We start from the raw sequence: 107,314 nt of genomic DNA, 5'->3' as shown, positions 1-107,314 counted from the left end.
TGTTTTATGGGGCATCTGAAACAAACTAAAAAATAACTTTCGTTTTTTATGACCGTCTGCTCTCGCGCGACTTATAAAGCTCGGAAATGATCCTGATTTTTGACTGGTTCGGAATAGACGAGTTCACTGTATTAACTTTTAATTAAAATGCATAAAAACAAACACTAAATCCTTTAAATATATATTGAACAATCCCATCTAATTGTGAAAATATTAATATATTTTTTTATATAAGGAAGGATTAATTATTTATAGATTCAACAATTGTCTTTAGAGAGCTAAATATTAGCTTGATTTTAATTGAAAATCTATTTATAGATACATGTAGGTCCATTTTTATATGCTTATTGTATTTATTTACATATTCATTTATTTATTTGAAAGGAAAACCATTTTTAACCATAAGAAATAATCATACAACCATAGACCTAAAATCAAAGCACTGAAAGTACTGAAGTATACATTGCTTGATAATATAATCCTTTTTTGTCATCAAGGCCATGTTGATTTTAACCTACTGACCTCGAAAACAATAGGGGTCATCTTCTGACCAAGGTCAATGTCCCTAACAAGTGACTCACTTGCACCAAGGCTTTTTTCTTCCAAAGTTATTTATGAGACAAGTGTAACGTGTACCGAGCTTAAATACGTACTTATAATCAATATATTATATTAATAATTTTCCTCTAGGTTTCCTTACCTAAATGATTGAAGACCAATGATTTCAAAATGATTGGAATATAAATTAATCAACTTGAATTAAATAAATATTATATAAACAAAACACAATATTGATATATTTGATAACAATCCTAAATCCTAGTTTCGATCCCTAGTCTCTATCCCCTTAATATAACCCGTCTCGATGCCTATGCCTATTACACTATGCTCGTATTTACTATGCCTTCTGTTTTATTTATCTTCAAATAATTATCTAACAAATATCCTGCAGCCCGGTTTACTTTCTACTATATAAAAACCTGAAATCCTCTCCGGTAGCGTTGCCCCCTAGAGAACACGGATCACAGATAATATATATAGCAGGTATAACTTCAAAGCTCCACGATTAGATGTTGACAATCTGACTTCCACCAACACAAACCCAAACTCACCTTGAATACCTCTGCTTAAATATGCTTTGCACAACAACGCCCTCTTACGGCTATTTATGATTGGCTAATAAACTTACACTACAATTATACAGAAACGAGCACCTGCTAATAATGTTATATAGATCATATAGTCTGCACTACGAATAATATAAAATAAAACATTGTAGTAGAAACTATTTATACATTTCATTAAAATTACATAAAAGACATACTCGCGTTATTATTTACAACAGAATAATAGCAAACTAACCTTAAAAAAATATAGTCTCCAGTGCAACGTATTGTTTACGTATATTTACCTGCAAATGGCGTTCCTGTACTAAAGGGCCGTAACTCGTAATAATTGTTACATTACCCACGCCTCCGAAGTCATGCGTCTCGCATGTTAAATTATCAACAACTCTACCATTTATGTATTTATTGATGATATGTTAATCATAAAACTTATAGTGACTTTAAAACATAAACAAAACAAAAATGTACAAAAAGTTATGTAACTATCTGCCCCATAAACATTTTAAACTGATTCTTATTTATATTTCTGCCCTACAATATATTATATCTTATGACTGACTTAAAATTGTCATGTTTTCATTGTGATTCCGAAATCTTGGCCTTTTTGTTACAAATCTGTCCCAAGCCTCGCTTCTTTCATGTACATTTAATATATCAAGTTCCTCATTATTCGGGGTATGAATACCTGATGGCAAATTATACGATACGTTCCTCTCATAATCAAATTCATTTGTCTCTGTTGACTGATCTTTCTTTATAGGTGTACTTCTTTGTTGTTCCTGTCTATTCATCTGATTTGAATTTCTTATCTGTAAACTATCATTATGTCTTGTCGTCAATGACGTCTCAAAAGAAGCTGATGACAATGTCATGAAGCTAAGTCGATTTTCGAGTCTTTCCATATCAAGTTGTAGTCTGAGACTCTCATTTTCCATCTTCAAAATTCTGTTTCGAATCTCCATGTCTTCATCATTTATCAATGAACGTTGATTTCCTCGGGCATTTCCTATAGTATTTTTGTTTTGTTTTAAATTACAAATTGTACGTACCCTGTATCTCTTCAAATGTGGGCAAACACTGGTGATTGTGTTTTATCTATAAATAATAAAAGATCTATCCCACCGTCGCTGCCACCAATTCTGTAACGTGTACCGAGCTTAAATACGTACTTATAATCAATATATTATATTAATAATTTTTCCTCTAGGTTTCCTTACCTAAATGATTGAAGACCAATGATTTCAAAATGATTGGAATATAAATTAATCAACTTGAATTAAATAAATATTATATAAACAAAACACAATATTGATATATTTGATAACAATCCTAAATCCTAGTTTCGATCCCTAGTCTCTATCCCCTTAATATAACCCGTCTCGATGCCTATGCCTATTACACTATGCTCGTATTTACTATGCCTTCTGTTTTTATTTATCTTCAAATAATTATCTAACCAAATATCCTGCAGCCCGGTTTACTTTCTACTATATAAAAACCTGAAATCCTCTCCGGTAGCGTTTGCCCCCTAGAGAACACGGATCACAGATAATATATATAGCAGGTATAACTTCAAAGCTCCACGATTAGATGTTGACAATCTGACTTCCACCAACACAAACCCAAACTCACCTTGAATACCTCTGCTTAAATATGCTTTGCACAACAACGCCCTCTTTACGGCTATTTATGATTGGCTAATAAACTTACACTACAATTATACAGAAACGAGCACCTGCTAATAATGTTATATAGATCATATAGTCTGCACTACGAATAATATAAAATAAAACATTGTAGTAGAAACTATTTATACATTTCATTAAAATTACATAAAAGACATACTCGCGTTATTATTTACAACAGAATAATAGCAAACTAACCTTAAAAAAATATAGTCTCCAGTGCAACGTATTGTTTACGTATATTTACCTGCAAATGGCGTTCCTGTACTAAAGGGCCGTAACTCGTAATAATTGTTACACAAGGAAGATGTGATGTTCCATATGTGTATTGCTAGGCAAGCTGATAGATGAGCAATAAAGAAATCATTTTTTGAAACACCTGTTAAATGGACTGCAGTATAGAATATTGAAACAGTCATATTGAGTTTCCAGTGATGCTATCTAATAAAATACATGATCTGGCTTGAACTCTATACAAAGTCAATTAAATGAATCATCCTACAAGACTTAATTACCAAATTATAGTACATCTATGTACTGTACTTTGATGCATTAATACATATATTCTGGTGTGTTGTATTCATCTGTAACATTAATTTTCAAATGCCTTACTTTATCGTTTATTAATAAAAATGAAATCTATAATCAAAACAATTCAAATGTACTGTAATATTTTCATTATTCAATAATTTTTACATATATAGTCTTCATATACAACCTTTCCAAGAAATTCATTTATATTGGACAGCAAGTTAAGAAGGTTTTTTTTCCATAATCAGTCTGTGTTACCAACTTTATTTTTACTAGTTTTGGCTACTGTGACTTACTTCTGATTTTCAACCAAGGTGATCCATGTTCAAACTCGAGCAAAACATGTCACACACATTTCTTACGATGTTGTGTGACAATTGGGGCAAAAGTGTGACCAGTAAAAGTGTTAACAAAACTAAATGACCAGCAGAATTGTTAACAACTGCAATGTCATCGTTGGATACACATGGTTGATAACATTTAACATGACATAACTGATAAATGTAAATGGTTCGGCCGTGGGGTATCCGACGATGCTAAATGTGGACAGACCACAAACGACGTTATGCTATCATAGGAAAGTAATCTACGTTACCGTTTTGCCTTATAACTTTCCAAAGTATTCCCCTTTAACCCGCACACATTTTTCATGGCGGCGGACCCAGTCTCTAAATGTACTCGCATACCATTCCTGGCTGAATGATGACAGTATGCATTGGGTGGCTCCTCCCAACTCGTCTAGATTGTCAAAACGTCTCCCTCTCAACTTTTTCTTTAACCTGGGAAACAAGGCGAACAGACTTCCCGAAAGTTGAAAAAAACTGTCAGACATTCGGTCTGACAAACCACGAAAATCTGTCGGACCGAAACAAAATCTGTCGGACCAAATAAAATTGATCAAAATCAAAGAAAAACTTGTGTTTGTATTTCTAAGACACTTTTTGTCTTTTATTTTTTCGCCGTAAAAATCGGCACAATCTGTACAGCGCATTTTCATCTCCTCCCTGTCATACACCAATGATTCATGGTTCTGCTTCCATTTTTCATTAAATTTTGTCTCAGGTCTATTCTTTTCATCCTTTTATTGCTGTTCTGCGCACTCTTCTGACGTAGATTTTCGGTTTTTCCCAGGTTTGGCACCTTAAGCGACGCCATTTTGTATAAATGTGGCTTGGATAAAAGCCGGACAGTCGGACCGATCCGGAATAAAAAATTGTCGGACCTGATCAAAATTTATCGGACATGTCCGTCGGACCGACGTATTTCGGGAAGTCTGGGCGAAGTCACATGGGGAAAGATCAGGCGAATATGGTGGATGACTGAGTACTTCTGCTCCAAGCTGGATTCGAATGGTCAGCTGTGTGTCCCGGGCACGGTGAGCAGGTGCATTGTCTTGGTGAAGAATTAAATTGTCAATAGATTCGGGTCGATTTTTTCTCAATGTGTGCATCAAAGCTCGACCATCAAGGTCGACCAGTCCGTGAATCCTCCCCTACACTTTCCCTTCCATCCGAAAATCGGCGATGCCACTTATAAACTAGAGAACGACACACTGACGGTTTATTTGTCACACTTTCGATCATTGTTTTTGTCTCGCCAGGCGTCTTTCCAAGATTTACACAGAACTGTATAACTGTCCGAAGTTTTGCTGGATATGTTCTTTAATCTATTGTAACTTCGCAAGTTCATATAGCATATAAATATAAAACGACTGCTCGATTAGTTTTTACTATAAACAAATAAAAAGTAAAAGTTAATTATTTAAACGATTGAAAAGTCTAATTGTATGGATGTTTTTATTCATATACCTTTTTTATCGCGAGTCCAATATGGTTTTCGGCTTTCCGATGTTTTTAACGCTGACTGCTACATAGCCGAAAAAACACAAGTTTTTCATACTGTACTTATTGCAAAAAAATAACTGACATTTTACAAAGGTAATAAATTTTATGTTAATAGTTATTCATTTAAACGGGTTGAAAAATGTATTAGCAGCACTTTTTTTAAATATATCTTTTTTATCGCAAGTAAAAATGTGTTGTTTGTTTGTTTGTTATTTTGTTTTCTTTGTTTTTTTTGCTTTTCTATGTTTTTGACGCTAGGCAGTAACATAGCTGAAAAACACTTTCATACAATGTTTTATTACAAAAAAATATTTACTGATATTGCTTACAAATATAATGTTATAATCATTCATTTTAAACGGTTGAAAAATATTATTAATAGTTCTAATTTTAAAAATGTCCATTTCATCGCCAGTAAAATGTGTTTTTTTGTTGTTTTTTTTTGGCTTTTCCATGTTTTTTGACGCTAGACCGTTACGTAAACGAAAAACACTTTCATACTGTATTTATAAAAATAATATCACTGACATTTTCCATTGGTAACAAAAGAAAGTAATAGTTATTAATTTAAAAGGTTGAAAAAAAATAATAGCGGCTCTTGTTTTAACTACGACTATTTTAACGCCCGTAAAAAAATGTGTGTGTTTTTTTTTTTTTTTTTGGCTTTTCCATGTTTTTGAAGCTAGACTGTTACTTTGCCGAAAACACTTTCATATCGCATTAAATACAGAATAGAATCATTCTCTAATTTACATTGGTTGCAAAAAGAAAGTAAATTTTAATCATTTAAAGGATAGAAAAAAAGTAGATAAAACTAATTTTGTTGGAATTATTACCAATTGTATCGCCGTGAAAAGTGTTTTTTCGGCTTATCCATATTTTTCTAAGATTATCGTTGAGTTTCCAAAAACATTTTTATAGTGTGTTCTTTTCGATATAATGTGACAACTGATAAATTCATTGCATCGGAATTGTGAAAAAAACAATTTCTCTGGTGATTTTTAAAATGGAAATTTAGCATTTTTTTTTGCCTGTGGCATGTGTTTTTTCGGCTTTTCTATGTGCGACGCAGGCCTCAGCGAATACATTCATCAGCGTATTTTATGATATATCATCGATTTAAAACTGATGTTATGAACCCATTTCATCAAATAAGCCATCAAAAATTGTTTATATTGCTGAATTTAATCACAGCCTAAATATTTTTTTGTATTTTAAGTGTTTTTCGGTATTTGTTTTGGTGTTTTTCGGTGTTTTTCGGCAATTCCATGCGCCCATTAATATAAGAAGATTTAAATAATTCCTATTTCTGAACATAAATTTAATGTATTTATTTCTTAATGCTTACACTGATTTACAGTCAGTTTCAAATGATTATTTCTTATCGTCGAATCTGGCCACATATGCCTATATTTAGCTCCACGCTCTGGCTTAATCGTCAATATCCCAAGTTCGACGAATTGTTATGGTCGAACGGTTCGAGCGGCCGAATCTTTTTTTTTTACCCGTACTGAATCAGGCAATCTTCGCTGAATTTCGAAACATATTTCTTTTCAAAAATCTAAGGCATACAAAAGTGAAAGGAAAATCATGTGTAAAAAAGGCATTCAAAAGAATAGCTTACGGAATTTCTATTTTTCGAAGCCACGATAATTGCCAGGTTTAAAAAAAAACAAAACAAAAAAAAACAACATTTTCCGGTATACAGTACGCTAGTAAATTTTGTTACGGAGCTCCATACTCATTTTGTAAAACATTTTAGGGCGATTTTATTGCATAAATGTAAATCGGGAATTTTATTTGATTAAATATCTATCTGAGATGTTTCGTCCCATTTATATAATTCTGACGACCTTACTATATTTACGATGTATTCATTCATGCTAGCAAGCGCATGCGTATATGCGAAGTTTAACGCGTAGGTATAAACTACGATTTTATCAATGAACTGTTAATTTTTGTTTTCTTTAAAGGAATGTAGAGTCTATTATTTCATGAAAATGAACGATTTGGAAATTTCAAAGCATTTAAACAACTTTTCAAACACTATTTTAATGATGTGTAGTCGGAATGTAACGCTACTGCAGAATGAAGAACTAGTTTCTATAGCGGGAGTGGATGTTGTTCGGTAATGCATTAAACCTGTATCTTTTCTGAGATATAGCTTATAACAAAAACAGTGATGAAAATTGAGATAATGATGACACTGTTTTAAGGCATGATCATGGCAGTTTGAATATTTTCCCCTCAGTGTCTGTAATTGTAATGGAAAATTATTTCTTTATAAATAAGTCCTTTGTTAGGATTGATGCTGTTGAGTTCTTCGCACAGCGCAGAGTATTCCAGCTGTCAGTGTGTCAGGGCTCTCGGCTCTCTTTCTGTTTTTTGGGAACATTACTGTGTACAGCCGGTCTTTCAGAGCTGCAGATAACATGCGTATTTGCGTTATTACCCAATTAAAATGTCTAAAACCCAATAGAAATAATAACTAAGGGTAAGACAAAGTAAATGAATTCTTACTTATGCAAACTTCATTTGAACTGGTGCGTAATGACGTAAATTATTACTCAACGCGTACATCAGGCAGATCATACTGTTTCAGACTGTTTTAACCTTTAAATTATATCAGGCAGCTTGGAAATCTCCTAGGCCAATAAACCATAAAGCAAAGTAGTAAGTAGCTTTTTTTATAACCATACAAAACCTACAACAGTCTACAAATTACAATGTAGGTCAGAAATTTTGGGTAAAATATATGAACTCGTGCTTTATAACCAAAATTGGTTTGAGGGGGTAGGGTAAAAAATACAGAAATAACTCAAAGAAAATAGAAAAAACCCAATAGATCACAAAACAAGGGGTAATTACGCAATAGACACAAAATGTTATCTGTAGCCCTGGTCTTTACACGAGAATTTTCATGCTGATTTCCCTATAGAAGGGGGATTTTAGGCAATTTTTGCACACATTATATAGTGACAATACTCCTGTTGAAAATGATAATTTATTTTTGCAAAAAGCTATTTGATTTATTTGTTAAGGTCTCTCTTTTTGACAGAGAAAGTGAGGTAAAATTAAAAACTATATATAATATACTCTATATATGTTTTTTTATCCTTTGAGGAGAAGAAAATTATTATTATCAGGGCAAGAATATCACAATGATTTTATTTCACGGGCGCCCGATACCGTGTGGTTAAGGTAATTGACTTCAAACTTACTAACATAGACTCATTGCTGTATATAGTTTTGATCCATGGCAGCAGCTTCGAATTCTTTCATGTGAGACAGTTTGCTGATGTAACAGCATTAGTTCTACTTGGGTGTCAGTTTGTGCCTGAAATAATGCACAAATATGCACATGAGGTCCTCCTCCACCAGTAAAGCTGGAAAGTCGCCATATGACCTACCTGAAGATACTGTGTTGGTCTGAAACCCATCATGGACATTGACTTTCTCAAATTCAGAGGTTGCTTTGCAAAATAACTATTGCTAAGTTATGGGCAGACAGTATGTAGTATTTATTGTAAGTATAATAGATCAACAAGCTGATGTTCACAGAACGCAGTTCCTGATATATTGTTATGTAACCCAGCTGCTAACGTCATATATATCTTCTGTATAAGCACATAGTTATATTTAAATGGAGAGGAAAATATGATTTAATACACTTAAATCTGTATCAGGGATTTATTACACCTCATGTTTACATTTTCATGAGATTTTCAGAAACAATATTTTACACAATAAAATTTATCAATATGTGCATGACTGTATTCCACCATTTATCTAAAAAAAATTGACAGTAATCAAAAGAAGTGACAGAAAAGAAGTTGCAAATATGTATCAAAAAAAATTTATTAAAGATTAAGAAAATGGGTAAATTATTCTCTGTAATGGATGTTAAAGTAATCAGCTAGGGTTACAGCTAGGGTTACGGAAAACAAGAAGATGGCAGAAATTGATCAACTCCAAGGGCCATTGAATGAATCTCCCACCAGATTGCGGGCAGGACAGAGAAATTTTCTGTTTTAGAGCTTCTTATCCCTCTATAAATATAAGGGACCACAACTTTTTTTGTTGATTCATAGTGATCAGGTATTATAAATGTTTAACAATTTTAACACATTTAGAACTGCTCCTAGACCTATTAGCATTAAAACAAAGTGTGCAAAAAGTTGCTGAAGTTATTTTAAAGAACATGTTACACTTAGTAGTAATTGGGTCATTTGAAGTGTTGAATGGTTATTATGAATCTGAATGATATACATGTGTACATACATACATACTGTTTAATGGAACCTAATGTCACTTATTAAACTCAAGAGCAAGAAATGTCAATTTAAATTAGCACGTGTATGTATTATGTATGAAAGGAATAAACAAATTTATTATGTTACAAAATTTATGTTCATGTACCATCAGAGCTTGTTTCTTTCTTGTTATGAGTTGTTAACAATATTATTAAAGCAAGTTAAGCAACATGCCTGCAGATTCATGCTTACTTTCATGCTAACTTTTAAAAAGTATTATTTAAACGTAAAATATCAAGTGCAGAGAGAATATAGTGAACACATTGCAAACAACAATTAAAATCTATGAAAAATTTACCTTTCTTGAGATACATGTTTTTGGCTAGTCTGGAGGCATGCAGATTTAACAGATCATGTCAGTTGAGTTGTGCATAAGTATGATACTGTGTTTAATAATACTCATTTGTCTAACGAAATTACATCTAGCTACGGAGCTACAGAGTCATTACACATTAAATTTGATTAACACTTTAATTATTACCCAGCTGGCAGCAACATAAATAAACTCTTTAAAAATCTTCCTATATGCAACCAGACTGCAGACCAAGATAGCAAGCTAATTGTGGTCGGCACTGGACATACGATACATGTATACCAGTACTATGTATATTTTGAGATTTTCCCTAAATATAAGGTATGGTTTTGCCCTGATTGAAGGATCGGAACAAGTCCATTTTAATTATCTAGCATCAAGGGTTAAAGCAGTTCTTGTTTCTGTCATAATACAAGTTATTAACACGAGATTGTCTCAATTGATTGATAAGTCATTGATAGAATCTGATTATCATTTCAACATTGCTATCTTGTCTGTATCTATATTTCCCATCACTTTATCTACCAATAATCCATGTGATTACACTGACACATGTAAAAGCAGACAATTCAATTACCATGAAATACAGCAAGTCACAGAGTGTGCTATATTTATTATACTTGTGGTATAACAATGTTATTGAACCTTTTCTGTAGGTGCTTTATTTTCTGGTTATTAACCTCTCGTTTTTATTGACAGATTTCTATTTAGACTAATCTCCATAATAAGCAGGTTGTTGAGGGAATTACGGGAGACATGACCAATTTATCCTTCCATTGTAGTCATTAATAATAATTATCAATTTATATTCAGTATTGGAAAAATAAAGCATAGCCACTATCAACCAGGCCAGCTGAGTGATTATTTAGTGTACTTTGAATTTATGCTGGAAAAAAAATGGCTTTTCTTAATTGGGACATTCTGTTACTATTTGAAACTTGTTGGATACTATTACTTTTTAAAATAAAATGACTATGATAAAAAGGTTGTTTTATAATTTCAATAAGGATTCAATATCTGTTAATAGATTTTGTGTATTGACAAGAAAGTGTTCAGGGAAGGTTAAAATTTATATTTAAAAAAAAAATATTTTCTGAAATATTAACACTGTCATTTGAAATTAAGTTGAGATTTTTTTCACTAACATGCAGAGATAATATAATGCTGTGTTTTGTACATCATGACTATGCCTTATATGGAATGGAAAATCAATAAGTTGTAAGGTTGTCTGAATAATGGATTCACCTCGTTTTTCATAATAGTTTGACATTCTATTTTTCCAGGGAAAATGCAATAAAAATGAGATTTATTTATAAAAACGAGACATAATATTCATATGGAAAGATGAGAGATCAAACAATTTAGAATGTCAGGGAGATAATGAAGTTTCTGTTTCATGCCTTACAAGGATATTATTCTGTTTGGCTGTTTTTAAGATAATGGTATCTCTTTATAAAAAAAATTAAAAATTCCAGTACATTTTATATATTTATTATATTACCTATATTATTCTGCTGTGTTGCACTTGACAGTAAATTTGGATCTATGAACCAAGTGCAAAATGTAAGATATTAATTTATAATAGTTTCACAGTCAACAAAATGGTCCATTAAGAGTAATTACCAAAGTGGGAGTTTCTGATTTTATCGTTAAAAGTTATTAACCATATGACACTTATACATTCAATTACTTAGAAAGCCTTTAAGGTCTAGAATGTTAAGAAGTCTATTTTTACACTATTTTATTATGTCGTAGTTATAATATAACATATCTATGTTCTTAGTTTGATAAATTTAAATATCTTGGAATCTTAAGAAGTGTGGAAATACTGGTATATGGAACACCTTTACAGCTAGAATTCATTAGTGTGGCAGTTAGCATTGTTGATATTTTGGTTTCTAAGATTAAGGAGTAAAGGTATGGAAAATTTCTCAGATCAGTAACATACTGTTCAACCTGTATCAGCATAAATAATAAATGTTATTTATCCTTACCATGCTAAATATCTTAAATGGCCTCGTCCCATCTTTCAATCTGGAGAAGACCTAATGGGCATTTTAACATGCTAATTAACTTAAGTTTTACAGCGTAAAAAATTTGTACACATTTATTTAAAATTTCATCAAGGAAAGGACCTTATGTCATAATTATAAGAGTAAAGACTGAGTGTTAAAGTGACACGTCAGCCAAAATATTTAATGGTGGAGATTCCTTCATTGTATTGTGCTATGCAATCTGAAGTACTTTAATTATACTGCACCTTACTAATATAATTATAATAGTTTAAGTTCAACAAGGAAAGAAATCATATTGTTTAAAAACAAAGATTCTAGTAAAATGTACAGAAACATTTGGCAGTAACTGTAAACTTGTAAAATATTCCTTGCAGTTATATGCCACTTAATTTTAGTGGTCCTATAAAATCTGCTGGAATTCTACTTAAATTGGTCAAAGGGTCAGGGAGGGGCCGGTGTCAAAAGTAGATTACAGGTATTAAACATTGCTGTCCATGAACAGTACAAGCTGATGACAATCTTTTCAAATTTGTTGTGTTGGCGTACATGTACCTTTGATGTGTTAACTTTTACTGATTTTTTCATACTTACTTAAAAGATTATTTTATCTTATAGTTCCATTTAAAGCCAAGTGATGCTTATTTTGCCAGTTCACAACTTTTAATGTTGGTGCTAACTAAATCTTCACACTTCAAGCTGAGGAAATAAATTTCAATCATGAATATATAAAAGACAAAGTCATCTTTCCAGTGTCATGTGTTCTGTTTATTAAATGATTTTCTTTGAATATTGTGGTTATGAAAGGGACATGTTATGTAAGATTCAGTAAATATATAGGTTGGGGTTTGTCTTTGGTACAGAAGGAGTAAATTTGGCTTTGTTAGTGAGTGAAAGAGAGTGGTAGACACATTTTGTAGGTATCCAAAATGGATATGAATACATGGTTTTATAACTCACAAGCTCAGAAAGGTAAAATTGTAACTTTTATCAATTCTGTTGAATTACATAACTTGTATTGATATTTTCACTGTGCAAAGCAACTTAACTGTAGTTCTAACTCAGTTAAATAGACTTACTCCAGAATTAAGAATATTTGTTTTTTTCCCAGCTGATAAGGTACTGTCCTAGGATGATAATTTGGTCTTAACGATACATGGGAAAGTCCAAAAACGGGGTTATCTGGATTATTATCCGATATCGTAAAAGTAAACACTTACAAATACTATATAGCATTATTCTTACAGTATCATTTGCGTATTACCGTTATGGCTCTGTCGGTAGATCGAAATTATTTGTAACTTAGAGTTTTGTTCTCATAGGTTCGAACCCCAAGTAGTGCCATTTTATAACCACAGGTTTTTCTTCTTGCTCTGTTTTTTTATCATTATAATTATTCATTTATTTTCGTTTTCCTTTTTGTTTTCTTCTTATGATATATATTTTATAGTATATATTTATTTTTTATTTCTATTCTTTTTTCTTTTTGTATTTTTTGATCACAGTGAAATAAAATATTCGATCTCATATTCATGTATGCATAAAACCGGTCAAACAATTGACTGTTCTGAGGTAAAAAAAAAATGTACCAGTAGTCGAACTTCTGTCTGTACGGATAAACTCATTACTGACACGGTTGCTCTACCTACTGCGCTAACAAGACATATGATAACATGTAGTTTTATTTTCATTTTTATAGATTGTGGCATTGATCTGCCTAACCTATTTTTCGCATTGTTATTGGTCTTTGTTATGTAAACAAAGGCTCAAGTTATCATCCTAGGACAGTAGGTACAAACTTTTACAGTAATGGCTTCGAAAATAAGCAAAACAGGTTGACTTATCTAAAGTGACTGGTAGTGTGCACCGTGAATAATTTTAGCTATAACGGTAAAAGGAAGTTTGTACCTACAGATTAGCTGGGAAAAACCCACTTTGCCAAATTCTGGATAACATCTATTAAAAGTTAGCAAATGATTCTACCTATGTAACCAGTGCAGACCAACATCAGCCAGCACTTGAGATCTTCCCTGCCATCTGATCATGGTCAGCAAGAGTTTGCTTTTCAGACAATGCATATTTTGAAATTTTCCCCACCCATGATTAATGTTTTTATTAAGATTGATGGACAAGTACATTTAGCTTTTAGGGTTAAATGAGTAAAGATATTATCAAGTGTTCAAATTAAGTAATTCAATCTAGCCGTAGGCTCTTACTATCTACAAAAATTACCTAGAAATATATGCAGACGTTTCTTTTATTCTGCTAAAGTAATACATGTAATAAGTAGAATTTTTGTATCCTGACTAGCTAATGTTTACAGTTTCACTGGGTTTTGAATATTTAATAATTGTATACAATGTATATTAATCAATATACTTAAATTAAAAAAAAAATGAAAACTTAACTTCTAAGTCAAGAACATAATCGTTGGTTAACCATTGGTCCATTTGCCTGCTGGCAGCAACTTAAATTTTATCAATGTGACCTGAGTGCAGGCCAACACCCACAGTCTGCCTGTCTATGCCATCTGATCACAGTGTACACTAGCTGTTTCTAAGACTATTCAGTCAGTCCATATTTTGAAATATAATCCTTAAAAAAAAATATTAATGGTTTTGTCCAGATTGAAAGATGCCATGTTATTTTAAGATATTTAGCATAGTATTTAGGGTTAATTCACTTAGTAAATCTCATTTCTTGTAGGGGTGTGGATCGTCGGATAAGTGACGATCCGATCCGAACCACGATTCAGCACTTACGATTCACAAATCGAACCACAAATCTTTTGTTATCAAGACACCCATAAAAACATGTACATTAGTTATAAAAACATGTTTATTTAAAAAAAACAATACTAAACATTAAACATATAAAATATAAACTAGGTTTATGTTTTTATTCTTTGGATGAGTATTTTTGTTTTGTTTTTTGAAACCAATTACTTCCTAGCTCAGCATCATGGTACATGGTCTTTAACCGGCAAATTGTATTTAGGTAAACTTCATATAATATTTACTCAAATCGTATTTTATCGATTTTAAAAGTGTGAGAAACAGTCAATTTATATAAAAAAGATTAGATCGCGATCCACGATCTCTGGGCTTACGAATATTCAAACTCGATTTTTCACTTTAATTCGTGATTATCCGAGTACTCGGATACTCGCCCCAGCCCTAATTTCTTGAATGATGAATTTGATAATAATGATGATATTGATATATCAGATGTTGTTGCCATAGTTACAAGTGATGTGTAGTACAATGCAATTAGAAATCTCTGTGAAACAACAGTCAACATGTCACCCACAGCCAAACATATAATGTTTATTTAATGGTATTGATGTTATTGTACATTTTGTAATTATATCTAATCACTTTTCATTGGACAATAGTGAGGTCTATAATTATAACCAACATTCACAGATGCTGCATTATTTTCACTTTGATAACTCATATTGAATGATAACTAATATTGTTTCCATACTAAAGTATACAGTATACTGTCTGTTAAAGTCAATAGTTAGTCTGTTAGAGCATCAGACTATAAATAGAGAAGTCCAGGTTAAATTCTTGGAAGGTGCAGGTCACTTTCATTGTGATTCAGATCATGAAATCCTTTCTTAGTACAGTCATTCCCACTGTACCTCAGATGTGGTATGTACAGAAATTAAACCAGATGTGATAACCAATATTGTGCAGAGCCTAAAATGTATGTCTTGACCATACACCCCTTAATATGTGTAATAGATTTGTCCTACTGTGCAATTAAGGGGTTTAAGTGTATTTGAACAGTCAACAATATGGTCATACTGATTATGGTGACAGTCATACTAAATAGTCCGACTATATTACTGGTACATTACAGGCAATTCATGTTAGTAAACTAAGGATGGGCCTATTTGTAGATATTTTCAATTTTATTGAGTACATTTATTATATAAAGTCATGTTAAAAACAGTTTACTTATATTTTCGTCATTTTAGTCACACATGAAATTGTTTAGATGTGATGTAATGATATTACCGACAAGCATTATAAAATTGTAGTTAATGTGTGTAAAATTGTATTTAAATGTGTGTTGTAAATAGAGAAATTATGTACAATTTGAATTTCATTGCTTCTATTTTTCTAATTAAGTAATGTCAAAAAATCAGTTTAAATGGCTAGGATAATATTTATTATACTCTTAAAAATTGGTTATATAAGTTAAGCTTTTGTATTTCAATACGAGTCATTATCATTGATATAGTAAGTAAGTAAGTAAGTAAGTAAGTAACGACTTTATTTTATGAGGCTAACACATTCAGTTTCCCGATCTTCCATGCGGGCCTCACCAGTAACAAAATTCTATTTATAGTTTTGATAAAGTGAGTATTTAGTGATGTGGTTATTAGTGTTGTGAATCATTTTTAGCTTGTTTGTGATTCTGTCATTTTAACTTTAAACAACTGTGTATTATATATGATGTTCATTTCTGAAAACCAGTAATTGTGGAAAGTTTAAACTCCATATAAGATTACAACAATTTCTGAAGAGTTCATAAATTGTTTATGTTCTTCTGACTAAATATAGAAACTGATTAATAATTTAGATTGATAATGGTAATAAAATATTGGACATGGTATGGTATGATCCCTGGGTTTAGAGCCAGACACCTTAACCACTATGCAACCACTCCCCTTGACAAGGTACTGTATAAGTTTGTAAATGCTGCACAACTCACAAGTCCAGGGATCAAAGGTTTGATCCTTTTTGTGGATGAAGTTCATCACATAAGGGTCTTTCAAATTCTATATTGAAAGATGCTGAGTGAACACAGATATTTGGAGGGTTGCAGTCATGAAGTCAGGTTAATAGCGAAAGAATCAAAGTTTATAAGACTGCATTGATGAGCAGTCAGTAAATATACATGTACATGACTGTATAATTATAACAATAATGATTAATATAATTATATGAATCCCATTTATAACATTTGTCTTGGATGAAATTCAAAATCTGGTAGAAAGAAAAGATATAAAAGACATGCAACATGGATTGTTAAGCTAATGGTATAATTTATCTATCCTTGTCACCTATTTTTCATAAAAAGTATCTGAAAAGATTAAACATGATATCAAAGATTTACCACCAATAGTAAATACGATAAAGTGACAATATAACCTTTTGAATATGTTCTAATAATAATAATAAACTAAAAACAAAAACAATCACTAAATGCTTTCATGCACATTCTTTGGTTTATAATCTTGACTATAGCTCTTGTAAGAGCACTTGGTTTGATACCAAAGGTTTCTTCATTTCCCTGTTGACAACTTATCTTTCTCTGCTTGTCCTTATATTTCTATACATGCCCATCTTTAGAAATTAATTCTGTTTTTGCCCTTTATTATACTGATTCAAGTTTTTTAAGTACAAAAATATAACAACCAAAAGTGTTACAGTTACAGAGTAGGCTGGTTCAATTTGTAACCCTCATATAATTATTTTAAGAGTTTTATTCAGGGATGAATTCTAGTCTGGTTGCCATAGTGATAGGAAGGACAGTTTTCAAAAATACCAGCAATTTAATATTATGATTATAGCCTACTTTACTTTGGTCAAATTTCTGTTGCATTTTTTTGTCACCATAATGATAAAAGAAAATATAAAAACTGTTGATTTTTGGGGGGAACAAACTTATTTTATTTTTTTAGACAAGGTTATGAATGACTTGTCCAAAACGAATTTCTTGTATCTTTTCAGACAAGGTTATGAATGACTTGTCCAAAACGAATTTCTTGTATCTACACTACACATTTAAAAGACAGCACAGCAAAGAGGCTATGTTACAAAAGAACAAGACGGCAGCAACACACATTCGTAGACCAATATCAGGGACGAGTTCGAGACCTCGACGATGTATGTCCGAAGGAGAGAGGATGTGCGAGGACGGTTCCTGTATAGCAAGAGTCGAACTATGTCGTGAGTATTTTGACATACTGTTATATTTCTTGTCAAAGTTGTTCTTGTTCAAAATCAAATGTTCAGATCTTTCCCTCACCCTGTTTTTCCAGAATAATCATCATTTTTTGTGTAAAACGACCCCAAAATTAAAAGGATTGTCATGCTTAGCTCTCAAATTGCAAAAAATTTAGATCTGAGTATATTTCTTTATTTTTTCATTTTAAGTGCTTCTGTCACTTGATCTATACAAGAATTTCAAATTTTATTATTTGCATATTTTTAAGCTTTTCTATATAATTTTTTTATACTTTTTTTTTTGTGAAGAGAAAATTAATTTTTTAAATGTGAGAATATATGGGTATATTTACATATGATAACACAAGCTCTGAAAAGCTTTTAAAAACCAACTCTTTAAATGCCAATTAAGTTTTCCTTTCTAATGTGTCCAGAAGACATTACTATAATGTGGTATACTCAGGAATTAAACATGATTGGGGATACTTTAACTGCATCTATTACTTAACCTTTTTCAGCTTTAAGCATTATTTGCTTTCATTGTATAGAAAGTAAATCATGACATATACTGACACTTAAGACATCCTTTAAACTGTATACATCATGAAACAACAGTCAGTCTAAGAAAAACAACCGATTCTAGATCTGCCTGGAAAATAATCTATTTTCCTTGTCCATTATCTGGATTCCCAGGGGAAATAGTTTTATACAGTTTTCTGTGCGTGACAGTAGTTATAGTGATGGGAAAATACAAATGAGCCGTGTCATGACAAAACCAACATAATGGGTTTGCGACCAGCATGGATCCAGACCAGCCTGCGCATCCGCGCAGTCTGATCAGGATCCATGCTGTTCGCTGTCAGTTTCTCCACTTGTAATAGAGTTGATAAGCGAACAGCATGGATCCTGATCAGACTGCGCGGACGCGCAGGCTGGTCTGGATCCATGCTGGTCGCAAACCCACTATGTTATTATGTCGTGACACGGCTCAAATGTACCCATCCCTTTAAAATCATGAGCCCGCCATTCTTTACTGATGTCAACTGGGACAATGTTGGTGATTAGTGAGATGGCTTGTCGTTTAGGTGCAGTTTTTGTACAGGTTCAGATTATATAAGATCTTAAAACATTTGATTTAAAGAAATGGCATTTACAGAAATGACAGACTGGTGTATTTAAATCTCTTAAAACATAAACATTTTATGTAAAGATATAATGTTGATATGGGGATAATTTTTTAAAAAAGAAAAAAGAACACTTGAGATTTCTATTTTAGTTTGATAAATGACTGGAGTTATCTCCCCCTGATAAATAATCCCCTCAGTTGGAGTAAATAGTTTACTGTTATGATGATAAAGGCCGAAGATCTGCAAGAATATTTATTAAATGTTTTGAAATGGAAAGTCTTGTTTTTAGCTCAACTGTTTGGAAAATATTTGGGAGATATTTTACTCAACATTGGTGTTGGCTGTGCAATCTGACCATCACACTTTCCTCAAGAAATTATGTGCAAGTTGGTATCCTCAAAGAGCCACTGAAGCTAGATTGAAACTCCAAATACATATTCTCTGTGATTTCATGTATCTATCGTGATGGGCACACATCCCATAACTCTGAGTTACCTTTTTACAGAGTTATGTCCCTTACTTTTTGTCATCCTGCATATCTGTGCGGTCTCACCTGGCTCATTATTGTTAGCTGACTAACATTTGAGCCGCGTCATGACAAAACCAACATGATGGGTTTACGACCAGCATGGATCCAGACCAGCCTGCGCATCCGCGCAGTCTGATCAGGATCCATGCTGTTCGCTTATCAACTCTATTACAAGTCGAGAAACTGACAGCGAACAGCATGGATCCTGATCAGACTGTGCGGATGCGCAGGCTGGTCTGGATCCATGCTGGTGGCAAACCCATTATGTTTGTTTTGTCGTGACGCGGCTCATTTTATCTTGATATCCTCTTATTTGAATAATTATTGAAATTTAGTTGCAAACTGCCCTTAAATCATTCTGCAAGGAGAAAAGAAATACATGTTCAAGGCCGTTGCTAGGCATTTAAAGTGGTGTATGTTATATAAAGTTTTATGGCAAGTCATACATGTATAAATGGTTACAAGCTGATATAACCCCGGCTGATACTAGAGAGAGATTATATATATTGCAAACAAGTCATTTTTTCACAGCCATATAACATTGCAGAACACTCATATAACAAACTTTAAGCATTGCACTCTTGATATCTTCGGCCTAAATACAAATTAACTCATGAATTTGCATGAGCTATGTAACTATGTAGATAACATAAAAATGAAAATCAACTTTTCTTAACGGCAGTAATATGATTTTTTCCCCCATACTATTATAATTGGTACATGCTGAAGGTATCAGTCAGTAATTGTATGATTCAGATATTTCAAAAAGTATGTTAATCTGTATTTTATGAAAATCATGACTTTTATAATTTCTCTAACATATTAGAATTGTTCAGATGTTTGTAATTAAGTGAATTATTTCTTGGCCTGCATCCTGTGTGATTATATTACTATAACTGTGCAATTTGTACAATACATTGTTTACTATTATATTACACCACAACACACTCTAACCATTTCCTATGTGACATGTTTAATAACTGTTACAATACACAATCACATAATCAGATACAATGTAAAATACAAAACCTTGGGTGAAAATAAAAACAGCTGTGAAAAAAACAAAATGAGCCAACATAATGGGTTTGCGACCAGCATGGATCCAGACCAGCCTATGTATCCGCGCAGTCTGATCAGGATCCATGCTGTTGGCTATCAGTTTCTCTTCTTGAAATAGAGTTGGTAAGCGGACAGCATGGATCCTGATCAGGATGCGCAGGCTGGTCTGGATCCATGCTGGTCGCAAACGCACTATGTTGGTTTTGTGGTGACGCGGCTCAAATAAACCTGAAAACGGTTGTAATTATGTTATTGAATTAAGAACAGCCTGAATTTGAGAAAAAAAGGTATTAATTTTAATTCACTGTTGGAATAAATCTGTGAATGAAGCTTTGCCTGTCAGCAAGCTTATATAATGAAGGTTTGTTCTATTTAGATACCTGTTAGGGCCTGATTAATTGCATTCATGAGCATCCTCTCTTCCCCTCCCCTAGCCCTGTCTTCCCCCCCCCCCCTCGCCCTGGCACCTGATGATATTTTCAAGTTTCTATAATCATATGTAAAAATGGAAAATCAAAAAAGGTAATTTTGAATCCCATTTCAAATTATAGCAATGATGGGGGCTTAATGTTTAAACAAAGCAAAAACTGGAAAAAATCTTGTTTTTTGCGTCTATAGGTGACTCATATCATTATTTGCATCAAATGTTTTTGGTTGACTCCTAAATGAAGCTAAAGTTGCACTGAAAATTGGACTTTTGAATTAATGAATTGATGATAGCAAAACTTGTCAACAATTTATTTGGATGAGCTGTAAGAGACCCACAGTTAATTTAAAGACCCATTAAGCCTCAGGAGTGAGTGTAAACGTTTCATTCATAAGAAAGTGTAGATTTGTTTTAAAAATGTTTTAATAAAAGATTAATTGTTAAGTAAGATGCTTATTGTCACCTGAAGAAAGTAGCTGTAGAAGACAAAAATTTGTCACAAAAGTACTAGTAAAATACAAAGTAGTATTTTGACTTTCATACAAATATATAGACATTTAAAGCTAAAGCATCAAATTATATCTCAGTTATATGGTCAGTTTGTAACTTTTTGGAAACTCTTCACATTTTAGACACCAAAAATAAAAAGCTATTGAGAAATGAAAATGATACCATTCCTGGTGCTGAATGGGCCTTTAAACTTTTCCCTATTTTATTGTGACAGTGACTTGACTGTAATCCAGTCTGACATCTAAGATCTAGGCCTTGACCTTGATAATGAACAGAAAATAACCGTTTATACAGAATAACATGATTGTCTGGGGGGGGATAAACTTTCTACGGGTATTTTAAATCATTGTCTCATTACCACATGACAAGTTGATAATGTAACTGTCAATGGAAAAATATGGAAATACATATATTCGTATATCATACATAATTTATATGTAATCATGATAAGTCACAAATATGTAATGATATGTTATTGTAAAATGAAACATGACAAAGTTACACTTCAATTTTATGATATACACGTAATATTACATGTATATACTAGCATAATTTTGAATCTCAGGAAATATCATGGAACTTTGATGATCAGATTTCTGTAAAAGCACTGTCAATAAAAAGGGAAGGAAAAATGAGCTGCGTCACGACGAAACCAACATAGTGGGTTTGCGACCAGCATGGATCCAGACCAGCCTGCACATCCGCGCAGTCTGATCAGGATCCATGCTGTTCGGTATCAGTTTCTCTACTTGTAATAGGGTTTGTAAGTGAACAGCATGGATCCTGATCAGACTGCGCGGATGCGCAGGCTGGTCTGGATCCATGCTGATCGCAAATCCATTATGTTGGTTTTGTCGTGACGCGGCTCAAATTATAAGAGACTGGTGCAACCATTATAATTACCTACTTATGATTACTCTGCCACTCAGCATTAAAGCAGCATGCCCATAGATGAGTAAATTATTAAAATTAAACCAAACTTAAAAAAAATATTTTTTAAGGGACATGTAAGAAATGCAAAAAATATGTTTACAATCCATTTAAAACTTGTTTATTTAGTCATCTGGATATATGCAACTTTCAGATGATAACTGAAGAGTCATTCTTTCTGATTTCTATGTAATATATACAGACTAGGTGGAATATCGTGTCAAATTGTGTGCAATATTGTGTAATATTTTAATGCAAAGCCGCTTGTGACTGAGGGGTTGGCTTTTAAGGGTTGAGGTATTTACCCACCATTTATCCTTGTGTAATTGCAAGAGGCAAATAAATAGGTTTGAATTACTGGAGTCTATGCATCTCTTACCTCCAGCAGGTGAGGTGTTTTTGAGCCTTGGTATTGGTTAAGTTTGTAACACCTGAGGTTAGCCAGAATCATATTTCCTGTTTCAGCGTCATATGACATTTAACTGTCTTGATGCGTCATAAAACCAAACAAAACAAACAAGCATATCCACACAGAAGCCAAAAAAGGCGGCAATATCACCTATTGAACAGAAAGAATGCCTAGCCTTAGAAGTCATGCACACTAAATTGACACTTATTGACAAAATTTGTTTTTCTAGATGCTCTCTGCACGTGTTACAAAGCATGTCACAGCTTGTTATTGTAATGTGATAATAATATATAACCAGTACTTGATAATCTGTTATAACATAGTAAATAATGTCTTTCTTTAAAGGGCAGAGTGTATATTATGACATGAATTCCAGTAGATCATGCTTTATCATAAATATTAGAAAGATGTTTTGTAAAATATTATAGATTATAAACAGTCTATTTATATGCTAATACATGACTAGATCTTCCTCGACCAGTAAAGCTGGAAAGTTACATTATGACCTCTACTGTGTTGGTGCAACATAAATTTTTTAGCAACCAAACAAAAAAAATATTATAAAAAAATACAATAGAAATACAAATATGAAGATCATGACATTGATTCCCTAAATGAGACAATTTGGACCTAATGAGCCACAAGTTCTCATTTTTCAGCATCCAGAACTAATTATCAACAAATAGAGACATTTATAAAGACATCTTTTACATTCTGTAATCATTCTTAAATAATAAATCCAATTATTATATATTAAGAAAATATATCATTAAATAACACTTATTATTAGCAATTAAAATAGAAGTAGTCAGTATATAACTTAAGATGATATCTGCTATTCAGTATTTACTCATCTATAAAACAGGCTAGTTGTTAAGACATAGTTTAAATTGGCAGTAATTTGATTTCTCTCTTGTAAGTACAGTGCTTTCCTAGTCAGGTAAGAAGATGTTCATATGTAAGATAACTTTGTTTATTATGAATTTAATCAAATACTGGTGATGATGTTTTACTAAGCATTTGTAGAATACCAATAGGAAATAAAAAAACCCAAGCTCTTTTAGGAAAATTTTAATATATTATCTACTGCAGAGGGGGAAATGAAATGTTTTACCATAAATTGTTGACCTTCAGTACAACATAGTTTTATACCTTTGATGGAAAATAATCTTACCGGTAATACAAAAAATGTATGTCATGTTTATGTAGCATTTTGAATGAACATGTTTCATTAATAAATGAAGGCTAGCATGACTTTGCTATATTTTTCAGCGGAAGAGCAGCTGATGAACCAGAATACAATACTGATCATGATCATTGTGGGGCTTGCAGTCGTTGTGTTCCTTGCTATACTCTACTGTTTCCAGAAACGACAACAACAAGCCAACAGACAATTAGGTAATAAAATATTTATAGTCTTGTTGTAACAATTCCCAACTTTTACGCTGTCGGAGCTGAAAGCTATAGAACTTTGCCTTCAGTAAAGTGCACTAAAATCTGTGCAGTCTGACCAGGCTCTAGACGGTGGGTGCTAAACTTTCAATCTATGTCCACTTTGCATTGCATGATACTTCTTGTATATCACAAAATACTTTTCCAACAACTTCAGAGATGAGGTTTCCCTCTTGGCAAGGTTAGCCATTATGTATTTGTATCATAGTTTGGGGACCTTTCTGTTGAAAATGTGTCAGAGTTAAATCGTATACATATACATGCACAGTGCGTTAACTGGAGTGCAGGTATTAGTTACCTGCACTCCAGAGCATGCCCATTGATTGACTAATTTTTGCTGGGGGTTACTTATTGTGGCGGAAGAGAAAGGGAAAAGCACAGAATATCATATTAAGATGCTCGTTTATTGGTTAATATTTCCCGGGGTTTCATATTGTGACAACAGGGTACGTGTTTTTATGTTTGACTATGATACAAAAGAGAAAGAACATCAAAACACTCGGCAATCTGATTAATACTCGGGGGCTATGCCCTCTCGTACAAATCAGATAGCCTCGTGTTTCGATGCTCTTTCTATTACTTGTCTTACATGGAACCAATGCAGCTGGTATAACCTGGGCCAGCCTCCATGTCTGTGCAGTCAGACCTAGTGTTTTACTGTTGGCAGACTAAGTTTTCAGTTTGATATCCAAAAATTGATAATGGACAGTTCTTTAAATGGGAAGTGTGAGGAGTTCATTTTAAGAAATTCAGCCGATTAACCCTTACCATTACCAATACCTTAAATGGACTTGTCCATCTATCATTCTGGACTAAACAATTTATCATTTTAGGGAAAATTAAAAAAAAATAATAATAACATACTAACTGAACACACCAGAATCAGAACACTTTGTTAGCTTCTTCCTGGTTACCATTTTGATATAAAATATCATTTGACATTTCCTTGTTTCTTATTTTAAAGTTCATATAATAAGCACTTTCCCCAATTTAATAGACATTTAAAAATAGACTTGTCTTATTACTTATTTAGCAATTAATTGGATATATTTAGGATGCAACAGTAATCATTCTTGTGCCCTAATAACTGTTTTCATAATTTTGGCTTTTAATTTATTTAAGTAAGAGTACTATATAAATGCTTACGTGACAAACTGACAGGAAAAGGAATCTGTATAGATTTGCATATATTTGTCGTAATTTCTGAGAGAGATTTTTTTTAAATAAGCAGAGAATAATAGTAACAGATTTTCTGTCTATAGATCTCACGTTACTATTCCCTTAATGTTTTTTTGCCTACAGATGGAAATCGTCTGCGGTAAAATTTCGTCTATACATTATTTAAGTCACATGTTTAAACGTGAGTGTATATTTTATTATGTATGGTGTTTGGTTAATTAAGCGAAAAATTGCATGTCACACGGCTTGAATTATTTAAGTTGTGTAGTTTCTACGTATACGATTTAAATATAATGTCACAGTGGGTTTCTTATTTTTAAAGCTCACTTAGAGCACAAGTGCTTAAGGTGAGCTTTTGTGATCACTCAGTGTAAATCTATTGTCTGTCTGTCTGTTGATCAACACATTACTTTTAAACAGATTTCTTCCCTATTAGTCACAGGGTCATTATCAATATCAGTCAATCTTTTTTTTGGAATTTTCCTTGGATAATTCTTCCTTTAAAAGATTCCAGTTCATGCAGAACTCTCATATTACCATGGCATTCAAAAAGAAAAACTTAAGATCTTTTGATAAAAACTTTTTATATGAAATTATTTCACAAAAATAATCCTGAGCTGGCCTGATTTAATAAGATTGTTATAATTATTTCATATCATGGCCGCTAGGAGGGTGTGGTTAATTTTTCCTATAGAAACCCTTTTCAATTTTAAGAGAAAGCTGTAAATCTTTTTAAAAATTGTTTGTTTAATTTTGATATTTTTGATGTAATTTCACCCTAGTTCAAGCTCACAAATGTTTTGATGTAGAAGTGATGCCTGTTTTATTTTTGTAAGATGTGTTCACAAAAATTGAGCAGCGTTGTGCAAGCATGGGATCCGACCAAAGCAATGCCCGCATATGCCGGCAGTTCCTGAAAAAAGGATCCATGTTTCGCCATCAGTTTTCTCTACTTTGCTTATAGGGTTTTTGGTAAGCGAAACAGCAATGGATCCTGAAATTCAGACCTGCGCGGATTGCGCAGGCTGTCTGGATCCTGCTGGGTTTCCAAAAACTCAATAAGTTTGGTTTTGGTCCCGTGACGCGGCTCAAAATGTTGTTATATATTTAGGTGGAACTCGGGAATGTTGATGAACTGTGATAATGGAATCTCTCTATGCTCCACCACCTGCATACGAGGAAGTTGTCAATAGTAACATGTATCCTGCCACACCAGAGCAAAGAAGAGTAAGAAAAAATTTAGAAGTTACCATCTGACATAATCTCTACCATTAACCTGCTAAATGTGTGTTACATATTTGCCCTGCTTTCGATTTGAAACTGTTCTTCTATTAACAGTTAAGATAGATACAAAAATTGAGCTACCAACAGTATAATAGAGCCTGGTCAGACTGCATGGATGTGCTGACTAGCCTGGCTCTATACTGGTTGCAAAAGCTTATGACTGTTGATTCCAGCAGGCAAATTGTAAATGACACTTACTAAATCAGATTTTTTTTTAGCTCACCTGTCACAAAGTGACAGGGTGAGATTTTGGGATCGCTTTTCGTCCGGCGTCCGTCCGTCCGGCGTCCGTAAACTTTTACTTCAAATGACATCTCCTCATAAACCACAAGGCCAATTTCATCCAAACTTCACAGGAATGTTCCTTTGGTGGTCACCTTTAAAAATTGTTCAAAGAATTTAATTCCATGCAGAACTCTGGTTGCCATGGCAACCGAAAGAAAAAAACTTTAAATATCTTCTTTAAAAAAATCCTAAGAGCTAGAGCTTAGATATTTGGCATGAATTATCTTCTAGTGAGTGTCTACCAAGTTTGTTCAAATAAAAGCCCTGGGGTCAAAATTGGCCCGGCCCCAGGGGGTCATTGATTTTCCCTATATGCATATAGTAAAAACTTAAAAAATCTTCTTTTAAAGATTCAAAAGAGCTAGAGCTAAGATATTTAGCATGAAACATGTCCTAATGAGTGTCTACCAAGTTTGTTCAAATAAAAGCCCGGGGGTCAAAATTGGCCCCGCCCAAGGGGGTCATTGATTTTCCCTATATGCATATAGTAAAATCTTAAAAAATCTTCTTTTAAAGAACTCAAAAGGCTAGAGCTAAGATATTTAGCATCAAACATTTTCTAATAGGTGTCTACCAAGTTTGTTCAAAAAAAAGCCCTGGGGTCAAAATTGGCCCCGCCCCGGGGGTCTTGATTTTCCTTATATGTGTATAGCAAAAACTTAAAATCTTCTTTGAAAAAACCCAAATAGCTAGAGTTTAGATATTAAGCATGAAACATCTTCTAGTAATTGTCTACAAAGTTTGTTCAAATAAAAGCCCTGGGGTCAAAACTGACCCCGCCCCAGGGGTGTCATTGTTTTTAACTATATGTTTATAGTAAAAACTTAAAAAAATCTTCTTTTAAAAGACCAATGAGCTAGAGCTTAGATGTTTAGCATGAAACATCTTCTTATGGGTGTGTGGGGGATGGGGCTATATACAGGTGAGCGACCTCTGGCCCTCTTGTCTAATTAATATATTGGGCTAGTTGGATATTGGGTATCTACCATTCATTTTTAAAACACATTTTCCTCAGAAAAGAATAAATTTCACTTCTTTAGAAAAAGGCAAACAGTTTTATAACATTTAAATAAAGGTTTTAGAGCAGGTTTCTTAAGAAAATAATGATGAATGAGAAATTATTTGCCATAAAAGTAGCAAAATGTGAACAAAGTAGTATTTTGACGTCCATACATATTAATACTTTATCACTATAAATGAGCCGCGTCACAACAAAAACTTTGTAGTGCGTTTGCGACCAGCATGGATCCAGACCAGCCTGTGCATCTGTGCAGCCTGATCAGGATCCATGATGTTCGCTTACAAACCCTATAACAAGTAGAGAAACTGATAGCGAACAGCATAGATCCTGATTAGACTGCACGGATGTCTGGATCCATGCTGGTTGCAAACCCATTATGTTGCTTTTGTCATGGCACGGCTCAAATGTACTAATTGCAAAAAATAAAGAAAAGTTTTCTGAGAAATTGGGCCTTTAATATTAAACAGTGCCTTATTTAGAACTACCTTAGCAATACAAATCTATTCATATCGAGCAAGCTACCATATTGACTGCTTGCTAAAGGAGATGTCTTGTTAGATTTTTGTGGTTCTCAAAATGTTATTATACACTTTATTATACAGTGAAAACACAATAAATGTACATGTAAATGTTATGAAATATATAAGGTGAGGTGCATTAATTATAAATATAACAGAATACAAATGTATATATATAATCAATATCACATATAAATAATAAATTATGATACATTTGTCATCAGAGGTTTCATCTACAGTGTGATGCAATTTTGATATCACATTCTTTCATATACAGGCTATTTCTAGCAGAGAGTGAAAAAAAAACATAACAAAAAAACATACTTTATAATCTCTTGAGACTATGTGTTACTTAAGGTAGTCTGAGCTTCATGTAGTTGTTAATACCTGGTTACAGAAGATTTTGTATTGTGTATATTAAAAGCTTGATAGAAATCTGTTCACTACAAGAATCTTGATTATGAAATAACAGTGTATTTGCCTGTGTATTTTTTTTTTGAAAAGCTAGACATGAACATCTATAATACATTGTAGATGGATGCGTATTTGTCATTTTAAGTGTTATATGATTTATAGAATTAATATCATTGATTCTGTACAAAGCATATTTATGATATATCAAGTAGTATTTCACTTTCCTACATGTTTTATTGATTTCAGTAAATTCTTTGCATAAAATTTTGATAGATTTTGTTAATAAATGTCCTAAGGAGGTTTTGATTGTTTTTTTGTTTTTGTTTTTTTTTTCCCTGCACACCTTTCTTTTGTCATCACTGCTATGAAATATGTCAATTAAATTAAAACAGTATAATCATAAGATGTATTCTAACGTCAGGACACTTGTTAATGTAAATTTCATTTCGTTTCAGTTACATCAATTATCATTGGAGGAGCCAAGAAGTCCTATGACTCCGCCCCCTAATTATGCATCAGCATTGATAATACTTGCCCAGAGCGAGGAATCTATCTCATCAAAACAACATTCACAGTCAGATCTTATCAGACGCAGTGTTTCAATGGACCAAATTCAGGGCTCCACTGCAGGAGTGCCAAAGGAATGCACTGAGTCGCTATGGAAACAGAAATATACAAAATCAAGAAATATATTCAGATTTAGTCGACAGTTTAGTAGAACTAGTGGTAATAGTAGCTTTCGGGCTAGTGAATCACCAAAAACTCCGCGATCTCCTCCGCCTTATCCACAGTCTCCATGTATTTATCCATTGACTCCTCCTCCACCATTAACACCACTCCCTAATGAAAATGAAGGCGGAGTTCAGGATACCGATGTCACAAATGTAGAGGTGGTCACATAGCGTAAATCAATGCAGTTAAAAATGTTTCACTACCAGGACTTTCACATGTACATGTTTTTGTATTTCTGTCAATCAGATTCAGAGAATATGTGTTATATGTGTCAAACGAGGAGATGAATTTCATAAAAGTTTGTCTTGTTTCAAGTTATGTGTAAAATCAAAGTGGCATTGGATCAATCTGATGTTAAGAGTTATAAAGATTTAAAACCATTGAAGTGCATTTAAGTTTTTAAGGAATATGATTGGATCACAAATATAACATAGGATGGAATGAATCATCATTCAATAATGGAAGAATTGTGATTGGTTAAAAATTATTTTCTAGTCGCAGTGGGAGGAGTTTGTTATGGTAATCATAGAGTTTTTGAATATTGATAGCATATTAGAAGGAGGAGTTTTGAATATTCATCATTGCAGGAGTTGTTTTGAATATTTAATTGAATATTTAATTGGCCATGGTCTGATTATTACAATGGTCTGTAATAAAGAGTCGTGAATATTCAGCATTGCAGAAGGAGTTGTTTTGAATATCTAATTTGCCAGGATCTGATAATTATGCAGATTTGTAATGTATAGCTTAAATGCAATATAGTTATCTTTAGATATTAGTGAAAAAGTGACAGTTTCGTGATCTTGAATAGTGGTTGAAATGATTCATTTAGTAAATTAGAATATTCATTGAAATTCATGAAGTATTTCTGTAAAATTTAATGCATCATGGTCAACTGTGATATTTTAGTCTTCTTTATATATCAAATATATCTAATATGTGTGTATAATGTATAAACAAATGGTATATTTTTGCATATATGATAATATAGTTATAATAGAGAACTTGAGAATGTTATATTTTAATTGGGGAAAAATGATTATATTTTAATTAGGTAGGTAAAATACATGCAATTGTTGTAGAGTGTTTAAATCTGACATATCATAAACTCTTAGCCTACTGAATTAGTTTAATGGATTGGACCATCTTTGAATTAGGAGCGGTCCATTCAAAATTTAAGGGATTTCAACACCAAAAAAGTAAACATTGAGCTACCAACAGTATAGAGCCTGGTCAGACTTCAGATATACAGGCTTACCTTGCTCTATAATGGTGGCAAATGATAATAAGGGTTAAAAAAACAATGTTTTATTTTAAGCAAAAAATAGGTATAGCATTCTTAGCGATTATATAAAACAGTCCATATTATTCTTTAATTATATATATCTGTATTAAAAATAAAAAGAAACCCAGTAAGTGGATATTTTTAATATCAATATTTTAATCTCTGATTTACATGTTAAAAAAGCCAGTTCCATGTATTTTCCAGACTTTATATTTTTATTTATTCTGATTTGAAAAATTAAGCCTGAGCATAACTTACTGATATTTTTTCATAAAAGTGCAATATTAATATATAAATATATATAATGTAGGATCTCACATGAGTTGCCATATGATATAAAAACTTTATTACTTAATTTCAAGAAAGCAAGCCTCTTACGATTTCTAAAACATGATTCCTTGGACGAGTTTAATAAAATATTATACAACAGCGGGATTCTTTTTATCATATGACTAAACATACTTAAGGATTACAGACCCTAATGGGCACCAATCCAATAAGAATCAGCTTTTCATTACTTCTATTCTTTACCAGAATAGTGTAAGACATTAAAATTTATTTTTCAAATATTAGAAAATTCCACCATCCAATTATTTTTTTTGCTCAGCTTAAGAGTTTCTTACTTGCCATAAAATAAAAATAGATAAATAAAATAAATCTTGTTTCAAAGGTCTACATGACTTGTGCCAGCATGTATTAAAAAAAATTATAATGTATTTTGCCATCTCCTCTACATGAACTTTTCTATTTGTAAATCTTGTAATTTCTTTCTTTCTTTTTTTGTTTCTTTTGAATATTTTTGATGGACCTTTTCATGTTAACATTAAAAAATTGAAACTTGATTTTTTTCTCTTCTATTCTTTGCTTTGTATATAAAAAGCATCTGAAGCATGGACTAAGTTACATTTTCATCTTTCTCAAAATAAAAGTGCAACATATTTCACAATGTCATATCCTCTATAATTAAATTCACATTTCTCTCATTGTAAATTCTTTGCTAATTTATATAATTATATTATTATATCAGATTTCAGTCTTAATTAATATTCATTTTTGCCTTCTGTGTTATAGAGGATACAAATGGCAATGATACTGCTATATTGATTTATAATTACTTTTTGAATGTTTGGGGCAGTAATGATTCGGTCGCCTATGCCAGACCATACTGCCGTCTCTGTTTAACACATAGCCCGCTGGCAGCATCTGAATGTAACAACAGACAAGTGCAGACCAAGATCACCGGGCACATCTATGATGTCTTATCATGGTCTGCGATGTTCCCTATTCAGTCAGTACCTAATCATTTTGAATTTTTTCCTGAATATGATCAATGGTTTTAGTCAAGATAGAAAGATGGACCAGTCTATTAATGATAAATAGGTTTGTAAGGGTTAATATTATCTTTTGATATATAAATCCCTAACTTTTACAATGGACAGTTCCAAATTCTAAGCAGGACAATTCCATTTTACAAATTTAGCATAGTAAGGATTAAAATAAGAGTTGATCATATAAGATTTTCTATTATAATTTTAAATTGTCTGAATAGTCTTTTGAAACTATGAATTTTTGTTATTTTGGTTACACTTTTGTTCCGAAAATTGAATATTGCTTAACCTTTGGCCAGCAGTTCAGTGTTGTTGACTGCAATTATTGCAGACCTAACAGGGCTCTAGCTAGTGGGCGATTCGGGCGAAATAGTCGCCGAATTCCGTCTGACTTCGCCGACATCCTACATGAAAGCGAAGATGAAGTCGCCCGATTTTATTGATCCATTATTGAAAATTACCAACAATAACTGTGAATAACATGTTGTGTGTGTTTGCTTTGTTTACCCTCGCCGCCGGAAAAAGGGACTGTCATGCATCTCAATCAACGCGAAATGTCATTAATCCGTTTGTTTACCAACATCAGAGACGTTAAAATACATGTATTTATATGTCTCTGCCAACATGTCATAAAAGTCTAATTAACAGACGCTCGAGGAACAATTAGACTCCGCCCACGGCGAGATTACCGATACGTGCGAGAAACCAATCGTAATTCACGTTTTAATTGAGGCGACATTATTTAACCAATCATTAAATCGCTAACATACAACTACCTGTAACAATTATTTACGATGGACGGATCAAACGTCAATTAAATTTTCACTATCGAATGATTGTCAGAATTAAGAGGACCGCTCGACATATAACTGTAACAGTAATTTTAAATGAAAGTTATGATAACCTTTTTTGTCGACGAGTTAAATTTGATAAAATTAACGGCGTATTACACTGTATTTATTACAAATGAAGTGAAATTAAAGATCGTTTCTTTCGTTATCTACTTTTATTTTCTTTACAACATAAGTGAATATGAATATAATGTCCGGCGCAAGCTTTTTAATAGTAAATCAGAAGGGAATAACTGTTAATCCACCCATGATATGATCCATGATAGGAATCAACTATGGCTTTTTTATCTTCATTTAATGCAATGGTTGCATTACATGATACTCATTCTTAATTATTACTTGTTTCAAACTACTTTTAAACAGAGACATAGATAACAATAGTTATAATAATAGCTATCTATGTCTCTGTTTTAAATTAAAATTGAATATTCTGTTGTAAACACAAATCCAATTCATTTAATAAGAATATGTACAGTGAGTCAACATAATTGCGATAAACATACAACAAAAACATCGATAAATGAATCTCCTCACTTCTCCCTAAAGTCTCCCCACTTCTCCCTAAATCAGCTGGAGGGAGAAGTGACTTCTCCCTAAATTTTGAACCTAGCTTGAGCCCTGCCTAAGATGTGCCGTCTGATCATATTTTTGTTTACTGTTACTTTGTATGTAATTTTCCCTAAAAGAGATTAATGGTTTCCTCCAAATTTAAAGATGGATGAGTCCATTTAAGATATTCATCGTGGTACAGGTTAAGACGGTGTAAGAGATGGTAAAAGAATCTTATACATGTACTTTTAATTGCTTGTTAACCACTTACTCATTCCCAATAAAGGTGAAGGTTTCCCAATAAAAAATCTTTTATGAAATACTGGAATATGCTGACAAATAAAAAAGTAAGGTAAATTTATATTGTCAACATTTATGATTATCAATATTTATTATGTTGCTGGGGAAAAAAAAGATTAAACCCCAGTGAGACTTATTAAAACGTCACATTTGAAAAATCATTGTTCCATAATTATGCCTGTTTAATCCACAGGAATTCTGCAATTATTTTATGACAATGTGTTGTTATCAGCGATTATTATGTGTTTATATAAAAAAGCAATTAATTTCGTGAGGCAGTTACATTTAATGCTATGTTTGTCAGGTAAAGGTCATCTTTTTATTGTAGTTTAAAGGGATATTACTCTCTTTGTTAAGTTTTAAAGGTTGGTACTTATAGGGATACTTATAGGGACATGCTTCTTGTGTTGTTTAAAAACATTCCAGTTGCTAAAAAAATAGGTTAAAGAACCTTCGTTCATTGTTAACAAACTAAATATATTTATTTTATAAACAATAACTACTTGAAATGCCTAATTATGTGTGGGGTGTGTAATATTTTTTATGATTCTGAAAATGGAGCTAATATTTGTAACTATGGTCTTCCATTCTTTTGCAGACTTGCTAACCATTGCTCATAGCACTCTCTAATATACCACTATTTTAGATGGTCAGTGAATACCTCACATGGACCTCTAGTCTTAAATGGGGATTCAGGTTGAGGCTAAACCTGGTTTTCTAACTTTTCCACATAAAATAGCCTTGTTTGTAGCTATTTGGCATTCTTCTGTGTTATTGATATTCATGTCATCACTTTGAAAACATACAAATTATTTAAAATTAGTTTATGAAAAGTGTACTTGGAAACCTTGAATTTCTTGAGAAATCCAAATCATAGGTCTGAAAGGGATTACTGTCTAGAATCACCTGCTCTTCATTTTGTTCTTGCACCTTACTTTTTGCATGCATTTCACTAGCTATTTGTTCTTCACTTGTTAATTTCTCCAAACAAGTTACTTGCCTGTCCTTCAACTGCCATTTCTTTCACATTTGTTACTTGCTCCCTTTTAGTCTTATTCTTTGCTCCTCATGTTTATTGCTCCACTTTTAATTCTTGCTCCTCATAATTATTGGTCCACACTTGTTTCTTGCTTCTCATAAGTTCATTACTCCTTACTTGTTTCTTACTCCGAACTGCTTTCATGCTCTTCACATGTTAATTGCCCCTCACTTGTTTCTTGCTCCTCACATGTTCATTACTCCTCACTTGTTTCCTGCTCCTCACAAGCTCATTGCTCCTTACTTGTTTCTTACTCTGAACTGCTTTCATGCTCTTCACATGTTAATTGCCCCTCACTTGTTTCTTGCTCCTGACATGTTCATTGCTTCTCAGTTGTTTCTTGCTCCTCACATTTTCATAGCTTCACACTTGTTTCTTGCTCCTCATAATTATTGCTTAACACTTGTTTCTTGTTTCTCATAAGTTCATTGCTCCACACTTGTTTCTTACTCCTCACATGTTCATTACTCCACACTTGTTTCTTACTCCTCACATGTCCATTACTCCTCACTTATTTCTTGCTCCTCACAAGTTCATTGCTCCTCACTTATTTCATGCTCCTTATATGTTCATTGCTCCTCACTTGTTTCATGCTCCTCACATGTCCATTACTCCTCACTTATTTCATGCTCCTTATATGTCCATTATTCCTCACTTGTTTCTTGCTCCTCACAAGTTCATTGCTCTTCACTTGTTTTTTGCTCCTCACCTGTTTTGTTCCTTACTTGTTAGATGCTCCTTAATTGTTCTTTGCGCCTATCTTTTTAATTGCTTTCTGCTCCTCACATGGTAATTGCTTCTCACTTTTCACTTTCTTCATTTTAGTATCTGCTCCTCAGTTGTAATGAATGAATCCTGCATTTGACTTGTTCATGCTTGGAAGACATTAAGGTTGATAAATGATGGCTTACAGAAAAAAAATATTGTTCAGACAAGGTGTCCATCCACACAAAGAAAATCAAGTTCTACCTTACAACATAAAAAAGTGAGGATATAAAGACAAAATTACACAACTAAAATGTTAGGAGAAATATTATACATTTATATTCTATGATTTATTATCATGAAGGCAGCTGTATTGAGAATAATTCAAGTATCCTTATCTAATTCAGTCAAGATTTATCAAGAAGCTGTGAAAATCAACACTTGTAAAATCTTTTAAGTATGAAATATAAATACTTGTTAAAGGTGCTAAAATTGTAGTTTAGCTAAATCTATGATATTAGAAGTTGTAAGTCTTCCTGGACGGCTTTGTTACATGAATTGTTTTAAGGAATTCCTTTCATCTGTAGCTTGTATGAATTAAAGTCTGTATCACTTTGAATTACGAGGAAAGCATTATATTGACAATGATTTTCAGTGCTGCTCATAGTCATTTAAATCATTTATTCAAGAACAATTTAAGTTATGGAAGGTGACCACATTTATCTGTTGCGGTGATGCCTTATGGCAAGAGTATAGAGTCAGGCCAGTAATGCATGGCCATAATTTTAGGCTGGCCAAACCTGTTTACTGCTAAATTTGATTACTTTTATAGCAAAAATATCTTTAAATAGTAATGGAAAGTTTCCAATTAAAATCAGTGCAATTCCATTAAACAAAATCAGATGTAATTATTTAGACTAAAATTGATATCTTCTTCTGTCCAAACTGAAGTTTTATATATAAAATGTTCAAAAAGTATTTATTCACGACAAAGCTGCTTTAATAATTCTTGACAAATATCGCTGTAGGGAACGGAATAAATTTGCCTGGCACATCTTTTGCATGTGCTATAAAAAAAATTCAGACAACTGTACAACATTATAAAATGTACCTACCGTATGTAATTGTTTGTTACTGGTCCTCTGATTTTCCCATTGAGGCATAAAAAAAATCTTATGTTCATTTTCAGGTCTCTGAATATCTAAATACAGGCATAGTTAGTGTTTGTTTATTGTCTCCTTTTGGTTTAACCATTTAGACATAAAAATGTAAATGTTGATTCGTTTTGGTCTTCAGATTGATTTAATTAAACTGTAAAGTAAAATGTACATGTTTCTGATTTTGCCAATTTAGGCATTAAAAATGTATTTCTTTTGTTTCAAATCCCCGGGATTGCCCATAAATTTATTCATTTAGGCATTAGAAATATTTTTTTGTGTGTGTTTCATGTCCCCTTGATAACCCTTTTAAGCATGAAAGATTTATACATTTGTTTATAATTATCTATAATTAGCAATGTAGATATTGGAATGTATTTGTTTCTGGTACTAATACACATTTAGGCATTGAAAATATATTTATTTGTTTCAAGTTCTTTAGGATTACTCATTCAGGCAATATGAATTGATTTGTTTGTTTCTAGTACTCTAGACTACTCATTTAAGTGTAGAATATGAATTTGTTAAGTTTCTGGTGTAAGTTTCTTTTCTCCTGAATTTTGGGCATTAACATTTAATTGTTTGTTCCAACTCCATTAAAAAAGTAAGATGTTTGTAAATTGTAATTGTTTTTCTGATTCAAAAATTTTAATGTATTGTTTAGATGAAATCCGAATTTGAAGCCATCTAAAACCATTAGTTCTTCTTTCTTTTTTAATGTTTTTTTAACTGTCAGTTTTTATGTCACATATTCCCCATACAGAGATATAATTGTACTGTATTATTTATGTCAGTACCCACAACATGTTGTGTTTCATGGTTACCACAATCTTGTTCTTTTTCTTGTGAAAAAATAGAATGTCAAAATGTTCAATATATTTTTTTTTTTCTTACCTCTTCTTTATACATTAAGGACTAGTACACTTCATCAGTTTTGTGCAATAACTGGTTAACTCCTATTATATATAGAAGTACTTAACCTGTTACTGCACTAAGGTGACGACTTTATCATATTTAGTTATATTATCTATTTTATTCAGAAAATGTTATCCATTAAAACTCAAGCAGGAATCTCCATCTGTGCAATTTCTACTTCTTTATTTTGATTTGTCCAGGCTTTTGATTTGTTCTGAATAACTCTCGGTCAATTTGTAATTCAACATTTTGTCAAAAGTTGTTGTGAGCTTTATTGTTCTTTATATACTGCAATATTGTTTTTATTCGTGGGGCACTAAAATATTTGTGATTTTTCTGGATAGGTCAGTCAACCAATTTAAGATCCTATGAAAATTCAAATTTCTTTTTCATCTGCAGTAAAAATATTTATATAACCATGTTTTCACTTTACTTTTTGCAAAAGAGTAATATCCATGAATTTAAGGATCCCTGAAAATGTTGGGACTTTTGGTTGTTTGTTTTTGTTTTGTTTTTTCAAAGAAAATCACGAAATTTCATGCCTGCGAAATTAAGTGAATTTACAGTATGTGAATACTTGTCAAAAACAGAATTGTCTTTTTGTAAGATGTACTCCTGTTAGCAAGAACTCGGTTAATGTTATTAGTTTTCCCATCAAATCCAGGGATATAAACAAACTTTAAACATTAAAGCTTCACGGTGCACTTTCATTCACTTTAGATTGAGCAATGTGTTGGCCTTATCATTGATATATTTACCTAGTTGTAACTATGAAGATTTTGTTTATACCTGGGATAAGATGGGGAAAACCCATAATTGCCTAGTTCAAGAGACTATCTTAATATATGAGCAGCGTCATGACAATACCAACATAATGGGTTTGTGACAAGCATGGATCCATGCTGTTCGCTATCAGTTTCTCTACTTGTAATAGGGTCGGATGCGCAGGCTGGTCTGGATCCATGCTGGTCGCAAACGAATTATGTTTTGTCATGACGCGGCTCATATATATTTATATTAACAAAATTATCCTTACAATTATACATTTTTACCATGGATATGCCTTATCCATTTAAACATTTGTTTAAGTTTGTTAAAGTTTATTTCATAGTTCTATTCTTCTTGCTATTGAAACTTGAAATACCTCTTCTGTATGTGATATTAATAATGGCTGTTAACCAAGTTTTATCTTTGTTTTGTAAACTTATTGTACTAGTCTAGGATGATAATTGATTTCATCAGGAACTTGGCAAATGAATAGTATGTCCCCCACCCACCCTCCTTCCTCCCTCCCGGTACTAACAAACTGTTACTGTTTGGCTTTTGGATAAGGATAGCTCGGATAAATATATATAATACCCGATATAATCAAGCAGTTCAACCTGAACACTCCCTAATTTGTGTGATTGACTTGTCCTCCTTTTAAGTTCGGAACATTTCATTGTTAAATTAAAATGGGTGCAAGTGCCTGAAGCTCAGGTTTTTGTGACAAATTTCATCATAATTTACTATTAGGTTTTTCCAAATTTTCAACTTGCACCCATGATTATTAAGGGGTTTTAAGATGTAAACAGCCAAGCTCTATATTGTGACTCTTGCAGTTATAAGGTTAAAACTTAAGACAGATTTCCATACAATTCCAATAGCATCTTACCAATTTCCCCATATTATTATTGATCTTTGTTATGTAAACAAAATATCATCCTAGAGAAGTACAATTAATATCTTTATGGAGATGTGTGTGTACATGTCGGCTAATTTGCATATAATTTCTACATAGCAATCAATGAGACAATGTTATGAGATGAAATTAGTAATTCTTTTATTGAAAAAATCATCAACTGCATTTATTAGACTTTTAAATTAATTAATAGACAATTCCTGCTATTATCATAGATGCTGTTTTTTTTTACTGAATTTATTTTGCAATATGCTATTTGTCCGAATACAAAAAAATGGTGACACTTTTATAATTTTTGTAGAAGAACAATGTAAATTTATTAAATACCGGTACTGGACTTGTCAGCATAAAAGATAAATTAATAATATATGAAGAACTGTAAGCAATCTTTAGGTAGTTTTTTGTTATCACTGTTTTGCCGCCAATTTTTCTTTTGCATTTTGATATTGTACAGCAGCTGTTATTGGTAAATCATGTGCACAATTATTGTATAATAAAAATTGTTATTGCAATTTTATGTGTTGCACATGTTTCTGGTGCTTTTTTGAGTGTGTATGAATATAAAATTATGAAGATATATTGTATATTAAATATTTATTTCACACCTTATAAAATATAACCTATAAACTTCCAGCATTTAAACCACATGATGTTCTGATATAAATCATATTTGGATCCAATTAATTTAATTTAGCCTCATTTCTATTTTCCTCAGCCCAAAAAGTCCATATCAAATCCATATTGTACTCTATCTAATGTATCTATTATGTCTCATTTTCATTTTCAGAGTCCAAAAATCCGTATCATATAAAGACTGTCATGGAAGTAATAAGTTCTTTCATAATGTTAGAAATTGGAGGTGTGAAATAAAGAAGTCATTGTAAAAACTTGATTCTATTGGATGATGAGTACACTGCTGCAAAACCCATATTGGACTCGCCTAATGCCTTGTCCAATATAGGTTTGACAACTTTGTAGTAATCTAATATAGTTCAGTTTATTTTTGTTTCTCAACAATGTATAATAACCTCATAATATACATGTACTCTGTTTTGTTAAAAACAGCTTGCTATATATAAAGGATCAGCTTTTGGTGGTATTATACTACATCTGTAGTGAAAGGCCACCTCTGTTTAAAGACCTCGTTAAATGATCCTACTCTTTAAAGTCTCTATAATTCTCTTGTCAAAGTAATAAACCAAATATACATGTATGTTATCATAGTTTGGTATGTTAACGAAAGGTATGGATGTGTGAAGTTTTAAAATATTTATTACTCCATTTTATAGATATTCTATATTTTGTAGATATATTTTAAGATCTATGTGAAACTGTAGTCTAAAGGAAAAAAAATGTTACCTACCTGTAATAATATCTAGACAATTTATTCAAATTGTAAACTACAATATTTAGTTTTTGTTTGATATTGAATAATTTGGTATATTTGAATTCTGGTGCAGAAATAAACTCACGCCATATTTTCTATTTGATCTCATAAAAAAGATGGGTTTTATGTAAGTTGAAAACCATGTGTTTGTGCTCTTTGTGAAAATAACCAACCTCAGTTAAAGAGATAGGCAAGGTTTCACGTCCCTGCTGTCTGGCCTGCCTATACTGATGGCTGCTGACTGTCAGTATTGTGTTGGTGCTTTAATAAATACAGACCACGTTTCTTTGAATAATTCAGTGCTTTAAAATTTGATGATAAGGTTATGACATAAAATTAATAAAATAGCTTTCAATAGATAAATTTTGTGCAAAAAAACAATTCTAATTATACATTGAAATTGATTTTTGTTTTGAAAATCGTTAATATCATTATATTATGAGCCGCGTCACGACAAAACCAACATTATGCTTTTGTGACCAGCATGGATCCAGACCAGCCTGCCCATCCGCGCAGTCTGATCAAGATCCATGCTGTTCGCTATCAGTTTCTCTACTTGTTATAGGGTTTGTAAGCGAACAGCATGGATCCTGATCAGACTGCGTGGTTGTGCAGGCTGGTCTGGATCCATGCTGGTCGCAAACGCATAATGTTGGTTTTGTCGTGACGCGGCTCATATATTCTTTGCTTATATAATAGAGTCCATTTTTACCTGCATTGTACACAGTTTATTTAGGTCCTCAAGCGTTTTGTAATTTTCAATTGTTTAAAATTTGTATTTTTGTATATGCCATTTATGTTTTGTATTTTTTTCATTTTTGAGTTCTGTTGTTTTGGTAATATTTGTACATCAATTTTATGCTCTGTTATTTTCATTACAAGCAATTTGTCTGAATTGAGGTTTTGTTTTCTTTTAAATGACAATTAGTTTTTCTATTGATTCTTTTTTTTTGAATCCCTGTTATTTAAACATTTCAGTTTTAAAATTTCGCAAACAAGCAATGGATATTTGCAGTGTTAAAGCTGCATACCTCCAGATGAGCCAAAATATAATGTCCTAAAATTCTAAGACAGGTTAAAAAGATACAAGATTCAAGTATTAATTTACATGTCAGCCATTAATGACTGATTTTGCAGTATTAATTACCATATTTCTACTGCATGACTAATGCAGTAAAAGCTATTTTTGCATGTTTTTACCTCTTTTTGGTAACTTACATGTATTTTAAGTGCTGTTTGCAATGTGTATATTACTTTCTTTGTTCACTGCACAGCATTTAACTTTTAAATACAGTTTCAAAATGTTTATGAAAATAAGCATGAATCTGGAGGCATGCTGCTTTAAAGTAGGACAGGACAAGCCAGTGAAAAGAATATGTTAAGCATGATATTGTTTTAGTTTTCTTTCATGCCATTCAGATGACTGTTAGAGAATAAAAGTGGATCAATGCCTCAGTGCCTGCCCATATATTAAGTACACATGAAAGCATAACACTCTACCCATTCAGTACATGTATATACATACGTACATGTATATATCATCATTATTATGCCCTTTTACTGAACAATCAAGTTATAATACATAACAAAACAATTAAAAATTTGTTGATTTTTTCAAAGACATGTATTATATAATTTTTTTTGCCAAGTGTTTCTTATATGAAATTTCCTTTTTTTTTTGAATTTATCAACACAAGTAAACGTTTTCAGTTATTTTCCTGAATTTCAGTTTTTTCAACTCTAAAACCACACTTTTTCTACATAAAACTGATGACAATAATGGTAATTCAGAATTTTATTTTTTTGATTTTTAACCCTTTACCTTTATATATTTGTATATCAAAACAGTTTAACTTGATGAGACTGTTGGCCCCACTCAAATAAGTGATTTGGTGACAATAGTCTCTTCAGAAAAATGTGTTGCTTAAATTTGTGATTTTATAGAAAGATGCGTTATGAAAATTTACTTAAGAATAATAACTAAAGCATTTGTTAGAGGAGATAGCAGATCACTATAACACAACATTATTATAATTGAGCCGCGTCACGACAAAACCAACATAGTGCATTGCAACCAGCATGGATCCAGACCAGCCTGCGCATCCGCGCAGTCTGATCAGGATCCATGCTGTTCGCTATCAGTTTCTCTTCTTGTAATAGAGTTGGTAAGCGAACAGCATGGATCCTGATCAGACTGTGCATCCGCGCAGGCTGGTCTGGATCCATGCTGGTCGCAAACACTCTATGTTGGTTTTGTCATGACACGGCTCATATATATTTTATATGATTATATTAAATTCTCTTCTTTGTTTATGTATTAACTGATCAAAAATTGAATAAAAATTATTGCAATCTAACAGTGTAATTTTCATTTGTTAAACCCTAATATAGGCTGCTGTCAGCATCAGAATGTACTCATGGGCCGGAGATCAGCCAGCCCATGTTTGCTATATTTGTAATATTGTAAGAAATTTCTTCTGCAGAGTGTAGTAGGGAAGATAATTAGTAGTAGAATACAGAGGTGTTAATTAAAGCAACTTTGTTTTATCATAGGGCAGGTTATGTCATGACAGAAATATTTCAAATTGTGTTAAAACATATTATTAAAAAAACAAAAGCAAAACACTTTAAACAATATATTAAAATATTATACAAGTCATTCTGTGGAAGGTTACAAGACTAGTGTGTTACATGTAATTAAGCCAAATTAGATGTAATTAATATTTATTCACGCGAAACAATGCTGTAAAAAGTTGAAACAACAAAAATCTATCAACAATTTATTCTTTAACAATGACAGCAGAAAAATTTATCATTTCTCCTTAAAACCTTCACAGGTGAACAGTACTTTAAATGAGTCCAGTGATTACACGGTTGTCCATTTTTTATTCCGTCACATTTCGCCCACTTTACAAATATAAGAGAGGTACAATTTGCTACCTCTTTTGGCTGGAAGAGACCACAAACACAGCATGTTTCAGAATCGTCTTCAGATTCACCTGTATCAGTTGAAATTACAACAGTATTCATGGGTGATGTACTTAGAAAAGAACCAGAATTTGTTGGCTTCTGAGATTTATCTATCACCTCTGACTCACTGGCTGTCTTTTTTCTCAATAACTTAAGAGCTTTATTCAGACTGTTTGTATGTTGTTTTGCAGCAATTATGACATTATCACTTAATGCTGCATTATTCCATGTATTCATGACATTATCTCTTTCTGGTACATTATTCATGATGTTATCACTTACTGCTTCATTATTCATGACATTATCACTCACTGCTACATTATTCATGACATTATCACTTTCAGGTACATTATTCATGACATTATCTCTTTCTGGTACATTATTCATGAAATTATCTCTTTCTGCTACATCATTCATAACATTATCACTTTCTGCTTCATTATTCATGACATCACTTTTTGCTACATCATTCATGACACCATTTGCTGCTTCATCATACATACCAGTCACTGCTTCTACTTGCATGATAATTTCCTCTCTTGCTCCAGGACACGTCTCATGAAGATTCATTATGTTATTATTCATGAAATTATCCTTCCATCCAACCTCTTTCATAATATTTTTCCATTGTGCTTCAGTATTTATGACATTTCCCCGAGTTGCAGCAGCATTTATATTACCTATACCGAGTGTTTGCTTTAATTTTTTGCATGTTTTTCCTATTTCACTTGAATCAAGTCCTTTCCTTGTATGAGAACATGTCTCTAGCTCATCATCAAAAGCATTATTATTTTCCACTGGCGATTCATTGTGTTGTTTACAGGATATGTTTTCAGGCTCATTTACATTGGGTGGTATTAACATGCAATGTTTTGGTATTGCATTTCTATCAAGAGGGTATACACCAGTCTTTGAAAACCCAGACAGCAGGTTTTTTGAACTAAAAGTTTTTGAATAAACTGTACAGGCCATGCTACAAATATTATGTTTTGTGAAAGTAGAGTATTTCTGAGGAATATTCTTACAGCACTGGGCATAAAAATTCTGTTGAAAAGGGCCATAACAAGCAACGTCTATAGGATGTAAAAGTCGACTTGTGCCAGCTGGAAGAACAAACATTACAATATTGTTCTCCACAGCCCAGTCATGAAGAATGAGTGCAGTATGGCATCTGTGACAATCCAGCAATAAGAATACCAATTTACCTCGGCCAGGTACAAACCGTATAAAATGCTCTGTAAGGTATTTATGAAAAGCTTCATTATCTGCCAGTCCATTATCTGATACAGTCCCGCTGGTGCTAGGATATGCTCCATTTAGATAGTTGTCTGCCACAAATCTTTTACCAGGGAATACTAAGTATGGTGGAACGAATGCTCCAACTGCACTACCAGCCCCAATGATTGTCACAAAATTACCTTTTCCAGGCCCATCAATTTGTGCTGGGTCCTCAACACGAGTTAATGTGTAGGGTGGTTTATGGCCTATTGACATGCATTTCTCATCCACATTATAAATCAAATGGGGTTCATCTAAGAGGTCATGTTTTCTTAGGCACTTGTCTAGATTATCAAAGAATGACATAACCACGCTTTTATTGGGCATATCAACACTTACAAAGTTAAAAGTCCTAGCTTTAATCTCACGCATTTCTGGCCATCTTGAAATGAAACCAAACATCCATTTTGCTGACAGATTTTGGTCTTTGGTTCTTTTTCCTAGCTGAATGGCATACTGACTTACAACATCAACAATTTCTTTCTGAGTAAAACAATAACCTATATCAGCCATTGTTTTAAAATGCTTTACAATTTCAGCTTCCTCTGGCTGGTCAAATAAGGGACTACTCCCAATTGTTACATTCTCTGGATCAACTTTTCCCAAAACCCTGTCTCTTAAAGTATTTTCAGGTACGCCAAACATTTTGGAAGCTTTAAGAACTGAAATTTTATCCTCTCTTACACTTCTTAAGGCATCTTTGAGAGCAGACTGTGGATATGTCCTGTATTTTTGTCTGGGTTTTCTCTGAAAAATAACAAAATACAAATAATCAGGTTTTGCTTTAAATCGTATTTATGTAGGAAAGACTAATTATTAACGATATCTGCTAGACTAACAGCAAGCTTGACTAATAATTTAATTAGTGAACTAGTCTTGTTCCTGTAAAAATTATCTACAAGTCAAAAATGGAAGCATTAGGGCACTCAACTAAGATTTTTGGACATGACTGGCCTGGAAATTATTTTTTTAAGAGATTTGTGTATCATTTGATTAAACTATGTAACAATACCTTATTTACGAAATTTAAGAGAATTTTCTGACTCTGTTTATCCATAAAACTTCTTTCAACCCATGACTTCCTATAGACGTCTTTTCACGCCTTTTCACAACCCCACTCCCCATCCTCTTTTTGAGGCCTCAAATAGTATAAAAATGCTTGTTTTCATTTTAGAAATTGTGCTAAAAAGGTTTCATCTCCAAGAATGGCCTCAGGTCAACCTTAAGGTAACATGTAACCAACACTGAAAAGCCTTTGACTCTATCTCAATCCAATGAGAAGTTGCATGACTTTGAAATAAGTTTTTTTTTATGGAAAACTCAATACAAAAATAGTGATTTTTGGCAATTTTGAGATGTCCCCTCATTTCCATGGTAACAAGAAATTTACAATTGAGTATGCTGTTACCAGTCAACATTTGTGCCAAGTTTGAACAGTATTGAAGCCTTTTTCCTAATTTCATAGCAAATTGAACTTGTAACAGGAGGCTTTTCAATGAAAACAGCCATTTTTCACAAAATGCTCATAAAGTAATGAGTTAAACGTGCTAAAAGACCAAACTTGAAAAGCATACAAAGGCTTTTAACTCAAATCAGAAAAAGAATCACATTCAATTTAATTCTGAGTATATATTTCTTTATAATCTTTTGCATACTTTTTTCAAGTTCTCCAGTTGATCTATAAAAGAATTTCAAATTTAATGAGTTTTGGCTTCTGAACCTCAGTGGAATTCCCTCGAGGGTCGACCATCACTTCAAAACTGAAAATGTTGCAGGCTCATAGCAGTTTTGTCATATAGCCTGTTCAGGGACAGTTGTGGTAAATGCAAGCTATCAACTACCCATTAGAAACCAGTTCCAAAGTGAAATGAAAAATTCTGTTATTTGAAAAAAATTGCTAATCACTTCACCATTTTACAGCAGTCATAAATATATAATGTGTAGTTTTGTTATAATTATAAGAATATCATGATTATCAAATGAAAAGTGATGTTATAAAGCCAGAATTATGATAGATCATATCATTATATAACCCATCAAATATTTCTATATTTAACTTATAAATCAACTCACTTTAACCAATGGGGCTATAACATCATCATCACCTATACCCTCAATCTCCTCCCCTTCATGTACTTTAGTTTCCATAGCAACCGTTGTCTGGTTTTCTGCAGACTTGACTTTTGGACTAGACCTCTTCCTCTTAACAGCTGAATTCATCTTCTGAAAAAGTAGAAATAAATAGTCGTATAGAGGAAATTGAAAGAGAGTAGGTACAATACTAAATTTATTGAACAAGTTGAATAAAATTATATCATCAAGTCTCTGAGCCAGCATTATATTATCAGAGACTCACAGAATATAATTTTATTCAACAAGTTCAATAAATTTAGTAATGAAGCTACAATAATAAAATATATATTTATCACATATTTTTCAATAAAAAAATTACATGTATTCATTTTTTCATCAATAGGCTTATACTGTAACAGTTGCATTTGGCGCATCTTTAAGCTTTGTTTATATAAGGCAAATGACATCACATCAAAATATTTGCACAGCCAGGCAATAACGTTTTTAGTGTTGCAAAGTCACAAAGGTGTAACCACTTGGTAGAAGGCCATATTATACTGATCATGACCATATAATAAGCAAAAACTTAAGTTGGTACATTAACGTAAGGGAATGTTTCCCATATACAAGGACACAAACCTACTATTGGTGGTGAGCTAGCTTTCAAATGACAGGGTTTGTGTGACTTAAAATGTTACACAGGTATGTGATATAATAACTTCTTAAACAGCTTAACTGCATATGAATTTAAAAAAATAAAAGGAACAATTAAAAAAAAAATTAAAAACAAAACTGAGGGCCATACCTCTGCTAAAGATGTATGATTCACAAAACTATTTGATGATAGTAGAACCGAAAACAAATTGACTGAAATCCCTGGAGAAATGTAGGAGCTGGCCAAAGAAGAAAGGAGAGAATTCCTCAACAAACATGGTATTACACATGTATGTGAATAAAACAAGGCCATAATAAGTAAGGCCATACATGATGCAATCACAGATCCCAAAAATATTCACCAGGGCACATAAAACACTAACATAACACAGGCATAGCCATGACCAGTAACACACCAGTCAATTGTATTGCCAGCATCTTTACCCCACCTGGACAATGCTACTGAGAGAGGGGAAAATGTGTAGAAATTTACCCTCCGGATCAACAAAATGGATTTGAATCAACACCAAATAGCCATATAATTATAACTAAGTCCATGCAACTTGCAGAGCTTGATCGTACAGCCTGGATTTCTTTTTTACTGTCCATTCTGGATAGATACTTCACTAATAGTTTGAAAATCCAACAGTAAGTGTCACCACTTATAATTCCCAGGGGTAGGGATGCCGTAGGGGAAAGAACCAGTGTATAACCATTCTTACCTGTTTGATTTCTACAGTTGCCTCAACTTCATCTTCTGATACTTCCACAGCTTTCTCAGTTGCCTCTTCAACTGTCTGTTAAATACAACAATTGATATAGAATTAAGTATTAATAGCTACAGTGTATAGTAATGTCAATGAAGAAAGATTTGTTATTAATTTAAAACCATTGCAATATTATAACAGAGAAAGACTTTGACAATTAATTATTTCCTAATTTCTGTTTACAGCAGCTGTATTGATCTAGATATCGGAAATTAGACATTCTAACATTCGTAGGGCAGTGTACTTGACTATTCTCAGTACTGTCTTTTAAATACAACAATTGATATAGAATTAAGTATTCATATATTTATTTTCTATCTAATACCTGTGTACACAAACCTTTTATTATTCAATGCACATAATTATGATGTTCAGCTACAGTGTATAATAATGTCAATGGAGAAAGATTTGTTATTAATTTAAAACCATTGCAATATTATAACAGAGAAAGACTTTGACAATTAATTATTTCCTAATTTCTGTTTACAGTAGCTGTAATGATCTAGATATCGGAAATTAGATATTTTAACATTCGTAGGGCAGTGTACTTGACTATTCTCAGTACTTGGCAGTAAGAAAATGGGGATTACTCTGTTAAAAAATAACTCAGAGTTATGGGACCTATGCCAATCATGTTAGGTAAATACAGAGAATAAGTGTGTGAACCCAAGTGTGGGAGATACAGACTTTTTAATAGTTATGGAGATACCAACTTGCACACAAAAACTTTACCAAAGACTTAGTGTGACGACCACAGGGATGCCTGGGTGAGAACAAGAGCTCTCCCTGTTCTTGGAATAGTCAAGCTAAAAACATCATTATTGCACCCAGCACTCTGTCTAAACACTAACAAGGAAATAACACATCAATTATGAAACACTTAAAATATAATCTGTAAACAAATTAAATCCTGAACGGCTTATTTATACTTTTACAATTCCGTAATCAAAACGTTTTTAAAAAGACAAGTTTTGTGATGTTTTTAGTATAATATAATATTATATTATTTAAAGACACTTGCAGTCTATCAACACATAATGTCTGACTTTAATAATTATGCAAATCCAAGAATTGCAAGTTTGATTCCCTCTACTCGAACTTATATTGTTTAAAGCCAGTCTTTCACAAGAGAGTTTCAAAACAATCAAGGTGACTGGTCTTGTATTATGGCATGGGGGTTCAAATTTATATGAAGGCTGAATTCAATGGGGTTCTTGGGGACATATGCCCTTAAAAATTTTGAGGATGCTGGTCAGAGGTGCATTTTGGCATAAATTATATAATTAAATATCTTTATTCAGTGGTGATTATAGAAATTACAGGCAGACAAGTCAAGTCAAATAATATTTATTTTATAAAGTCAAGTATAGTAATATATCCAGGATAGACATCTATGCAAATATACATGTATACAAGAGCGATCAGCGATACGTGAAGATATTCTTCAACTTCCTTCTAGCAAAGATGGCGTCAAAACATGCCGAAATTACCGACATTAAAATGTTGTGGCATCTTATTGATAAAGAGGGCGTCAAAGAAGTGTTCCACGATGCTATAAAGTCGTTTGGATTCAACGGAAGTGACGAAAGCGATATCAAACTTCTCTTAGCGGTTACCTACAAATTGCATGTGGATATGGAACGCGCGATATCTGCAGCAGACGACAAAACTGATTGCGCCACAGAGAACGGCAAGAATGTCTCTGCAGGACTGGTATACCAGGGGAAAAACATTGAACATGAAAAATGCGCGAAACAACTGACCACTTCCGGTAAAGCAGACGCAAACATTAACCAATCAGGTGAAACTAATTTGCACGTTGTAGCCTACAATGAAGAGGATGTGAAGAAAGATGACACATTAGGTTTTGATCACACATCAATACCGGTGAGTATAAATAATGAGGCGTCGGCAGCCGTTTTATCTTGGAATGTTGAGGATAGTTTAAAAAATGTTGCTGGACGAATGGTAGCCATTGTTATATATACCCTTAATGTTGGTAGAGATAAAAAGGACCTAACAATCATCGAGAACAATAGAGAACAGCCAAATACCGAACATATTTAACATGAAATGCTTTAAAATAGTGATTTCGATCCATGGCATTATATTACATTTTTCTAAATGGTATTTGGATTTACGTTTTTATCATTACAGATCTGACTGTATGTTGTATATAATTATTATGCTTCACATATTTACTGCCGTTTCTTTTCAAAGTATTATAGAGTTGATATTTTCAACTGGGTCGTATTGATCAGTAAATTGACCGTCCTCTCCGCTTTGCAATCTCCTAAAAACAGAAATTATCTATCACTAACAAGGAAATCACACATCAATTATGAAACGCTTGAAATATAATCTGTAAACAAATTAAATCCAACGGCTTATTTATACTTTTACAATTCCGTAATCAAAACGTTTTTAAAAAGACAAGTTTTGTGATGTTTTTAGTATAAAATAATATTATATTATTTAAAGACACTTGCAGTCAGGGAACCCCAGTCTATAAACACATAATGTCTGACTTTAATAATTATGAAAATCCAAGAACTGCAAGTTTGATCCCCTCTACTCGAATTTATATTGTTTACAGCCAGTCTTTCACAAGAGAGTTTCAAAACAATCAAGGTGACTGGTCTTGTATTAATATGGCATGGGGGTTCAAATTTATATGTAGGCTGAATTATATGGGGTTCTTGGGAACATATGCCCTTAAAAATTTTGAGGATGCTGGTCAGAGGTGCATTTTGGCATAAATTATATAATTAAATATCTTTATTCAGTGGTGATTATAGAAATTACAGGCAGACAAGTCAAGTCAAATAATATTTATTTTATAAAGTCAGGTATAGTAATATATCCATGATAGACATCTATGCAAAGATACATGTATACAAGAGCGATCAGTGAACACATGTGTCGCCTTATGATATCCAGTTAAGCAAAACACACTTTTTATTCAAGGGCCATAACTCTGCCAAAAATAATTGCACTGCAAAACCCTTTTAATATGCTCAAGTACTTGAGCTACTAAAAAATCTTGTTGAATTTCATTGAAAGTGCACCTAATATAAGTGATATAAGATAAGTAGTCTGAACAAATTTTAAAAATAAGTCATTAAAGGGCCACAACTCTGACAAAAATCATGTTACTGAAAATTACTGATGACGTTCACAACTAGACTTGGTATTGATCATTATTGTGAGGTTTTGGAGTTTGATTAACATCTTTTTATTCAAGGGCCATAACTCCGCCAAAATCATTCAAGTGGAAAACCTGTGTAATATGAGCAAGTAGGCCTACTTGAGCTACCTAATCACTCCTGTAAAATTTCACTGAAATGGCATAATAGTGGTATAAGAGAAGTAGTCCACACAAACTTTAATAATAAAAATCATTAAAGGGTCATAAGTCTGACAAAAATAATTTAACTGGAAAATACAGTTGATATGCCCAACCTGACTTGGTACTGATCATTCTTGTTAAGTTTGGATAAAATTGCACTCATAGCTTTTGAGCAGTAGTCGGGACAAGTTTTGTTACAGACAGACAGATGACAGAGAAGTGATCCCTAATTCTCTGTTGAGGCGACACAAATATGTCTTTCGTCATTCAATGGTAATTTAATATTATGATACAAACTTTGGATAAATGAAGATGACTTAGTCCAACTACTTAGATTTGTCAAAGAGACAACTTCGTGTCTAATGAACTAAGGAAGAATATACGATGGTAAATCTATAGTAAAAAAATTCTTCTTGATCATTTTTTTTATTTCATCTGTGTCAAAGAGTGCTGTATTGCCTACATATAAAACATGTACATAATCAAAAACATGTTTAAAGTTATGAATGTATAGTGAAACGACTGTTACGTCATGATGTGAAACATGACATTAATGAAGTCCGACATGAATGGGGCGAATTTTCATGAGGGCGAACCTGAAAAAAATAAACATTTGTTTCAAAAGCGGTTTACTGCGTTTATTAGTGCTTATTCAATGCGAAAATTGTATTCACAATGTGAAGAATTGAAATGCATAATACCTGTTTAAATTGCATGTTCACAATTTATCTCGCGAATCAACGTACAAATGCCGCGGATTTAGGTGCATCACCGTCGTCGCATTAGATATGGTCTGTTCGGACCACGAACATTTCGGACCAAATTTTTTTCAAGATCACTCGTTTCAGTGTGATGGTACAGTAGACTTAAAAACGAAATTCTGATCTTTTTTAATTCAAACACATTAGATCTATATCTCGTGATAGCTAAATGCTTAAAATTAAGGATTTAAAAAAAAATATTACGAAGATATCGTTCAACTCGTTTATTACTGGCACTCATATAATGTCATGGAGCTAAATAATATATCAGTGATAATGTAACTGTATCTTTCTGCCCCAGTTTATTACAAAAGCAAACCAATCACGTGCAAACGTGTATCTATCGAACATGATTTTGTGCAGACTGTCTTTCGCGCGGAGAGCGGTATTAATTTTATTGTGTACATTGTTAAAATCCTAAACAAATTGTCCGTCAAATTTGATGGTTGTAAATCTATGTTGCGTTTTTATATCATTAGGATTTAAGCGTAGGCTGTCAGCCCCTTGTCTTGGGGAAGGACGGTGATAATCGATAGCGAAGACTAATAACGTTTTATTTTGGCGCCAAATTTAAGGTGTCAAAAGCACGTGACGTTTATGTGATCTACGTCACGGATTTATATTACGGTAAAAAACGAACCAAAAGACCGGTTCAGTTCATGAATAACGTTTTTAATATAATTTATTTCTTTACTTTCTATTTGATAAAATGTAGAGTCTGGTCATTTAGTAAGTAACTCATTCATGTAATGTTTCTTAAAAAAAACACACACACACACAAAAAATAGATTTCTAAAAATAAAAAAAATACGTTAAAAAAGCAATTTTTCGTAAAGTGAAACCTCTTTCACGAACAGAAATTTCAATGATATGTTTTTTATTCAAGTATATATTCAGTTTTTGTGATTTAGATATCTGCACATATATTCATCCACTAGTAGAAAATGAATTTGTGTAGGGCACTTATTTTAAATGGTTACGTGTGTACAAACATTTGAGCATTATATGATCATTCTGTATTACTGCAGTTATAAATATGTGTTCACTATCATTTACCATTTAGAATTACAGAAGAATCATACCAAAGTCATACTGCAGATATTTAAACAAATCTTAGGTATACATCTGTTCAAAGAACCCGGGTATATTGTTTACATCAATTGACGCATAGTTAGTATTCAATTGACGGGTTAATAAAATCAAACAATAATATTTATTATAGACCTCAATAAATTATGCTTGTTTTGTTTGTTTCTTTATTAACATAAATAAATCACATGTCCACTTCCCACGTTATTTCTGCATTTCGTTATTTGCAAAGACCGTCAGCACGTATTGCGTTGTAGACGTTTCTGACGTCACTGAAAGTTTGAACAGAAAAAATGGCGTCAGCAGTTCATCAAATCAATATATTAAAAGCTGAACTTGACCTCAGCACAAAACTATCTAATTTGGAGAAAAGGACGGCAAAACTGGAGTCAGAGTTTAGTGACATGATGCAGTCTGCGAGAGAGTTATCGAATGCCATGAAACGTTACGTTGATAAAACGGAAACAGAAACGAGGGTAAGATAATCTTCTACAATAGCCAGGGTTTTGTTTTGGATTTCGTCGCCAAATCATGTATATTTGTGATATGGTGGAATAATACACGGTATGAGGTTATAATCAATTGATGAGTACAATACTGATGTCTGAGTCGAGCCGAGGCTGATACAGTATAGGTTTTGCAGCTGTGTACGCGTCCAATAGAATCAGTGATGTTCTAAACCATGTGTAATTACCGTTTTATTTCACGCCACCACTTTTGACAATTTGACTTTCAATTACAATAAGGATTTGATATCGATTTTGGTCTCTCAAAATAAAATAAAATAAAACAATGCTAGAAAGGGTGCGATACGTATGTGATATGATTTTTTTTGGGGGGGGGGGGGGGCTATATGGGGTGTGATATGGACTTTTGGACTCTAGGATAAAATAATAAGATTGGATCCGATAATGATATCTATTAGAACATCACATGGTGCAAATGCTGGAAGAGCATTGGTTATACATTGTATTTTAAAAGTTGTGAAATAAACCTTTCATTAGGACTTATTTTAGATATTTCCGGTATAGATCTAGTCTTTTACACCATTCGAAAAAACATGAATGTAATGAAATGATATCCTGTGTTTAAGGGGGCTAGCCTCGGACAATTGTAGTTCTTACAATTTGTTTTTCAGAATTTATGAAAGATAATTTCACTATTTCATGCATTTAAAGCCGCAAGTACATATTATTTGATTAATGCACAAGATGGTGGATATGCAGGTCTGGTGCAGGAAATGTCTTTGTCCGTTATTCCATGCAGTTATTACAACACTTTTTACAGAATCTATTGACGTATAAACTGGAAAAGAAAAAAAAGTCTTGAAACTTTTTGTTGTCATATTATGATTACTGTAGAGCACTACTGTAGTAAGAAAAAACTCTTACGTAAATTGTTATTCAGACATTCCTATTTTACCGGATTAAATCATTATTTCTGGCAAAAATAGAAACATGAAAATTAGCACGCGAAAACCTAATCAAGGCAACACGTAGAGCGTTGTCTCATTATTTATAATCCATTGTCAGTTATAATAATATAAACCATTAGCCTATGCCCCATATTGCCGACAAGCCACAATAATATGTACGTATGAAAAAATCGCACTAAAATTATTTCATTAAAGGCATTTTATTACATGGTTAAATTATGAAAACTTGTAAACTGTCATGTGATAAAAAAAACCCTATCCTTGTATTAGTCATTTGTTATCCACGGAACTTACCTATTACTTGACATTTACTATAACTGGCAGATATTTGGTGAAGAATTTTGAAGACAGAAGAACCAATTAGTCTTGCCTCATTAATGTTTGAATGTATAGTTGATTAATCGCTAACACATATTAAGAATGCAAGAAAATTGCTAACCCTCACTTAACAGGCATTAATTTCGACTATTTTGACTTTGTTTGATTAATTTCAACACATGACTTAATAAAGTTTCTTCAAGGCCCTGCAGTTCTTAATCTATGATTAATTACAAAATTCTTTATTTGATTACTCGGCGTTTTGTCTGAATGATGAGACGTAAGTTTTTATTAAGCATTCAGTCTTGTATTTCAGAGCTGGAACATTGTAGAGAGCATATTTGAAGGAGATAATAAGACACGTGATGTTTTAGATCACGTGAAGATATTCTTCAACTTCCTTCTAGCAAAGATGGCGTCAAAACATGCCGAAATTACCGACATTAAAATGTTGTGGCATCTTATTGATAAAGAGGGCGTCAAAGAAGTGTTCAACGATGCTATAAAGTCGTTTGGATTCAACGGAAGTGACGAAAGCGATATCAAACTTCTCTTAGCGGTTACCTACAAATTACATGTGGATATGGAACGCGCGATATCTGCAGCAGACCACAAAACTGATTGCGCCACAAAGAACGGCAAGAATGTCTCTGCAGGACTGGTTTACCAGGGGGAAAACAATGAACATGAAGAATATGCGAAACAACTGACCACTTCCGGTAAAGCAGACGCAAACAATAACCAATCAGGTGAAAGTAATGTGCACGTTGTAGCCTACAATGAAGAGGATGTGAATATAAATATCAGGAAAGATGACACATTAGGTTTTGATCACACATCAATACCGGTGAGTATAAATGATGAGGCGTCGGCAGCCGTTTTATCTTGGAATGTTGAGGATAGTTTAAAAAATGTTGCTGGACGAATGGTAGCCATTGTTATATATACCCTTAATGTTGGTAGAGATAAAAAGGACCTAACAATCATCGAGAACAATAGAGAACAGCCAAATACCGAACATATTTAACATGAAATGCTTTAAAATAGTGATTTCGATCCATGGCATTATATAACATTTTTCTTAATGGTATTTGGATTTACGTTTTTATCATTACAGATCGGACTGTATGTTGTATATAATATGCTGCACATATTTACAGCCGTTTCTTTTCAAAGTATTATAGAGTATTATATTTTCAACTGGGTCGTATTGATCAGTAAATTGACCGTCCTCTCCGCTTTGCAATCTCCTAAAAACAGAAATTATCTGAAATACGCGAGCATGTAAATGAACAACAGAGAGCAACGTACGTATATGACCCACTGACTTCTAAATCAGTCAGGACCAATTTGATCCATATTTTGAAAAAAAGTGATAAATTTCCACCAGATGTTTCATGATAAATATCTAAGCTGTAGCCATTGTGGGATCAAGAGAATCTTAAAAAGATTTTATTGCATGAAACTTAAGGAAAAACACACTATCACCGCGGGCATGGGTAATATTGACGTTAGAGCTATAATTGAAACAGCCTTCGTAGGGGTCTTGTCATGCAATCTATGCTTTAGGAGTTAGTGCATCATAGAATATTTTTGAAGGTTTCTTTTCTTTAAAAACTTCAGTAGGAGAACATCTTAAGAAGTTTGGTAAAATTCAATCATCGAGTTTTGAGACGTTATTTAATTAAAGGAATTGTCGATGACAATTAAATGACAGAGGGCGACCACAAAAGTTTATCGTAATCAGGCGAGCTAAAAAAATGGTGGCTGATTTGGTACGCTTTTGTGCGTCACGTTGGCGCTAGCGACAACACGACAAAGCGCCAAACGGTACACATGACGACTGTTCTATATTCAATAAAAGAAAGCAAATTTAAGGTATCTTACATTCTGCTTCTTATATATATGGCCATGTATAAAGATTTCATTTTTTGCAATACTAGTACTTGCCTAATGAATTTGATTATACATTTGCATTAATTAGCATTAAAACATTTACGGGTATATACTATAAAACATATTATGTAACCTGTCAAAAACGTTTTGTTTGTTGTTGTTGTTTTACGTCGCACCAACACATTAGAGGTCATATGTCAGGAAGAGCTTCGGTGCCCCCTGTCGCATTATATCAGATACAAACAGGCACCTGAGTAGAACCATTAACGTTCTGTAAGCTAGCTGAAAGAATCCAGTCTCTAGCGGGATTCGAAACTACAGCGGTGAGGGGTCAGGTTTGAAGACAACGACCTTAACCACATGGCCACATACTCCCCGTCAACAGAGGGCTAATGCATTTTTTTCATGCACTGATACATGCAGAAACACCGTGATGTATTTCAAGACCTAGCCCTGTGGGGGAGGGCTTCTGCAGATGTTAATGCACACAAAAAAGTGTGTTACCGTTAATATTGCACAAAAGTATATACGTCTTTTGTAACGGTATCTGTAAAATGTATAGTAAAAGTCGTGCTTTTCATGCGTTAGTTCCGGCAACTACCGGCACAGACATTGCATTAAGCTTCTTTGTATTACTGTGCAAGTCTATATAAGCTAAGTTGCTCCAGAGTGAGTCAGTTTTGACCCGAAGCAAATGATTCATATACATTTTGTAGAATGCTGAATGTGATATATATAAGTTTTTGAGCATTGAACTTTCAAAGAAGATTTTAAAGTCACAGCAAGTCTATGAACTAAGTTACCCCAAATAAGGTCAGGGCCGTTTTGACCCAAGGGACGGGACTTGCATAACTTTTTATAGATGTTCACTAGGTATTGTTACGTACAAAATAAGTAAGCTCTGGGAATTATAATTTGAGAGATTCTTGAGAAACGTTTCTTGTAAAATAAGTGACCCCTAGGGCGCCAGGGGCATGACTTATGTAACTTTTGAAGTGGTCTATTAGGCAATGATACATGCCAATATCTAAGCTCTTAGCATTGTAGTTTCACAAATGAAGACAAATGTATTTTCCTATACAAGTCTATATAAACTATGCGACCTCAAGATCGGGCAAATTTTGACCCCTTTGGCATGATTTATATATAACTTTTACAGAAGACCACAAGGTGAATGCTATATGTCAAATAGCTAAGCTCTAGGCATTGCGGTTCCTGAGGAGGTCTTTTTTAAGTTACGGGGTATTTACTAAGTTACGGGGTATTTACTATAAAGTCTATATAAATAAAGTGACCTTCGGGATGCAACTAATTTAAACAAGAGAGCCATGATGATCGTTATAGCGCTCACCTGGTTATTAAGGCTCTTAATTGATATTGTTAGATATGAAAGAAAAACAGATAAAATTTCATACTCTTAAAATGGAACCATAATGTTCGTATTTGCAACTGCAATTGTGCAAATGTAAATAAAGTGTTTCCATGTATGGGCTGTTTTACATAGTCTTTAACCCCAGATGACCCATATTTGAACTTGAAAAAGCAATCATTTAAAAAAATCCTTGCCGACAGTTTTCCAGGGCATCTGGTCTGAAAATATTACATTATTAAGTGTCAAGAAGCTTTTTTCATATTTGGGCGCTGTAGCCTAGTTTTTGATCAGAGGTAACCAATATTCCAACTTGAGCTAGAAATCATCTGACCAATTTCCAGGATATTTGGGCCAAAACAGTAACCTTTATTGTCAACATGATTTTTCCATATTTGTGATGTGTGACCCCAGATGACCCATGTTCCAACTTGAGCTAGAAATCATTTTAACAATTTTTCTGACCAATTTCCAGGATATAAAGACCAAAACAGTAGTCTCTAGAGTGTCCATACTTGGGCTGTGTGACCTTGTTTTTGACTACAGGTGACCCAAATTTCACCTTGAGCTAGAAATCATCAAAACAACCTTTCTGACCGATTTTCAGTGTACAACAGTATTTGGACTGAAACAGTAGTCACTCGAGTATTAAAAAGATTTTTATATTTTTGGCTCCTGTTACCTAGTTTTTCATCCCAGAAGACTCCTGTTTGGTGATAATTGAGGCAAAAATGTAACCACTTGAGTGAAAACGAACTATATGTGTATGAACTATGGAGATTCAATGATCCCCAGCTCAGGTGAACCAATAGAGCCTGGTCACAAGAATCTATTCATTTCTCAGTAAATATATACCTGCATGCACACTTGCAAGAATAATTTATAACCAAAATAATAAATATTCAGAAATTTTCAAAATTTATTTCAAACATAATTTTATTATTTAATACACAAATGATAAAGTTAATAAGTGAACAATAAAACAATCACAAATTGCAACAATTTAAATTATTTACAGTTAATTTTTTTCTTTATACATGCACATACATGTACATACATACATACATACATAGTAAAATTAGAACCTTTAAGGTCATTCAGCACAGCACATGTAACTTTATAACTTACGAATCATGCAAATGTACACACTTAATACATACAGTTTCTAAATTATGTAATTCATTTATTATTCATAATCTTAGACATCATGAAGTGATATGGTTTATTTTTTGACATCATTCAAACTGTGCCCTTATCCTGCTGAATTTCTTAGATGGACATTACCAGCATTGACTATTATCAATTTTTAAGTATATCAAGATATAAAGCTGGTCAGACAGCAGTATTGCGTCTGGACAGACTGCATTGATGTGCAGGCTGGCCGGACTATACTGGTGACAAAGGCCATTCACTTACAGCTCCAGCTAGGAAAGGTTTAATAAGATTAGATTCAACTTCATAATTACATAATTATGGTCCAAAGTAAAATAAATTTAAAATAAAAGTATCAACATTTCGGCCTTCAACAGGAAGCAAAAAGCTATAGAAAAAAACAATTTAACAATATTTTATATTATCAAGATTAATAGAGGTTGTTTAATTTGGTAAAACCCAATTGGCATTTAACTACTTGCATATTTGTGAGAAGAAAATAAATTGCAATTTATACAACTTTTGAAACATTAAGAAATGATTAATAAGGAATGTCTATTCAAGATGGATGAAAAAATGAAATAAGAAGAAATTTAATTTTATCACGGCATATGTATACTTAAATTGGATCGTTCCTTGAGTACAATTTCTTTTCCACTTTTAAAAGTTCAGTTAATTAAAATAAATAAATTTAAAATTATTAATGTTTACATTAATGTGACAATAACCTTCTCTAAAAGTCTATGCTTTTGTAAGTCAGATCCCAAAATGATCAAGGGAGACAATTAAAACAAGGGAGAGAAATCATGTTTAAATGAAATATAAAGAGATGTCATTTCACTTTTGATTTTCTTACAAATAGCAACAATAAAGAGAGATCTTGTACTACTTTTCATTATATACAAATGAATCAACACTTTTGTCTCATTCAGTATTATAATCAATCAAGTCTGGCATAAAATGTAAATAACAGAGGAAAAGAAGACACTTGGTACAATTTTTAAGAAATCAACTAAGGGCTTATGTAAACTTTTTCATCATTTTAAGAAATTCCAAATAGTATATTTTATACACAGGCTTTTATATCAATCAATAACTTCTGAAAAATGGTTTTGATTGGTCCTTGATTACAATAGTGTTAGCTTGTTTGTTTGCTGGGGTTTTTTTTGGTTAATTTTGAAAAATTATTTTGGTCATGAGCTCAGCAGTTTGTCATGCAATTTGGCTTTCCTGAATAGCTAAAATTTCTTCTCATGTGACAATTTATCCCATGTGGTTTCTTATTTAGCAATGAGAGAGGAATTATGATTAGACTTAATGTCCCGAGATCAATTGCTAAGGACAAATTTCACCTAGCCAGAGGATGGAACCAATGCTCTCCCTATTGTGCTAAGCCGACGGACTCATTACAATAAAAGATTAAAAATATTAATAAAAGATAAAAATATCATAAACAATCACTGCATTATTGAGCAATCTACAGGTGTTGTATCAGAATTTTTTAAACAAAAATAGTTATGATTTGTAATGAAGAACTGTTTTTCTGGTAAAAATAGTTCCATCTAGCACATAAGTTTTACATATCATTAGACTGCAAATAGTTGGTTGCATGGTCTGCACAGTTTGCTATTCAGCAAGTTTATATTTTGAAATTTTCTCTGGAAAAGATGAATGGTTTTGTCCAGATTGAAAGAAGGGCAAATCCATTTCAGATATTTAGGGGGATAAAAATCATACCTCGAGATTCATGCCTGCGTTTCATTAATCACCATAGAAAATTACACATAAACATACAAATAAAAACAATTTAAGAAATGATTCTTGAGAATTAATCAAGTATGACACTAACCAGGTGTCCATGATTCACATGCAGATGTAAGATGGCTTCAAGTCATTATTCTTGAACATCAGTCCAAAATGCAGAGATTCAAATGGAGGAAAATGAATTCACAACATGTTTATCTATTATACCAACATATTTTTTTTGATAGGTTCCTTGACCAAATTAAAGGTGATGTCAAAACTTTTTATCTTTCCATTCTGAAGACACCTATTTATCTTTCTTGTAATTTTCTGAAAATTCTTTGATTCTATCCCAAACTCTTTGAGGGTCATCAACCCTGGGAATCTGAAAGAAAAAACAACAATTTACAATATAAAATAAGGAAAAGAAAGTTCAGTAACAGAAGTGATCAAACAAAAGCTATCCGGACAGCTTGCTTGAAGATTCAACAGTGATCTAAAATCTAACAAAGTATGTCAACGTTTGTAAGGCAAACATAATTCTAATGACTGCACAATGTCATGCAGGAGAATACTGTCAAACCTGAGCTCAAAGTCACTTCCGTACAGCAGTCAGTTACTAACAATGATCATGGTGATACTTTTCCTTAATGTCAAAACTCAAATTCCAAATTTCAACAATTTAGTAAATGTACATTAAATTCAATAGGGGTATCATCAGCCTGATTGCATACAAGTCATAATTTATATTAGAACTATATCACAATTTGTAGTGCCTATTGTAAATAAAATGTCACACCAGCAGTGTAAACATTTTTCATCTTTTATGGTGGAGTAAGACCTCAACAGCCCCTTTGTACATTATTTCAAGCAGAAACAGACAACTATGTAGAACAACCAACGTCCCGTAAGCTAACTAGCTTGATAGCTTCTTACTTGTTCCAAAGTCCCTGGTACAATGAAATGGTTTGAAGCCACTCAGCCACAGACACAATGTTAGTAAAAAATCCAACCGTGAAAAGTGACAATCTTTTTGTTTAAAAAAAACTCTACGCTTTCATTTGAAACAAATTTAATGTTACAAGTTTTAACATGGAGGAAATTAAATCTATTTATAATTTTTTAGTTTCCATACAGTTAGACATATGATTTGAATAATTTCCAGAAAACCACATAATTAAAATGACTATATGTATATCATTTATCCCTGACCCATGAACTGGTAATATATAATAAAGAAATTTGGCTTTATTAATTTGCAAATTGTTTTCTGGTAACAACAATGTAATTTTTTAGCAACCACTCCCAAAAACAATGATGAATTTTGAGTGCTTGAAAGTAGAAGGAAAAATTAACACACTGACACTGAATTTAATATGAGGACAATTTCTCACAAGACAAGTGTGTAGGTACATTGCATTGAAAAAGTCACAAATGAGTGAAGAAAATGTTAAAAATTTGTCCAAATATATGCATTATTAACTACTATGAGGTTTACTCAAACTGAAACACGTGTTCACTGCAAGATGTCCAAACTAATTGTTTATTATCTTTTTTTTAATAGCAATTTTAACACCTTTTTTATCATATCTAGATAGAGGATCCACCTTAGTGCATTTCCTGGAGGAACTAACCAGTAATTACTAATTTCTCCACAAGTGACTAACAACTATTCAGACATGATTTCTAAATCGGTGGCGAAAGACAAATGAGCCGTGCCATGACAAAACCAACATAATGGGTTTGTGACCAGCATGGATCCAGACCATCCTGCGCATCCGCCAAGTCTGATCAGGATCCATGCTGTTCGCTTACCAACCCTATTACAAGTAGAGAAACTGATAGTGAACAGCATTGATCCTGATCAGACTGCCGGATGTGCACGCTGGTCTGGATCCATGCTGGTCACAAACGCACTATGTTGGTTTTGTCGTGACGCGGCTCAAATATGTTCAAATTGAAAAAAAATGGGTTGAGACTGTAAGGAAAGTGTTTAAAAGAAGAACCATACCTGATAGTTTTGATCAATATACATTCCCAAATATACTCCTACTCCAAATATAAGCTGTAATATAAAAACATTCACTTATAAATTTATTTATCTTATCACATAATGAGATTCCCGCTAAAATTGGAACAAAAAGTTTTCAACATTATTTGACATTTTAGAAGGTGCCAAAACAACCTGACCAACAAGAGCTGTCCGTAAGACAGCGCGCTCGACTTTTTTATTGCTTGCCAATAAAAAAAGTTTTTGCAGTAAAAGGCAATACAAGAACCAAGATTCTAAGTCGATAAAAGGCCTTAATTTTTAAAACAAATCCTTGACAGAGTTACCTTCTCTTGCGTACAGATGGGGGTAATGATGTGAAATAGCATTAAAAGTTTCAAAGCAATATCTCAAAGGGTTAAGGCAATAAGTGGATTTTACCCATATTCAATGTATTTTCTAAGTCAAAAAGGGGCATAATTCTGTCAAAAACCTTGACAGAGTTATGTCCTCTTGTCTGTTGATGAAGGTCGTGATGGTAAACAAGTATGGTCAGTTTCAAAGCAATACCTCCAATGGTTTTGAAATAAAGTGAGGTGGTACAAAAAACTTAACCAAGCTCAATACACTTTCTAAGTCAAAAAAGGGCCATAATTCTGTCAAAAACCTTGACAGAGTTATGTACTCTTGTCTGTAGATGGAGGTTATGATGGTGAACAAGTATGGTAAGTTTCAAAGCCATACTTGTAATACTTCTGAAATAAAGTGGGGTGGTACGAAAAACTTAACCAAGGTGTGACGCCAACGCCGACGCCGGGGCGAGTAGGATAGCTCCCCTTTTCATAGAAAAGTCGAGCTAAAAATTTAACGACATGTAATATGCTATCAGTTTAAATCAGCATAATTAAAAAAGATAACAGAAAATCTACCATTGTATAATAGTTCCAAAATCTCTCTAAAAATACATAGAACAGTTGAAATGAATCAAAATGTTGCTTTTAATGGACACTCAGCATTTCTATACCTTTTTTATTTTTACTTCTGAATTCTTTTATCCTGGTTAATTCTAGTGCTATGTGACGGTAGAGGGCAATATAGGCATAAAACATCCAGGAACACCTCATACACTCAGGGAAATGAATTAATTGCATTGATTTGGTCATAATTTGTGCACACGAGAGTTGCATTTATTTATTACATTATATTCAAAATATGTAATAACCAGCATATTGATTTAAACTTTAGTTTGTCTTGAAGTACATGTACAGTTAAACTTTATTTGTTTGAACTCGGAACGCTCTAGTACCTCCCTTCGCTCCAACTCATCAACTGTATATGTATGAATTAGAGCTATTAGCCTTTAGCAGCCTACACATGAACTGGTTAACATACAGATTTAATGGGATTCAGAGACTTTTCATTTTGTTACGATATTTACAGCCATTCTGTGACTTTCATTTTGCAGTAGCATATTTGTTTTGTCTAATTTCTTGTCAATTAATTGTAAATAATATTTTAAGAAAGAAGTATGATATGTTTAATTTTGTATGTTCAAAAGTTGAACAAAATCCGTCCACAAATAACCAATTTGTACCGAAAAATGAAAGTGTCCGGTTATAAGTACCTCTGAGTGTACATTGATGAAATATGTAATAATACAAACAATCCAGTTCAATGGTAGAAAAAATAAAGTTACGTACTAATGGAGATCTTACTAGTTTAAACATGATTGTTCCACTCCTGATTATGACAGCCTTTATACAATACAAGCACTCCTTGTCACATGTCACAACTGAAATACATATAAAACAATAATACACATAACAGTACCTGAAGATATTGTTATGCCCCATATTTTACATCAAATTCTTTAGAGTTAAGATTACTAAAAATATATTATTGTAAACTAAAATAAGCTTGTATGTATATAGCTAATTATATTTGTATTTTCTTTTTTTGTATGTTTATCAATGGTTTTATGTATTTTTTCTGTTATAAAATGAAAACTGTTAAATAACAATTTAGATTTCTTTTCAAAAACCCTAAACTTTGGAAGCCTGTAAAATGGGTCAAACATTTAACGCCGAATTAATAAGGCTAGTTGGGGAGGGGATTAGTCTTATAAACAAGATGTCGCTTTGAGATATTTTTGCTTCTGGGCAAAGCAACTGTTATATTGGACTAGGGAGAGGGTCTGTCTTAGCTAAAGAGACTTCAGCGAACAGGTTTTATAGTACTACAGTTGCAACGTCAAAATAAAAGTGACATAATTATAAAGTTATGGAAGCCAGAACTAGGTCTGTCTCTGACTGTGTATCATACCAGATACTAGTCCAATATATTTGACGGTACAGGCTTGTTATAGTTTATGTCGGTCAAGCCTGACTTTGCCCAGAAGCAAAAATATCTCAAAGCAACGTCATATTTATAGGACGGTAGCAAGACACTTCACCCCCCAGACACTTCACCCCTCAAATTTTGAAGACACTTCACCCCTCAAGACACTTCACCCCTCAAAATCAGTAAGACACTTCACCCCTCATCCAATTTTTTTCTAGAAAGTAAATAAGCGACAACATAATGCTATTAAATGTTTATTTTAATTATTTAAGTATTGTTGATTTAGAATTTTTCAATTAAAGGATAATCTACAAACATTTCAAAGAGTAAATATTTGTTTAGAAAATAATTCAGAAACAAATAAAACATCTAATAATTTATTTAACTCATTTGTTGCTAACAAATTAAGTAAACTTACTGGTGTCACATGCTATGTGTTGCCAGTTCCATTTGTATTCAAGTTTTGCTTTCAATTCATTAAACAAGATACTGTCAATTAAAGGCACAAAGGAAGTGTGAAACAGATTATATACTTAGTATATATATCAAAGGTAGATAGATAGATAGATTCTTTTATTTCCTCCAATCATGAAGAGTAGTAGAGTTCACACACTTCAATAGAAAGATTATTCAATTAGTGTTATCACTTGCACTTTAAACGAAATTAGTATAAAACATATAAAAAATGAAATAAAAAATAAAGAATTTACTTCCCAATAACTTTGTGATACCAGCCTTTTTTGTAGAGCAAAACAACAATATTATGATATATCTATTGCCTTTGGTCAATTACATGATAAAATAATAATAAAATATGTTAAATATGTCTGGGGGTGAAGGGTCTGTAAACCTATAGGACTAACCAGATACCACTACCAGTCACAAATTTGGAGTGAAACACGGGTAATTGAAACAAACTATTTTATTTAAGTCTTATTACAGTATATAGCCCATGTAGAACATTATAAATAGTTTGTTTCAAGTCGAGTCTACTTTTGGTGTGAAACTGAAAGGTCACTAGGTGCTGGTTGAAACGTCTAACAAGCTGAGTGAAGTTGAAACGTCTAATATTTCTATGGTATTTTTTTGACATAAATTAGTCTTATTAACATAATGTTGTTTTTAGATAATTTTACTTATGCAATATGAAAATTTGTACCCACAACTACAGACTTACCTCGACTTTGATCTTGGATGTCACTTTCGTATTTGTCTTCTTTCAACCCACCTCTAATCTGAAGAGCTTATGTCAAAGGGAGGTTATTGCTGTAATCTCAAATTCCAATCTCCACACAGTGATCTCCCCTTAATTCTTCGGCGTAGATTCTGCCAAGGGAGGTAATAACTGTGAGGAGTTTGCTCAAATTTCCGTCCGTGGTTCCTTCCCTTTATCAGTAGGGTACTGTAGTTCTTGGACCGGTCAGAACTTTAAATCATCAATTTTGTACTTTAAAGTACCAAGTATCATTCAGAATAGAATCACTTACTTTTTGAGTATCATTCCAGTACCAACTTTACATTAAAGTGTCATTTTGGAAGTATCATTCAAGAGTAGAACCAAAAACTTTACATTAAAGTATCATTCAGTAGTCACAAACTTTACATCAAGTTCAATCCGTAACTTGCTGAATTCTTGGATTTGACCAGCTTCCACTGGTGGAACTGTCCACATGTATCAATTTTGGGAATAAAAAGAGTTAAAAGAGCCTGGTCAGACTATATGGATTGTGCATCCTGGCTTGGCTCTATACTGGCAGTAAAAGCCAAATCATTATACGTATAGGTTATAATAGGGTAAGTGTTAAAACAAATTGGTAAACAATAACATGTAAACACAGCAGATATTTTGATAATGTTTTATTTCACATCCACTATACTGAAACATATACACAAATGGTATGTAAGGTATATAAAAATAATGTTGATACACTGGATAATGAGGGATGGCATTCATGAAAACAACATGAAATCTAATGTACAAATGTAATATGTAATGAGAAATGATGTATGACTGTTGATCTATGTCCGATTTTCAAATTTGATGATTTTAGGCTTTTTAACCTCAGTGAAGCTCCTTTAATAGTTCACATATCTATTGAGTTACTTTACAGCAAAACCATGTTAAGCCAACCTGAAAACTTACAATTACTTCAAATATGAAATGCTGAAGTTTGCATTTGAACATTGTACAAAGAAACATTAAACATGGTCGTAAGTTTTGAAGATCGTTTTTCCTTGTGAACAAAAATGCTGAGTACATTGTAATTTATTCAACTAGACAAATCAACATTCTGGATATAGGCATTACAACCATACAGATTCTTGCATATCACACATTTAACACTAAAGCTAAAAGCTAAAAAGAAAAAATGTTGACATTGAAAACAATGGCTAAAAAAAATCACACTATAAAGGAAAATTCCTAAAATCTGACTTGAAATAACATATAACACTTTAGTTAGGTGGGTTAGTCAATAATGTAAACCATAGAAAAAATGTTTTGAAAGGAAATATATTTTTTTTTTTTTTTTTTTTGAGGCCCCATCTGGGTAACCCCGTTTATTTACCCCGTAATAGGTATGAGGGGGTCGGGGTCATCCTCCATCATACCTTACATTGTTAATATACAATATACATGTTGCAAAATAATTATATTCATGTAAATATTGTCAAATACATCTACAGTATATATTTTGCATATAAATATAAACAACATACATACAATAAACCCATCTATTTTCCAAAAATATTTTACCAATAAAAATTACTACTTATTAATAAACAATTAAACAATCTGTTACGAGGTAAAGTTTTGTTTCACATATTAAGTGTAGTTTAAGCAATTAAGGATCTTATAATTGACCATCTATTATTTTCATCATCTGTCAAATGTGTATTTCTATAGATATTCCATGCTAATTTCAAACTATTTTTAAAACCAATACATGTAGGTAAAAAGTTTTTTCTCTTAGACAAATAAATATATCTTTTCAATTCTAGAAACAATATGTCATATTTAAAATCATCTTTATTTTCTGTACCTAATATGAATGATTTACAACAAAGAACATCGTCAAAATTATGTAAGTTTTCTCTAAGGTATTGAAATAGGCTTTGAATTTTCTGACATTCCCAAAATAAATGTAAAAGTGTTTCTTCACAGCATTTACAAAAAGTACACATTTTATTATCAACAATTTTCATTTTAAACAAAAGTGAGTTTGTAGCTAAAGTTCTATGAATAATTCTTGTTTGGAACCACTGAATATATGAATCTTTAGAACATTTGAAAACATAACTATATATTAACTGCCAATTAATGCTATTATCTTTAAAACATGACTTTGTGTTCCACCTTTCTTGACTTGTAGGTATGTCTGAATTTTAAGCTATAATTTCATAAACATATTTCTTATTGTTATTCATAGTTAAAATGGGTTTAACATAACAATTTATTATAGGATATTGAACATTAGGCAACTTGTTACTTATAAAAATATTTAACTTTTGCATGTACATTTTTATTGCCTGTTTTGAACTATGATACTGTAAAAAGTTCACAGGTTTACCTGTGACCTGTTCTAAATATATCGAATCTACAAAGTTACCCTGTTCATTTATAATATCTTTTACAAATCTTAAAATTTTATTATATAATGTCTGAATGTAAATACATCTATTTCCTGCTAAAAAGTTGTGATTGTAAAAAAAGTGGCTTATGTAATACTTGCTCTATATTATCTATATAAAGTTTATCTACAAACACCATATAAGCTTTGAAAACATCAATCCAGAAAGAATTTGTTATTTTACTAATAATCAAATTACAAAACATCTTTCCAGTGTTAAACATTTTATCAATATTAAACAATGTGTTTACTAGCTTATAACATTTACTTTTGCTATTACTAACATATCTTTTAAACCATTTTATCTTTAAACTATTTATATAACTATAAATATCAACCATGTTTAAACCACCTTCTATGTATGTTTTAATAAGTACTGATTGTTTTATTTTTGCCTTGCCTTCCCAAATGAAATCATAAAATAAGTCATTAAGTGTTTTCAAAAATACAGTATTTGGTGTTGGTAGGCTTGTGAAACAATGAGTAAATAAAGGAAGCAATATTGACTTAATAACAGCAATTTTTCCTATTGGAGTTAATATTCTCTTTTTCCAGTGAATGATACTATTTTTTACTTTTTGAAGTTTTTCATTAAAATTTAAGTCAATCATTTTTTCTAAATCAACATCAAATATTAAACCTAACAATTTGAACTGAGTATCACCCCAAGTTAATTTCCATCTTGTCTTAATTGACCTAGTACTATATTTTAGAGAGCCTATCCAAATAACCTTAGTTTTGTCAAAATTTATCTTTAATCCAGAAATTTCTGTAAACTTACTTAATAACTTTAAAGCAGTATTTAGAGATTTTTCTGAACCATCTAATAGAAGTGATGAAAATGAAAGGAAATATTTGATTTCTGAAAACACGTGAAATGATGTATAACTATGTTTACTAAATGCAGATAAAAATATAATAAAATACAAAAAAAGATTAAGAAAAATAATACTGAAAGTAGAATTTGAACACAATTCTTAATAAAATGTAGACTAAAAATGTTTTTTTTTATCTAAAAAAGAAGAAAACGAACATCTGTTCACCTAACAGAAAAAATATTCTTTTATTAAATTCATCATATTTTCTTAGTTTTTTTTTTCACTCAAGAGATATCTCTTGTAGTTTTAGAGTTATTTTACGGACAAGATTTTTTTGAAAGGGGCGATAATTAAAAAAATGGGCAAAACAGAGTTATGTTTTTTTTACTGCACTTTAACTCCATGAGATCTATCTACCAACAAAGTTTCATGTTGATATCTCTTATAATTTTAGAGTAATATCCCAGACAAAGTTCATAAAGTAAAAATAAACAAAGGGCAATTACTCCAAAATTAGGCAAGGCAGAGTTATGATTCTTGTGCACTGCACATTTACTCATTGGGATATATCTACCTACAAAGTTTCATGTTGATATCTCTTATAGTTTTACAGCTATGTCATGGACAAGATTTCTCTAAAAGGGTAGATAATTAAAAAATGAGGCTTAACAAAGTTATGGTTCTTTTGCACTGCACTTCTACTCAATGAGATCTATCTACCTACAATGTTTCATCTTGATATCGCTTATATAGTTTTAGAGTTATGTTCCGGACAAAGTTCAAAGTGTTAAAATTAACAAAGGGCAATTACTCCAGAAATAGGCAAAAAAGAGTTTTGGTTCTTGTGCACTGCACATTTATTCATTGAGATCTATTTACCTACAAAATTTCATGTTGATATCTCTCTCTTATAGTTTTAGCGCTATGTCCCGGACAAATTTTTTCTAAAAGGGGACAAAATTCAAAAACCGGGCAAAATAGAGTTATGGTTTTTGTGCACTGCACATCTACCTATTGATATCTATTCACCTGCAAAGTTTCATGTCGATATCTCTTGACTTGAGCTACAGATCAATCCTGTAAAGTTTCATTGAAATTGCATTAGTTGTATAAGAGAAGTAGTCCGGACAAACTTTAAAAATAAAAATTATTAAAGGGCCATAACTCTGCCAAAAAATCATTGAACCGGAAAATGCTGACAATATGCACAACAAGACTTGGTACTGATCATTCCTGTAAAGTTTGGATGAAATTGCACCAGTAGTTTATGAGGAGTAGTCCGGACAAGCTTTTGTGTATCTGGCAACACACAGAAAAACACACCTTTTTATCAAAGGGCCATAACTCGGCCAAAAATCAATCAACCGGAAAACCCGTGCAATATGCGAAAGGACATGAGCTACAGATCAATCCTGTAAAGTTTCATTGAAATTGCATTAGTGGTATAAGAGAAGTAGTCAGGACAAACTTTAAAATTAAAATTATTAAAGGGCCATAACTCTGACAAAAATCATTGAACCGGAAAATGCTGACAATATGCACAACTAGACTTGGTACTGATCATTTCTGTAAAGTTTGGATGAAATTGCACCAGTAGTTTATGAGGAGTAGTCCGGACAAGTTTTGTGACGGACAGACAGACGGACAGACAGACGACGGAGAAGTGATCCCTATATGTCGCCACTACTCCGTAGAGGCGACACAAAAATCAGGCAAAATAGAGTTATGGTTCTTTGACACTGCACTCCCCCTTAATGCCCTCTACCACTGTATGAAGTTTTAACAAATTATCTACGAGGGTTTTCAAGTTATGCTCCGGACAAAACAACGGACGGACAGACGGACAGACAGAAGGACATACGGACAAGGTGGCGACTATATGCAACAGTGATACCAGCTGACTACATTATCTAGTATCTATACATCATATTTTTTAATGTTTCGATCTTTTCTTAAACATAAAAAAAAACTTAAGTAAGTGAACAACGTAAGTTTGGTAAAATAAAATCATCGTGTTTTGAGACGTTGTTCAATTAAAGAAATTGTCGATGACATATGCCAACCAGGGCGACCACAAAAGTTCATCGTGATCAGGCGAGCTATAAACTTAGAAAAGTGTCAGTATAAAATGTAGGTATGAAGATAATTGAAACCCGACTAACTTGTATCTTACACCCCTCTCTGGATAAACGCCAGACCATCAAGACTACGTACATGTAAGTTGTAACTGCTGATGAAATTAAAAACAGAAATGTGACATTGATATTAAACTATGATGTCATACCTTTTCTGATCAGCCCAGACAACTGAATATCAAATTGTTTTCAAATTATACTACATGTATTAGGATGGATATATTGTTGACTGAACAACATTAAACATTTGACAATCAAGATGTTTATATTATCTATACACGCGACTTGACTTCTATATTCAATAAAAGAAAGTATCATACAATCTGCTTCTTATGATTTGCAATACTAGTACTTGCCTAATGCATTTGGTTATAATTTGCATAAGCATTAAAACATGTACAGATAAATACTATATAACCTGTCAAAAACGTTTTTTTTTGTTGTTGTTGTTACATTGCACCAACACATTAGAAGTCATATGGCGCCTTTCAAGCTTTTCTTGTGGAGGAAGACCTTCGGTGCCCCTCCCCGCCCGTGCATTATAGGCACCGGAGTAGAACCAGCAACATCCTGTAAGCTAGCTGAGCATCATCCTCACAAGAAAGAATCCAGTCTCTAGAGGGATTCGAACCTACAGCGGTGAGGGGAAAGGTTTGAAGCGACATACGCCCCGTCAACAGAAGGCTAATGCACATTTTATCGTGCACTGATACATGCAGAAGCACGATGACGCATTTAAAGACTCAACATTGTGGGCTTGGGATTCAAAAGATCTTATTTGGTTTAAACATATTTATTTAAGCTCGGTTGCGAAACAAGTTCTTGCAACTTATATTAAGATTTCTCTTTCGAGTCCACTTCCTGGAACCAACCAGTACTGGTGTCATATGGTCGTGACCCGAGTAGGGCTCGAACCCATGATCCCTGGGTTGAGAGGCAGACACCTTAACCAATATGCCACCGCTCCCCTTCAAAAGGTCTGAGGTCTTCTGCAGATGTTAATGCACACATACTGTTATTATTGCACAAAAGTATACGTCTTAATCGATTATTTTGTTACGGTTTCTGTATATCGTATAATGATGCGTTAGTTCCAGCAACTACCGGCACCTACATTATTATTATTATTATTAATAATAATAATAATGATAAACTCTTTTTTTTAACGAAGGTAACTTATTAAGAAAATACATCAAAGCATTTAGATACAACACACATATAATGCAAAATCTTATTTTCACAAGGCCTTCAATAAAACATAAACATAACAATGGACATATTCAAGCAATTATAAAGATTACAACATTCAGTAAATCTTAATCAACAAAGAAGACAGACATAATATTACATTATAGTATAGGTAAATCTAAACAATTTAAGACTTGAAAAACTTCTTATTTTTAAAGGAATAGTGTTCCATAACTCCATACTAGAATAATAAAAGGTACGTTTCAAATAATTTGTTTTAGGTCGTTTATGCATATAAATGTCTTTTTATGTGTTGATCTTAGTAAGTAAGTTTTATTTTGAGCTAACGGAATTAGATTAGAAATATATGCTGGCGTTAATTTATTCATCGCTTTATATACCATAATTCCAGGAAAGTATTTACATCTAGATGGAAAAGATAACCATTTCATATTTTGAAACATTTCAAGAGAAGTTGTTTTTACGGGTTTATTTAAAATAATTCTGGCGTTTTTTTGTAATTTTGTTATTCTATTTAGATCTGATTTGTTACATTGGGACCAAATAATACATCCATAATCAAAAGTAGGGACAATGTAAGCGTTATAAAATAATTGTTTCATTTCAGGTGTAAGAAATATTTGAATTCTTTACAGCAGAGATATTTTAGAAGCAAGCTTAGAACACGTTTTGTCAATATGTGTTTACCAAGATAGACAGTTATCAATGTGCAATCCAAGTAGCTTTTGACAATGAACATTATTTATACTCGAATTCTCAATATGCAGAGAAAGTTTGTTTATGTTATTTGTTTTACATTTTTATCCAATTATCATGCACGTTGTATTTTCTGGATTAATGGCCATGTTATTGAGAGTGCACCATTCCTGTATTTTCAGTAAGTCTAGCTGCAACTCAGACTGTATATTACTCAAACTTTGGTCAGCTATGTGTAATGTTGAATCGTCTACATACATATCAATGTCTGAATTCATAGTGACTGATATATCATTTACATATAAAAGAAGCAGTATAGGACCTGAGATTGAGCCCAGTGGCACATCTGATATAACCGTAAGCTTTCAGATTTATCATTGTTGACTTTTACAATTTGCTCTCTGTTAGAGAGATATGACCGGAACAATTGTAAAGAGTTTGCAGGAAAATGATAAAGTTTTAATTTATGAATCGGTATATTATGGTCAACTAAAATAAAGGCTTTTTTAAAATCTAAATATACCGCACCTATTATATTTCCATCATCAATATTCGTAAGCCAAGCATCTATAGCTGATCAAAGCCGTTTGACAAGAATGATGTCTCCGGAAACCCGACTGGTGTTCATTAATGCTATTGGTATACTGAAGATAATTATTTAGCTGATTTGCAACATGCCTTTCAAGTATTTTTGAAATGGTTGGGAGAATAGATATTGGCCTATAATTATTGGGGTTTGACTTATCTCCCCCCTTGTGTTAAGGTATAACACGTGCTTGGGAATATACTTAGTGAAATACTCTTATTAATAATTGAAGTTATTGCTCTCGTTATAGATTCTTTACATAGTTTTAATATATTTGGACCAATTTCATCAATGCCAGAAGATTTATTTTTATCAAGGTTGTCAATATATCTGTTTACTTCAAATGTGGTTATGAAATCAATGTCAAATTGCTTATGTTTAAGTTTATGATCTAGAAAATCTTTTAAATACGAACAATTGTTAACATTAAAATTAGATTTCTTAATTAGTTTTGAAATTTCTGTAAAATGTTTATTTAAGGCATTTGCAACATTCACATTTCCTTCAAATAGAACATCATTAATGTTTAAAGTGATTGGTAAAGACGTTTGCTGCTTATTCTCATTTGAAATGTCTTTAAAATTTTGCCATAAATATTTTCAATCTCTGGAATTTTCAACTGCCTTGTTATAGAACATCTACTAACTCTTTTTAATAACAGCCTGACATTTATTTCTCCATAACTTATAATTAATCCAGTCTTTACGACTTTACCTCTTTAATTGCGGCCTCTTTAATTTCGTCAGAGTACTAATCTGGTTGTTTTAATACGCTTTACTTTTACAGGCGCATATTTGTTAAATAACGCTTCAAATCATATTGTATAGAACATAAAGTGAGCTTTTTGGCTCTGCAATAGTTTCAATTATATCAAAATTAATAGCATTCAAATCATTTTTAAATACTTGTTCAATAAAATTCTTGGTATAATTTATCGTTTTATGCGAGAAAACATTTGCCTCCCTACTTGTAACAAAATGTATTGTAAACGACAATGGATAGTGATCGCTTAAGCTTAAATTAGAGATGCTCACATCATAAATATGGCTATGGGAAGATACGTATAAATGGTCAATTATAGTAGATGTATCTTTAGTTACTCTAGTAGGAGATTGGATTAATTGCTCGAGGCCAAAATCTTGAACAATATGCGCCCATTTGCTATTATTAAAATTATTAGGGTATGAATAGTTATCTCCAGTTACATACAAATCTAGATTATTCAATTCTGCAGTAATTAATTTCCGCTCACTGAAATAAATCCAAGACTAGTTACTGTTAGGTGGCCTGTATAAGATATTTCACAATACAGATTTATTGTGTGAAAAAATAACCTGTAACCAAACAGATTCCACATTTTGCGATTCTATGTCATTTCGCCTTCTATAAGAAACAGTATCTTTAATATATATTACAATTCCACCGCCACCCTTTAAGACCCTGTCTCTCCATTATCAATTTTGAGATCCTTATCTTTTACTGAATCACATAAAATGTTTCGCATAAACCAAAAATATCTGGGGCTTTTGATTCATTAAGTATCATACGTATTTCGGGCATAAGATCTTGTACATTTAGAAAGCTTATATGCAACCCTTTAGTGCTGAAATTAAATGTTACACAATTACTAACAGGTCCATTAAAAGCAGTTTTAACCGACAAACAGTTTGTGTCATTATGTGAGGAAGTAAGGTTAAAATTATCATAAAGATCTAAACACTTTGAATTATTGTTTGATATAGAATGATTTAGGTTTTTGAATTGACATTCACAAGCTAATTTATCACAAGTTTTGCACAGTGCTGAAAAAATATTAAATTTGTTAATACATTCATATGAGAGATTATGTCTGTCTGCATGAACCTACCATCTCCCGCCTCGTCTGCACTCTCTTGTTAACTACAAATATTACAGTGAATAAAGTCATTCAATCTGACCTTGAAGTTTTCATTTGTGTTTGGTCCCAAGAAGGGTCGTCTTTGACCATGTCCATTTGAATCACGTTCCTTTATTATTGGAAGTGTTTTGTTGATGACAGCTACTAAAGTACTTGCTCCTTTAGAACCTGGATGAATTCCATCTCGACTGTAGTAATATTTTGCTGTTCGGCCATCCCCATAGACGAAAGATGGATAGCAGTTAATTAATGTAGCCTTGGTATCTTCACAAACATTCTTAAGTACGCCGTTAGTTGGTTCCACATCTGTATCACGGCCTGGACAAAGAGAACACAGATAGATAGCACATTTATCACGCATTGAAGCAACCGTAACTTTGAGTTCTTTGTAAACTTCATCAACGGAACCGTCGTTTGCCGCATCATTTCCACCAACGTAAATAACAATGTTTTTGTCTTCACGCAAATCATATTTGCGAAGACGAAAACACACATCACTTGTCTACTCCCCTGGACATGTTAGCACATCAACATCGTTTTTGAGACCTCGTGTATGAATACCTTTCAGAATAGAATCCCCGACAATAAGAGTTTTCCATCTACTGGACCTTTTGGATTTGGTTGGTGAATCTGAATCATTAATTTTGTTAACGGAAGGCTCTATTTATTTCACATGTGTTTGGTTTGTGTCCTGTATCTGGTCTTCTGCTGATACTGGTTGTAGAGTATCTATTGAGCAATTCATTTCTAGGGAATAATCATGGGATTGATGAGGAGATTTATTTTCCATGCTACTTTTCTTATTACGAGCGGTTCTGTTAGTAGGAACATTTGATTTTGACCGAAGATGATCTGAAATAGACTGTAGCCTTTGAAACAGACAGGAATTTACCAAAGAAATTTGTTCTTTGATTACCTCCGTGTTGTTTTTTATATGTTCGACTTCCCCATTCAATTCATTAGAATTTACCTGCCTCTGAGATTTCAGTCTAATCAAAGCATCTTTTATTTCACCTATCTGTGAAGCCGTCTTTGTTATGTGATTGTTTAGCTCTCTACGCATATTAAGGATAGAGGAAGAAATGTCCTTTGACATATCTTTGATTGATTTGAATTGTCATCGGTCAACAATTTCTCTTTCAGTATAGGTTGGTTTCTATCATTATTCACTTCGTGAGGGTGTAGTGATCGTGATCGCCGTCAGTATCATTTGAACATTCTTCAGAAGTATTTGTTGATTTGCTTGACAAAATTAACAGTTAAATGTTTTCATGGATTTCTTTAGCAGATGTATATTGGCTTTTAAATGATCTTCGAGTATTTTTAGTATTTCTGGTAAGTCTTTTTCAGAGAACACGTTTTGTTGTTTCCCATTTATCAAACATGACGACTTGGAATGGTACATATTTAAAGTGTATATCCCTTGTCTTCCGGATGTAATTTTATATTTTGTTTCAACAAGATTGCCTTGTTTTTCATGTACAAGAATTTTCTGGCATTTTCAGTATTTTTTCAGAACTGAAGAATGTATCTACAGATTGTTTCAAAAGTTCGTACATATCCGTATTGAGAATTATTCTAAGACCTCCAGCAGTTTCTATTAATGATACATCTTCTCGCTCTGTTGCATGTAGTCTCTTTTTCAATGACTTCATTACATTAAAATCATAGTCTCTCCATTCATACCGATCGGATCCATGTTCTTTGCTCTTTTCAGACGTCTCCGCTTCTTCTGTTATTGCGCGAAATTCATAATCTCACTTTTTTTTAAGATTCCGACAACAGAAAATTATCTAAATTATATCAACATGGCCAGAAATTTAATCTGATTTTGTCTATTATTTTTTTTTGTCTAAAACTGTTCGTTTGAAAAATAATTACTTTCAGTATTAAAAAGTTTGACGCTCCGACGCTTTAAAACATTGCATTGTGCTTCTTTGTTTTTATGTGCATGTCTAGATAAACTTAGTTGGACATGGAGGTGCCCGTTACTCAACTTTTGACAATATTGAATTTTTTATACGGTTTTGTTTCGTCTCAACGTTCTCTATACAATGACATACTTTCCTTATTGTAGAATGAACCATAAAATGATTATTTGCAATACATGTAACTCACTTTCTCACGTCAAATTTAATTCTACAAACTAATAACTTTATGTCCAATCAAATGTGCCTATTTTGTGTACCACGTGACTATGTCATGGCTGCACATTTTAGGGGGCAATGCACAGTTTTTAAGGCTTTTGGCAAACAACTGACTGCGCCACAATCAAAACCTAACACAACAGTCTGTAATCACACACCTTAAATAAATATATTATATTTAACATATACATACATGTATGTATCTCACAGCAAAAAAAATAAAAATACATGTCCACCTTCTAGTTTTCTGGCACATAGCCCTGTGTTTTTCATTGTTGATAAAAAGAGTGGATTAGTCCTATTCGCAAAATAACAAAAATATATTAACGTCAAAAAATTTAATCACAAGCTATAGTGTTTCTTTCTTCTTAAACAATGCACAATCTGAAAATAACATCCAAACGGGGAGTCATTCAACTACTTTTTTCACTATTCTAAGTCTTCTGCATACCCTTTAAATAGAAGAGCTGATTCACCGGCTAGCTCCAAAAACCACACATTCGCATCCGACAGGTACTCTCTCAAAAAATGCAAGGGTCAATGTAGTCTGGTTCCATGAATACTATTCTGCGATGACGTAGTAAGCCAGACTAGGGTCAACGCCACTAAATTCAATTTTACTAAATAACTGAAACACAATACTAGTCATTGAAATATAATTACTATAAATATTTAGAACATCAAATATCCACTTCAATTTCAAAACTGTCTCTTATTTGTAAAACCCTGGCCAATTCGAAACTAAACGACCGAAACTGTTTACCAGTTGCCTCCTTATCTGGACAGGAAAAATCAAATATTTGAAAAACTTCCAGTGATTTGTTTTATGATTATGTAAGTATTTTACCTGGCTCATATATACATAAATTATCTGATAGTTTCTATAACATGACCATCATATATTCTTATTAGTTTGACTTGAATTGAAACGTATGTTAACACATTTTTTTCATTTCGGATGATCACCATTTCGGACAAACACGAATTATTGATATAGGCTGAAGGCCAAAGACAAAATTATATAGTTGAAGAGTGTAATTAAAGAAGAAAGTGTAAAAAATAAAACCCATTATGCAGTGCATTAAATAACAGGCCACTTTATGTTTTGTTTCAGGATTCTGCTGTGTGATCTCCCAGTTGAAATTTTGATACTAATATTTCACTTCATAGAAATACAGGACCTTTTAAAAAGTGTTAATAAAGTATGTAAATTGTTTTAATGTATCACATAAACGAAATCAGTGTTGTGGACTCGTGTAATATTTCCATATCAAGTGGAGGTTTCCTGTGAAGATTTAAGGGTCATTCTAACTCATTCAAGTCGGATAGTGGACTTGTCATTGCCATGTACTGTGTTTCATAGTTCAGTGCCAGAAATAGACTGCATATTTGCACAAACTAACTTCCGGAATTTAGATTTTTTAAACTTGAGTGAATCTCCTATTTCAACTTTATGCTTTCTATTAAGTTCTCCAAACTTAACAATTATAAAAATGTATAGATCTTTCCGACTGTAATCTTCTGGTTGGTGAAAATTTCAAGGTGCTTGATAAATGTGTTCATACTGAGAAATTATACCTCAAACAATGCACTGCACAATCAACCCTTGCAAAATATGTTTTAATAAACCAATGATCACTGTAGATGCCTGTTATGTTCCAATTGACATTAAACATTGTAAAAGCATACTGCAAAACGTGCACGGGCATTTAGTTTATTTAAATATAACCTTGCACAGCTCCATTAGTGAAATTGGATTTAAAGATCATATCTTAAACTGTTTTCTTGACACGTATATCAAACTTTATATACATGAGTAGGTTGAATCTACGAGAAGCCCTCAATCTTCTAGATGAATATGACAGTGATATTGATAGTGACTATGTAGATTCTCAGCACCATCTTACAAATACTGATACTGATGTAAATTTTGAAGCCAATCATGATATTTTTACAAAACACTTGTATGATATGGATGCATTACCAACCTCGTTTGTTGAAGAAATTAAGAGCACTGATAACACTCTTGAGATAGATAACATAACAGAACCATATAGAAACATTAGTGATATATGATTTATAGTACAAATGTTGCAACTGTAACAACAGATGAAGAAACCACACACAAGTCTGGTCAAATGCAAGAGGAGAAATCAAATGAAATTCCACATGAAGCACATTCTATTCATTTTATTGACACAGTTTCAGATACAAGAGTAAAACATAGTTTTCCCCCAACCCAATGTTGATTCAGATAACAATAATATGGTTACAATCCACTTATATGATGCAAATTTATTGTCCCCGTCTTTTGTTGAAGAAATGGTAAAAGCGGGTAAAATCCTGGAAATAAGTGTCGAAGATACATAAATTGATATAAATAATAATGATAACTGTAGCTCTGGAACAGAAGAAGCAATAATGAGAACAGAAACTACTAGTAATACATACAATGATGAAGATGAGATTACTGACAATAATGCAGATACAGTTGAATAAGATGTTCCAAGGAATGAAGAATCTAAGAGAAGTAGAAAAATATTAAAAGACACGAGCAGAGGGCAAATAGAAATAAGAAAACGTAGACGTCAAGCAGGAAAGGCTTATGTAAGTTCTAGAGGAAAACAAATGCAGAAGAAAGTAAGCAAAATTCATAAAGACTGTAAAGGGAATTGCAGATACAAATGCGCAAAAATATTCAACAGCGATGATGTGGTAAATCTACATACTGAATTCTTGTTGACTCTAAATGATGATCAAAATACATACATTATGCAAAAAGAACAGAAAGAGTTACAAAGCTAAGTCACATGCAAAATTCTAGAAGTACACATTTCTCTATTTTGTTAACAGGGTGAAAAATATCGTGTGTGTTAGGACTTTTATTTTGGTGTTCTGGGTGTTGACGACAGTCGCGTCAGAAATTATGACAGTAAAATAGATAAAGGAGATGGTACACAATACAGGGAATGCGCGGGCGATCTACGAGACAGTTGACGTCTTAGCATGATATAAACTTTGTAATTGAGCACATATCATCATTTATCAGAGTTCCTTCTCATTAATGTCGGAGTCAGAGCCAAAATGAATATCTTGAAGGTGGACAATCAGTTACAAAAATGTACGAGATGTACACAGAGAAATGTATAGAAAACCGCATGAAAGTTTTAAAGTTATCTATGTATAGAAAAATATTTAACACAAATTTCAATATATCATTTCATATTCCTAAAAATGATTGGTGTGATCTTTGTGAAAAAAATGAACATAAAAGAAAAAGATGGCATGACAGATTATTTGTTTAAGACAAAGTATAAACATCACATCACCGACAATGAAGCAACGTAAACGTGAACGAGATATAGACAGACATGAATATCATGGTAATATAACCGCTGTCATTTGTTTTGACTTACAGAATGTTATTACGCTGCCCCGAGCAGATTTGAAAATCTTTTTTACATAAGGAAATTAAATGTTTTCAATTTAACTGCACATTGTTCAATTGACAAAGACGTTTATAATGCCTTGTGGGTAGAAGCTGACACCGGTAGAGGGGCAAACGAAATAGCTAGCTCCTTAATTTGTATTGTAAACGAAATAAAATGGAAACATCCAATATCCAGTCTTATATTTTGTAGTCTGATTCTTGCGTCCTGCAAAATAGAAATTCGGCAATGACATTTGCACTAAAAAGATTTATGATAGATAATGATATTCATAACATTACACAGAAATTCTGTTGCCCAGGTCATTCGCAGATACAAGAGGTACATAATGTACATAGAAGTATAGAAAAGGTATTGAAAGTGAAAGAAGTTTACAGTCCGATGTCGCTTGTTCGTGCTCTAAAATGTGTGAGGCGTAAAACACCCTTTGAAATCATCCAGATGCGTAAACATCATTTTTACGATTTTCAAAAAGCGATAAACGGTTTAAAGTTTGTCAACATGCCATACACTAAGGTAAAGTGCTTAAGATATGAAAAAGAAAATCACTTTGACATTCAGTTTAAAACAGATTTCACCGGTACTGAATTTAAAACCGGAACTGTGTTTCGAAAAATGTTGACATGCACAAGCATGTCATGTACTTACCTTGCTGTTCCAAATCAGTTGAAAAAGTGTCCAATCATATCACTTGAAAAGAGGAAAGGTCTGGAAAGTATGTTAGACTATATGCGTACTATTGATGTACAATACTACAAGGCCATGAAAGTGTGTGTGTAGAAAAAAGTGCTACAGTAGACTGCGCAACACCCAAAGAAGGACACACCCATAAATAGAAAATTATAGGAATATTGCGATAAGACGGACAAACGCTTACGTAGTAATATTCTATATAAAACATTAGATAACTATAAACAGTAGTTCTTCACATTGAAGCGTTATATGTTTTTGTTGTTGCTTGTCTCAACCAATGTTATTAATATATATGATGATATACAAGACATTCTAGAATAGATAAGAAGTTTGGTAGATAATATTTTAAATCATATCCGAAAACTGTGAAACATATTATTCTTATTATCTGCTTTACAAACTTAGTTTTGTATTTCTAAGCGTACAGTATACAATGTAGTTGAATAACAATACATTTACCACGTACAAAAAGGCATGTTGTATTTTAACTTTATTTTATATGTTCGTTACATTGTTTTAAAACTAGTTGTTTGTAACTAGTTTACGGTTTCACGTGAGATAAAATGCAAAATAGCATTTAAATAGTGGACAGATTTTTTATTATACAGTATAATGAGCATATTAATAAAATGTTTTCAAGGGCATAATCTTTAAATTACAGTTAATTTTATTTTAAGAGTTAAACTGTTAAATTTTCATTTTATAAAGGTTTGTCAAGCAGGCGTATTTTGTATTTTGAAAAAGTGTATAAAATTAAATAAAAAAATACTTGGAAATCATTCTTAATTATCTTTTTCTAGCCGAATATTGAGACACTTCGTTACTTTTGCCTTCAATGTTTCATCAATAATCCCGTAACACTATAAATGCTTTCAGAAATAACAGATTGTTTCCTAAATATCTTGCGCAAAAACCCGTATCTCCATATGGGCTTTAGAACTAAGAATATACATGTGTTTTCTTATTAACGACGAAATTCGGAAACAATAATTTTAAGATTTCAGCTTTATGTTTTTATATATAATTACAAAATTTGGTATACAAGTAGATTATACAGTTTTACAAATACACAGTGAATTTCTTTTATATGTTTCAAACCATAACAAAGTTATTACAGTTCAAAGTTTCAAATGCGATTTTCTCAAAATAAGAAAAAAATGACATACGGGTTTGTAGAATTAAGCCAACGCAGGGTGATCCAGGTTTTGACCCCAAATGCATGATTTATATAAATTTTGTAGAATGCTACATGCAAAATATCTAAGTTTTGGGCATTGCATTTTTAGACAAGATTTTAAAGACATTTTTACTTCATAGCAAGTCTATGAGCTAAGTGACCCCCATCAAGGGCAGGGCCGTTTTTGACCCAAAGGGAAGGACTTACATACCTTTTTTATAGATGCCCACTAGCAATGTTTCATACAAATTCATTGGGCTATGTAATTTCAGAGATTTTTGAGACATTTTTCTTTACAAGTTTATGTAAAATATGTGACACCCCAGGATGGGACCATTTTTGACCCCATAGGCATGGCTAATGTAACTTTTGTAAAGGTTTACTATGCCAAATATCTGAATTCTTGACATTGTAGTTTCACAAAAGAAGACTTAATGTATTTTCCTTTACAAGTCTATATAAGGTGACCTCAATGTCAGGCCCGATTTTGACTCCATTTATAAGAGCTCAAATTGATGCTACATGCCAAATATCTAAGATATTCGCATTGTAGTTTCTGAGAATTAGTCTTTTACGTAGCCTAAAAGTGATGCTACATGCCAAATATCTGATATCTTGGCATTGTAGTTTCTGAGCATATTTTAAGTTATTTCTACAATTACATTGTATACAAGTCTTATATAAATAAAGTAACCCGCTTGGTACAGCCAGTTTAAACATCCTGCAACAACGGCAGCAGCCAGAGAAACTGTTTCTCAGTTAAATTAATATATGTACAACTGCGTGCACACATTTATGCAAGAATAACCCAAATAAAAATATTGAGAAATTTTCAAAATTTATTTCAAACATCATTTTATCATTATGAAGTTGATAAATGAAAAACAAAACAATCACAAATTGCAACAATTTAAATTATTTACAATTAATTTTTTTATACATACATACATACATACATACATACATACATACATACATAGTAAAATTGGAACCTTTTAAGGTCACTTAGAAAGCACATGTATCTTTATAACTTACAATTCATGCAAATGTACACACTAAATACATATATTTTCTAAATTCTCTAATTCACTTATTATTCATAATCTTAGACATCATGAAGTGATATGGTTTATTTTTAAATTTTTTTTGGCATCATTCAAACTTTACCATTAACCTCCTGAATTTCTTAAATGGACATTACCAGCTTCCGTTTGAGTTATTGACTATTATACATTTTTGGGTATATCAAGAAAAAATAATTGAAGCTTGTCAGACAACAGTATTGCGCCTGACCAGACTGTGTTGATGTGCAGGCTGGCCTAGCCCTATACTGGTGACAAAGGTTAATCACTTACAGCTTCAGGTACGTGTAGGTAAGGTTTAACAAAATTAGATTATAATTACATCAGGTCCAAAGTAAAGCCACTCTATCCAAGCTGGCTATAAAAGTATCAAAATTTTGGCCTTCGGCTGGAAGGAAAGATGTACAGAAAAGAAACATGTGATTACAATAGTGAAAGTTTGTTTGTATGGGTTTTTTTTGGCCAATTTTGATACATTATTATTTTTGATGATATCCCCCTATCCGGCTTTCCTGGATAACTAACCAGGAATTACAAATATTTCCCTTTGTGAGTACTTATTCCACGAGTTTCTGACTCAGCAATGAGAGACAAATGACCATTAGACTCAATGTCTCGAGATCAATTGCTAAGAAATTTCGCCTAGCCAGAGGATGGAAGCAATGCTCTCCCCATTGAGCTAAGCAAACGGACTCATTACAATAAAATATTAAAAATATAAATAAAAGATAACAATATCATAAACAACCATTGCATTATCGAGCAATCTACATGCCGTGAATCAGAATTTTTTTAAACAAAAATAGTAATCTGTAATGAAGAACAATGAAATCACAACATCATTCAAGCAGTTTTTCTATCATACCAACATATTCTTTTTTAATTTTTGATGATAGGTTCGGTTCCTTGATTAAATTAAAGGTGATGTCAAAACCTTTTATCTATCCATTCTGTTGACTGGAAATCAATCTTTCATGTAATTTTTTAATAATTCTTTGATTCTATCCCGAACCATTTCAAAGTCATCAACCCTGGGAATCTGAAAGAAAAAATAACAATTTACAAAATAAAATAAGGAAAAGAAAGTTCAACAAGAGGGCCCTGAATTGGGCTCACCATAGAAATTGGTCAAAAGGTCAAGGTATAGCCCCTTTTCACCCCAGAAGCACAATTAGAAAAGTGGGACAGCTAAATCTGAAAAAAATTGTACACTGACACCAAGGAAATTTTTGTGTAACATTATTTTAAAACTGAAATAAGAGGGTGCTTAACTGTGGTTAAGATGTTGTTTGGATGTAGTTGTTTTCCATTTTTAACTCTGGCAGCCATTTTATTAAACAGTTAAACCTGTCACTAAGTGAGAGGTGAGCTAATAAAAAGATGATAGAAAAAGAGAGGAAAAACAAACATTTGACCTAGCTGGGGATTGAACTGTCGACCTCGAATCCCTGGGACAGGGCAATTTTGACCCCAGCGGTTTTATTTCAACAAACATGATTGACATTCACTAGAACATGTTTTATGTCAAATATCAAAGTTTTTAGGTCTTAAGGATTTCCACAAGACGATTTTTTAAAATGTGTTTACGATATACATGTATATAGAAGGAAAATCTATTATCCCTGTGGCGGGGTCAATTTTGATTCTAGGGCATTTATTTGAACAAACTTGGTAGACATCATCTAGAAGATGTTTCATGCCAAATATCTAAGCTCTACCTTTTTTGGATTTTCACAAGAATTTTTTTTAGTTTTTTACTATATACATATTTGGAAAATATATGACCCCTGGGGCGGGGCAAATTTTGACCCTAAGGCTTTTATTAGAAAAAAAACTTGGTAGACATCCACTAGAAAATTTTGTATGTCAAATATCTAAGCTCTAGCTCTTTGGGATTGTCACAAGGAGATTGATTTTAGTTTTTACTATATACATATAAGGAATATCAATGACCCCTGGGGCGGGGCCAATTTTGATCCTAGGGCATTTATTTTAATAAACTTGGTAGACATCCACTAGAAGATGTTTCATGCAAATTATCTTATCTATAGTGCCTTTGGATTGTCACAAGAATATTTTTTTAGGTTTTTACTATATATATTAAAGGAAAATCAATGACCCCCTGAGGCGGGCCAATTTGACCCTAGGGATTTTATTTGATCAAACATGGTAGAAATCTACTAGAAGATGTTTCATGCCAAATATCTAAGCTCTACCTCTTTTAGATTTTCACAGGAGATTTTTTTTAAAGTTTTTATTATATACATATAAGGAAATCAATGACCCCTGGGGCGGGACCAATTTTGACCTCAGGACTTTTATTTGAACAAACTTGGTAGACATCTACTAGAAGATTTTTCATGCCAAATATCTAAGCTGTATCTCTTTCGGTTTTTTATAAGACGATTTTTAAGAGTTAAAAGAAAAATAGGTTGCCATGGCAACCAGAGTTCTTTATGGAATTTAATTCTTTGGACAAATTTGGTAGAGCTTCATGCAAGAAACATCACTGCAAAGTTTCAACAAATTTAGCCACGTGGTTTAGGAGGAGAAGTTGTTTAAAGAAATTGTTGACGCTTACACGGACGGACGAACAAACTGACGGACGGACGATGGCCGACGGACAATTGGCCAACACAAAAGCTCATCATGAGGACATTGTTCTCAGGTGAGCTAAAAACAGAAGTAATCAAACAAAAGCTATCCGGACAGCTTGCTTGAAGATTCAACAGTGATTAACTAACATAAGTAGCTAAACGTTTGTAAGGGAAACATAAATCTAATGATTGTACATGCAGGAGACATTATTTCAGGCACAAATAGGCGCCTACATAGAACCACCAGCGTTCCGTAAGCTTACTAGCTTGACAGCTTCCTCACTTGAAAAAAGTCACTGGTATGATGAAGTTGTTTGAAGCCACTCAGCCACAGAAGTAAAAAAAATCCAACCATGCGAAGTGACATAATCTTTAAAAACAAACACCCTATGCATTCAGTTGAGATATCAGTGTTACAAGTCTTAATTAATTGGTGGAAATTATAAATAGATAAGTTTTCATAGAATTAGACATTTGATTTGAAGTACCTGAAAACCATGTAATTAAAATGAATATGTATTTCATTTATCACATGAAATTGTAATATACAATATAGAAATTTGGCTTTATTAATTTACAAATTGTTTTCTAGCAACGACAATATAATTTTTAGAAACCATTCCCGAAAACGATGTTTAAGTTTGAGTGTTGGAAAGTAGAACACGAACATATAAGGAAGAATTAACCCACTGACATCGCAAAAAAAGTATTTTGATTTAATTATGTATGGGGAAATATCTCACAACATCGCATTAAAAATATCACAAATTAGTGAAAAAAAAATGTTTAGAATTTGTCCAAATATAAACTTTTATGAAGTTTACTCAAAGTTAAAGACCTGTTGACTGCAATATCTCCAAATTAATGGTTTAGTATCTGTTTTAATAGCAATTTTAACACCATTTATCATATCTAGTATATAGGTAGTTGATCCATCTAACTGACTTTCCTGGAGAAACTAACCAGTAATATAATTTCTCCACAAGAGACAAACTTCTTTTCAGACAATATTTCTCAATCAGCAGTGAAAGACAAATATGCTCAAATGAATTTATATCCGCCGCCAAGCACTGGTTATCACTAACACAACAACTGGAGACACAAGGCTTTATTCATTTTTTTATCATAACATAAACAGTAATATTCTTTGTACATGATAAAATTCCAGGGCAATAACAGAGGCCATAACAACTTTGTGTTATAGAGTATTATCTGGACATAGTAATGAGATGCAAATTGTCTTTTTGTATTGATGGTTCCCATAAAGTTGTGTTGAAGTCAATCCAGCAGTTGCAAAGAAATAGTATTATTGGTATATATGCATAATACATAACTAATCAAAAGCCATAACTGTTGAAGAGTCTGACTGGAGCAAGGCGATGATATGCTCATCTCATCTTGGTATTGAAGGTTCCCATAAAGTTTCGTAGAATTCCTGCTAGAAGTTGCAGGGAAATAGCACAGAAACGATTTTTGCCCTATATGCATAATGCATAACTAAGCAAGGGCCATAACTCTGAAGGATCATACTGGAACAAGGCATCAATATGCAGATTTCCTCTTGGTATCGATGGTTCCCATAAAGAATTATTGAATTCCTGCAAGCGGTTGGAAAAAGATAGCACGTAAACAATTACTGCTCTATATGCATACTGCATAACTAATCAAGGGCCATAACTATGTGTTGAAGGGTCCAACCAAAACAAGGCGACGATATGCGCATATCATTTTGGTATTGATGGTTCCCATAAAGTTTACATTGAGTTTCTGCGAAATAGCACAGAAATGATTATTGCTATATATGCAAACTGCATAACTAATCAAGGGCCATAACTCTGTCATAAAGGGTCAGACCCGAACAAGGCACATTATTGCACATCTAATCTTAGTATTAATGGTTCCGATAATGTTTTGTTGAATTCCTGCTAGTAGTTGCAGAGAAAAAGAGCGGAAACGATTATTGCTCTATATGTATATTAAAGGGCCATAACTCTGTGTTCAAGAGTCGAACCCGAACAAGGCAACGATATGCGTATCTCCTTTTGGTATTGATGGTTTTGTTGAATTCAAGCCATTAGTTGCAGAAAACTAGCGCGGAAACGAAATTCGGACGGACGGATGGACAGAAGGACAACGCTAAAACAATATCCCCCTCCCGATTCCATCGGCGGGGTATAATTAAAAAAATGGACGGGGACTGTAAGGAGAGAGTTTAGAATAAGAATCATACCTGATAGTTTTGATCAAGATACATTCCCAAATATATTCCTACTCCAAGCATAAGCTGTAATACAGAAACATACACTTATAATATCTAATCACATAATGATAGATTTCGAGCCAAAATTGGAATAAAAAGTTTTCAAAACATTATTTGTCATGGTTTAAAACCGCATTTAGAAGGTGCAAAACCAACCTAACCAAAAATTTTAACAACATTTGATATGCTTTAAGTTAAAATCAGCATAATTCCAAAAGAGAAAACAGAAAATCTGCCATTATATAGTAGTTTCGAAATCTCTCTAAAAATACAAACAACAGTTTAACAAATCATAATGTTGTTTTTAATGGATACTCAGCATTTCTGCCATCGGTATATACCTTTTTAATTTTTACTTCTGAATTCTTTCATTCTGGTTATTTCTAATACTATATGACGGTAGAGGACAATATTGGCATAAAAGATCAAGGAACACATCAAACACTCAGGGAAATGAATAAATTGCTTTGATTTTGACATTTGCCATAAATTGTGCACAAGAGAGTTATATTTATTTATTACATTATACAAAAATGTATTCAAAATATTTTATGACCAGCATATTTTTTTTATTTGTCTGGATTTTTACGGCACGTCAACACATAACTGGCCATATCGTGCCGAATGCTATAATAGGGTTAAAATGTTATGTAAAACTTTGTAAATAACAATAAAAATGAACCAGTTAGATCCTAAAATACAAGCTTAAGTTTATCTCTTTCAAATAATCAATCATGATGTTTTTTGATGGAATTGTATTAAAGAGTTCTTTGAGTGAATTTACACAATAAAATCTATTACGGGCCTGTAAAAATTCATGACATTCAAGAAGAAAATGCTCAACAGTAAAAATTTCATTATAAGCTACATAGAAAGGGGCATTGTCATTCGTGAGGAGATAAGAATGGTTAATTTTAGTGTGTCCAATTCGGCATCGAAGAAGAACTGTTTGATCATGGCGGTTTGACAGAGATAGAGATGGTGACACATCAAGTGATGGGTTTATATCGTGAAGTTTATTAAAAACGGCATTGTCCCAATTTGCTTTCCATTCAGATGATACAAGTTTATTTATAGCTGGTCTAAAATCGCAAGCAGATAACAATAAGTCAGTTTTTTGAAAATTTAATGATTGTTTAGCTAAAGCATCTACTTTTTCATTTCCTCGTATACCTACATGACTTGGGATCCAATATAATTTAACAGATTTTGTTTTAAGTATATCATGAAATCGTAAAAGAAGTTTCCTTATCATGATATTGCCAGATTTTTTATTTTGAATGGATATTAAAACAGAAAGCGAGTCAGAAAATATCACAAATTTATCATGGGTATGCTGTTCTATATATGACAATGCTAAATCTATAGCTTTTGCTTCAGCTGTAAAAATTGATACATTATCTGGTAACCTCATACTAGATGTAAAATTATTTTTAAACACAGCCGCACCTACTTTGCTATTGATTTAAACTTCAGCTTGAAGTACATATACAGTTAAACTTTGTTCGCTCGAACTCGGAACACTCTAATACCTCCATTCGCTCGAACTCATCGACTATATATGAAATAGAGCTATTAGCCTATAGCAGCCTACACATGGACCTACCATGAAATTACGATCTAAAAAGTTACTGGATCTTAGGAGTGTACAGGCGACCATGTTGAATTAATGTGTTTTTTTTCTATTTATATATGCTACTGCATTAGTAACTCAGTAGATTATGCAAAGAAAACACGTGACAGTGTTTAACTGACAATTTTGTCAACTGTCTTTCTTGAATTAAGAGATCAGTTATAATGGATTTACGAATTACAAGATAAGATTTACAAGACAAGACTTTACTGTTCACTTAAAATGTTATATCATTTTTTTTCATTTTACCATCTAGAAATCTGTTGGTTTAAATTTCATTTATTAAAAGCTTGACCAGTCATTTCCTGGCGCTTAACATTTTACAGTACTTTCTGGTGTCAACCTAATTCTTGAATATGAGTTGTTCTGGTATATGAATTGTTCTGCAATATGAATTGAGCTCAATAATTCTTACTAGATCAGGATTATGCCAGTTGTGGAAGCTCCAAGAATTATCCATCTTGTCTAGTAAAATCCATTAGACATAACCTCACTTTTTAGTTAACGTTATCAACATTTTATAATTTCTAATATTGATCAGCAATCTCATATGATTACATCCTTGTAAATAATGACTCATTTGATCTCTTATCAAATCCTATTTGTCCTGCAGTATAATTACGTAACACAGCAGTCTCTGGTATATAATAATGACATTTAAATGACCAGCCCCTCAAAAGAATCTTTTTCAAATTAGATCTTTAGAAAAGTTCGGATTCAGGTCTGCCAACTTTCCATCATATTTAACTGTCAACCAAAATTTACACAGCATATACATTGATGAAATATGTAAATATACAACCAATCCTGTTCAATGGTAGAAAAAGTAAAGTTACATATTAATGGAAATCTTACTAGTCCAAACATGATTGTGTCACTCATGATTATGACAGCCTATATGCAATACCAGCACTCCTTGTCACATGTCCCAACTGAAATACAAATAAAACAATAAAACAGATAACCTGAAGGTATAACCTAATTTCCTGGATATTGTAACCGTGATGTCACACAAGTTATTGGTTCAGACTTTCATCAAATGGTACAAAAATCTCGAAAAAATATTTCCAGTCCTGTTGTATCCAGTGGAGTCCCTTTATGATAAGTCTGAACACCATTGGTGTCTATTGTTTAATTATAAACTTTCTGTTACGAGTAAAAAAAATTATCATGTTACACTGGGACAGAACACAATGAGACAAACAACTGGAGGTTTGCCTCTCATTATTTTCCCCACAAAGCATCCATGCCATTTTGACATCTTCAGCATTTTTAAATGTAATCTCTTTGTCTGATGTGAACAGTTTAAACAAGACAAATGTAAAATAATCTAACTGGAGTAACATTTAAACGGTCCTTTTGTTTGTCAATTGTCTTAGTCCAGCTAATAAGACTTGCCTAAGAGACATCAAGATATTGTTTGGGTGATGTCTTTATCCAACAGTTTGACAAAACAGTCTGTAAAATGGTTCAAAACGTTCATTCTGAATTAATGAGGCTAAAATTGTTTTAACACAATGTTATGTAATTAATCTATGATTGTTTCATCATCAGCATTTAAGCACAACACTTAATTATCAATAATCAATTGATTAACTTTCATTTGGACTCAAACAATGAGACCACTTAGTCTACTCGTATCAAGTAAATTAATTGTTTCATGCTTATCCAAATTAATTCTGGCTCAATAAACACACTGCAGAAAACTAGGAACTCTTCCCCTATTCCTCGGGCAAAATGCAAAATCTACTTTACATATGATATCAATAAAATATTAAGGTATCATTATAAAGTTAATAAATATTTCTTCTTATACATGTACCATCCTAAAGATGATTCCATCAATATTTTGTTGGCTGAATCAGGTAGGAAAGTCAAGGTAAATTTATATCAAAATGTTTTTAAGGGTTTTAAGAGATACGGTGATACATATTAATGTTTTAAGAGTTTGCAATCTTTTCTTTATTGATGATTAACTGGTAAATGATCATTTTTCCCTGGCAATTTTCTGGATTAACCCACTACAGATATTTTTTATAACGAGTTAATTTTTCTCTACAGCTAAACAGTCTTTTCAGTGTAGTATAAATATCATGTTTAAACCGGTTGCTGTGCGTCTACAATTTATCTAAGGATGGAAAGAAGATACATGGGCAATAAGCTTAAGTTCGTTATAAACGGGGGAAGGCTTTTAAGTTTACACTTGTATGCCCCCTGAGCAAGGATCAGACTATCAAGAATTAAAAACAGCAGTTTTGAAAAGATACCAATTAACAGAAGACAGTTTCAGAACTAAGTGTAGAGAAAGTATGCCGGACATGGGGAGACTGTGAACCAATTTATGGCTCGCTTAGATATGTATTTCAGTAGGTGGACAGAAATGGCCGACGCTGCAGATACAGTAGACAAATTGAAAGACCTTATTATTAGAGAGCAATTTGCGAAAGTTTGTTTCTCAAGGAACGAAAGCCAAAGGATCGTAGAGATATCATCTCTTTGGCTGAACAATACTTAGAGGCTAATGGCGGCAGGATTACAAAAAGTTGCCTTTTTCACCAATACCCCTAAATCAAGGCACTCTATCGAAATCAATAGAGCACTGTCACAGACAAAACAGAAACATTACATGCTTCAAATGTGAAAGAGAGGGTCATGTGGCCAGATATTGTCGATATTAGACTAAGAAAAGATACGGGGCTGCTGCAATGGCACATGGTGATCAAAATAGAAATTTCTAAGAGACACTGGTTGCGAGTTAGCAGTAGCTAGAAAGAAGATCAAAATGTTGAATAAAAATTGTGTCATGATAGCAATAGATGGTCGGGCCAGGTTGGTAACCATGGCAAACATAGACATTGACACACCTTATTATAAGGGTGAAATAGAAGCTATTGGATTAGAGTCAGCAGTTTGTGACTTAGTCATGGTCAATATTCATGGTATACTTGATAAGCCAAATGAGAAGTGGGTTAGCCGAGAAGAAACAAACATAGCTGTTGTTGTTACTAGAGCACAGGCAGAAAAGAAGAAGAAAGCAATGAAACCTGTCGCAGTTTGCTAGAAAAAATAAGATCATGAAAACAAAAGTGGTAACAAATTTAGATATGGTGCCGATCAATTACAAAGTTACTTTCATGTGTTATTTAATAGTTGTTTAAGCATGGGATATTTTCCTGAGCAATGGAGTCAGCGTTTAGTTGTTCCAATCCATAAGTCTGGTGATATAAATGAACCAGGAAACTACCGTGGAATCACATTACTTAGTACATTAGGCAAATTGTTTACCCGAATTTCGAACAATAAACTCGATAGTTGGGCTAAAAAAATTCTATATATGTTGAGGCTCAGGCAGGTTTTAGGAAAGGTATGGGTACAACTGATAATGTTTTAGTTCTTAATGGGTTTATTAAACATTGTTTAAATAATAAGGAATATTTCTGGTACAAACTTTTGCAATGTGGTGTAAGTGGAAATATATTAAATGTTATAAAGTCAATATATAGCAATGTTAAGTCCCAAATGAAATGTAATAATGATTTAAGTGATGCGTTTTACTGTAATTTAAGCGTTCGTCAAGGTGAAAGTGTCTCACCGTTTCTTTTTAGTATGTATTTAAATGATTTAGAGCAAATGTATAATGATAGAGGTATAGAAGGTATTGATGTTGGAATGATAAATATAGGTTTGTTGTTATACGCCGATGATAATACTTTATTCGCGAAAAGTGCAGATGAATTGCAACATTCTCTAAATGTTTTATAAGAATACTGTAATAGATGGAAATTAACAGTTAATACGAGAAAAACTAAAGTCATGGTGTTCAGAAAAGCAGGTAGATTACCTCAGAATTTACGGTTCTTGTATAATGACCAGGAGTTAGAAATTGTATCACGTTTTAAATATTTACATTGTAGGTGTTTTATTTACGTCAGGTGGTTCATATATTCAGCATGATAAGTTGTAAGCTGGGCAGGCTTTAAAAGCTATTTTTAAGATGAATAAATATTTACATAAATTTACAGATCTATTACCCAAACATACACTTGATTTATTTGTTAAGTTAATTATGCCAAGTTTAATGTATTCCTCAGAGGTTCTGGGTTTTTATAAAGCGCCTTAGGTAGAAAGAACATATTTAAGTGTTTTGTAAAAGATTGTTAAGTGTTAAAGGCATCTACCCAAACTGATTTTGTATATGGCGAGCTTGGTAGACAAAGTTTGATATCATATAGAATGTTTAGTGTTATAAAATATTGGTTAAAATTATGTACATGTACATAATCAAAATATATTAGAAATACTTTTTTTGATGTTAAACAATGACGCAGTTAACGAACCAAATGTAACTAACTGGATGACTTATGTATAAAACTAGGTTTTGAACATGTATGGTTAAACCAAGGTGTTGAAAATAAAGAACTCTTTAATTGATATTAAAGCAAAGAATAAAAGATATATGGCTGATTGATTTAAATAACAGATTAGATGCCTCGACTAGAGCACTGTTTTTTTAGAACAATAGTTAGTTTTAATTTTAGCAAATATCTTGATGCTATAAATATCCGTAAGTACAGAATAGCTTTAGCACGTTTACGCATGTCATCTCATAGATTAGCCGTAGAATCTGGAAGGTGGAGAAAACAAGAATGTTTTCCTTTTATTGAACGACTTTGCCATATATGTAACATATTAGAAGATAAATATCATTTTGTACTTGTATGTGATATGTTTAAAGAACTTCGTACAAAATATATCAAGAGATACTATTGGAATCACCATAGTAATTTTAAATTTATTGCTCTTATGACTTCAGAAAATGTAACCGATATTCGTAAGTATTACTCGTATCATGCTTTTATTAAACGTCAGCAACAGATCGATTCAATGTAGATTGCCAATTTTACATGTAGTTATATCTTAGCATAATTTTATGTTTAATGCTTACTAAGACAAAAATACTTTTAAAAACGAATTGCTTTACATTTTACCTTAAATATTATAACCCGCTTTTGATATTTACTCTTATTGTCAAGTTGTCAAGTATTAACGCATCTAAAATGAAAACGATGACTCGAGATAGTATAAATAGACACATATATATCATTTTATAAGTTTAACTTTTTGGTCAACAAATTGCTTTATGTTATATGCTTAATATTGAGTTCTTTGATGATAACCTAGTCATAGATATCTTCTTAAAATGGTTCCGTTGATAGAGGCTCCTAATATTTCTGTTTATTATGCTGCTGTTATGTACAGACCACCATCAGATGCTCTTTATTTTCGTTTTTGTATTTCGATAGGGCATATATATGTGTGTAGTGAATGTATCAATTTTAGCACTATATATCATTTGTGGATAGTGCCCCTTTTTTAAAAGGCAAAATCCTTAAATGATATTAACATACTATCTGGGAGCATCCAACTTCGTTAACCATATTATTATATAGAAATTAATATGTTTTGTCTTATTGTAATATTTGCATTATTCTGCCTCTCCCAAGCGAGATGTCATGTGAAACCACGCTTCGTTTATATCTTGTTTACTGAAACTTTTTGGTTTGGTAATTTTATAAGACACTTAACGTGAGCAACTTTCAAATGTATCAGGTACATTCCCATTTACCAAAAACTAGTTTCCAGTGAATACACATGCCATCTCGACTTCTTGTCACGTATTGCTATGTTTCTGCTTTTTGTATATGAATATATTGATGCTTTGTCAATGGCTCTTTTTAGGGCTTTAGTACAAAATAAAAGTTCTTTTTCTTCTTCTTATTCTATGAAGTAGAAAAAGATGTGTTGTTTAGAATATTTGAGACGGTGAAAGGTAATTTGGTAAGTCTGAAACAAAACAAATATTTGTTCCTTGTAAATATGATAAAAGAGTTATGTCATTAGCTCATGAGTCTAAAGTTGGTGGGCATTTGTCTGTACGCAAGACTTTAGACAAGATACAGTATAGTTTTCACTGGTCAGGTATTTCTAGTGATATAACTAGATTTTGTCGTTCCTGTGATATTTGTCATAAGACGGTGCCCAGGGGTAGACTTAAGAAAACTCCTCGAGTGAAATACCTATTATTGACACTCCTTTCCAGAGAATAGAAGTTGATTTGATAGGGTCAATATCGCCTGTATCGGAAAGGGGAATAGGTAAATATTAACTATAGTTGATATGCTACTGGTTACCCAGAAGCTGTTGCTTTACAGAGAATAGAGACTGAAAATATAGCTGTAGCATTGTTAGATATTTTTGCAAGAGAAAGTTTCCCATCGCAAGTATTTATTGATAGGGGTAGTCAGTTCACATCACAACTTATGGACAAAGTTCCCTGAAACAGTTGTTTACTACCCCTTACAATCCAAAATGTAATGGTCTTTGTGAGAGAATGAATGGTATTTTAAAAAGCATGTCGAAGGAAATGTGCCAAGAAAGACCTAAAGATTGGGACAGATATTTGTCTGCGGTTCTCTTTGCATACAGAGGAGTCCCTCAGTCAAGTACAGGGTTTTCACCACTTGAGCTACTATATGGCAGAACTGTTAGTGGTCCCATGCAAGCACTGAAAGAATTGTGGAACGAAACAGAGGTACCAGAGACACGTTATACGTATGAGTACGTCCTAGATTTAAGAATAGGTTAGAACAAACATGCAAGATTGCTTGAGAGAATCTCAGCAACTCACAAGAACAGTTTAAACATCATTATGATAAGAAAACACGACCAAGAAGTCTTAAAAAAGTTTTTATTGCTCCTACCTTCAACACACAATAAACTAATGTTACAATGGAATGGTCCATTTGTTGTAAGTGAAGCAGTTAACAAGTTTGACTGCAAAGCAAAAGTAAGTGATAGAATTGGGATGTACCACATAAAATAGAGAATATAAGAAAAATCTTCTAAAGAAATGCGAAGAACGAGAAGATAGGATTTGTGCGACTGTAGCTGTAATAGAAGCGGAAAATAATAATGATACTTGGGTGGTTGTACGCTCCCTTCGCAGCTCACTGAATACACTCACGTTACTTCAGACCGCTGCTGTAAGAAGCGCCGATTTGTGATACTGACCTTTACAGTGAACTTTGAACGACCAACGAAAATCTACCAAATTCCAATTCATCCAAAAACCTTTATACACATTTTCATTGGTTGAAACATATCACGTGTCTTTAAAATTTATAAATAGACGAGTGTTTCCTCGCCAGTTTGTAAACATAATACAAGAAATATCGTATCCGGCCAGACATATCTACAGAAGTTTGTTTTCGTTCAACCATTGAACAAAATAAAAATACATTTGATTGTTCTGAGCATGGTCATTAAAGTAACTGTGTTTTTCAAGGAAAAGGGCAACTTCATCGACATAATTTGCGACAGAAACCAATTTCTGCGATCTAGATCTGTAGACATCGGAAAAAAACATTGACAGGACAAATTTTGTATGTCTACTGCACTCTGATTCAGACAACTCTATATCATGTGTGAGGAAGATGCACCTGTAAGTGATGTTGAAGAGAATTGAGATTGTACTGTATTTGATAAAGTAGCCAACAGTACACCAGTCTGATCTAATAACCATTAGAAATAATACAGTTGAACTCAAAGGCAGAAAACATAGAAAAAATCAGTGATCAAAGTATCTGTGGATCTGAAAGCCTCTTGTAAGTGGGAAGTAAATGTTATGAACAAAGACTTAAAATGTGATTTACATGCATTTACAGAAGATAAAATAAGGATTTTTGACCTTGTTTATTTATTTTAAAAATAAAATTTGGGATGGAGAATTATGTGACATATTACTACAGCAAAAATCAAATCAAGTCATCAATCAGAGCCAAATAACAGTCTAAAAGTCTTCACCACTGCAAAAATGTTGGTTAGACTTCAATGTTAGACTTCAGTGTTGTTATATTTTCTGGTCCTTCGGGATCATTGATGCCAACACTATAAAGTGTTGAGAATTGAGTACCGCTCAAGCCGGTGCTAGGGGGCGTGAGTGATGTTGCACTTATTCATTATCACTCATGTACAGACTCAATCAAACCGAGTCTGCAATTCTTATGTTATTTTGTTGTGATTAATGCTTCCGAGGGATCACTTTGTTTCCAGAATTCAATACTTTAGAGTATGGACCGTCATCAGTATATGATCAGATACCTGCATTCAACATATTGATTAAGTTTAAGTTGTGTTGGAACACTTTCACATGGAATGCTTTATAGTATAATGTGTAATTTTCACATAATCCTTTGTCAGCCTTATGGTGACAAATTCATGAAAACTACATATGTATTGGTGCTGCAAGTTGTGACATAAACTTTTACTGTAAACGACATCTTCTCATAAACCGCTTAGCCAAACTTCACAGGAATGTTTCTTTGGTAGTCAATTTTTCTTAGAATTTAATTCCATGCAAAACTTTGGTTGCCATGGCTACCGAAAGAAAAAACTTAAAAAATCTTCTTAAAAAAACGAGAGAGCTCGAGCTTTAATATTTGGCATGAAATATCGTCTAGTCAGTGTCTACCAAGTTTGTACAAATAAAAGCCCGGGGGTCATAATTGGCCCCGCCCGGGGGGGCAGTGACTTTCCTTATTTGTATATAGTAAAAACTTAAAAATCTTCTACTAAAAAACCCAAATAGCTAGACCTTAGATATGGGTATCTAACAAGTTTTTTTCAAATATAAAAGCCCTTGGGTCAAAATTGGTCCCACCCCAGGGAGTCATTGTGTTTCCCTGTATGTATATAGTTAAAACTTAAAAAATAACGCTAAGAGCTAGAGCTTAGATATTTAGCATGAAACATCTTCTAATGGGTGTCTACCATTTTTGTTCAAATCAGGACCCTGGGGTTAAAAATTGGCCCGCCCCGGGGTCATTGACTTTCCTTATATGTGTTAACTTAAAAATTCTTCTTTTAAAAAAACCCAACAAGCTAGAGTTTAGATACTAAGCATGAAATATCTTCTAGTGAGTGTCTACCAAGTTTGTTCAAATCAAAGCCCTGGGGACAAAATTGGCCCCGTCCAGAGGGTGGTCATTGTTTTTCCCTATATGTGTATAGTAAAAACCTAAAAAATCTTCTTAGAGCTAGAGCTTAGATATTTATCATGAAACATCTTCAAATGGGTGTCTACAAAGTTTGTTCAAATAAAAGCCCCTGGGTAAAAATTGGCCTCGCCCCGGGGGCCTATATACAGGTGAGCGTCTTCATGGCCATCATGGCCCTCTTGTTTGTTTTCTTGTGAATGTCATTTTTTGAGAAATTATTAATTAGTTAGCTTCCATACTTGCTAAAAAAGCTTAGAAATCCTAAAACAGATTAAAAGAAAAGGAGGTTTTTGTTTACTTGTGTACAAGTAGATGAAAATTGATATACCTTTAGTGTCTAAGTTACTTCGGATTATATTCGAAGTAGTGCTGGTCACATGACTATTGTGGTGTAAATAAAAACAAATTTGAAAAAAAATGTTAAATTATTGCCATTGATTTACCAAAATTAAGATAATTATAAGTAGGCTCTTGCTTTGATTTAATGCATATTTAGTAAACATTTTACAATGTAACAATGTGAATGGGTATCATGATTTCGCTGAACATAGTAACAATGACTGGGTATCTGACTCAGAAAGTTAAGTATTAACCAGTGCTGAAGACATAAAATGTACTTTAAAACCTGAAATATCCAAACTAGCTAAAATATGCATTGCCTACTCAATAGCTAGCTTATCCACGGTGCATATCCATATCGGTACCCTCTTTGCGAAATCTGCTCAAACGGTACCCTCTCTGAACATGCACAGGTCATTCTCTGCTAAAAACAAACAAGCGATGGATACCAATCCAGTAAAATTTCATTGTAATAAGGAAAGGAGGTATGTCACGTAGAAAAGATGTATACCACGGAACACTAGGATGTTTTATTTATGTGCTGATTTGTCATGTGCCCGATTTTCATGTACTGCAACTTCACAATAAGCTACAAAAAATCGACGTGTCTTGCTTCGCCCATCACCTCGACATATTTTTCGGGCTGAAATGAACCTGTGGCTTAATTATATATGCATCATACATATCTAATATGTTCATATACATATCATCTTCGGACAAATGGCAGTATATTGTCAAAAATAAATCTAAAATTCATAAAAACACCCTACTTTCGATTTTGCAGCGGCACGGGCTACCTCTCTTCATTTGATTTTTTATATCACAGGTACCCTCTCATTATTGAACACATAGACCTGTACCCTCAAAGCACGACATGTGCTTTTATTTGCGTTAATCGTTAAGTGTGTATGTAATACTTTTTACTTTTATGTAAATATTACATACTTAACGATTAACGCAAATAAAAGCACATGTCGTGCTTTGAGGATACCTATGTGTTAAAAAATGAGAGGGTACCTGTGATATAAAAATTCAAATGAAGAGAGGTAGCCCGTGCCGCTGCAAAACCGAAAGTAGGGTGTTTTTATGAATTTTACATTTATTTTGACAATATACTGCCATTTGTCCGAAGATGATATGTATATGAATATATTAAATATGAATGATGCATATATAATCAAGCCACAGGTTCAATCCAGCCCGAAAAATATGTCGAGGTGATGGGCGAAGCAAGACATGTCGATTTTTTGTAGCTTATTGTGAAGTTGCAGTACATGAAAATCGGGCACATGACAAATCAGCACATAAATAAAACATCCTAGTGTTCCGTGGTATACATCTTTTCTACCTGACATACCTCCTTTCCTTATTACAATGAAATTTTACTGGATTGTTATCCATCGCTGGTTTGTTTTTAGCAGAGAATGACCTGTGCATGTTCAGAGAGGGTACCGTTTGAGCAGATTTCGCAAAGAGGGTACCGATATGGATATGCACCGTGTTATCCCAACCTATATATATTTAGCGTTGGTCAAGTTTGATCTTGCTGTTTTTCTATTGTTACTATTGACTTAGAATGTTAATTTCATAGGAATTTCATAGGAAGAGAAATATTTGTCAATTTATCCCTGTGATTGTGAGTGACCTTACAGCCAAAAACTTATGTACCTTTTTTTGTTATGGTTTATCAACCTTATACATTAAAAAAATTTAAGGACTGTGGGTTATACCATGTATGTTGAATAATAAAATATTGCCATTTGTAATTTTATATAACATTTTTGAATATGCAATACTTAGAAGGTAATGGAAATAAATTCAGGTGATGACTACAAGCAGTATTTTTTTAGCTTAATTGAATTTGAAGAAAAATGGGGCATCCATACACATGAAATAAACTCATCCAGTGTAACATCTTAAAGTTTTTTTCAATGAACTTTATGGATTGATTCACCTGGTTTGAAATGATTCTTTCATGTTCAGAAGACTTTGCACACTTTTGTTGGATATACATAAAATGTATTTTGGGCAAGGTCTCAGTAACTCTTAAGTAATGGAAATTTTGAAAAAAACAGTGATGGAACCTGCTAAACTTCTATTTTTAGTAGGATCAAATGATTTTGTATTGGAACTGTTTACATGTTGTAAATAAAAAAATATTGATTTGTATTTTTTACTTGTTTTGTCAATGACAGAGTATGGAAATCGCAACATTTTCGGCTTTACTGGTGATTTATTATTTACTTCAGGTGCCCTTCCTTTACATTAATTTTCAGTCAGCGGCACTTTTGAGTAGAAAGACTTTCGTGACTTCAGCTGGGTTGAATCCGCATTCTTGAAATGAATCAAAGTTCCCTTTTTGGGATATAATGTCACCCACGGCCAGTGGGGGCCAAGGGGGTTTTTGACAGCAAGAACCCTTAACCTTCTATAATACAGGAAGCCCAGAAACTTATTATAATAGTATACCTTGGAGGTCACTGTCAAAGGCTCATAACTTGTGAATTTTAAATGAAATATGGCCTCATGAGAATATAAAAAAAATTTGCAAGACTTGATCATTTGTATATAAATGAAACATTCCTTAGTTAATTCAAACATTTTCCATCAAGTTCTGAGAATAGTTAAATAGAACAAATGTTCTATTGACAGCCCTTGTTGTTCTATTGACAGCCAATATTAATGGACAAGCTTGTGGTTGCTGTTGTAGTCCCCTGATTGACTACAGTGTTATTAAGTAGAATAGCTGAATTTCAAATGAGTAACCAATGCAGTTTTAATATTGATGTTTAAAGTAGTGTTGGTTGAGTTTGCACATATCTGTATGTTGCATGTATGTCATTTTTGCACATACTGTTATATCGACTGTGCAAAAAATTGCCTATCCATGGAAAAAAACCCCGGGTTGAAAGTACCCCGTCAATATGATCCTTGGATATTTTTAAAGATCAATTAAAGCTAGATGATACTGTAATTTGTATGTACTGTTTTAATAGATCCCAGTCCAATTAATATTGTTATTACTTTTAGTGCATAGTGTAAATTAAAACAAATGTTACAATGTATTAAGAAATGTCCTTTTTTGAGGGAATGGTTTGAGTTATTGTCGAAAAATGCCCTATGGTCATCCTTTATGAAAAAATATATAAGAAAAAAATTGATTTAAACGGCCTTGGACGTGGATTTTCTTGCAGCCAAAAAAAGGGGGACCTTTAAATTCATTGAGCTACAGTTTAAAAGGGACCCCCATTACAATTGACGTTTCCGAAATAAATATCATCGCAAATTTTACCTTTTTGGCTTTAAAATAAAAAACGTTTAAAAAACAAAAAATTTTTAACCCAAATTACAAATGAACACGCATTGACAAGGGTGCTTAAATTTGGGTATTAAAATTTGACAAGTAACCCAATCACTGTGGCAAAGTTAGACAGGAAATTTCCTGCCAAATAAAAATCCCCGGTTTTAACCCCCAATTTTTAAGCCAAAAGGAAAATTAGGGGGCCGATAGGGAAAATTCATTGCCCCAGAATAAAAAAGGTGGTTGATGTTTTAATTTCCTTAAGAGATAGTAAAAAGTACGAAGGGGAACGCACAGAGATTTAAAATTTTAATATAAATTTAAAAACCATTTAAACCCAAAAACAGAATTTTTTGGGCCTTTGCTTCATAAATTTTTAGGATATTTTTACTACGTTCCGGGGAAACTACAGATATTTCAATTTTCACAAGATTGAGTTACAGAAAAAAAACCCCAATTTGTTTTAAACCCAATATACAAAAAGAAAAGGGTGAGTTTAAATTTAAGAAAAGCTTAATGGGGGTTCTTTTAACCAGAAAATCTGTTAAAATTTCCCCAAATTTTTTTTGGTGAAAAAAGGGTTAATAAAAAACCGCTTTTTATTGATTTCGCCCCGGGGATTTCAACCCCTTAAAATTTGAAAACCAAAACCCCAAGGGGTAATTTGGGGGTTTAAATCCCCAAATTTCAAAAAGATAAGTTTTTCCCCAAAAAAAATTGATTTGCCCAAAAGGTTTTTTTGGCAAAACCTTTTGAAGAAAAAATCAAGACATCTAACAGCTTTCTACTTTTTAAAGGGTTATTTCCCAATTTTCAAAAAAAGATTCCATTTGGAAGGGAAATTTTGGTGCAACATTTAATAAAAAAATGAGCGGGGGGTTTTGTTTTCCGGGGGGTAAATATACTAAAACTATTAACAAGTTTTTGGGAACATAGGGGTAACAAGGAAAATTTAGGGAAGATTTTGAGACATTTTTAAAAAAATACGAGAAGGAAAGATCACATTTAAAAATCTTCAAGTATTTTATTTGAAGGAAACCCCATTTCCCCGGGTCAGTTTGGGAAAAGGGCCCAAATCCCAAAGGGAAAAATTTTTAAATTTAAGAAAATAAAAATCCCTAGCCCCAAAGAGTCAAAAAAAGCAACTAAAAAAATTTCATTTTTTGGGTTTAAAGCTGGAACTACAGAAAATTCATTGCTCCTTTTGCAAAAATTTGTTTGCCCCAGGGAAAACCAAAGAACATAAAAAAGGCCTTTACACATTAAAGAAAAATTTGGGACAAAACCCCCAAATTTACTACGATTTCCAGATTTTTCAAAGTCTTTTTATAAAGGGGATTTTAAAACACCGGATTTTCGGCTGCACTTTTTTCCAAACAGTTGATGAGGGTCTGTTTCAAAATTTTAACCGAGTAAGAAAAATTCTGAAAAAGAAAAAAAACTACCGGTTATTACGGGAAGGTCTCGCCAATTTTTTTGGAATACAGAAACAACAAAAGGGTTAGGGAAAAAAAATTTTGACTGCATAGGGGACCATGCCCCTTTTAAACAAAATTTTTCAAAGGTAAATTTTAAAAGGGGCCGCATAATGGGGGATGGGCATTGTTTCTACAGAACTAAAAATTTTAAAATAATACGTAAAAAAAGGGACAACGGGGGTCAGTTTTACCTAAGTAGACCGATACCTAAAAGGGAAAAGGGAAATTTTTCATATTTTTGAAAAATTGGGAGTGTTTTTTGAGGGAGGCGGCAAATAATCTACATTTTCAAGGGAAAGAAATTTTTTTTACAACGATTTAATTTTTCCACACATATAGGGGTTTCCGGGGGTTTAACAAATATCAGGGTTTAACCCATTTGCAGGAAATTAAAATTTTTTCTACTTAAAAAATGCAAATCTTTTTTTTCTAGCAAAATAGCCCCTTTGGGAGAGATTAATCAGTTGGGAAACCCCCTTTATAGTGGTACTTTTATTTTAAAAATTGAAAAAAATTTGTTTTTTAAAGGATTTTTTTTATTGTCGAAGTTTGTTTTTTAATTGGGGTGATTTTAAATTTGTTGGGGGTTCCATTTTTTTGAATTTTTGGGTTTGGTTGCTTTTAAATTTGTTTGTTGATTTTTTCTGTTTCAATTTTTGGAAAATTTAATCTTTTTTTTTCAAATTTTTCCAGAAAAAACATCAAGGCATTTCTCCTGACAGCCACTCCATGTATTTTTAGGAGTAAAACCGAATAATACATTTAAAAAACCCTTATAATTTATTTACACTCTTGCAGGTTTTTTGGGCCCCTTTTTTTAACCGATTTTTTTTAAATTAAAAAAAAATTTAAATTTTTTCCCAAACCAAAAAGGGGGAAATTTCCCAAATTTAAATTTTCCCCAAAAATGAATTGAACAATAAATTCAAAATTTTGAAAAAAATTCGAAACTTTGAAAAAAAGGGGCTTGCAACTGATTTTATTTTTTTTGGGTTTTAACCCTTCCCCGGGGGATCATTTTGTTTCCAAATTTTTATTTTTTTATTAAAAACAGCAGGTTCAATTTGCCTTTGGGGCAGCCGAAAAA

At 32.7% G+C, this 107,314-nt stretch overlaps 3 protein-coding genes and 2 long non-coding RNA genes across 6 annotated transcripts; 2 read left to right on the top strand and 3 right to left on the bottom strand.

Annotated features, from left to right (window-relative positions):
* Positions 1 to 17,540: 17,540 nt before the first annotated feature.
* LOC132750364 (uncharacterized) lies at positions 17,541 to 32,139 on the top strand. Its single transcript, XM_060740330.1, has 4 exons — positions 17,541 to 17,791; positions 24,052 to 24,177; positions 26,543 to 26,637; positions 29,388 to 32,139. Exons 1-4 carry the CDS (start codon positions 17,581 to 17,583, stop codon positions 29,832 to 29,834), a joined length of 879 nt encoding a protein of 292 aa, XP_060596313.1. The 5' UTR covers positions 17,541 to 17,580; the 3' UTR covers positions 29,835 to 32,139.
* An 11,250-nt stretch (positions 32,140 to 43,389) lies between these two features.
* On the bottom strand, positions 43,390 to 52,781 carry LOC132750367 (uncharacterized). The gene is made up of 4 exons (XM_060740331.1): positions 52,654 to 52,781; positions 48,559 to 48,633; positions 47,183 to 47,332; positions 43,390 to 45,856 (listed from the first exon to the last, which is right to left on the bottom strand). The coding sequence occupies exons 1-4, from the start codon at positions 52,666 to 52,668 to the stop codon at positions 43,649 to 43,651; spliced, it is 2,448 nt and encodes an 815-aa protein (XP_060596314.1). The 5' UTR covers positions 52,669 to 52,781; the 3' UTR covers positions 43,390 to 43,648.
* Positions 52,782 to 54,073: 1,292 nt separating this feature from the next.
* LOC132750368 (uncharacterized) lies at positions 54,074 to 56,755 on the top strand. The gene is made up of 2 exons (XM_060740332.1): positions 54,074 to 54,278; positions 55,872 to 56,755. The coding sequence occupies exons 1-2, from the start codon at positions 54,096 to 54,098 to the stop codon at positions 56,580 to 56,582; spliced, it is 894 nt and encodes a 297-aa protein (XP_060596315.1). The 5' UTR covers positions 54,074 to 54,095; the 3' UTR covers positions 56,583 to 56,755.
* Positions 56,756 to 59,726: 2,971 nt separating this feature from the next.
* Positions 59,727 to 67,335, bottom strand: LOC132750365 (uncharacterized). 2 transcript variants are annotated; one of them, XR_009628536.1, is made up of 4 exons: positions 67,223 to 67,335; positions 65,406 to 65,497; positions 63,727 to 63,780; positions 59,727 to 62,100 (listed from the first exon to the last, which is right to left on the bottom strand). It is a non-coding gene; the product is annotated as an uncharacterized LOC132750365 (long non-coding RNA). The 2 variants fall into 2 exon arrangements; XR_009628537.1 differs by having other exon boundaries at positions 65,421 to 65,497.
* An 18,090-nt stretch (positions 67,336 to 85,425) lies between these two features.
* LOC132750366 (uncharacterized) lies at positions 85,426 to 93,029 on the bottom strand. The gene is made up of 3 exons (XR_009628538.1): positions 92,909 to 93,029; positions 90,391 to 90,444; positions 85,426 to 86,602 (listed from the first exon to the last, which is right to left on the bottom strand). It is a non-coding gene; the product is annotated as an uncharacterized LOC132750366 (long non-coding RNA).
* Between the last annotated feature and the right edge of the window lie 14,285 nt (positions 93,030 to 107,314).

This window comes from Ruditapes philippinarum, unplaced genomic scaffold (assembly GCF_026571515.1).
Source record: "Ruditapes philippinarum isolate M1 unplaced genomic scaffold, ASM2657151v2 ctg2041_1_1_1_1, whole genome shotgun sequence".
In the NCBI taxonomy this organism is placed as follows: domain Eukaryota; kingdom Metazoa; phylum Mollusca; class Bivalvia; order Venerida; family Veneridae; genus Ruditapes; species Ruditapes philippinarum.
Note: the sequence above shows the minus strand (reverse complement) of the source record. Positions and strands in the feature narration are given on the sequence as shown.

Excerpts from the sequence above, each read along its gene's own strand:
- LOC132750368 (XM_060740332.1), top strand. The coding sequence starts at position 54,096 with ATGGCGTCAGCAGTTCATCAAATCAATATATTAAAAGCTGAACTTGAC. Across the intron at positions 54,279-55,871 it reads AAACGGAAACAGAAACGAGG|AGCTGGAACATTGTAGAGAG; the intron begins GTAAGATAATCT and ends CTTGTATTTCAG.
- LOC132750364 (XM_060740330.1), top strand. The coding sequence starts at position 17,581 with ATGAATGACTTGTCCAAAACGAATTTCTTGTATCTACACTACACATTT. Across the intron at positions 24,178-26,542 it reads ACAAGCCAACAGACAATTAG|GAACTGTGATAATGGAATCT; the intron begins GTAATAAAATAT and ends GGGAATGTTGAT. Across the intron at positions 26,638-29,387 it reads CCACACCAGAGCAAAGAAGA|TTACATCAATTATCATTGGA; the intron begins GTAAGAAAAAAT and ends ATTTCGTTTCAG.
- LOC132750367 (XM_060740331.1), bottom strand. Across the intron at positions 47,333-48,558 it reads CAACTGTAGAAATCAAACAG|AAGATGAATTCAGCTGTTAA; the intron begins GTAAGAATGGTT and ends CTACTTTTTCAG. Across the intron at positions 45,857-47,182 it reads TTATAGCCCCATTGGTTAAA|AGAAAACCCAGACAAAAATA; the intron begins GTGAGTTGATTT and ends GTTATTTTTCAG.